General features: G+C 44.2%; 1 protein-coding gene across 1 annotated transcript; it reads left to right on the top strand.

The window, feature by feature from the left end:
- Positions 1-36,257: 36,257 nt before the first annotated feature.
- SFRP4 (secreted frizzled related protein 4) lies at positions 36,258-116,490 on the top strand. Its single transcript, XM_040432409.1, has 6 exons — positions 36,258-37,017; positions 86,370-86,450; positions 88,129-88,194; positions 91,291-91,489; positions 114,079-114,142; positions 116,005-116,490. The coding sequence occupies exons 1-6, from the start codon at positions 36,579-36,581 to the stop codon at positions 116,182-116,184; spliced, it is 1,029 nt and encodes a 342-aa protein (XP_040288343.1). The 5' UTR covers positions 36,258-36,578; the 3' UTR covers positions 116,185-116,490.
- The last annotated feature ends 27,689 nt before the right edge of the window (positions 116,491-144,179 follow it).

Raw genomic sequence — 144,179 nt, 5'->3', positions numbered from 1 at the left:
AGCGTCCAAATGTCTTTACCCCAGGAATTTGAACGCAAGCGCAAATACCCAGCCACCCACCCACAGGCCATGGCACTAACCTCCCAACTTTCTAAGTTACTGGCGGTTGAAATGTTGCCATTTAGGCTTGTGGACACTGAGGCCTTTCGCGGCCTGATGTCGGTGGCCATCCCTCGGTACTCAGTCCCCAGCCGCCACTATTTTTCCCGGTGTGCTGTCCCCGCCTTACACCAGCATGTGTCTGCTAACATCACCCGTGCCCTGACCAACGCAGTTACTGCTAAGGTCCACCTAACGACTGACACATGGACAAGTGCTTGTGGCCAGGGACTCTACATTTCCCTGACGGCACACTGGGTGAACGTAGTGGAGGCTGGGAGCGACTTGTACCCTGGGATGGCACAGGTGCTACCGACGCCCAGGATTGCGGGCCCTACTTCCATCAGGGTTACAGCCAGCACCTATGTAAGTGGCTCCTCCTCCTCCACCTCCTCCTCCACTTCCACCTCCGAATTCTCTGCATGCAGCACTAGTCAGCCATCAGCTGGTAGCTGGAAACAGTGTAGCACTGCTGTGGGGATGCCTCAACAGGCCGTGCTGAAGATGATATGCTTAGGTGACAAACAGCACACCGCCGCAGAGCTGTGGCAGGGGATAAGAGACCAGACTGAGCTGTGGCTCTCACCACTCAACCTGCAACCAGGCATGGTTGTGTGTGGTAATGGGCGTAACTTGGTGGCGGCTTTGGAACTCAGCAAGCACACACACATCCCATGCCTAGCCCACGTCTTTAACTTAGTGGTTCAGCGGTTTCTGAAAACCTACCCCAATTTGCCAAAGCTACTGGCGAAGGTGCGCCGCGTGTGTGCACATTTCCGCAAGTCATCAACAGCTTCAGCCGGTCTGTTGAAGCTGCAGCAGCGCTTGAAATTGCCAGCTCACCAGCTGATGTGCGACGTGAGCACGCGCTGGAACTCCCCGTTACACATGTTGGCCAGGCTTTGTGAGCAGCAAAGGGCAGTAATGGAATACCAGCTGCAGCACGGTTGTCGCCTTTCCAGTCAGCTTCCGCTCTTCACAAGCGAGAAGTGGGCATGGATGTCTGACGTCTGTGAGGTGTTAAGAAACTTTGAGGAATCGACACAGATGGTGAGTGGCGATAACGCTATTGTCAGTGTAACCATCCCACTTCTGTGTCTACTCAAATGCTCGCTGCTCATAATTAAGGCCGACGCTGTTCGTGGGGAAGAGTTGGAAATGGGGGAAGAAGACATGACCCTAGGTGATAGCCAGAACACCCTCAGTTTGTCTTCTCAGCGTGTTTTGGAGGAGGAGGAGGAGGAGCAGGGGACGGTTGCCTCCGCTAGTATACATGGAACTTTAATTCCATCTGTTCAGCGTGGGTGGACAGAAGAGGAGGAAGAGGATGAGGAGATGGACAGTCATCCTCCTGATGACGACAGCGAAGTCTTGCCCACTGGTACTCTGGCACACATGGCTGACTTCATGTTAGGCTGCCTTTCCAGTGACCCCCGTGTTATACGCATTTTAGATAACAGGGATTACTAGGTGTTCACCCTTCTGGACCCCCACTACAAAGAGAACTTTTCATCTCTCATTCCTCCAGTGGAGAGGATGAGCAAAATGGTGCTATACCAGAAGTTCCTTGTTGACAGATTGCTGCAAAAATTTCCATCTGACAGCGCTGGCAGCAGAGTCCGTACTTACTTGGGCAACCGAGGTGGGGAGACAAGGGGAACATACAGCACTTCCAGCAAAGGCAGGGCAACACTCTCTAAGGCCTGGGACAGTTTTATGACACCCCGCCAGCACCCTCAACATGATGCACGTCCTGGTGTCACAAGGAGGGAAAAGTTTTGGTAAAGGAGTACGTAGCAGACCGTGTCAGCGTCCTCAGTGATCCCTCAGTGCCTTACAACTACTGGGTGTCCAAGCTGGACACGTGGCACAAACTGGCGCTCTATGCCTTGGAGGTGCTGGCCTGCCCTGCCGCCAGCGTTTTGTCTGAGCGGGTATTTAGTGCTGCTGGTGGCATTATAACAGATAAACGTATCCGGCTCTCAACTGAAAATGCTGACAGGTTGACTCTTATAAAAATGAACAAGGCCTGGATTGCCCCTGACTTCTCCACTCCACCAGAGAAAAGCCACGACTGAACATAAAGGCACTTTAAATGTGTTGTTTAGAATGTACTGAATACTCTGTATTCCCATGCACCCCTTCCGCCACAAAAAATGGTATATGGTTGAATCTTCATTTTCTCATCCTCCTCCTCCTCGTCCATCACGTATATGCCTTCTCATATTATTTTTCGGATGGTCAGCTCACCAGCAGGCCCTCACCCATAATGTTTTAGATGGTCAGCTCACCAGCAGGCCGTCACCCATAATGTTTTAGATGGTCAGCTCACCAGCAGGCCCTCGCCCATATTGTTTCAGATGGTCAGCTCACCAGCAGGCCCTCACCCATTATGTTTTAGATGGTCAGCTCACCAGCAGACCCTCATCCATAATGTTTTAGATGGTCAGCTCACCAGCAGGCCCTCACCCATAATGTTTTAGATGGTCAGCTCAGCTGAAGACCCTCACCCCTAATGTTCTAGTGGGTCACCAGCAGGCCATCAATCATACTTTACCTCTCCTGTATAACGTTTCCTCATCCTAAATACCTATGACATTCCTTGTAATTTTTTTGTACTCGATCCAATGACAGGCTCTCTTAAGAGTCCTGTATTGTTATTTATCGTCACTACCTTCCTAAGTCGGTACTGGGAAATTTGCGCGCCCCCGCCTGCCTTTCTTGGAAGTGGTAGCCATGGCCATCCCTCAGGCTCCCTCTCCGGAAGAGAACCCTGATTCCCCATTACCCGTGGTCACCATGGTAGGCGCAAAAATGAACATCGAAAGTTGATAGAGCAGACATCCGAATAGATCGTCAACATCACGGGGACGTGCGATCAGCTTAGAAGTTATCTAGAGTTAACAAAGCGCATGCCCTCATCTACAATTTTTTACACGGTCAGCTCAACGTCCGTTCCTCTTCCAAGTTCATTATCATCAGATGATAGTCTGGTCAACACAATCGTAATCATCGGGGGTCACGTAACTAATTAGTACGGAGGAGTGTCTTTGGTTATCGGAATGAACCACACAAATCGACTCGATCCACATGCTCAAAATGGCCATGCACCACCACCCACAGAATCGCGAAATAGGTATCAATCTGTCAATCCTTTCTGTGTTCGGGCCGGGTGAGGCTTCCCGTGCATAGTCAAATTAAGCCGCAGTCTCCACTCCTGGTGGTGCCCTTCCATCAATTAGTTTAAGTTTTAGCTTTGTAACCATACTACCCCTGGAACACAAAGACTTTAGTTTCCCAGAAAATGCTCGGCGGGAAATGGGAATAATGCTGCCGGGGATCGTCTTCAAACCTCCAACTTAAGTTGTTAATTAATGAAAACGTTCGTGGCAACAAAGGTTTCGGCTGTGGTTCGGCTTGCGCCGGTACAAGAATTTCACCTCTACAGGTACAATATGGATGCCACCGGCCGTTCCTCTTCCAATGAGTTCAGTTTGATCGTCCAAGAGTCCGGTCAACACAATCGAAACCACCGGCCGTCCCTCTTAGTCATGGCCCCAGTTCCGAAAATGACGAAAATTTTTGTCTGAACTTGCTCTTTATATAAATATACAGGAAAGAATGTTTCCTAACAATTTTTCATCTAAAATCGCTTTTATCTTTGGTTTTGTGAGTTTTATGGTCAGTCTGTAAAAGTGGCATACAACTCAGACAACATCGCTACCAGCAGCGACATTGTAGTCCAAGATGCATCATGACATCCTCCCCATGCTGTCCCCGACCCATTTCGGTGGTGTTTCCATCAATTTCTGACCTTTTCCTATGAACCAGACACACTCCCCTCTTCAGAGCAGGGGGTGCCTGGTTTAATGCGCGGGTCCTCCCATTGACTTCTATAGGGCTCAGGTGCTCGGTAGAGCACCCGAGCATCCCGGTGTGCTCGGGCAGAGCACCCGAGCATCGGGGTGCTCGATCATCACTAGTGAAGTCTTCTCTTGATTGTTGACTTTGACACACATACACCTACCTCCTGGAGAGTGTTCTTGATCTGGCCAACTGTTGTGAAGGGTGTTTTCTTCACCAGGGAAAGAATTCTTCGGTCATCCACTACAGTTGTTTTCCGTGGTCTCCCGGGTCTTTTGGTGTTGCTGAGCTCACCAGTGCGTTCCTTTTTTTTAAGAATGTACCAAGCAGTTGTTTTGGCCACGCTTCATGTTTTTGCAATTTCTCTGATGGGTTTGTTTTGTTTTTTCAGCCTAATGATGGCTTGCTTCACTGATAGTGACAGCTCTTTGGATCTCATCTTGAGAGTTGACTGCAACATATTCCAAATGCAAATAGCACACTTGAAATTAACTCTGGACCTTTTATCTGCTCATAGTAATTGGGATAATGAGGGAATAGCACACACCTGGCCATGGAATAGCTGAGAAGCCAATTGTCCCATTACTTTTGGTTCCTTAACAAGTGGGAGGCACATTTGCAAACTGTTGTAATTCCTACACCGTTCACATGATTTGGATGTAAATACCCCCCCCCCCCCCCCCAAAAAAAAAGCTGACAGTCTGCAGTTAAAGCACATCTTGTTCATTTCATTTCAAATCCATTGTGGTGGTGTACAGAGCCAAAATCGACATCCCAATATTTATGGACCTGACTGTAATGGTTGGGATCAGAGCTAACAATGATCCTGGATGTTTAACTTCTCTGATACTGCAGTCAATAGCAGCCATGGCACCTGTTAGCGCAATTCATGCGCTTCTCCTTCTTCTTTGTGTGGTGCCAAATCAATTAGAAGTATAAGTATGTGCATGCCATACAGCTTTATAATGAGACCAGACACAGTAGGTGGTTTCATGAAAGCATCTTCTCATCTTCCCTGAGCCATGGTAGAAGAGACCCTTTATTCACAGTACATTCACTTAAATAGCAGACATGACATCACAAAAGGGGTGTTCCTTAAGAAGAGACTATTGGCTCCTTAACCTGATAAGAGTGGTTTCAGCAACTTCAACTGAGTTTATAGGTGTATTTGAAAACTGTAATGTAATCCCCTCTTCCCCCTCCCTTATTGACCTTCTCATACATATGGTTTGTGGCCATCTAGTGGACAAAAATGTGTACTACAGAATGTTCTAATTATATATGCATAAAATAATAAATCCTTCTCTCACAAATCCCTCCTTTTGCGGGAAATAGACCAGAGGTGAACAGGCAAAGTGAGGTACTCTCCCAAGAGCTGGACTTTCCTTATTGCTTCACCAGGTCCCCTCAACTCCCTTTCGGGTTTGCCTTCACCTTGTCCTATTTACCCCGCAACCATCAACAAGGTTTTATTTACTTAAGGATGGAATAATCTTGGTCTTTGACAGGGGCACAGCACATATACATAGTGTGGGCATGGATGTATTATACATTTTCAAAAACAATTTTCCTAAAATGTAGAACTATATGACAGCCTGTTAAAACCAAATTCTAATAACATTGTAGTCGCTGAACCAGTTCCCAAAACATTATTCTGGCCATGATATTAATTTCAGAATTTTTCCCATCAGTTCACTTGATAAAGTTCATCAGTTTCTTCAGATCCTTGGTGATCCTTCCATCAGGGGCCGTGTTGTCCGGAATGTAGATGCAGCAGTTCCTGTAGACCCCTCCTTTTTCTGCTGTCAAGGACCAGTCGGTTCTGTGGAGTCATCACTGGAAAAAAAACTTGGTTGTTCCACCATTCCCTGCACAGCATCACAGATATAATTCACAAATCTCTGTTGATGACAATAGAGATGTTAATCCAATCAAAAAATTATTATTATAAATTTTTTTATACTACTAATCATGGGAATTAATGACTTGAATCCTGCAACTATCTGACTTTTAGCTTTAAATTAATCAGAAACTCTTCTACAGATTCCTATGGCATCCATGTATAAACGTGAGTCAAAGGATGTAGGGAGTGACCTCCTTAGTCGTGACCAGACAATGTTTCTGATTTGATCTCACTCAGGAGGTGAGAATAGAACAAATGGCATCAGTACCCGATCAGGACTTGATCAGGGTACATTGACCACTTCATTCCACCTGCATCCTGGGTTGGAGTTTCAAATCTCCACACAATCACCAGATATCTGCGTTTTGATCATTTTGGTTCATGAATTATGTAAGAACAATATCCTGGAGGGAAAACACCAAAGGGCTTTCCTGTATAAATCCTGTCTCTAAGGTCAGTTTGTCATTATATTTTAAATTTGGCCAAATATTTAATGCCAACTATAGGTAAGGATGTAGGAGCCACAGATGCTACTGAACTTTGAGGTTTCTCTCTCTTACCAACATTCTAAATTTGCCTAGGGGATCTTTGTCACTTACACATGCTCCTAACACATATATCCCCAAATCCTGTTGGATAGGATTTCTAATGGACAGGAACAGAGGATTACACTCATCAAGTTTACAACTGTTTGGTGGGGTTCCCTTCAGGATAGTCATTCTTTGCGACAAACCTTCACCTTTACTGACTCTAGAGGTAGTTTCCACTAGATTATATTCACAACACTTCAGATTAGTACTCCATTCTGTTAATTTCCAATATCCACAGTTGGTATGGTCATATTTAAATACAATTACCATAGACTGGGTCAGTCCCCGTCACACAGATGTACTTATCAGACCAAAACCAAGTGTCCTATCTGTCATCTGTCTTACAGTCCACTATACTGCAAAAGTCAATTTAGTTGTTCCTGACTCATCTTGATAATATAACACCGTTGGAATTTGATTTGACTGTGATTTCCCCTTTGTACAATATGGAACAAACAATAAGGCATGAAACAACATTATGGCTCTTATAGTCCTGGCACTTGATTGCAATACGATCAGTTTCTCCTTGCAATTCGACAGCAGTGGCGGCGGTTATCAGGACTTGATGTAGGTCTTCAAACCGTAGCTCTAGGACTTTCCGCCCGTCTCTTGTTTCACCACTATCCAATCTCCTGATTGTGAAGAATGAATCGCTTCTATACAGTCTGGATTCTAGGAAACAACTAAAACTTGGAAATACACATTAGACAATAACTTGTGCAACAGACAACATAATTTGGAAAACTACTATGCTGCATCTGGAACTATTGGGGAAATAGACACCTAATCCAGGAGCATTCCCAAAGAGTACTTCATAAGGACTTAGGCCTATCTTTCGGTTAGATGTATATCGGAGGAAGAAAAACCCCAGGGATAGGTACTCTCACCTCAGTCAGTATCTTTTAGCTGTAGCCTTCGCTACAGGCCAAATCTCCGAATATCCTGGAAAGAGATCAATATAGACACAGACATATTCACACTGTTCCACCTTTGTTCTGAATGTAGTCAATCCGCAGTCTCTGAAATGGGTAAGATGACCTTGGCATATGCCTTCCTGGAACTCCCATAGTTCTCCCATCATTATTACAGCATTCACCTAGTGGCAGCATTGTTGAACCCAGGAGTCATCCACCACAGAACCCAATCACACCTTCTCTCTCTCGATTTGCCCATGTTCTAAATCCATCCTCTTTAGGTAGAGTGCCCTCTGAAGGAAGAGTTTATTACCAACTCTCCAGAGTCCTATTATCACTTCTACCTTTATTCTTTTGATGTTTCCTTTCAGCCTCTGTAGCCTTTATCTGAAAAAGGCAAACTTTTTGGAAGTCCACTGGCCTTAAGCCATCCTATATCACACAGATTCCCACTTAGGGTAGACTTCAGGTAATAATGTAGCCTCTACCTTCTCAGGCAGTATCAGGGCATCAAACATCTTTCATACACTCAGCATTCATTATTGATGGGCTTAGCCATGGATCAAACAAAATCTCTGCTTCACTAGATTAGACCATAATAATGAGTGATACCGAAGGCATACCTGGATGTTAGCAGTCTTACCCTCAGCCATCTTACCAACCTCAGCGAGTGTCTTCAGCTCTGTCTCCTGCACTACCATTGCTGGACGGAGTGGTTCTTTCTTGACAACATCATATTAAGTAGGAACAGCATATCCTGTCCGAGATGATCCATCTTCCAGGAACCTGAAATGATCTACCAGAAACTCCAAAAATGTGGTTATTAATTGGAGACATTAAATTTGAATTTGAATATTTTTATTTTTATTTACTACTCCCAGAAAGCACTTTTTATTTTTATTTACAGAGGTGGGAAAAAGTATTTGTATTTACTACTCCCAGTCTCCCCCCTTCCAGATGCAGCGGAGTAATCGGATCTAATTTTGCACACCCTTAAGACGGTGATTAATTGGTGAGAGGAGTAGGAATTGCATTACTAGATGCTCCTACACATGTGATACTACCCTCAGTCATGAGAGATCATGGAACATGTTTGCTATGAGGCAATGTAATTAGATCCCAAGGATTATATAAATAATAGGGATCCAGTATTTGATTCTGGGTTGTTAAATTCCCTATGGGTGTTTCATTTGAAGGGGCTGAACATTTGTCTTCCTCCCACAGGCGAGGAAGTGGGCAAGTACATACAAAGTCTCCCCCCCCCCCCTTGTGGGGAGGACTGATAGGCAGCCACCTCCGCCTTAGGTCTTTGTTCGATTTAACTTTAACAATATGACAAAATAGGGACAAAATGAACTTCTCTCAAGCCTAGCCAACACTAGACCTTTCTAGATAATTCTCAAGATCATACACAAAGGTAGTACTTAGGATTTTCTCATGCATAGATAAAGTAAGCTCAAAAATCAAAATCCACCCAACTTTCCTGGAGTCTAGTGAAAACTTTCTCCACACACTCTGTCCTGAGGACAATGTGACTGACTGATGATCTAAACACTTCCTCCCAGACTCACTGATCTTCACTATGCATTAAATCCCCAGCTCTACATTGGACTCAATTTTCCAAATCTCATAAATAATATGAGAAAACTCTCCATATTTTAACTAATTTTCTATAAAGCAGCATAATCCTCTGAATTGGGAATTCTATTCATCATGGCAAACTTGATGTTACTACTGGGTGTGGTATAATGATGCAGATATCCCTACACTTTCACTCATACCTGAATAAGGACTTAGAATGGGTGCAATCTAGATTGAGTAGACTGGTCTGGAATATTTCTAGTAGGCATCATAGGGGCAATTACTGCAGGTACATTTTTAACTGATGGGACATACAATTGGGAAGGGTTATTTGTAGACATCACTGGATATAATCCAGTGTTGGAAACTATGATAGAAATTGTGTCCTGTCTTTGAGATCCACAAACAAACAACATGTTACTCGCACACACACTCCCATCCCCCATAAGGCCTAAGGAAAGAGTTTTTGGGGGGGGGTGGGGAAGGGCTAGAGGGAGCAGAAGGCACAGTGGGTGGTGCTGATTAGCACATTCCAGTACATGGTGTAGAGGAGGGGCTGACAGAAAAAGCAATAGGTAGTCTTTGATGGACCACAAGACCCAGGATTACTTTTTTTTTTTTAAAGTTACAACAGATGTGGTGGGGGGAAGGGAATGCCACATGGCCAACTCTCTTTGTTCCCTACCACACCCAAATCCTCCATTTTACTATCAATTACTTTCAACTTTCCATCTACAGTTTTCCACAAACTTTAATTTAATCTATCTCCTACTGCATTTGCAACATCTAGGGGGAACTTTTACACAAAACTGCATATTTCCGGATAATACCGGAAATCGCTTCTACTTAGTATGACAGAATGCTTTGAACTTTTATTCCTAACTGAAACTTTTCCTTTCTTTTTCTCTCATCAACTGAGTCGCTGTTAATATCTCTTTACTCTGTCCTGCAACATTAGAATTTCCCATTATTGTAGTTATACGAAGATCAAACAATTGCTACTTATCAAACCCGCAAACTTAAGCGCAGTTGCACAAAGCTCAAACGGTATCCGATTACTATAAGTAATCGCCACCGAACCCACAAACTTAAGCGCAGTTGCACAAAGCTCAAATGATATAATAGTATTGAACCCACAATCTCTCAAAGTGAAGACCCCTAGTCAATTCACCGGGATACAAAATCTTAATAACTTCCAATTCCCTATCACAATTAGTGTTAACCCTTTTCTCCAGATTCTCGTCAGAATCTTGGGCGGGGATCCAATTCTACGTCACAGGATATCCGGCTCAGCCGTCTAACAACTTCCGTTTAGTTCCAGCATGTTCTACCACACAAAGAAGGAATATTTCAACAGGTTCTTTCTAACGGACAGATCAGCTATAATTTGAACCCTTATATCGCGATAACACCAATTCAACTCTTGAGAAAACACTTGGGCAAAAGACTCAGAGGAGGTTGTAAGAATAAAAGCTTCTTACCTTGCTGCAGCTTATGCCTCGTCTGATGGTTTTACGCAAGTGTGGCGTTTGAATCGGAAGTTACGCAAGCTGTTTGCCCCACGCTCGGCGCCATTTTGTTAGCGCAATTCATGCGCTTCTCCTTCTTCTTTGTGTGGTGCCAAATCAATTAGAAGTATAAGTATGTGCATGCCATACAGCTTTATAATGAGACCAGACACAGTAGGTGGTTTCATGAAAGCATCTTCTCATCTTCCCTGAGCCATGGTAGAAGAGACCCTTTATTCACAGTAGGGAAATCTTAAAGAGGTTTTTAAGACTTTTAAACTGGTGACCACCACCAATAAGATACTGATGAACTATAAAAGTATAAAAGTATCAGAAAACCCCTTTAATGGTGTTCTAAGATCTTCTTATAAATGATCCATAAAAACAGCTTGGGAAGTTTGTTCTGAAAGAAATTCACTGGCCTACACAGATCTATAACCTTATCAAACATTTTTGTGATGACTTACAACACTAAATAATGCTTTTTCTGCTTCTATATTCCTAGATCTAGTCGAAGTAGAGGTTGCCATGTCAGCCAGGGACATATAAATGGCAGGACGTAATAGTTACAGTTAGGAACATAATACACTGCTATACAAAAGCATTGCAGTGTATTATCTTTGGGTAATCAGAGAATCCCAGGTTTAAGTCCGCTACCACGATAAGAAAAAAAAAGTAAAAAATAAATGTAAAAATGTGTTTTGAAAAAAAAAATTCAAGTAAAAAAGCCAAAAATTGCATTTTTCACTTTCAAAAGGCTTTATTTAAAAAATTATTGAAAAAACATACTGGTACAGTCATGTCCACAACAACTCCTACAGAGCCAGGCATTATGGTGTTTTCACTGCCTGGACCTGTCAATCAAAGTGGAGAGGGCATGGCAGTTGCAGAGAGAGCAGAGCCTCTAGATGTAACAGCAACGCCCCTGTTGCCTTACAGGCTCTTTTGAATATATTAAAACTTCACATATGAACATGGGACAAATACAGATGCCTTCAGCTGCCAAGCGCACGTGCAACAGTTCAGGTTTCATAGGTACAAATCTGCTGAAAGATGTCTTTTAAAAAGCCAATATGTATCCCTGGACCCTGAAATGACACCAATTTAAACTACAACTTGTCCCACACGAGTCACAATGCAAATGTTATAGGTCTTTGAATTTAGCAACACAATTTTTTTTATTTTGCAAAAATATTAAAATATAAAAAATATATTTGTTACTGTCATCATCAAACTAACCTGCAGAAAAATGTATCGTGTCACTCACACCATATGGTAAACACTGTAAAAACAAAAACTATAGTGAAAGTTTTTTTTAATGATGCTCCACCCATCCTCAAAAACATTAAAAAGTTATACAATACATTACCCATAGGCCAAAATGGTGCCATTCAAAAATACTACTCCTATTGCAAAAAATAAACCTCGGCTATATTAATGAAAATTATCGGTTACATTGTCTAAAAGTTATGGATTTTGAAATGCACAAAAAATCTCAGAAAAAGTCCAAAATGCCTGAGGTGACCTCTTTGTGCTCAAATGAATGGAGGAGTATGATTTTTTTTTTTTAACTCCATTTCAAGGAAAATTGATTCGTTACCACAGAGCATGAGGAAATGTAAAAAATAGATAGGGACAGTGCAGTGACAGGGTAGGGAGATCGTAGAGAGAGTTTTCAGACACTGTAGGGAGCATAGGGAGACTGCAGGGACAGTGCATGTTCTGTGTAATCACCCTGTGCATCTTGTTCCACTGCTGTCCCATTCATTCTTAATATGTTCTGTTATACATAGACTGACTGTGCATCAGACTTAGGGTCCATTCAGACGTCCGCACTTTGGGTCCGGATCCGTTCCGCAATTATGCGGAACGGGTGCGGACCCATTCATATTCAGTTGGGACGGAAAAGATGCGGACAGCACATAGTGTTCTGTCCACATCCGCATTTCCGGTACGCAGCCCTGAACTTCAGGTACGCGGCTCCACAAAAAAATACAGCATGTCCTATTCTTGTCCGCAGCTGCCAGAGGTGCCACTGTCATCCAGCGGTCATGTTTTGACAAACAATGTACTGGTACGGTTGACTTGCTCTTCGACATCATCTTAGGAAAGAACATATACACCCAGCTTGGAATCGGTGATTTCCTCTGACGCCACACTTACTTGGTATGGCCTAGGAACAACCTCTGTGCCCTCACCTGTCCTGCAACTTTCACTTTCTTTTGCTGCTCCTTCTGCTTGGGAAGTAATGCATGCAGCTGGCTCCGCTCTGGTTTTCAGAGAGGATGAGCTTTTTGAGAATAGTCAGAAATTACAGGCCAGCACAGACTTGGAGGTCTGCTGTGTCCTCCCTTAGGCGTGCAACTAGAGAAGTTGACATTCAGGTGGGAGCACGTGTTGCAAATGGTCAGGGACGTGGCCATAAGACTGGTGAGGGTGACATCAGTAACGACCAGACAGTAGAGGATGATGATGTAGCCGATCGCTCGTGGGAAGGAGCATTATCATCATCAGGAGGTGAGGGTGGTAGTAGGCCCGTGAGACAGCAGCATGGTGGTAGCGTGCCTATGAGCCAGCAGGGTGGAAGCAGTGGGAGATTTGGAGCCAAACTGCCCAGGGTAGATTGTCTGCTAGTAAACCTAGAAAACCTCTCTGTCTATACTTGACAGTACAACATTCCACCTGGAAAAACATCCAATATCATAGCAAAAAAGCAAGTGGAGATCATATATCCAAAATAATGTCAATTTTATTATATATTAAAATGTGTAGAAAAAGGGCAAGATGGAAAACAGTATACAGAGAAGCGAAGGGCAAAATATACAGCTGGACTGTCATGTATCCCCACAAGGCAATTAAGCACCTAGTAGGTACCAGGTCAGATACTGTGACTCACGGGCACCCAAAGTCTGTATCGCTGATGGTAAATAACACCCCAATAGGGGACTATGTGGCGTGATACACAATATATGGGAATTCCCCGGATGTCCGTGAGATACACAGTCTGCGTCCTAAATGGTCATAGACAGCATATAAATAACAGGCTTAGTACAGTGTATCCACAGCCTAGACTATAACACAATACATATATGCAGCCTAAAGAATAACAGGCCTAATATGGATATAATATATAGTGGAACTTGAAAAGGTGTCTAACTACACCTAACACAGGACGTACCCGAAGACATGATAATGGCCCAAGAGGATAAGTGACCCTAAGCGCAGGACCTCTACACTCGTTTCACCTCAGCGGCTTCGTCAAAAATTGACATTATTTTGGATATATGATCTCCACTTGCTTTTTTGCTAGATTGTCTGCTACACAGGAGCAGGAAACAAGGAGCAGTGCATGATTTCATAAAGGCAGTGGCAGAAGTCAGTATTGGGGATAAAATGCCATACTCGGCAGTGTGGAAATTTTTATCAAGTCACTGAAGGATTTTAGCATGGTGGTAAGCAGGATATGTGGGCAGAAGGTGAAGCGAAGTCAGGGCGATGCCCCTGACAAAGCTTTTCGAAGTGATACCCGGGTAGGGTGTATGCAATTTTATACTGCTTGTATTCTATTCACTTTTGCGAGTATAATAAATACTGTACCGTTTATGTGATGGTATTTCACTATTGTGGCTATCCTTTGGTGGTGTTTTTCCTGCCTTCTGGAGCAGCGCGGTCCAACTGGAAAAAGGATTGAGATTTATGTGAACTGTACCCACTTCACGATTGGGACCTGCGACGCAGAAAAAGGCAACGTACCAGAGACTATTTTATTTATTTATTTATAATGTAGTGGTACAGCCTGACGCACCAAGCACTGAATCTCCCAGCAGCTCGCACACCTTCTCCAGCAGTCAAGGCTTTTCAGCCTCGGTAGAAACAGAGCCGTTTCTAGGGAAACTTACCAACAGGGCGAACATCAAAAAAGCCCAGCCCCCCCCCCCCCCCCCCCGGTTGTGGCCGGATCTCTGCCGTACCCCATTGTAGGTGGACATTCAGTCTGCAGTGCCGGATCCAGTGAATTCCGGCAGGCTGTTCTCTGTTGGAACAGCCTGCCATAATCACTAACGCAGTTGTGAAAGTAGCCTAATACAGCCCCACATACCTCTTACATCCAGTGACGTCTCCTTTGATGTAGGTGTTCTCTTTCTTTATCTTCTCCATTCAGACCAGACCGCCATGATGATTTCTTTCAGCCATCTCTTCTCTCTGCAGAGTTTTGCAGACATCTTAGTTTCCTACTTTTCCATCATCTTCCCACCTTCTCAACATCCCATCATGCACCCCCAAAACTATACTGCACAAACTGAAAATACTAGTTACACACAGATAGCGCCCCCTTCAATAATTATTGGAACACAATGCTCTAAAAAATAACTGCACCCAGCAAATAGTGTCCCTGACACTAATAGTTTAACCATAATGTCCCCCAAAAATAAATGTGCTAAGCTGATACTGTGCCAGGGTGCCCCCACAGTAATAGTGCTCCCCAAAATCCCAACAATTGTAATAATTCTGTGCCAGAGTGCACTTAGTAGTAATAGTGCTTCTACGGTGCCCCAACAGTAATTGTGTCCCAGAAGTACGGTAATAATGCTCCCATAGTCCCACAGTTGTAATAAAGCCCACCATAATGCCCCCGGTAGTAATAAATGATATTTATAATGCGTGCCAGTGCAAATAATGCCCTGTTGTGTGTCAGTAAAAAAAAAAAAATCTCTTAGTGCCTCCAGTAGAGCCAATGTCCCCAGAGTGCCCTCATGTGTTCCAATGACCCATACTGTGTGCCACTAGAAAAAAACACTGAGTGCCCCCAGTTGAGCTTAGGTGCCCATAGTGCCCCTATAATTTGTGACAGTATAAAATACTCCTATATAGTGCCCCCAGATGATTCCCCATAGTGCTCCTCCCCCATCCCCATAGTGTCCTCCATAATGTGCCAGTATAAAATGCCCCTATATACTGCCCCACATAGATGCCCCCATAATGCTCCTTTCCCCCTTCCCTATAGTGGCACCAAAATGGGTGCCAGTATTAAATGCCCCTATATAATGCCCCCATAGTGCTCTTATTCCCCACTTCTCCATAGTGACCCCCATAATGCGTTCCAGTAAATAGGGCCGCCAGTAAATGCCCCCATAGTGCTCCTTTACCCCCCACTTCTCCATTGTGCCCCCCCATATTGTGCCAGTATTTATGGCCCCCATAGTGCTTCCCCTCTTCTCCATTGTGGCCCTATAGTGCTTCCCTCTCTTCTCCTTAGTGCCCCCCCCCCCATATTTTGGCAGTATATAGGGCCCCCATAGTGCTTCCCCTCTTCTCCATAGTTCCCCCCCATATTGTGCCAGTATATAGGGCCCCCATAGTGCTTCCCCTCTTCTCCATAGTACCCCCGATATTGTGGCAGTATATAGTGCCCCCATAGTGCTTCCCCTGTTCTCCATAGTGCCCCCCATATTGTGCCAGGACTTGACTCACAGATAGTTTATCAGGGGATGCTTTCTTCCTGGAGCTCTGGAGGTTGTCTTTTCTGCTTCTTTTCATCCAGCTGAGGCTGAAAGAGCTCAAGCTGGGACTGTGATCAGATCTCAACCGAGACAAGATCCTTGCTGTCTTCCCTATGCAGGGGTCTCCTGAATGCTATCACACAGCCTTCCCCAACAGGGGTGGCTGGCACACTGACTTAAAGAGAGTCTTTCACCTAATCTGATCATTTTTAGACCGCTCAGATCAGGTTATAGACTCTTTGACCCTCATTACAATAGTACCTTTGTTTACTGTGTCCCTCGTCCAGATATAAAAAAAAACACTTTTTAGGCTACATTCACACGTCAGTATTTTTCTATAATCCGATTTTCTGTCCGTTTTTTGCGGATCCGTTGTTCCTGAAAATGTTTCCGTATGTCATCCGTTTTTTGCGGATCCGCAAAAAACGGAAACATGTATAAATTTCAATAAGCAAATAAAGTTGTTTGGATTTCTTAAAAAAAAAAATAAAAAAAAATTTTTTAATGTAATTTCCAGGAACGGATTCCGTATAAAACGGATGACATACGGAATGACATCCGTATGTCATCCGTTTTTTGCGGATCCATTGACTTTGTATTGTACCAGGATCCGATTTTTCAGGAAAAGAATAGGACATGTTTTATATTTAAACGGACATGCGGAACGGAACAACGGAAACGGACAGCACACATTGTGCTGTCCGATTTTTTCCAGGACCCATTGAAAATGAATGGGTCCAGATCTGGTCCTGATCTGTTCCTGAAAAAACGGAACAGATCAGGAAAGAAAAAACGGACGTGTGAATGGACCCTTAAACGTATGCAAATGAGTTTCTGAAGGTGCCCAGGGGTGGAGTTACTGGGCGATGTGCCCAGAAAAACACACCTCTTTCAGCCCTCTGGCCGGCCCTTCTGTCCAATTATTACCTCCTCCTCTGCCTCCAGCCGGTGGACGTCACGAGCGGCAAGAGAAGAAGTCAGGCTGGGAACTGGCCCGCACCTGCGCACTGCTCTGACCATTATGGGCAGAGGAACAGCTTTTCATATTGCGCATGTACCGGACAACTAAAGACAGCCGGCCGGTGCATGCGCAATATGAAAAGCTGTTCCTCTGCCCAGCCTGACTTCTTCTCTTGCCGCTCGTGATGTCCGCCGGCTGGAGGCAGAGGAGGAGGTTATAATAGGACAGAAGGGCGGGCCAGAGGGCTAAAAGAGGTGTGTTTTTCTGGGCACATCACCCAGTAACGCCACCCCTGAGCACCTTCAAAAGCTAATTTGCATATGTTTAAAAGTTTTTTTTTTTCATGATCTGGACGAGGGACACAGTAAACTAAGGTACCATTTTAATGAGGGTCAAAGAGTCTATAACCTGATCTGAGCGGTCTAAAACGCTCAGATTAGGTGAAAGACTCCCTTTAACTTCCTTCTCCTTCCATGCTGCAGGATGTGGGAACAGTCCACACCTCCACAGAGGGGGAGCTAAGCTGGAATAATCCATTACAGCCTAGATACACTAAACTGAAACTAATACCTTACCAATGCATTGCTGCCACCTGCTGGTCAACCTGAAAAACTACAACAATAATTGTATTTAATACAGTGTTTAGATGCATAGTTGTGAAGACATGAGCAAAATCATATCAGATGACAATATAACGGCTCTTAGAAGATAGTAGTGGGGTAGAGAAGTGTAGTAACACAACTCTGGGGTGTTACACTTCCCTTTTTCTATTGCTCCTAAAGCTCCTCCTACTCCTCACTTGTTTCGCCAGCAATTGATCACTGAGGCGATTGCAAAGAGACAACACACTTGGCTAAGTTATTGGTACTACAGTCTCTCTGTTTCCATAGCGTGGACTCTGAACATTTCAGAGAACTATTGGCTTGTGCCCACCCAAAGTGGAGAGTCCCAAACCATCATTACGTCTCTCAAAAAAAAAGCTGTACCAGCCCTGCACATGTATATTGAGCAGAAGGCGGGCCAGTCCTTGAGCCTGTCGGTGTCTGGTACTGTTCATGCTAATGCTGACATGTGGAGCTATAATTATGGTCAAGGGCAATATATGTCCTTTACAGCCTAATGGGTAAATGTGGTTCTGACCCAGACACACCAGCAACTTGGCCAGGTAATGGCAATGCTGCCTCCACATTGTTTTTGTGGGATTTCTGCGCCAATGTCCTCCGCTGCCTCCTCATCCTCCACCTTGTCCTCAGTCTCCACTATAGGCACAGTTCTGAGTGTTCCTCCAGCATACCACCCATACAAAGCACAGCCTTATCACATGGTTCTGCACCTGGTCAGCCAGGGTGAACGGGGTCACACCAGGGAACAACTGCTCTGTGTCATCAACCAAGAAATCGAATCCTCGACAACTGGAGATAGAAACCATGGACACCGATAACGCAAAGAACATTCTGTCTACACTGCGTCAGGGAGGGCTGACCCATGCGCCCTGCATGGTGATTGTCTTCAATCTGGTTCTCATCTGGTTCCTGAAGTCTTCCACCCAACTGCAAGATTTCTTGAAAATACTCTTACCGTGCAAAACACGCCCTCCTTGAGCTGCAAAGGCAGACTGGTGTTCCCCAAAATCGCCTCATATGCAATGTTTCCACACATTGGAACTCCACCCTTCACATGTTGAACCGACTGTATGAGCTGAGGAAACCCGTGACTAATTTCTTGATGATGCAGACAGACAGGACTACTCCCTTGTGTCATTTTGACTGTAGACAGTGGCAGGACATGTGTGACACCTGCTGTTTGCTCAGGCCCTTTGAGGAAGCCACTTTATATGTCAGTCACCAGGACTATTGGATGAATGATGTAATTCTACTCCTTCAAGTCCTAGAGAGTGAGCGGGTAAATCTGACTGACAAGGGGAAATAAGACATGGCACCTACATCTCACAGCCACCTGAACCCTGTAGAGGCTGAACTGGCACTGGAGGAGAAGGACATAAAGGCCCAGGAATTCTATACAGACCTAGGTGGTTTATCTGCCCAAGCAACAGAAGAGGAGCAGGAGGAGCTACAGGGTAATGCAGATGACCCTGACAGATGGTTGCAGTATGCAATGGAGATGGAGGCAGAGAGTTCATATCCATAGGGCAGTATATAATCAAAATAATAAATCACAGCAGAAACCCTTCTGCTGTGATTTATGATTTTGATGACTACGGGGCTGGGAACCCTATCTACAGCACAAAGAGGCAGGTAGCCACACAGTTTGGTATAAAACATAGGGTAGTATAGTCAGTGCATATATAGAGTGTTATTGCTGACCACAGTATAGAAATATCAGAGTATCAGTATTGCTGACAATTGATCCTACACGGTCAGAACCATGAGCGTAGCTATAGGGCAGGCATGGCAAACCTGTGGCTCTTCCGCTGTTGTAAAACTACAATTGCCACCATGCCCTGCTGTAGGCTGATAGCTGTAGGCAGTCTGGGCATGCTGGGAGTTGTAGTTTTGCAACATCTGCAGAGCCTCAGGTTGGCCATCCCTGCTATAGGGGGTGCAGAGGTAACATTGACCTGTAAGGCAGAGGTCACAGTTCTGTCAGTTATTTCCATCAGTTATTGTGAGGAAAATTCTGGAGCCAAGCCTACTCTTGGATTAGATATCATGAATAGATCTGCACCTGTTCTGTGGCTTTGACCCATACCTGCTTTGGGCTGACAATAACTGACCAAATAAGTGAAGTGTGAACTAAGCTTAATAGTGACCCACATTCTACATCTAACAGAAGGGATTCAAACACATGTGTGTGCACTGCCATAGCATGGATTAAGGGTTCATTCACACGTCCGCAAAATGGGTCCGCATCTGTTCTGCAATTTTGCGGAATGGGTGCAGACCCATTCATTTTCAATTGGGCCAGAATGTGCTATCCGCATCCGCATTTGCGGATCCGCACTTCCACATCCGTGCTTCCGTTTCCGCAAAAAAATAGAACATGTCCTATTCTTGTCCGCAATTGGGTACAAGATTAGGCATTTTCAATTATAGTGCCGGCGATTTGCCGTCCGCAAATTGCAGAATGCACATTGCCAGTGTCCATGTTTTGCGGATCCGCAATTTGCGGATCCGCAGAACACTTACGGACGTGTGAATGGACCCTTAAAGAACCTTTTTTCTCCACTGCTGTACATTATTGGCGCTGCCTCCATGTCCTTATTTTGTTCCACTAAAGAGTCACTGGGACACCTGCAGGGGCGCACAGCGTTCTTTTTTTTTTTTTTTTGCTTTACTGAAAGATACTGTATGCTTTTTTTTTGTTTAGCTAGGGATTAGGAATGTTGGTGACCTGCACGATGATGCACACATCCATATATGTGACCTGCCTGTCATTCAGATGCACAGTAACTGTTTCGCTACCAGAACGGATTAACTATGCATGTTGCTGCACTGCATAGTGATGTACACCAGGATACATTCCCCCTAAAGTTGAACTGCAGATGGGATAGACCTGATTTAACATGCTTCATGACGAATTAATTCGGATCGAAGTGAATTTTTCGGAAAAATTTGGTGATGTGACAGAATAGAATTTTTGAAAACTACGCTGATCTCTAACTGTGATCACCACTGATTGCGTGATCACGGATGCGGACCCATTCACTTCAATGGGTCCGCAAATCTGGAATCGCGGAACGGCCGCACGGGACGGGACCCCTCGGAAGCACTACGGAGTGCCTCCGTGGGGTTACGTCCCTTATTTCCGTTCCGCAAAATGATAGAACAAGTCCTATCTTTTAGCGGAACGGCCGGATCATGGACCCATTAAAGTGAATGGGTCCGCGATCCGATGCGGCTGACCTACGGCCGGCGATCGTGCATTGCGGCCCGCCATTTGCGGGCCGCAGCACAGGCACGGGTCACACACGTTCGTGTGAACTCGGCCTAAGGCAAAGGGATGCAGCTCCTATCGGAGCACCTGCAGCAAAATCACAGGGCTCCAATTGGTTACCATGGCATCCTGGACGCTGCTGAAGGCCTGCCAGGGTAAGCTGCCTGCTGAACTATGCACGAGCATAGTCCCTGCTGCCTGCTGAATTATGCACGAGGCATAGCTCAGCATGGACAGTGTAAAAATCATATTCATGCTAATAGATCTCTATTAGGGTGAATAGGACAAGGGATCAAAAGATCCCAGGTTCTAGCCCAATGAAAAAGAACACTAAAATATTGAAAGTTTAAATCATCTCCCTTTCCCAATTTTACATATATATATATATATATATATAAAAAATATTATATATATATATATATATATATATATATATATATATATATATACACAGTGGATATAAAAAGTCTACACACCCCTGTTAAAATGTCAGGCTTCTGTGCTGTAAAAAAAATTAGACAAAGATAAATCATTTCAGAACTTTTTCCACCTTTAATGTGACCTATAAACTGGACCACTCAATTGAAAAACAAACTGAAATCTTTTAGGTGGAGGGAAGAAAACAAAAAAAAATAAAATAATGTGGTTGCATAAGTGTGCACACCCTCTTATAACTAGGGATGTAACTGTGTTCAGAATTAAGCAATTACATTCAAAATCATGTTAACCCCTTAAGGACTCAGCCCTATTTCACCTTAAGGACTCGGCCATTTTTTGCAAATCTGACCAGTGTCACTTTATGTGGTGATAACTTTCAAACGCTTTTACTTATCCAGGCCATTCTGAGATTGTTTTTTCGTCACATATTGTACTTCATACAATATGGTAAAATGGAGTAAAAAAATAATAATTTTTGTTTATAAAAAAAATACAAAATTTACCAAAATTTGGGAAAAAATAGCAAATTTCCAAGTTTCAATTTCTCTACTTCAATAATACATAGTAATACCTCCAAAAATAGCTATTAGTTTACATTCCCCATATGTCTACTTCATGTTTGGATCATTTTGGGAATTCCATTTTATTTTTTGGGGATGTTACAAGGCTTAGAAGTTTTAAAATTTTCAACAACACACTTTTTAGGGACCAGTTCAGGTCTGAAGTCACTTTGTGAGGCTTACATAATAGAAACCACCCAAAAGTGACCCCATTCTAGAAACTACACCCCTCAAGGTATTCAAAACTGATTTTACAAACATTATTAACCCTTTAGGTGTTCCCCAAGAGTTGATGGCAAATGGAGATGAAATTTCATAATTAAAAATTTTTGCCAAATTTTCCATTGTAATCCATTTTTTCCACTAACAAAGCAAGGGTCAACAGCCAAACAAAACTCTATATTTATTGCACTGACTCTGCGGTTTACAGAAACACCCGATATGTGGTCGTACACCACTCTACGGCCCCACGTCAGGGCGTAGAGGGAAAGGAGCGCCGTGTGGTTTTTGAAAGGCAGATTTCGCTGGACTGGTTTATTTACACCATGTCCCATTTGAAGCCCCCTGATGCACCCCTAGAGTAGAAATTCCAAAAACGTGACACCATTTTGGAAACTACGGGATAGGGTGGCAGTTTTTTTGGTACTATTTTAGGGTACATATGATTTTTGGTTGCTCTATATTACACTTTTTGTGAAGCACAGTAACAAAAAATAGAAATTCTGAAATTTCATCTCCATTTGCCATTGACTCTTGTGGAACACTTAAAGGGTTAACAAAGTTTGTAAAATCAGTTTTGAATACCTTGAGGGGTGTAGTTTCTTAAATGGGGTCACTTTTTGGAGTTTCTACTCTAGGGGTGCATCAGGGGGCTTAAAAAAACAAGTCCAGAAAAAACTGCCTTCCAAAATCCATATGGCATTCCTTTCCTTCTGCGCCTTGATGTGTGCCCGTACAGAGGTTTACGACCACATATGGGGTGTTTCTGTAAACTAAAGAATCAGGGCAATAAATATTGAGTTTTGTCTGGCTTTTAACCCTTGCTTTGTTATGGAAAAAATGGATTAAAATGGAAAATTTGCCAAAAAATACCTGTTTTGGCACTGTTTTTATTTTTTATTTACAACGTTCATCTGACAGATCATGTACTATTTTTATAGAGCAGGTTGTTACTGATGCAGGGATACCTAATATGTTTACTTTTTTACATTTATTTAAGTTTTACACAATAATTTTTGAAACAAAAAAAATCATTTTAGTGTCTCCATAGTCTGACAGCCATATTTTTTTTTTTTTTTGGGCGATTGTCTTAGTTAGGGTCTAATTTTTTGCAGGATCAGATGACTGTATTAATGGTATGATTTTGGGGTGCATCTACCTTTTTGATCGCTGCCTTTTACATTTTTTGTGATGTAAGGTGACAAAGTTATGGCTTTTTTTACACCATTTTTATTTTTTATTTTTACGTTGTTCACCTGAGGCGTTAGATCATGTGATATTTTTATAGAGCAGGTTCTTATGGACACGGCAATACCTAATATGTGTACCTTTTTTATTTTTTTAAGGTTTTACACAATAATATAATTTTTAAAACCAAAAAAACTTGTTTTAGTGTCTCCATAGTCTGAGAGCCATAGTTTTTTAATTTTTTGGGCCATTGTCTCATGTAGGGGCTCATTTTTTGCGGGATGAGACGACGGTTTGAATGGTACTATTTTGGTGTACATACGACTTTTTTGATCACTTTTATTACCTTTTTTTGGAAATAAGGTGAACAAAATTTCTATTTGATCATATTTTTTATTTTTTATGGCGTTCACCGTGCGGGGAATGTAACATGACCGTTTTATAGATCGGGTCGTTACGGACGCGGTGATATACAGTACAGACCAAAAGTTTGGACACACCTTCTCATTCAAAGAGTTTTCTTTATTTTCATGACTATGAAAATTGTAGATTCACACTGAAGGCATCAAAACTATGAATTAACACATGTGGAATTATATACATAACAAACAAGTGTGAAACAACTGAAAATATGTCATATTCTAGGTTCTTCAAAGTAGCCACCTTTTGCTTTGATTACTACTTTGCACACTCTTGGGATTCTCTTGATGAGCTTCAAGAGGTAGTCCCCTGAAATGGTTTTCACTTCACAGGTGTGCCCTGTGAGGTTTAATAAGTGGGATTTCTTGCCTTATAAATGGGGTTGGGACCATCAGTTGCGTTGAGGAGAAGTCAGGTGGATACACAGCTGATAGTCCTACTGAATAGACAGTTAGAATTTGTATTATGGCAAGAAAAAAGCAGCTAAGTAAAGAAAAACTAGTGGCCATCATTACTTTAAGAAATGAAGGTCAGTCAGCCAGCCGAAAAATTGGGAAAACTTTGAAAGTAAGGGCTATTTGACCATGAAGGAGAGTGATGGGGTGCTGCGCCAGATGACCTGGCCTCCACAGTCACCGGACCTAAACCCAATCGAGATGGTTTGGGGTGAGCTGGACCGCAGAGTGAAGGCAAAAGGGCCAACAAGTGCTAAGCATCTCTGGGAACTCCTTCAAGACTGTTGGAAGACCATTTCAGGGGACTACCTCTTGAAGCTCATCAAGAGAATCCCAAGAGTGTGCAAAGTAGTAATCAAAGCAAAAGGTGGCTACTTTGAAGAACCTAGAATATGACATATTTTCAGTTGTTTTACACTTGTTTGTTATGTATATAATTCCACATGTGTTAATTCATAGTTTTGATGCCTTCATAGTCATGAAAATGAAGAAAATTCTTTGAATGAGAAGGTGTGTCCAAACTTTTGGTCTGTACTGTATAACATGTGTAGGGAATTTTTATTTTTTTATTTTTAATCAGGGATAAATGTGTTTTCTTTATTTTTACATTTTTTCACTTTTTTAAACATTTTTTTTACCCAGACCCACTTGGTTCTTGAAGATCCAGTGGGTCTGATGTCTGTATAATACAGTACAGTACACTATATAGTGTACTGCACTGTATTTTATTTACACTTTGTCTGAACAGATCTCTGCCTTTAGCACAGATCTGTTCAGCACCATGGACAGCAGAATGCCTGAGAAGGCGTCCTGTTGCCATGGGAACCTTCCCCGTCTGCCACAACTGAGCAGACTGGGAATCGGAGGCAGGGGGTTCCCTCCCTCTGTCACCCCATCCTGTCCGGGGGCTGCAAAGGCACAGCAGCCCCCCGATAGGAGAGGGAGGGAGCTCCCTCCCTCTTCACCTCTTCCATACAGTGGTCCCTACGGACCGCGGCATTGAAGGGGTTAAAACGGCGGACATCTGCACAGATGTCTGCCGTTTGAATGGGAGTGTCAGCAATGAGCTGACACTCTGATTTAACCGCTCAGCCATCCTGAAAATAAACGGGGGGCGGGCGGAAGATCGTGCACCCGCCCCCCACACTGCCGCACGCCTCTCGCACCGCCCGCAATCCCCCCCCCCCCGCTGCGCCCGCAGGCACAAAAACACAGAGGGCTGCAGGGGGGGTTAACTTTCAAAAATATGGGCACTTTGAGGCTTCTGATCAGAAACTTGCATAAGCGCTAAAAACCGCAGGTCTGAATTGACCTGTGGTTTGTAGCGATCGGCAATGCGGGGGGGTCACAGGACTCCCCTAGGCATTGTCACAGGGTGCCTGCTGAATGATTTCAACAGGCACCCTGTTCCAATCACTGCCGGCCGTGCGGCAGTGATCAAAACTACACAGGACGTACCGGTACGCCCTGGGTCCTTAAGGACTCGAGAAACAGGGCGTACCAGTATGTCATAAGTCCTTAAGGGGTTAAATAGGAGTCAGCATACACCTGCCATCATTTAAAGTGCCTCTGATTAACCCCAAATAAAGTTCAGCTGCTTTAGTTGGTCTTTCCTGAAATTTTCTTAGTCGCATCCCACAGCAAAAGCCATGGTCCACAGAGAGCTTCCAAAGCATCAGAGGGATCTCATGTTTAAAAGGTATCAGTCAGGAGAAGGGTACAAAAGAATTTCCAAGGCATTAGATACACCATGGAACACAGTGAAGACAGTCATCATCAAGTGGAGAAAATATTGTACAACAGTGACATTAGCCAGAACTGGACTTCCCTCCAAAATTTATGAAAAGACAAGAAGAAAACTGGTCTGGGAGGCTACCAAGAGGCCTACAGCAACATTAAAGGAGCTGCAGGAATATCTGGCAAGTACTGGCTGTGTGGTACATGTGACAACAATCTCCCGTATTCTTCATATGTTTGGGCTATGGGATAGAGTGGCAAGACAAAAGCCTTTTCTTACGAAGAAAAACACCCAAGCCAGGCTACATTTTGCAAAAACACAGCTGAAGTCTCCCAAAAGCATGTGGGAAAAGGTGTTATGTTCTGATGAAACCAAGGTTGAACTTTTTGGCCATAATTCCAAAAGATATGTTTGGCGCAAAAACAACACTGTACATCACCAAAAGAACACCATACCCACAGTGAAGCATGGTGGTGGCATCATCATGCTTTGGGGCTGTTTTTCTTCAGCTGGAACTGGGGCCTTAGTTAAGCTAGAGGGAATTATGAACAGTTAAAATACCAGTCAATATTGGCACAAAACCTTCAGGCTTCTGCTAGAAAGCTGAACATGAAGAGGAACTTCATCTTTCAGCATGACAACGACCCAAAGCATACATCCAAGTCAACAAAGGAATGGCTTCACCAGAAGAAGATTAAAGTTTTGGAATGGCCCAGCCAGAGCCCAGACCTGAATCCGTTTGAAAATCTGTGGTGTGATCTAAAGAGGTTTGTGCACAGGAGATCCCCTCGCAATCTGACAGATTTGGAGTGTTTTTGCAAAGAAGATTGGGCAAAAAGACTGAGTGATGTAATAAAATCAAAAGCAAAAAAGTGGGGGTTGGACCACTGATTCAGACTCTAGTATATCTAATGAGATTGGTCAATTGGTCAGGTGGGGATTGTCAGTGAAAAATCAGCTGAGCACCCTTTAGGCGAGCTACCGGTAGGGGACGCAGGAAAATCAAACGGAACCAGAAAATCCTCTCGCCAAAGGAGACAGGTCTCATGGAGACATTAATGTCTCCTGTGGGAACCGATTCTCTGATGGGAGAGGAAAATGTAGGTATTAATCTGACAGGATATGAGCTGTCTCCGGACTTTATCTCAGTCCTTAATAAGGGACTGGGATACAGTCTCGTTGAACAGTTTGACCCCACGATGTTTGAAGTTGATTTATATAAAGCTATCCGAAAACTATATTTGCAAAAAATGTTCCATGATATAATTCAATTAGATGCGTCTAAAAAGGACAGTGAAATACCACTGCAGTCAAACCCATTAGCCTTTAGTATTGACACCCAACTCGATGAGAGTGAGGTATCCTGTTTAGAGTTTCTAACTGGGGCTAATTATGATAGCCCGATTGTAACAGATTTGGGATATTTTAAAGGAGGTGTTGGGTGCACGTTTTTTCCCCCTATGCCGGCCGGCAGTAATATTGATATTTTTCTTCAACATGTTTTACAAGAAGTAAGGGATATTATATATCCTCAGGCACAGGAGAATATCACAAGAGGTGAAAAAAAGGCCCTGGATTGGATCAAATCACATAATGATGTCATTGTGAAGCTGGCCGACAAGCAGGGCAACGTGGTCCTTATGACCAGAGATTATTATGTGTCAGAGGCTCTTAGGCAGTTGGGTGATCAGGAAACTTATGAAGTTTTAAAACAGGACCCAATAGAGAATATCCAGAAGGAATTAAAAAAATCTATTATTTAAATATGTCACCATGGGTTTTCTCCCAAATAAGCTCTTGGAAAAGTTGGTGCCCACTAATACTATGAAACCATCATGGTATTTTATTCCCAAGGTTCATAAATCACTGAGCCATCCTCCAGGCCGCCCTATAGTGGCCGGAATTGGCTCAGTGACAGAACCACTATCCCAGTATGTTGACTGATTATTAAGACCAATATTAAATAGGGCTCCAGTCTACATCAGGGACACCAATGATTTCCTTTTGTCTTTGAGACAATTTAATTGGCAAGAGGTTATCAATTGGTGTCCCTGGATGTGGAAATTTATATACACGTATACCGCATGCTGAAGGAGTGACAGCAGTTATTGAAGTCATAAAACATGCAGGAAAAAGTTCCCTATATTGTGATTTTGTGCAGGAGGCATTCATGTTTATTTTGGATAATAATGTCTTCAAGTTTGGAATAAACTGGTATAGACAAAAAGTCGCACAGCAATGGAGACTCCGGTCTCATGCACTTTTGTAAATATGTACCTAGCAAGGTTGGAAGATAAATGCATTTTTAATACCAGCAATCCTTACTTGAAGTACATTAAATTGTATCTTCGGTTTGTGGACGATATTTTTATAATCTGGTCCGGAACGGAGACTTTATGTAGGGAGTTTGTACAGCACCTTAATGATAAAAATTGCATGGCTACGAAATTCACAATGAATTTTGAGGGTTTACACCTAGAATTTCTGGACGTTTCTGTCTTGGTTTGTGGTGGAGAGTTGGTCACGGAGGGGCATCGTAAGCCCACGGCGACCAACTCTCTACTACACCACGACAGCTTTCACCCTTAGGCCTCATGCACACGACCGTTGTGTGCATCCGTGTCCGTTGTTCCGTTTTCCGTGATTTTCTGTGGACCCATTGACTTTCAATGGGTACGTTGAAAACTCGGAAAATGCACCGTTTTTCATCTGCATCCGTGATCCGTGTTTCCTGTCCGTCAAAAAAATATGACCTGTCCTATTTTTTTGACTGACAACGGTTCACGGACCCATTCAAGTGAATGGGTCCGTAAAAAAAACACGGATGCACACAAGATTGTCATACGCGTCCGTCATCCGTGTCCGTAGGCTACTTTCACACAGACGGATCCGCTGATCCGTCTGCATAAAAGCTTTTTAGATCTGAGTTTTCACTTCGTGAAAACTCAGATCCGACAGTATATTCTAACACAGAGGCGTTCCCATAGTGATGGGGACGCTTCAAGTTAGAATATACTAAGAACTGTGTACATGACTGCCCCCTGCTGCCTGGCAGCACCCGATCTCTTACAGGGGGCTGTGATCCGCACAATTAACCCCTCAGGTGCCACACCTGAGGGGTTAATTGTGCGTATCATAGCCCCCTGTAAGAAATCAGGTGCTGCCAGGCAGGAGGGGGCAGACCCCCCTCCCTCCCATTTTAAATTCATTGGGGGCCAGTGCGGCCCCCCTCCCTCCCCTGTATTACATTCATTGGTGGCCAGTGCGGCCCCCCCTCCCTCCCCTGTATTTAACTCATTGGTGGCCAGTGCCGCCCCCCCTCCCTCCCTCCCTCCCCTGTATTTAACTCAATGGTGGCCAGTGCGGCCCCCCCTCCCTCCCTCCCCTGTATTTAACTCATTGGTGGCCAGTGCCGCCCCCCCTCCCTCCCTCCCCTGTATTTAACTCAATGGTGGCCAGTGCGGCCCCCCCTCCCTCCCTCCCCTGTATTTAACTCATTGGTGGCCAGTGCGGCCCCCCCGCCCTCCCTTCCCTGTATTTAACTCATTGGTGGCCAGTGCCGCCCCCCCTCCCTCCCTCCCCTGTATTTAACTCATTGGTGGCCAGTGCGGCCTCCCCTCCCCCCCCCTAATTAAAATCACCTTCCCCCATCATTGGTGGCCAGTGCGGCCTCCCCTCTCCCACCCCCTAATTAAAATCACCTTCCCCCATCATTGGTGGCAGCGGAGAGTTCCGATCGGAGTCCCAGTTTAATCACTGGGGCTCCGATCGGTTACCATGTCAGCCAAGACGATACTGCAGTCCTGGCTGCCATGGTTACTTAGCAATTTTAGAAGCATTATACTTACCTGCGATGTCTGTGACCGGCCCGGCGCTCCTCCTACTGGTTAGTGACAGGTATGTGCTATAAGCAATGCGCCGCACAGACCTGTCACTTACCAGTTGGAGGAGCGCCCGGCCAGTCACAGAAATCACAGGTAAGTGTGATTTCAGGGAGAGCATAGGAGAGAATCTAACTCAGCGATCTACAGAGAAATAGTTGTGTGGGTGCAGGGCACTATCGTTTTACCCTGCCCTGAACTCATTGACCAAAAATACAAACTTTTAGAATTCTGTTAGTTAGGTGGGTGGTGGCATCGGCGGCCATTTTATGCATGCTCAGTGCACCAGCACTGCATCTGAGCTTTTGGGACATTGCAAATCACCATTTTTGGGGGGCAATCTACAACATCTGTATTAGTCAGTGTGCAATTTAAGCTAGAAATACACCCATCATTTTCTGGGGTTTGAAAAACACACTTTTTTTTCTCCAAAAAACAGTATTTGCCAGATCTGCAAGTGTTAAATTCAAGTTTAATATATACAGCATTCATATTCTGTTAGCAAAAAAAGACTTTTTGGGCAATCTACAACATCTGTATTAGTCAGTGTGCAATTTAAGCTAGAAATACACCCATCATTTTCTGGGGTTTGAAAAACACACTTATTTGACAAAAAAACACTATTTTCAGGCCTTGCAGCATCAGCACATGTGAAATCACAGGCTTATATACTGCTGTCAAATTCAGTTGTTAAACAAACAGTCGTTTGGGCTCCAAAAATTTAGTTGGCAGCCTTTGATGCAGATGTCATTGTGAGATACACCCTTAATACATTTGGGTTACATTCAGAGATTTTAAATACCGCCATTTGGTGCACCAATATTGAATTCAGGCCTACAGAGGTTCAGGCCCTGATAGATACCACCCCTACATACAGGGGTTTGAATTAGGCATTTGAAATACAGCCATTTGAAATACAGCCTTTTTGTGCAAAAATATATTTACTTCAGGCCTACACAGGTTCAGACCGTGTGAGATACCCCCCTACATACAGGGGTTTGAATTAGGCATTTGAAATACAGCCTTTTTGTGCAAAGATATATTGACTTCAGGCCTACACAGGTTCAGACCGTGTGAGATACCCTCTATACAAACAGGGGTTTAAATACGGCATTTGAAATACAGCCTTTTTGTGCAAAGATATATTTACTTCAGGCCTACACTGATTCAGGGCGTGTGAGATCCCCCCTATACATACAGTGGTTTGAATTAGGCATTTGAAATACAGCCATTTTAAATACTGCCTTTTTGTGCAAAAATATATTTACTTCAGGCCTACACAGGTTCAGACCGTGTGAGATACCCCCCTACATACAGGAGTTTGAATCAGGCATTTGAAATACAGCCATTTGAAATACAGCCTTTTTGTGAAAAGAAATCTATAATTGAGGCCTAGTCTGGTTCAGGCCGTGTGAGATACACCCTTTACATACTTTCGTTCTTTTTTACTATTAATTAAACACCAATTTAGGGCAAGATCCTAAATTCAAAAAATATGAGGAGAGCGTCAAATAAGGGACGTGGCCCACAGGTCGTGGTGCTGCTGGTGGAGCTCCTTTTGCAGGGAGAGGATGTGGTAGATCTGTGCCAGCTACACGCACAAGTGAAACCCCTTCCTCAGGTGCGAGTAGGCGACAAAACCTGCAGCGTAATTTGGTCGGGCCTAATGCTGCTCTACGAATGGTGAGGCCTGAACAAGTACAGGCGATAGTAGTTTGGGTTGCTGACAGAGGATCCAGTTCCTTCATATTGTCTCCCACCCAGTCTCCTGCTGAAAGACCACAGTTGGCACCTGCAGCCGATGTCCATCAGTCTTTCACCTCACCCCCTTGCAAATCAGCCAAGCAGTCTGAGCCCCAAGTCATGCAGCAGTCTCTTCTGCTTTTTGATAACTCTGTTAGCAGGGTTTCCCAGGGCCATCCACCTAGCCCTGCCCCAGAAGTGGAAGAGATTGAGTGCACCGATGCCCAACCACTTATTTTTCAAGATGTACATGGGAGGACCATCGCAGCACGTCTCGGATGATGACAAAACACAGGTGCCAACTTCTGGGGCTTTCGAAAGCGTGTAGACCAACAAGGAAGTCAGGGGTGAAGACTGGGTGGAAGATGATGTGCAGGACGATGAGGTCCTCGACCCCACATGGAATCAAGGTCATGCAAGTGACCGATGTACTTCGGAGGAAGAGGCAGTGGTTGCACAGAGCCACCAGCACAGCAGAAGAGGGAGCAGGGTGCAAAAGCGGAGCGGCCGTCCTCTAGACAGTACGCCTCCTACTGCCCACCGCAACAAGGGACCGAGCACACCAAAGCCAGCTCCAAGGAGTTCCCTGGCATGGCAGTTCTTCAGACAATGTGCTGACGACAAGACACGAGTGGTTTGCACGCTGTGCAATCAGAGCCTGGAGCGAGGCATAAACGTTCTCAACCTGAGCACAACATGCATGGCCAGGCATTTAAGTGCAAAGCACGAGCTGCAGTGGAGTAGACACCTCAAAAACCAAGAAAGGTCTCTGGCTCCTCCTGCTTCCTCTTCTGCTGCAGTCGCGTCCTCTTCATCCACCTCTGGAGTGACAGTGCCACCTGGCACCCCACAAACACAGGATCTGCCAGCAACACCAACACCTGGGTCACCAAGCATCTCCACAATGTCACACGGAAGCATTCAGCTCTCCATATCCCAAAACGCTGGAGAGGAAGAGGAAGTAGCCCCCTACCCACCCACGATCCCTAGCCCTGAATGCCAGCATTTCTAAATTACTTGCCTTTGAAATGCTGTCATTCCGTCTGGTGGAGACGGATAGTTTTAAAGGACTTATGGCGGTGGCTGTCCTACAGTACGTCGTGCCCAGCCGCCACTACTTTTCAAGGCAAGCCATCCCTTCCCTTCACAACCAAGTAGGGGACAAAATCAGGTGTGCACTGCGCAACGCCATCTGTGGCAAGGTGCACCTGACTACGGATACGTGGACCAGTAAGCACGGTCAGGGCCGTTATATCTCCATAACAGCACACTGGGTAAATGCAGTGGTGGCTGGGCCTGAGGCGGAGAGCAGTTTGGCGCATGTCCTTCCACCACCGAGGATTGCAGGGCGCTTCAGTTTGCCTCCTGTTGCTTCCTCCTCCTACTCTGCTTCCTCATCCTCTACCAGCTCCTCATCCGGTCAGCGTAACACCTTCACCACCAACTTCAGCACAGCCAGGGGTAAACGACAGCAGGCAGTTTTAAAACGTATCTGTTTGGGGGACAAACCTACACCGCGCAGGAGCTGTGGACGGGCCTTGAACAACAGACCGATGAGTGGTTTGTGCCAGTCAGCCTCAAGCCGAGCCTGGTGGTGTGCGATAATGGGCGAAATCTCATAGCTGCCCTTGCCTGGCACATGTGCTGAATTTGGTGGTGCAGAGATTCCTTAAAACTTACCCCGATATGTCAGAGCTGCTGCATAAAGTGCGGGTCGTCTGTGCGCGCTTTCGGCGTAACTTCGGCCTTCCCGCTCACCGCCTCATATGCGACGTGCCCACAAGGTGGAACTCCACCTTGCACATGCTGGCCAGACTGTGCGACCAGCAGCAGGCGATAGTGGAGTTTCAGCTGCAGCACGCACGGGTGAGTCGCTCGGCGGAACAGCACCACTTCACCACCAATGACTGGGCCTCCATGCGAGACCTGTGTTCCTTGTTGTGCTGTTTCGAGTACTCCACCAACATGGCCAGTGCCGATAACGCCGTTCTCAGCGTTACTATCCCACTTCTATGCCTCCTTGAAAAAACGCTCATGGCGATGATGGAAGAGGATGTGGCACAGGAGGAGGAGGAGGAAGAGGGATCATTTCGTAGGGTTTCCAGACAGTCATTCCCAAGTGGCTCCGAGGGTGGGTTCCTGCACACACAAACCCAAGGTACACAATTGTCCAGCCAGGGCACAGTTCTGGAGGATGAGGAGGTGGAGGATGAGCAGGAGGAGATGCAGGAGGAGGAACCATGTTCACAGCAGGGTGGCACCGAGACCAGCTCATGGCCATCACTGGTGCGTGGATGGGGGGATACAGAGGACGCAGACGATACACCTCCCACAGAGGACAGCTTTTCGTTGCTTCTGGGCAGCCTGGCACACATGAGCGATTACATGCTGCAGTGTCTCCGCAACGACCGCCGAGTTGCCCACATTCTAACTTGTGCTGATTACTGGGTGGCCACACTTCTGGATTCCCGTTACAAGGACAACGTACCGTCCTTAATTCCGTCACTGGAGCGTGATCGTAAGATGCGCGGTACAAGCGCACGCTGGTAGACGCGTTGCTGGTGGCATTCCCATCTGACAGCGGGGGCACAGTGGAAGCACAAGGCGAAGGCAGAGGACGAGGAAGAGGTCGCCAACGCAGCTGGGGCACCGCCAGCACCTCAGAAGGCAGGGTTAGCATGGCCAATATGTGGAAAAACTTTGTCAGCACGCCACAACAACCAGCACCACCAACTGATATGGAACGTCTTAGCAGGAGGCAGCATTTCACCAACATGGTGGAGCAGTATGTGTGCACACGCCTACACGTACTGAATGACGGGTCTGCCCCATTCAACTTCTGGGTCTCCAAATTGGGCACATGGCCTGAGCTTGCCCTTTACACCTTGGAGGTGCTGGCCTGCCCTGCAGCCAGTGTATTATCTGAATGTGTGTTTAGCACGGCAGGGGGTGTCATCACAGACAAGCGCAGCCAACTGTCCAAAAAAGTGCCAATTTTAGTGCCCTAAATTGAAAAAATTCTTATTTTCAATTGTCGGGTGACATTTTACCATTTTTGGTGTATACAAACCCCTGCTGTGCCTGGGTGACAGGGGCCTAAATCTCTCAAAATCCTCTGTTCTATTGCTGGGTGACATGAACCCCCTTTTGCCGTGAATGAACCCCTGCTGTGCCTGGGTGACAGGGGCCTAAATCTCTCAAAATCGTCTGTTCTATTGCTAGGTGACATGAACCCCCTTTTGCCGTGAATGAACCCCTGCTGTGCCTGGGTGACAGGGGCCTAAATCTCTCAATATCGTCTGTTCTATTGCTGGGTGACATGAACCCCCTTTTGCCGTGAATGAACCCCTGCTGTGCCTGGGTGACAGGGGCCTAAATCTCTCAAAATCCTCTGTTCTATTGCTGGGTGACATGAACCCCCTTTTGCCGTGAATGAACCCCTGCTCTGCATTGCTGACAGGGAACTAAATTTAGTGAAAACATCTGTTACTGATCGGAAGATGCGCGACTACAAGCGCACGCTGTTGATGGCATTCCCACCTGACAGCGGGGGCACAGTGGAAGCACAAGGCGAAGGCAGAGGAGGACGAAGAGGTCGTCAATGCAGCTGGGGCACTGCCAGCACCTGAGAAGGCAGGGTTAGCATGGCCAACATGTGGAAAAGCTTTGTCAGCCTTGGAGGTGCTGACCTGCCCTGCAGCCAGTGTATAGTGTGAACGTGGCCGCCGCCAATGTGGACAAGCTTACGTTTATTAAAATGAACCAGGCATGGATCCCACAGGACTTGTCCGTACCTTGTGCAGAATAGACATTTATACCAGCCTCAACCATCCATTCTTGTACTCAAGTGCACTTATTCTTTGATTTATTTTGTTATATGTCCCAATATTTTGGGGGATACCCCAATTTAAAAATAAAAAATAACACAAATCAGTGTTGGCTACCTATTCCTCCTTCACCGCCGCTTCCACCTACACCGCCACGTCCCCCTACACCACCACATCCAACCATCCACCGCCTCCTCAACCTCCTACTCCTAGATCCAGATTGTTATTTTAAATTTTTCTATATTTTATGTTATTTTAAGTCATTTCCCTATCCACATTTGTTTGCAGAACAGTTGTCATGCTCTTAAGCACATTTTTATGCCTTTTGCAGTCCCCTAGCCCTTTCCAGGACTATTTTAGAGCCATTTTAGTGCCCAAAAGTTCGGGTCCTCATTGACTTCAATGGGGTTCGGGTTTGGGGTCAAGTTCGGGTCCCGAACCCGAACTTTTTTTTCAAGTTCGGCCAAACTCGTCGAACCCAAACATCCAGGTGTCCGCTCAACTCTAATTTTGTCCTGTCCAAAAAATTGGATAACAAGGATTAAAAAGTCATACATACTACAAAAAGGGTACCAATAAAAACTAAAGCCCTCATATGACTTTGTGAACGGAAAAACTAAAAGTTAAGGCTATTGGAATGTGGAGACGAAAAATAAAAAGTGTAAAAATGAAAATAGGCCTGGTCTTTAAGAGGTTAATGCCCATGGTTTTGCACTCAGCAAGAACATTTAGTTGTCTAGGAAGTGTAAAAGTGTGTAAGAAGGTTAAAAGCTGCATAAAACCAGCTGTAGCGCCCTCTAGTGGTGCATCACAGGGTTTTGCAAACAGTTTCCCTGCCTGGAGTGTAGGGAGGGAAGAGAGGACCTCAGAGTTTATCTTCTTGGACCTTTAATTTTGCTATTATAGGATGGTTTTATTTTTGTTAGCTTTGTTCTGCAAGATGTGGAGCAGGTGATAGACACATTAATTCACTTCCTTAATGCAGGAGTTGAAGAACAGAAAAGTTGTGAGGAGGAGACTGCAGCTGAACTTGGGAATAATGTTAAATGTGATGATGTCTTCCTGGGGTTAAAGGAATAGGATGATGTAATTGAGTGAATTCTGCAGCCATGGAAGAAATAGATGTGCAGCACGTCACTTGTGGCACTGCTATAAAGGTGGGTACTTGAACAATGCACACACCTATCTACAGTGCAGTGTGGAAGAAGTTTCTCAGCTACCATTCTACTGCTGAAAGCAGCCTGGCTTTACAAGAAACCAACCTGCCTGCAAGTGCACTATATCCTCTGCCATCATGATGCTGCTTATAGCTGCCCTCTGTCTACTAGTGCTGGGCACAGGAGTCCATCCTGCGCCCTGTGAGACTGTCAGAATCCCCATGTGTAAAGAGATGCCATGGAATATTACCAGGATGCCCAACCACCTCCACCATAGCACCCAGGAGAATGCTATACTGGCTATTGAACAGTACCAGGAGCTGGTGGACATCAACTGCAGTCCTGTACTTAGCTTCTTCCTTTGTGCCATGTATGCACCTATCTGCACCCTGGAGTTCCTTCATGATCCTATTAAACCATGCAAGTCGGTGTGCCAAAGAGCCAAGGATGGATGCGAACCCATTATGAAAAGATACAATCACAGCTGGCCAGAGAACCTGGCATGTGATGACCTGCCAGTGTATGATCGTGGGGTGTGCATTGCTCCTGAAGCCATAGTCACTGACATCCCAGAAGGTAAGGCGACCCTATATATGTGGATAATTACATGCTTCAATCATGATGTATAACTTTCTTCCATTTATGTATGCTAAAGTGCCACAATTACTTCTTGCAGTATTGTGAAGGGATCCTGTTACTGTATTGCACCAATAGCTTATATGTTTAATAGTTTTTTTAACCCTTTCCTGACGAAGCGATTTTCTGTTTTTTGCTTTTTCGTTTTTCACTCCCTGCCATCCCAGAGTCATTTTTCTGTTTACATAGTGGTATGAGGGCTTGTTTTTTGCAGGACAAATTGTAATTTCTATTAGCATCATTTTATATTGCATACAATGTAGTGGGAAGTGGGAAAAAAACTACAAGTGGGGTGTAATTGGAAAAAAAAATGCAATTCTGCCAGTTTTCTGGTTTTTGTTTTTTCAACTTTCCCTAGGTGATAAAACTGACCTGTTACCTTCATTCTCCTGGTCATTTCGATTACAGCAATATCACGTTTATATAGTTTTTATTTATAGTGTTTTAATGCTTAAAAAAATTAAATCTTTGGATTTTTTTCCCCCTCTTTTCATCGCCATATTAATAAACTCTTTATATTTGTATTTACGGAACTGATTGAGGGCTTTTCGAGAGGCGATTTGTAGTTTTCATTGATATTTGGGGGGGGTATGACTTTTTGATCTCTTTTTATTAAAAAATTTTTGCGAAGTAAAGTAATGAAAAAACTGCAAATTAGCAATTTAGATATTTTTTTCTGGTACAGCAGGATAAATACAGTACATTTATATTTTGATAGTACAGGCATTTTAGGATGCAACGGGTCATGTGATCTTAATTTTTTATTGTTTATTGAGTGATTTGAATATTTTCTTTATATTTTTAAATACTGTTTTATTTTTATTTTTTACTTTTTAAAACCCCCTAGAGATCTTCAACATACAGTCTTTAGATTGCATTTCTCATATTCTACTGTGATTTTACACAGCATATTACAAATAATTCAGTCTTTTCCTATGGAGCGCTGCCACCTGCAGGCCTTCATAAGAACTAGAGCTCTAATACCATAGGTTTTTTCAGAGAGACGCAAGGTATTAGAAACAACCAACAGCTTCCCTGATCACCACGCTGGGGAGCCGTTCCAGCCCTGGGAGCATAGCGCTCCTGAGGAAAGCCGCCTCAGATGCCGTGGTCAAAATTGACTATGGCATCTGAGGTCTTAAATGTCTGTGTTCGACATTATCGCCAATTGCAGACATTAGCCCTGGATGTCTGCTGTGTGAATCTTGAAAGACCTGACATCTGTGGTGCATGTACTGCGGATGTTGGAAAGAGGTTTACTTAGAACTGAGTGTAATTAATGTACAACATTGCCCCCCCCCCCCCCCCATATTTTTATATACTATTTTTTTGAAGCAATTGCAGCCATTCACAGTGTCTGTTCAGTATGTTTCATCAGTATCTGTAAGCCAAAATCAGCAGTGGGCCCAAAACACAGAAGAGGCACAAATCTTTCCATTATACTTTTTATCTTTAGGTTCCATTCCTGGTTTTCACTTACTGATGAAAAATACTGGCAGAAGAATGCTCATTCACTTTTATGGAAGATTCAAGAACACTTGCGCAAGTGTTCTTGCTGGGAGTCGTAGCTTCACAACATCTGGCGTGTCGGGGGTTGCTGTTCCCTGGGGTATTGGTCTATATCTGAAATAATCACGGGTAACAGAGTAATGTGTGGGCTGTATTCCGAATGAATATTTGCTTGTAATGTACACAAATATATAGAAATTAATTTTACCTACTGTTAGTGTCCAGAACATTTTTATGTTTGTTATTCGCTTGGCTAGATAGTGACATGTAATGCAACATACTGTAGGTATCAAAATACAGTAATAGTAATATGCATCTAGAGTAGCAAAGATGTGTGTTATTTCATGTATAACTATGCCACAGGTAATAAAATACAGTAGATCTGTATTGTACTGCATGGTAATACATGCTATAAAGTGTACATAAGTAATATAAAAATATATCAAATGATAAAAAAATAAAATAAATACAGAAACTCCCCATTATTGAAAACATTTGTCTTGTTAAAGGGGCTGTCCATAATTCAGGCAATAGCAAAAGTTTGCAATAAAGGGGTTTTTCAGGTTCAAGGCGATTTTTGGTTATAAGCGGCTCTTTATTTCTAGACTACATATGTGGAGCATAGGAGCACTTTCTTTCGTTTCTCTGATTCTCCCTCTTATCACTCTGCATCGCACAGCGCAAGGATCTGTTTGTTTTGTGTCGGTGACGTATCGGGCTTCTCATCACTGTGCTAAGCAGAGACTTCCACCTAGCAATGAGCCCAGTGATGTTACCGGCACAGATGAGTGTCCTGTAGTGCTGACGGAGGTTCTTCTGTAGGCGGGTAATGTGCGACTTTGCATATCGCTTGTATGAGAAGGCACCGGAGCTCGCAGTAGCACTGCGGCCCTCTTGTAGCTTACCAAGCACAGCGTTGTACATGATTCAGTGGCTGTGCTTGGTATCGCAGCTCATCCCCATTCACTTCAGATGGGCTGAGCTGTGTCTACGCCATGTGACCAATGAACATGATGTCACATGGCCAAGGCTAAGCTGCGAAAAGGCAGCGGCGCTACTGTGAAAAGGCCACGGCACCGCTGCGAGCGTCAGTGCCTTCTCAAACAGCTGATTGTGGGGGTCCTGGGTATCGAACCCTCACCAATTAGATAGTGATGACCTATCCAGAAGATAGATCATCAGTATAGATGCCTTGAAAACCCTCCTTAAAATTTTAGTCATGTCACTTGCTGCTAGTCTTCGATCCCAGGTGTTGAATAACTTTCAGTCATATTGAGCCCATAGAGATAAATTGTCATGTGTCTGTGTCATCCATTAAGGTGCCTCAATAGCAGTGTAATCTCTATTGTAAATATGTGCAATTATATTTCTTTTGGATATCTGTAAGCGGAAGGGATTATGGCTGCCTTGATTTGAAAACAGTGCCACACCTGGCCACATCTTGTTGTTGTAGCTCACTCCAGTCATTTCAATGGAAGTGAGCTCCAATACTACGCATTGCCCATTGACAGAGGTGGCACTATTTTTGAAAGAACGCAGCCGTGGTTTCCAATTTTGGACTTCATTTTTGGTCATTCCATATTTATACAATGTGATATATTTATCAATACATTTATTTTAACACTTCATTTTAAGGCCTCTTTCACATGTCCGTGTCCCTAATGACATTCTTGACATGATGGTCAGTGGTCATCTGTGAAGATGTCCGTGAAGAATCCATGTTTGGTCCACATGTCCGTTTTTTGCTTTCTGTGTGTAATCTGTATACCATGGACACTGCTAGGCTGAAAGCTAATTTCCAGAGCATCTTTTACCAATGGTCCATGAAACCCACGGACCAAATGCGGATTTCATCCGTGTTGTGTCTTTAGTTTTCATGGATCCATCGGGGCACATTTATTATAGTGTCTGCACCTGTTTTCAGGAGTAAAAAAGCTGTTTCAGACTGTCTTATTTTTTAAGTCTTATTTACCAACTGATTTTGCGCCTGTTTAGGAGGTATTTGCACCTTGTTTGTCTAATTCCTATTTTGAGACAAATTTTGTAATTGTGTTTGTTTTGCACCTTATTACTGATCAAATGCGGTCACCGGGAGCTGGCATTTCCGAGAACAGCCAGATGAAGGCCCCCGGCAGCTGTTCTCAGAACTGCCTGCTCCCAGTGACCGCATTTGATTTCAGAACGGCTCCCGGCACAGGCACAGGTAAGGGTTTACCTGTGCATCGCCGGACTTGTGAGTCAAGATGGCAGGCCGCATGTGTTCGCTGGCGAACAATGCGAACTGACCATCACTGTTTATGTTGGTGCTTCTTTTTTTGGGCCTGAATTAGGCGCATGAAGAGTCTTTTTTTTCCCCATCTGTTTTGAGGAGGAGCTTGCTCAATTTTTGGCATCGAAAGAGATAGAGTTGCAAATTTTTTTTCTGGTCATTTGCAAAAAAATTTCATGTGCAAACCAATGAGACAAGTCTTAGTGAATATGAACCTGTCTTACAAGAAAACAACCACAAGGGGTCAGACTTAAACCAAATACTATTAACCCTTAGGATACCGGAGGTTTTTTAGGTTTTGCTTTTTCTTTTTATTTCCCTATCTTTCTTGAGTCATTACTTTTTTATTTTTCTGTTCACATAGCTGTATGAGGGCTTATTTTTTTGTAGGACATGTACTTTCCACCATTTAATATGTTATAAAATGTAGTGGGAAGTGGGAAAAAAAATTCAATTCGTCCACAGTCTTACAGGTTTTGTTCCCACGGCATTTTCTTTGCGGCAAAACTAAACCCTGCAATTACAATGATACCACATATGTATAGGTTTTTTATGTCTAAATAGAGTAAAAATAAATGTAAACTTTAAAAAAAAACATTTTTTAACATACAACTGAAACCCTGCTGTAATGGCTGAGATTGGTGCTGGCACCGATCCTGGGCATTTAACCCCTTAGATGCTGTGGACAGTAGCTAATATAGTATCCATGAGGTTTACAGAGGGAAGGAACTCCCTCTCTTCCCTATTGAACCTCTGCAATGCAATCGCATGGTCATAATGATTGCCATGGCAACCAGGGGCCTTACAAAAGCTTTCAGGCTTGTCATTTAATGAAGCCTGCCTGGCCCTGCCAGAGGCAGGATCTGACCAGAATTAGGGCTTGTTCACACGACCAAAAATTCCGGTCCGCAATGCATGGGCACCGACCGTGGGGCAGCCACATGCGGATCGCGGACCCATTTACTTGAATGGGTCCGCGATCTGTCCGTTCTGCAAAAAGATAGAACAAGTTCTATGTTTTTGTGCAATGGAAGCTCATGTGGGGTTCCGTTCCGTGCTTCCGTTCCGCACCGCATCTCTGGATTTGCGGACCCATTCAAGTGAATAGGTCCGCATCCGTGATGCGGAATGCACACGGATGGTGCCCCGTGGATTGCGGACCCGCCATATGCGGGCCACAATACGGCCACGGGAGCACTATGGCTGTGTGAATAAGCCCTTAGTGTCAGTGTAAGGGCCCTTTCACACTTGCGTTGTCCGGATCCGGCGTGTACTCCATTTGCCAGAATTACACGCCGGATCCGGAAAAACGCAAGTGAACTGAAAGCATTTGAAGACGGATCTGTTACTATGTTACTATGGCAGCCAGGACGCTATTAAAGTCCTGGTTGCCATAGTAGTAGTGGGGAGCGGGGGAGCAGTATACTTACAGTCCGTGCCGCTCCCGGGGCGCTCCAGAATGACGTCAGAGCGCCCTATGCGCATGGATGACGTGTCCATGCGATCACGTCATCCATGAGCGTGGGGCGCCCTGACGTCACTCTGGAGCGCCCGGGAGCTGCACGGACGGTAAGTATACTGCTCCCCCGCTCCCGACTACACTTTACCATGGCAAACAGGACTTTAGCGTCTTGGCAGCCATGGTAACCATTCAGAAAAAGCTAAACGTCGGATCCGGCAATGCGCCAAAACGACGTTTAGCTTAAGGCCGGATCCGGATTAATGCCTTTCAATGGGCATTAATTCCGGATCCGGCCTTGCGGCAAGTGTTCAGGATTTTTGGCCGGAGCAAAAAGCGCAGCACGCTGCGGTATTTTCTCCGTCCAAAAAACGTTTCCGGTCCGGAACTGAAGACATCCTGATGCATCCTGAACGGATTTCTCTCCATTCAGAATGCATTAGGATAAAACTGATCAGTATTCTTCCGGCATAGAGCCCCGACGATGGAACTCTATGCCGGAAGAAAAGAACGCAGGTGTGAAAGAGCCCTTAAACTGACATTAAAATACACAGCAGTAGATGACTATTGCAGCGTATTGTACAATCCATCAGACAGCTGGATCTTCAAGACCCAAGTGGGACCTGGTAAAAAAAAGTGTAAAAAAAAAATACAAAAAAATGTAAGACAAGAAGAAATTAAATGTATTTTTGAAAAATAGCTTTTTTCACCATATACGCTTATTTATCATCATTGGTAAAAAAAAAAAAAAAAATTTTAATAAAAAAACGAAACATTGTTGTATTGCCATGTCCGTAACGACCTGCTCTATAAGAGAATCAGGTTACTTGCCCTACGTGGTGAAAGCCATAAAAAAGCCGATAATTACTCACTGGTAATTCTGTTTCCTCATGGTCACGACAGCACCACCAGAGAGATGGACTCCTCCCCTAGGGACAGGAAACCTAGAGTACAAAAAGGAAGAACTTTACTCGTAACTAGGGATGAGCGAACCCGAACTGTATAGTTCGGGTTCGTACCGAATTTTGGGGTGTTCGTGACACGGACCCGAACATTTTCGTAAAAGTCCGGGTTCGGGTTCGGTGTTCGGCGCTTTCTTGGCGCTTTTTGAAAGGCTGCAAAGCAGCCAATCAACAAGCGTCATACTACTTGCCCCAAGAGGCCATCACAGCCATGCCTACTATTGGCATGGCTGTGATTGGCCAGTGCAGCATGTGACCCAGCCTCTATTTAAGCTGGAGTCATGTAGCGTCGCACGTCACTCTGCTCTGATCAGTGTACGGATAGGATGCAGCTGCTGCTGTTAGGGCGAGATTAGGCAGTGATTTAGTCTTCAAAAACAATTACTGAAGTGATCGATGTACAGCTGTGTATCATTCAACCTCTGCTATTTAATTGCTCACTGTTTTAAGGCTGCCCAGAGCGTTTTTCTGTCACTTTTTTCTGGGGTGATCGGCGGCCATTTTGTGTCTTGTGGTGCGCCAGCACAAGCTGCCACCAAGTACAATTAACCATCAATAGTGTGTTGTTTTTTTTTGCACATATCATACATGTGCTTGCTATTTTATTGAGGGGATGAAATACAATTGCCAAAATAGCAGTACCCTAAATCTGGTGTTTCAGCTGTGGCTAGCCAATTGTAATACTGTCTGCTGTCTGGCAAAGGATATATTTTTTTCTGGGTTGAAATACAATTCCCAAATTAGCAATTCCCTAAATCAGTGGTTTCTGCTGTAGCAGGCCAAGTTTAAATCTATCCATAAAAGGGTATATTACATTGAAGGTGCTGATAGGGTCATTCTCAATAACTTCAAATGCTACCGTGCATCTCCAAGTCTAATTCTGTCCGTTAACGTATACCAGTCATCCAGCGCCTAAATACTAGGCCTACAATTTATATTCAGCTAAATCTGTGGTTACTGCTGTGGCTGGTCAATTTATTTAGTGTCCGCCAAAGCACAGTTATTGTTCTGGGTTGAAATACAATTCCCAACTTAACAATTCCCTAAATCAGTGGTTTCTGCTATATCAGGCCAAGTTTAAATCTATCCATAAAAGGGTATATTAGATTGAAGGTGCGGATAGGGTCACTCTCAATAACTTCAAACGCTACCGTGCATCTCCAAGTCTAATTCTGTCCGTAAACGTATACCTGTCATCCAGCGCCTAAATAATAGGCCTACAATTTATATTCAGCTAAATCTGTGTTTACTACTGTGGCTGGTAAAGTTATTTAGTGTCCGCCAAAGCACAGTTTTTGTTTTGGGTTGAAATACAATTCCCAACTTAGCAATTCCCTAAATCAGTGGTTTCTGCTGTATCAGGCCAAGTTTAAAGGGTTTCTATCACTTCGTTTCACCTATTGAGCTTTCAGACACTAGCGATCCGCTAGTGTCTGCTTTATCTAACCATCCTAATATAAGAGCTTATTGTCCTGCCGTTTAGCTAAAAAAATAACTTATATAGATATGCAAATGAGCCTCTAGGTGCTATGGGGGCGTGATTAGCACCTAGAGGCTCCGTCTACCTTAACAAACTGCCGCCGCCCAGCGCGTCCCTCCAGCCCGCCCATCTCCTCCGGAATGCGATGCTCCTCGTATTCGGCGCATGCGCAGTGAATGTCTGATCGCTTCCCTGCTCAGACATCTCCACTGCGCCTGCGCCGATGACGTCATAGTGCTCCGAGGAACAGGCGCAGTGGAGATGTCTGAGCAGGGAAGCGATCAGACATTCACTGCGCATGCGCAGAACAGAGACGCGCACGGAGAGGATCGCTTCAGCTGGAGATGGGCGGGCTGGAGGGACGCGCTGGGCGGCGGCAGTTTGTTAAGGTAGACGGAGCCTCTAGGTGCTAATCACGCCCCCATAGCACCTAGAGGCTCATTTGCATATCTATATAAGTTATTTTTTTAGCTAAACGGCAGGACAATAAGCTCTTATATTAGGATGGTTAGATAAAGCAGACACTAGCGGATCGCTAGTGTCTGAAAGCTCAATAGGTGAAACGAAGTGATAGAAACCCTTTAAATCTATCCATAAAAGGGTATATTAGATTGAAGGTGCTGATAGGGTCATTCTCAATAACTTCAAACGCTACCGTGCATCTCCAAGTCTAATTCTGTCCGTAAACGTATACCTGTCATCCAGCGCCTAAATAATAGGCCTACAATTTATATTCAGCTAAATCTGTGTTTACTGCTGTGGCTGGTAAAGTTATTTAGTGTCCGCCAAAGCACAGTTTTTGTTCTGGGTTGAAATACAATTCCCAACTTAGCAATTCCCTAAATCAGTGGTTTCTGCTGTATCAGGCCAAGTTTAAATCTATCCATAAAAGGGTATATTAGATTGAAGGTGCGGATAGGGTCATTCTCAATAACTTCAAACGCTACCGTGCATCTCCAAGTCTAATTCTGTCCGTAAAACATATACCTGTCATCCACCGCCTAAATACTAGGCCTACAATTTATATGCAGCTAAATCTGTGGTTACTGCTGTGCCTGTATTACTGTAATACGGTACCTAAGTAGATAGCCAGATAGTGTTAGGTGCCTGTAAAAAAAAGGCCTGAATTTGAATTCAATACATTGGGCCAAATAATTTTTTTCTTATTGTGCTGAACGGTAACAATGAGGAAAACATCTAGTAAGGGACGCGGACATGGTCGTGGTGGTGTTAGTGGACCCTCTGTTGCTAGGAGAGGACGTGGCCGTTCTGCCACAGCCACACGTCCTAGTGTACCAACTACCTCAGGTCCCAGTAGACGCCAGAATTTACAACGATATTTGGTGGGGCCCAATGCCGTTCTAAGGAAGGTAAGGCCTGAGCAGGTACAGGCATTAGTCAATTGGGTGGCCGACAGTGGATCCAGCACGTTCTTATTATCTCCCACCCAGTCTTCTGCAGAAAGCGCACAGATGGCGCATGAAAACCAAGCCCATCAGTCTGTCACATCACCCCCATGCATATCAGGGAAACTGTCTGAGCCTTAACTTATGCAGCAGTCTCTTATGCTGTTTGAAGACTCTGCTGGCAGGGTTTCCCAAGGGCATCCACCTAGCCCTTCCCCAGCGGTGGAAGACATAGAATGCACTGACGCACAACCACTTATGTTTCCTGATGATAAGGACATGGGAATACCACCTCAGCACATCTCGGATGATGAAACACAGGTGCCAACTGCTGCGTCTTTCTGCAGTGTGCAGACTGAACAGGAGGTCAGGGAGGAAGACTGGGTGGAAGACGATGCAGGGGACGATGAGGTCCTAGACCCCACATGGAATGAAGGTCGTGCCACTGACTTTCAGAGTTCGGAGGAAGAGGCAGTGGTGAGACCGAGCCAACAGCGTAGCAAAAGAGGGAGCAGTGGGCAAAAGCAGAACACCCGCCGCCAAGAGAGTCTGCCTGCTACTGGCCACCACCATCTTGGACCGAGCACCCCAAAGGCAGCTTCAAGGAGTTCCCTGACGTGGCAGTTCTTCAAACAATGTGCTGAAGACAAGACCCGAGTGGTTTGCACGCTGTTCCATCAAAACCTGAAGCGAGGCATTAACGTTCTGAACCTTAGCACAACCTGCATGACCAGGCACCTGCATGCAAAGCATGAACTGCAGTGGAGTAAACACCTTAAAAACAAGGAAGTCACTCAGGCTCCCCCTGCTACCTCTTCTGCTGCTGCCTCGGCCTCTTCCTCCGCCTCTGGAGGAACGTTGGCACCTGCCGCCCAGCAAACAGAGGATGTACCACCAGCACCACCACCTCCGTCACCAAGCATCTCAACCATGTCACACGGCAGTGTTCAGCTCTCCATCTCACAAACATTTGAGAGAAAGCGTAAATTCCCACCTAGCCACCCTCGATCCCTGGCCCTGAATGCCAGCATTTCTAAGCTACTGGCCTATTAAATGCTGTCATTCAGGCTGGTGGACACAGACAGCTTCAAACAGCTCATGTCGTTTGCTGTCCCACAGTATGTTGTTCCCAGCCGCCACTACTTCTCCAAGAGAGCCGTGCCTTCCCTGCACAACCAAGTACCCGATAAAATCAAGTGTGCACTGCGGAACGCCATCTGTGGCAAGGTCCACCTAACCACAGATACGTGGACCAGTAAGCACGGCCAGGGACGCTATATCTCCCTAACTGCACACTGGGTAAATGTAGTGGCGGCTGGGCCCCAGGCGGAGAGCTGTTTGGCGCACGTCATTCTGCCGCCAAGGATCGCAGGGCAACATTCTTTGCCTCCTGTAGCCTCCTCCTCCTACTCGGCTTCCTCCTCCTCTTCTTCCACCTGCTCATCCAGTCAGCCACACACCTTTACCACCAACTTCAGCACAGCCCGGGGTAAACGTCAGCAGGCCATTCTGAAACTCATATGTTTGGGGGACAGGCCCCACACCGCGCAGGAGTTGTGGCGGGGCATTGAACAACAGACCGACGAGTGGTTGCTGCCGGTGAGCCTCAAGCCCGGCCTGGTGGTGTGCGATAATGGGCGAAATCTCGGGGACTAGCCGGTTTGACGCACATCCCTTGCCTGGCGCATGTGCTGAATTTGGTGGTGCAGAAGTTCATTCACAACTACCCCGACATGTCAGAGCTGCTGCATAAAGTGCGGTCCGTCTGTGCGCGCTTCCGGCGTTCACATCCTGCCGCTGCTCGCCTGTCTGCGCCACAGCGTAACTTCGGCCTTCCCGCTCACCGCCTCATATGCGACGTGACCACCAGGTGGAACTCCACCTCGCACATGCTGGACAGACTGTGCGAGCAGCAGCAGGCCATAGTGGAGTTTCATCTGCAGCACGCACGGGTCAGTCGCACTGCGGAACAGCACCACTTCACCACCAATGACTGGGCCTCCATGCGAGACCTGTGTGCCCTGTTGCGCTGTTTCGAGTACTCCACCAACATGGCCAGTGGCGATGACGCCGTTATCAGCGTTACAATACCACTTCTATGTCTCCTTGAGAAAACACTTAGGGCGATGATGGAAGAGGAGGTGGCCCAGGAGGAGGAGGAGGAGGAAGAGGGGTCATTTTTAGCACTTTCAGGCCAGTCTCTTAGAAGTGACTCAGAGGGAGTTTTTTTGCAACAGCAGAGGCCAGGTACAAATGTGGCCAGACAGGGCCCACTACTGGAGGACGAGGAGGACGAGGAGGAGGTGGAGGAGGATGAGGATGAAGCATGTTCACAGCGGGGTGGCACCCAACGCAGCTCGGGCCCATCACTGGTGCGTGGCTGGGGGGAAACGCAGGATGATGACGATATGCCTCCCACAGAGGACAGCTTGGCCTTACCTCTGAGCAGCCTGGCACACATGGGCGACTACATGCTGCAGTGCCTGCGCAACGACAGCAGAGTTGCCCACATTTTAACGTGTGCGGACTACTGGGTTGCCACCCTGCTGGATCCCCGGTACAAAGACAATGTGCCCACCTTACTTCCTGCACTGGAGCATGATAGGAAGATGCGCGAGTACAAGGGCACGTTGGTAGACGCGCTACTGAGAGCATTCCCAAATGTCACAGGGGAACAAGTGGAAGCCCAAGGTGAAGGCAGAGGAGGAGCGAGAGGTCGCCAACGCAGCTGTGTCACAGCCAGCTCCTCTGAGGGCATGGTTAGCATGGCAGAGATGTGGAAAAGTTTTGTCACCACGCCACAGCTAACTGCACCACCACCTGATACGGAACGTGTTAGCAGGAGGCAGCATTTCACTAACATGGTGGAACAGTACGTGTGCACACCCCTCCACGTACTGACTGATGGTTCGGCCCCATTCAACTTCTGGGTCTCCAAATTGTCCACGTGGCCAGAGCTAGCCTTTTATGCCTTAGAGGTGCTGGCCTGCCCGGCGGCCAGCGTTTTGTCCGAACGTGTATTCAGCACTGCAGGGGGCGTCATTACAGACAAACGCAGGCCAAACGCAGCCAATGTGGACAAGCTGACGTTCATAAAAATGAACCAGGCATGGATCCCACAGGACCTGTCCATCCCTTGTACAGATTAGACATTTATAACTACATCCCCTTAACAATATATTCTTGTACTCCAGGGCACTTCATTCAATCCTCTTTTTTTAATTTTACCATTATATTGCGGGGCAACCCAAAGTTGAATGAACCTCTCCTCTGTCTGGGTGCTGGGGCCTAAATATCTGACAGTGGCCTGTTCCAGTGGTGGGTGACATGAAGCCTGATTCTCTGCAATGGGACCTCTCTCCTCTGTCTGGGTGCCGGGGCCTAAATATCTGACAGTGGCCTGTTCCAGTGTTGGGTGACATGAAGCATGATTCTCTGCTATGACATGAAGCCTGATTCTCTGCTATGGGACCTCTCTCCTCTGTCTGGGTGCCGGGGCCTAAACATATCTGACAGTGGCCTGTTCCAGTGTTGGGTGACATGAAGCCTGATTCTCTGCTATGACATGAAGCCTGATTCTCTGCTATGGGACCTCTCTCCTCTGTCTGGATGCCGGGGCCTAAACATATCTGACAGTGGCCTGTTCCAGTGTTGGGTGACATGAAGCATGATTTTCTGCTATGACATGAAGCCTGATTCTCTGCTATGGGACTTCTCTCCTCTGTCTGGGTGCCGGGGCCTAAACATATCTGACAGTGGCCTGTTCCAGTGTTGGGTGACATGAAGCCTGATTCTCTGCTATGACATGAAGCCTGATTCTCTGCTATGGGACCTCTCTCCTCTGTCTGGGTGCCGGGGCCTAAAAATATTTGACAGTGGCCTGTTCCAGTGTTGGGTGACATGAAGCCTGATTCTCTGCTATGACATGAAGCCTGATTCTCTGCTATGGAACCTCTCTCCTCTGTCTGGGTGCCGGGGCCTAAAAATATCTGACAATGGACTGTTCCAGTGTTGGGTGACATGAAGCATGATTCTCTGCTGTGACATGAAGCCTGATTCTCTGCTATGGGACCTCTCTCCTCTGTCTGGGTGCCGGGGCCTAAACATATCTGACAGTGGCCTGTTCCAGTGTTGGGTGACGTGAAGCCTGATTCTCTGCTATGACATGAAGCCTGAATCTCTGCTATGGGACCTCTCTCCTCTGTCTGGGTGCCGGGCCTAAAAATATCTGACAATGGCCTGTTCCAGTGGTGGGTGACATGAAGCCTGATTCTCTGCTATGACATGAAGCCTGATTCTCTGCTATGGGACCTCTCTCCAATTGATATTAGTTAATTTTTATTTATTTTATTTTTATTTTTATTCATTTCCCTATCCACATTTGTTTGCAGGGGATTTACCTACATTTTGCTGCCTTTTGCAGCCCTCTAGCCCTTTCCTGGGCTGTTTTACAGCCTTTTTAGTGCCGAAAAGTTTGGGTCCCCATTGACTTCAATGGGGTTCGGGTTCGGGGCAAAGTTCGGGTCGAGTTCGGATCCCGAACCCGAACATTTCTGGGAAGTTCGGCCAAACTTCTCGAACCCGAACATCCAGGTGTTCGCTCAACTCTACTCGTAACATAAGAGAATTACAGAGATCTAGGAAGCCTTCCAGTTAGTTAACATCTGAAATAATACAACTTAAGCAAGACAAAAACATAACAAAACCTCTTTTTTTTTTATGCGTGAAACTGCTTGTTACAACCGAGATCGAAGGGTGGGAAGCCATGGTGCTGTCGTGACCATGAGGAAACAGAATTACCAGTGAGTAATTACCGGCTTGCTCCCATGTCACGACAGCACCACCAGAGAGAATACAAGAGAAGAAATTTAGGGTGGGACCACGGCCTGAAGCACCTTACACCCAAAAGTTAAGGAAGAAAAAGAGCTCACATCAAGTCTATAGTGATGAATAAAAGTGTGTGGAGACGACCAAGTAGCCGCCTTACAAATCTGATCAATGGAGGCACCTTTCCTTTCTGCCCAGGAAGATGCCACTGACCATGTTGAATGGGCTTTCAGATTATCCGGGTAAGATAAACCTGCAGAAACATAAGTAGCAGAAATACCCTGCCTAATCCATCTAGCGATGGTATCTCCCGTCACTTTATCTCCTTTATTCGGTCTTTAGTCTTTAGTCCTGTCTATGTACTCCAGAACACATCTGCGTACATCCAACATATGAAATTTTCTTTCTCCCTCAGAAGAGGGATCAGCACAGAAAGAGGGCAGCACCACCTCCTGGGACATTTGGAAGGTGTCGACCACTTTGGGTAGAAATGCTGGGTCCGGCTTAAGGATAATTCTGTCCTGTAAAAATTGGGTATAGGGTTCCCTAATGGATAAGGCTGCTAACTCCCCTACCCTACGTGCTGATGTTATTGCAACTAACAGGGCAGTTTTCTGAGCCAGCACTTTGAGGGGTATATCAGATAAAGGCTCAAAGGGAACTAAACATAAGGACTGGAGAGCAACTGATAAGTCCCAAGATGGAGCACGCATTGGTACGGATAATTGCAGTCTCTTGACGGACTTAAGGAATCTGATAATCCAGGGATGATCTGCGATCTTCTGGCCAAACGCCTAAAGCTGATACATGAACTTTGAGAGTGGCCCCTTTCAATACCTTCTCCAGACCTTTCTGCAGAAAGTCCAGGATGTCCGCCATGTTAAGTCTGTCTAGGTCAAGGGAAGCAAGATTTATCCTAGAAAATAATTTTTCCCAGATTCTAAAGTAAATTTTAGACGTCACATCTTTTCTACTAGCTTGTAAGGTGGAGATAACCGCATCAGACAATCCTTTAGCCCTTAAAGGGAGTCTGTCACCACATTTGAGCCTATTAGACAGATCCAATAGCGTTAATAGTGCCACCCAGAAGTTTAAAATGGTACCTTTGTTGCATATACCGGAGTCTTGTTTGAGCCAAAAATGAACTTTGTAGGTTCTGTAAATGAGCCCTCTCAAGTGCCCAGGGCGGCGTCTCAATCTTCCGAGCCCAAGACCGGACCTCCCCAATGGCTCATAACCCCGCCCTCCTTGTGCCTCTGCCCGCCCGTTTACACTCCTCCTCTCTCCTGCGGCGCAGTGGAAAAGGAGAGAGGAGGAGCGTAAACGGGCGGGCAGAGGCACAAGGAGGGCGGGGTTATGAGCCGTTGGGGAGGTCCGGTCTTGGGCTCGGAAGATTGAGACGCCGCCCTGGGCACTTGAGACGGCGCATTTACAGAACCTACAAAGTTCATTTTTGGCTCAAACAAGACTCCGGTATATGCAACAAAGGTACCGTTTTAAACTTCTGGGTGGCACTATTAACGCTATTGGATCTGTCTAATAGGCTCAAATGTGGTGACAGACTCCCTTTAAGGTCTGCCTCTCAAAGGCCAAGCAGTCAAATTGAGATTTCATACCTCTGGATGACATATTGGGCCTTGCATGAGTAGATTTGGAAGCCCCGGAAGGACCCAGGGATCCCCCAGAGACATGACCCTCAGACAGGAGAACGAGGCTCTCCGCGGCCAGAAAGGAGCCACCAGGATGACTCTTGCTCTCTCTTTCTTTATCTTCTTGATTACCCTGGGAAGACATGCCAGCGGGGGGAAGGCATACACTAGGTCCCAATCCCAACTCTGAGATAGAGCATCCACTGCTAGAGGCCTGTCTGCTGGTGATAGGGAGTAGAAATTGCTGACCTGTCTGTTTATCCTTGTTGCGAAGAGATCCACCATAAGGCTGAGATCTTTCGGAACACTTCTGGATTTAACTGCCATTCTCCTTGACGAATCAGATGTCTGCTGAGATAGTCCGCCGCCCTGAAGTTCAGATCTCCTTTTAAGTGGGTCGCTGATATTGAATTTAGCTGGGATTCTGCCAGGGAGAAAAACTGAAAAGACAACAACATTAGAACTGGACATCTGGTAGTTCCTTGTCTGTTGATCAGGAATACTGTAGTAGTATTATCGGACAAAATTCTTACATCTTTACCCTGGATAGAAGGGGCTAAGGACTGAAGGGCCCTAAAAACCGCCAGGGTTTCTTTGAGGATCTAGCTTGAACCTCTGGTTCCCAGGACCCCTGGCAATCTAGACTGCCCATGTGCGCCCCCCAACCATAAGGGCTAGCATCTGTGGTTATTACTACTGACACTGGGGGCTCCAATTTAAACCTCTGGAAACATTATCTTCCTGTAACCACCAACCTAAGGACGAGATTACCTCATTAGACAATCTAATTTTCCTATCCAGGTCTAACTGAGTACCAACTCAGGTATTTAACAATTCTAATTGCAACCTCCTGGAATGCAGCTGACCCCATGGAACCGCAGGGAAAGCAGCAGTAAAAAGACCCAACAGAAACATCACTTTCCTAATAGTAATAAAGGGAACCGAGGAAACTTCCTGAATTAAAGAAAAAATCTTTTCAATTTTCTGCCTGGGAAGAAATGACTTCTGAGCCACAGAATCTAATAAGATTCCCCCAAAAACTTTTTGTCTTGTAGGGAGAGGAGAAGATTTTTTCTAGTTGATTACCCAACCCAGCTTTTCTACAATTCCCTGGGAATGAACTAGGAAATGTTGTACCTTTTCTTTGGATTCTGCCACTGTAACGGTCACGTCCACACACACACAGGGGGAAGGATAGTGACCACTGCGCTCCACCCTCACCCCTGGCCCTGCCTACTTGCCTCACGAGTCCTGAAGACAGGGGACAACTGGACGACAGTCCCTTACTTAGGATATGTGCAGGGAAGACAGATAAGACAAAATACGGAACGTGAACGGACCGGGTCAGTACCAAGAGAGCTATGCAGTACAAAGGGTTAAGCAAAGAATGGTCAGGAGAAGCCGGGGTCAAATACCAGGAGAGTAGAGAAGTACCAGAGGAGTCTGCAAAGAGTAGTCAGGTGGGAGCCGAGGTCACAATACCAGGAGGGATGCGCAGTACAGGAGGAGCAGGCAAAGGATCGTCAGGGAACAGGATCAGGTGAGTATTTAGTAGTCCAACAAATAGGCAGGAACCTAGAATTAACAGGCAACCTGTGGCCAGCAGGCTGCCTGTATTTATAGTGGGGTCTGAGGGTCATGTGACGCGACCAAACACAGATGCTCACTCCCGAAGCTAAGCAGCAGGTCTGCGGCTGATGGGAGACCGAGTGCGCCTTTGGCGCCCCGTGACAGTACCCCCCCTTTGACGAGGGGCCACCAGACCCAAGACTTCAGGCGATGGCCTTTCAGGGTGTTCTAAATGAAATTTTCTAACAAGTCTAGGAGCATGAACCTCCCTGGCGGGTACCCAAGATCTCTCTTTGGGTCCTTACCCCTTCCAGTGAATCAGGTACTGTAAGGAATTACGCACTCTCCTGACATCCACTATCTTAGACACCACATACTCGACAGCATCACTAACAAGAACCGGCGGAATCGAGGCTTTCAACGGTACAACAGGTTCAAAATACTTTTTAAGTAGAGATTTATGAAATACATTATGAATGTGGAACGACTCAGGCAGCTCCAACTTAAACGATACCGGATTAATCACCTCCGTGATCTTATACGGTCCAATAAAACGAGGAGCAAATTTTCTAGAAGCTACCTTGAGAGATAGATTCTTGGAGGACAACCACACTTTATCCCCAACCTGAAAGTTCACCCCCCTTGAACGTCTCCTATCGGCCTTGAGTTTTCGAGAACTTTGAGCCTTTTCTAGGTTCGATTGAACCCGGGCCCAAACTCTGCACAGTTTGGAGGAGAGTTTATCCACTTCAGGGTTAGAGGAGGAGACGGGGATGAAAACCATGGTTACAAAAGAAAGGGGAGACCCCAGCAGAAGAATTGACACAGTTATTCAAAGCAAATTCAGCCAACGGAAGGAATTTGACCCATAATTGCTGGTCATCAGCAACATACAACCTCAAGAATTGTTCCACAGACTGATTAAGGCGTTCAGTTTGCCCATTACTCTCAGGATGGTAGGCGGAAGAAAAAGACAATGAAACTTTACATCTTTGACAGAAGGCCCTCCAGAATTTGGACACAAACTGCACACCCCTGTCAGAAACAATATTTTCCGGGATGCCATGTAGACGAACAATCTCTCTCACAAAAATAGACGCCAGGGTTTTTGCATTTGGAAGTTTAGACAGGGGAATGAAATGAACCATCTTGCTAAACCTATCAACCACTACCCAAACCACAGTCTTACCCTCCGCCAGCGGTAGTTCAGTTATAAAGTCCATCGAGATATGGGATCAGGGTCTACTGGGAATTGGTAGGGGTCGTAGGTTACCAGCAGGGCGAGTCCTAGGTGTCTTAGACCTGGCACAAACCTCACAGGCTGACACGTAGGACTTGACATCCCTGGTCAGAGTGGGCCACCAATAAGATCTAGAAACCAGATCCTTTTTGCCCTCAAAACCCGGATGTCCACAAAAGGCAGAATCGTGACACTCCCCCAACAGCTGGAGATGAAATTGTACGGGAACAAACAACTTAACTGTTGGGGTGGATGCCGGTGCCAGATGTTGTTCAGCTTTAATGCGAGCCGAGATATCCTGGGTTAGAGCCGCTAAGAAGATGTTTGCTGGTAGGATGGATTCAGGCGGTGCCTCAGTGGGTTGAAAAGCATGGAAGCTCCGAGATAATGCGTCTGCCTTCACATTTTTACTTCCCGGCCTGAACGTAATGGAGAAATCGAAACGGGTAAAAAACAGAGCCCATCCGGCTTGCCGGGGATTCAACCTTTTAGCAGACTCGAGAAACATTAGGTTTTTATGGTCAGTGACAACAGTTACCCGATGCCTTGCCCCCTCCAAAAAATGCCTCCACTCCTTAAATGCCCATTTAATAGCCAGCAGCTCCCTATTCCCTATGTCTTAGATTCTCTCTGTGGGAGATAATTTCGTGGAGAAGGCACACGGTCTCAGGTTATTGAGGCTAGCAGGACCTTGTGAAAGGACTGCTCCTGCGCCGTCCTCGGACGCATCCACCTCCACAATAAAGGGTCTCTCCTGATCAGGCTGGATCAGAATAGGAGCGCTACTAAATGCCTTTTTTAATGTTTCAAATGAAGAAATGGCCTTGGTAGACCAATTGTAATGGTCACGTCCACACACACACAGGGGGAAGGATAGTGACCACTGCGCTCCACCCTCACCCCTGGCCCTGCCTACTTGCCTCACGAGTCCTGATGACAGGGGACAACTGGACGACAGTCCCTAACTTAGGATACGTGCAGGGAAGACAGACAAGACAAAATACAGAACATGAACGGACCAGGTCAGAACCAAGAGAGCTACGCAGTACAAAGGGTTAAGCAAAGAATGGTAAGGAGAAGCCGGGGTCAAATGCCAGGAAAGTAGAGAAGTACCAGAGGAGTCCTAAGAGAGTAGTCAGGTGGGAGCCGAGGTCACAATACCAGGAGGGATGCGCAGTACAGGAGGAGCAGGCAAAGGATCGTCAGGGAACAGGATCAGGTGAGTATTCAGTAGTCCAACAAATAGCCAGGAACCTAGAATTAACAGGCAACCTGTGGCCAGCAGACTGCCTGTATTTATAGTGGGGTCTGAGAGTCATGTGACGTGGCCAGCGTCACATGACAGACAGACAAGTCGAGCACCGAGTGATCAGCTCGGCGCTCAAGGCAGACCTAGGAGCAGGGAGCCTCCCAGCTAGCAAAGCCGCCCTGGGAACGAGGCCAAACACAGATCCTCGCTCCCGAAGCTAAGCAGCAGGTCTGCGGCTGATGGGAGACCGAGTGCGCCTTTGGCGCCCCGTGACAGCCACCAGCAAAAAATCGTCCAAGTACGGGATAAAGATGCCATCTCCTTGTCTGATATGAGCCGCCAACTCGGCTATGATTTTTGTGAAGATTCTCGGAGCGACAGCAATCCCAAATGGCAGGGCACAAAATTGTAGGTGCATCAAACAGGAATTTATCTGAACTGCTAACTTCAGGAACTTCTAGAAGTCTTTGTGGATGGGTACATGGAAATAAGCGTCTTTCAAGTCTAGAGATGCCATATAACAGTCCTTTGTCAATAGATTTATTGTTGACCTTAGGGACTACATTTTAAACCGATGGTAAACAAGAAACTGATTCAGAGGCTTCAGGTTTATAATGACCCTGAACGTTCCATTAGTTTTTTTTTTACAAGGATCAGAGTGGAATAAAACCCCTGACCTATTTCTTCTACAGGGACCGGAACCAGAACCCCTTTTTCTATCAGGGACAAAACCTCAGACTCCAGAAGAGACTGGACCCAAGGGCTCCGAAGAGCATTTTGTGACTATGTAAAGGGTAGGTGGCAGACTGATGAACTCGAGATTAACTCTTTTATGGTCTCTAGAACCCACGAACTTCCTGCTATCAACTGCCACTCTGCAAAGAAGTTTTTCAGTCTAACACCCACCAGCAAGACCCCGTCATTGTGAACTGGGTTTCTTGAAGGTGGAAGAGGGTTGGTTGAATATAAGGCCACTACCTTTATGGGGCCCCTCCATCTGTTACCTGCTTGACCTTTGCCTCTAACCTGACTCCACCCCCCCCTTTCCCTTATCATGAAAGGGCCGATACTGTCTGTAGGACTGCGGAACAGGGAATCCCTTCTTTTTATCTCCTGCTTTCTCCAATAAATAAGTGAGAACGGATCCAAAAAGGAACTCGCCCTTTACATGGGATAGAGCATAATTTATTCTTGGAGCTGACATCCCCTGACCAGCTCTTTACCCAAAGAGCTCGTCTAGCAGAGTTCGTTAAGGCCGCAGCCCTTGATGACAGTCTCAAGGTATCAGATGAGGAATATTCCAGAAAAGCGGCTGCCTTCTTAATTGCAGGGAGGGAGGCCAGCAGCAAATTATTTTGGATATCTGTTGAAAGCTGATCAATCCACAACATCATGGACCTAGCCACTGAGGTACCCGCTATGCTTGGTTTAAGCGCTGCACCAGCGGTCTCCCAAGCTCTCTTAAGGAACCCTTCCGCCTACTTATTCATGGGCTCTTTAAGAGAATCCAAGTCTTAAAAAGGCAAAGAACCTCTTCGAGAAATTTTGGCTATAGCCACATCAGTTTTAGGCGGACGATCCCAAGTTTTGGTCTCCATCTCATCAAAGGGATACTTTCTTTTGATGGCCCTGGGGATAAACGACTTCCTGTCTGGGTTCTCCCATTCTGATTTAATAAGTTGGGACACAGCCGGTCAATAGGAAAAACATGATGTCCTGGATAGACTTCTGTTCCCTAGCCTCTTCTAGCCCCATGGCTGATCTTACTGCCTTGAGCAACTGATCCGTATCTTCACACTGAAATAACGGTCTTCCTCATAAATCATCCTCAGACCCATCAGACCCCTCTTCTGAGTCTGACTGAACAATAATTAAACTGTCTTCTTCAACATCAGATGGTACTGCGACAGAGGGGTCTGATTTTTGACCATCTCCTGCAACTGCAGAAGCAGTGAAGGAGCTTCTTGTGGAAACACTCATCTTAGATACAGCACCCCCCTCCTGGAAGCAGATAACACCTAATGGCTGTTCACTTCACACACGGAGACCGACTGCAGCAAAAAGCACTTACTTTTATATCTGCCGCAGAAAGATTTGTGAGACCCGGCGTCTGACGTCATGATTCTGCGCCGGCATTCTCCCGCTCCTCCCAGCCATCATCATGTGATTCAGACTCCGCCTCCAGATGGCCACGCCCACCGGAGCTCCACCACCACCACACTGGAGCTCCAGACCCTCTCCTAATTCCACCGACCTCCAGCTTCTCACTGGAGACTCCCCCAACAGGTGAACTTACCTTAACTGCAGCGGTCTCCCTCAGAACCACGAGCGGGCTGCGGCGGTAGAAAGGAGCGGGCGGAGGGGGCGGGAGGCGGGCTGCAAGTACACAGACCTGCTGCTGGTGGTGAAGGAACCGACTTCACACCGGGAGCCATACGGGGGACCCAGCCACCCTGAACCACTGGGATTTTTCTGCCTCCCAGGTCCCCCAGCCATATACACAACACAGCTACCTAGCTATGGAACACTCTAGGCTTCCTAGGGACAGGAAACCACTGATGTTAGGAGGGAAGTACTTCCTTTTTGTACTCTAGGTTTCCTGTCCCTAGGGGAGGAGTCCATCTCTCTGGTGGTGCTGTCGTGACATGGGGGAAATTGAGGTGAGGTGCTATTTTTGTCACATCATGTCCCAAGAATGGTATAAAAAGCTATGAAAAAGTCATATGTACCCTTAACCCCTTAGGGACCCATGACGTATCGGTACGGCATGGTTCCCGAGTCCTTACATGGTTCCTGAGTCCTTAAGGACCCATGACGTGCCGGTACATCATGTGCTGTTCCGATCACCGCCGCCCGGCGGGCGGTGATCGGAACAAGGTACCTGCTCAAATCATTGAGCAGGCACCTCGGCTAAATGCACTGGGGGGTCCCGTGACCCCCCGTGTCGCTCGATCACCGCAAACCGCTGGTCAATTCAGACTTGTGGTTTGCAGCTTCTCAATGTTGCGGCGGCGGTGGTCGGCGGTGCCATCGGGTCCCCATGGGGCTGTGGGGGGGACCCGATGGCATGGAAGGCAGCGCGATCTTTAGGGAGGCATCGCGCTGCCTTCTGGTGATGAGCCTGTGAGATCCAGCCCCCGGGATCTCACAGGCTGGAAGCTGTATGAGTAATACATACTGTATTACTCACACAGCCAATGCATTCCAATACAGAAGTATTGGAATGCATTGTAAAGGATTAGACTCCCAAAAGTTCAAGTCCCAAAGTGGGACAAAAAATAAAGTGAAAAAAAAAGTAAAAAAAATAACGTTTTCCCCAACAAAAAAGTTAAAGTTTCAAGTAAAAATAAACAAAAACGTAATTTTCCCCAAATAAAGTAAAAAAAAATTGGTAAAAAATAGGGGGGGGGGGAAGAATACATATTAGGTATCACCGCATCCGTATCGACCGGCTCTATAAACCTATCACATGACATAACCCCTCAGATGAACACCGTAAAAAATAAAAAATAAAAACTGTGCTAAATAAACCATTTTTTTGTAACCTTACATCACAAAAAGTATAACAGCAAGCGATTAAAAAGGCGTTTGCCCACCAAGATAGTACCATTCTAACCATCACCTCATCCCGCAAAAAATGAGCCCCTACTTGAGACAATCGCCCAAAAAATAAAAAAACTATGGCTCAGAATGTGGAGACAATAAAACATAATTTTTTTTGTTTTAAAAAAGCTATTATTGTGTAAAACTTACATAAATAAAAAAAAAGTATACATATTTGGTATCGCCACGTTCGTATTGACCGGCTCTATAAAAATATCACATGAACTAACCCGTAAAAAATTTAAAATAAAAACTGTGCTAAATAAACCATTTTTTGTCACCTTACATCACAAAAAGTGTAATAGCAAGCGATCAAAAAGTCATATGCACCCCAAAATAGTGCCAATAAAACTGTCATCTCATCCCACAAAAATCATACCCTACCCAAGGTAATCGCCCAAAAACTGAAAAGAAATTTTTTTGCTTCAAAAAATAAATCATTGTGTAAAACTTACATAAATAAAAAAAAGTATACATATTTGGTATCGCCGCATCCGTGACAACCTGGTCTATAAAAATATCACATGATCTAACCTGTCAGATGAATGTTGCAAATAACAAAAAATAAAAACGATGCCAAAACAGCTATTTCTTGTTATCTTGCCTCACAAAAAGTGTAATATAGAGCAACCAAAAATCATATGTACCCTAAACTAGTACCAATAATACTGCCACCCTATCCTGTAGTTTCTAAAATGGGGCCACTTTTTTGGAGTTTCTACTCTAGGGGTGCATCAGGGGGGCTTCAAATGGGACATGGTGTCAGAAAAACCAGTCCAGCAAAATCTGCCTTCTAAAAACCGTATGGCATTCCTTTCCTTCTGCGCCTTGCCGTGTGCCCGTACAGCTGTTTACGGCCACATATGGGGTGTTTCTGTAAACTACAGAATCAGGGCCATAAATATTGAGTTTGGTTTGGCTGTTAACCGTTTCTTTGTAACTGGAAAAAAATTATTAATATGGAAAATCTGCCAAAAAAGTGAAATTTTTAAATTGTATCTCTATTTTCCATTAATTCTTGTGGAACACCTAAAGGGTTAACGACGTTTGTAAAATCAGTTCTGAATACTTTGAGAGGTGTAGTTTCTTAGATGGGGTCACTTTTATGGAGTTTCTACTCTAGGGATGCATCAGGGGTGCTTCAAATGGGACATGGTGTCAAAAAACCAGTCCAGCAAAATCTGCCTTCAAAAAACCGTATGGCATTCCTTTCCTTCTGCGCCCTGCCGTGTGCCCGTACAGTAGTTTACGACCACATATGGGGTGTTTCTGTAAACTACAGAATCAGGGACATAAATATTGAGTTTGGTTTGGCTGTTAACCCTTGCTTTGTAACTGGAAAAAAATAATTAAAATGGAAAATCTGCCCAAAAAGTTAAATTTTGAAATTGTATCTCTATTTTCTATTCATTCTTGTGGAACACCTAAAGGGTTAATGACGTTTGTAAAATCAGTTTTGAATACCTTGAGGGGTGTAGTTTCTTAGATGCAGTCACTTTTATGGAGTTTCTACTCTAGGGGTGCATCAGGGGGGCTTCAAATGGGACATGGTGTCAAAAAAAACAGTCCAGCAAAGTCTGCCTTCCAAAAACCATATGGCATTCCTTTCCTTCTGCACCCTGCCGTGTGCCCGTACAGTAGTTTACGACCACATATGGGGTATTTCTGTAAACTACAGAATCAGGGCCATAAATATTGAGTTTGGTTTGGCTGTTAACCCTTGCTTTGTAACTGGAAAAAAATATTAAAATGGAAAATCTGCCAAAATAGGGAAATTTTGAAATTGTATCTCTATTTTCCATTAATTCTTGTGGAACACCTAAAGGGTAAACAAAGTTTGTAAAATCAGTTTTGAATACCTTGAGAGGTGTAGTTTATAGAATGGGGTCATTTTTGGGCTGTTTCTATTATGTAAGCCTTGCAAAATGACTTCAGACTTCAACTGATCCCTAAAAATTGAGTTTTTGAAAAATTCTGAAAAATTTGTAACATCCCCAAAAAATAAAATATCATTCCCAAAATGATCCAAACATGAAGTAGACATATGGGGAATGTAAAGTAATAACTATTTTTGGAGGTATTACTATGTATTATAGAAGTAGAGAAATTGAAACTTGGAATTTTTTTTTTTTTTTTACATTTTTGGTAAATTTGGTATTTTTTTATAAATAAAAATGATTTTTTTTTTACTTTATTTTACCAGTGTCATGAAGTACAATATGTGACGAAAAAACAATCTCAGAATGGCCTGGATAAGTCAAAGCGTTTTAAAGTTATCAGCACTTAAAGTGACACTGGTCAGATTTGCAAAAAATGGCCAAGTCCAGAAGGTGAAATAGGCGTAGAAAATGGTAACTGAGACAGGCCTGCTGGCCTGTCCCCACCCATATCACGCCTACTTTTTTAGACCTGGAGTGAGCGGGGAGAAGTCCCAGATTGCGGCGCAACTAACTGTTATGCCGCAATCTGCATCTGAAATATGCCTATTATAGGCATATTTCAGCTTAATGAATGATTCCGTACATTTTTTAAATTTCACCTCCATTTTGCTTTAATTCCTATAGAACACCTAAAGGGTTAACAAACTTTCAAATTATTTTTGAATAATTTTAAGTGTGTTTTTCTAAAATGGGGTCATTTATTTGTGTTTTTTATATTGTGTTCCACAAAGGGATTTCATAACTGAATTGGCCCTTAACAAAGTCTGGTAAATGTTCTTGAAAATGGTAAAAATGCTTCTAAAATTCTTAGCCTTCCAATCTCCTTAAAAGATTAAATTACATTTACAAAATAATGCCGATATAAAGTACCGTATACATATGGTGAATGTAAATTAATGACTATTTTATGAGGAATCACTCTCTTAAAAGCAGAGAAATAAAAATTTAAAAATTTGCTAATTTTTCCACATTTTCTGTGAATTTATAATTTTTTTATAAATAAAGTTAAAACACATATCAAAAATGTACTACTAACATGGAATACTTTGTGTTATCACAAAAAACGATCTCAGAATTGCTTGGATTAGGGTACTTTCGCACTTGTGTTAGAGGATTCCGGCAGGCAGTTCCTTTGCCAGATCCGGAAATGCGTATACAAACGGATAGCATTTGTTTCCAGATCCGGATGCTGATCCGTCTGACAAATGCATTAAAATACCGGATCCGTAAAAACTGATCCGGTATTTATTCATTTTGTATTTTTAAACCGTTCCGTAAACCGGATCCGTTTTTCCAGAACACTTGGTTCCGGATCTGGCATTAATACATTTCAATGGAAATTAATGCTGAATCCGGCATTTTCGGCAAGTGTTCTGGAATTTTGCCTGGAGAAAATACTGCAGCATGCTGACATCCTGATGCATACTGAACGGAATGCTTTCTATTCAGAATGCATTAGGATAAAACTGAAGCGTTTTTTTTCTGGTATTGAGCCCCTCATTACCGGAAAACTTTAACGCTAGTGTGAAAGTACCCTAAGTAAAAGCACTCCAAAGTTATTACCACCTAAATGGCTTGTTCACACGAACGTGCTGTGTTTTGCGGTCTGCAAATTGCGGATCCGCAAAAAAAAACGGATGCTGCCTGTGTGCCTTCCGCAATTTGCGGAACGGACGGCCTGTTATAGAAATGCCTATTCTTGTCCGCAAAACGTCGTGTCAATGAGCCCAAATAGACACATGTCAGATTTGAAAAATGGGACTTGTGCATTAAGACCAAAACTGTCTGCAGAGGCAACGGGTTAATGTACCTTATATTGTTTGAGTAGTAAATCCTCACTCACAATTGATTATTGCATTTATGGCGTGGTTGCCCTTCGATTTGTTCGGATGTTGTCAAATTTTTCACTACACCCCTTGGTAAATTCTGTGAGGGGTGTGGTTTCTAAAATGGAATTACTTATTGGGGGTTTCTTTTTTTTATTTACCCTCAGAGCCTCTACACTTGTCAACCAGTGCTGTAGAAATCACCAAACTAGACCTCAAATGCACACGGTGCACTTTCTCCTCTCAATCCTGCTATGTACCCAAACAGCGGTTTAGGCCCTTGCACACAACTGTAGGGCTTTTTCAGTATTTTGCGGTCTGCAAAAAACGGATCCGCAAAAAATACGGATGACATCCTTGTGCATTCCGTTTTTTGTAGAACGGAACAGCTGGCCCCCGATAGTACACTACTATCCTTGTCTGTTAGGCCTCATGCACACAAACGTATTTTGTTTCCGTGTCCGTTCCCTTTTTTTTTGCAGATAGGTTGCGGACCCATTCATTTCAATGGGTCCGCAAAAAATGCGGACAGCAGACCGCGTGCTATCCGTATCAGTATGTCCGTTCCGTAACACCGCAAAAAAAATAGAACATGTCCTATTCTTGTCCGTTTTAGGCATTGTTTCAATAGATTAGCAAAAAAAAATAATGGATGGCATACGGATGTCATCCGTTTCTTTTTGCGGATCTGTTATTTGCAGACCGCAAAACACATACAGTCGTGTGCATGTAGCCTTATGCGGACAATAATAGGACATGTTCTATCTTTGAACGGTACAGAAAAATGGAAATACGGAAACGGAAGGCATACGGAGTACCTTCCGTTTTTTTGTGGATCTATTAAAATGAATGGTTCCATATACGGTCTGTATACGGAACGCAAAAAACGTAATGTAAATGAAAAAATTGCGGACCTGCAAAAAACGGGTGCCCCCCGTGTGCCTTCCGCAATTTGCAGAACGGAACAGGAGGCCCATTTTAGAAATGCCTATTCTTGTCCGCAAAACGGACAAGAATAGGACAGGACTCATAATTTTTGCGGGGCCATGAAACAGAGCAACGGATGCGGACAGCACACAGAGTGCTGTCCGCATCTTTTGCGGACCCATTGAAATGAATGGTTCCGTATACGGACCGTATGTGGAACGCAGAAAACGGCCCGTATACGGAACACAAAATACGTTCGTGTGAACGAGCCCTTAAGGAGAAAATGCATAACAGATTGTGGGGTCCTTTTTCTCCTGTTACACCTTGTGAAATTGAAAAATTTGGGGCTAAAACAACATTTTATTGTCACCTTATAACTTTTTTGTAGCTATGTGTACAGAGCTGCGTGAGGGCTCATTTTTTGCAGGGCAATCTGCACTTTTCATTTATATCATTTTGGGGTGTATATGACTTTTTTTTAAAATTATTTTTATTGAAGTAGTTTTAAATGCCATAAAACAAAGGGAAAACAGAAAGAAAAGGGAAGGGAAAGGGAAGACAATCAGAGTACTTTCTGACATAATTGTTAAACATTTGACATCTCATCTGTAGCATAATTCTAGTCACATGGCAAGCACAGAGTGATTTTACAACTTAAGGGCACCTAAAGTGCCTTTCAAAGAGGAGGTAAGGTACCAAGAGGTGTAGCGGAATGGACTGACCATCCCCTGGATCTCAGATGGACTAAAGTGAGTAATGAGGAAAATGTTCAATTTCTTGAAGAACTTCGTGGCTGAGCTCTCTTTGTGCCTCTCCGCCTCCAATCGATCATGTCTTAGTAGCACTTTTAGTTGTGAGATCACGTCCGGCATCCCAGGCATGAGGTCAGACAGCCAATGCTGTAACAGGACCCTCTTCGCAACCAACAAGATCGAGTGGAGGAAGAAGGGAACAGATTGAGGCGTTGGGAGGTGAATATAGTGGAAAGGCAGCACCTGGGGTTCTATAGGGAGGTCCACCTTCCAGTGTTTCCTAATATAAGCTATCAGGTCTTTCCAGAATCCCGTCACCTTTACACAGGTCCATATTCCATGCCAAAAATCCGTATAGGATTCTCTGCATTTAGGACAATGGGTAATGCGATCTGGAAAACTAGGTGAGGCTGGGAAATTGAAGCCATATATCGCATTATGCATCATCCTAAAATACGATTCCCACCAACCTTCATTGATGACACAGGAGCGAACCTTGGTCCAGCCCTCCAGTATTTTCTCCCTGATGTCCGCATCATCCGTAATTTTTTCCCATGTGTGGAAAAGCTTAGCTGGAGAGGCCTTCGTAAAGACCCCTGACATGGCTCTGTAAAGGCCAGAGAGTGACACCGCGTGTGGGGAGTTCCCTACTATGTCATCAAAATATTTTTTTTTTATTCTTTATTTATAAGATTCAAGAATAAGACAAAGCTTGTAACATGTTAAATCACATATCACAAAATAGCATAGCCGAAACCCGTCCGGCATACAGACATGAGTAACATATTGATAATCTGACAATAGAGTCTGAGTATACATAGCATATGAAAACCATGATATAGACTGAGCAAAACAAAAATAAAAAAAGGACATGACCGACATAAAGATGAGTTATTCTCTAATAAAGACCGATCACTCAATATTCTTATCAAGAGACTTGACAACATTACTAAGACTGACAAGGGGAAGAGACAAAAACACAGAGGGGAGGGAGACAAATCCAGTTAGTGAGGGCTTAATAGGAGGGTTAAGCGCAATGGACACTTCAGGTAAGCAAGGATTGATACTCTGTTGAATCTTGGAAGGTGAACCATGGGGTCCACGCCGTGACAAAAGTTTTGTTATTGCACTTCAAGGATGCCGTTAGTTCCTCCATTCTCCGGATCTCTTACACTTTTTGAATCCACAATTCAGTGGATGGCGGGACCAAGGATTTCCACTTCATCGGAATGCAAGACCTAGCCGCAATTACCATATGATGCAAACAGGAGCGTCGGAGTAAGCTCATGGGCAAATCCGAGTGAAGCAATAAGAAAAAACCTGGCGAATTTGGAATAGTGAAAGGGAAGATGGACGATAAAGCCCTATGAATTGAGTCCCAAAAATGCCTAATTTTGTCAAATTGCCAGAAAATATGGAGAAGCCAGCACAGAGGGGACGCTGTTGGAAACATTCTTTGGAGACGGGTCGGAACATAGTACCACCTAGACAATGTTTTGTAACTAGCCTCTTGATACTTACTGGCAATGGACGATTTATGAGCTAATTGGAATATTTTAAGCAATTGGTCGGAGGAGATATCCATTTGCAGATCCTGAGTCCACTTGTTTACGTAAGGAGGGTAGAAATCTTTGTCAGGTGTTACCAGAGATTTATATAACTCTGAGAGAGAATGGCGATATACACCTGAGCCTATGCACATTTTTTCAAAGGGAGTGAGGGCTCTATCCAAATCCGGGGAAGAGGGAATGGAGGAGAGGAAGTGATGCAGTTGCCTGGTTCTCCAAGGACCGAGAGTACAAGGCTCAGACTGCTCCAGTAATTCAGCGTGAGTAAGCCAGCGTCCAGCCGTTCTGAAGAAAGGCGCACGACACCTCCCAATCCTTCTCCACTGCACAAATGGACCTCCCGAAATACTCGCCGGGAAGTCCGGGTGTCCCAAAATTGGGAACATTGGTGATGGTGTAGGTGAGATTGTAGGAATATGTTGATATTTGCCAAATTGGAGTAGAGTAGGGCCTATGATAGGGTGTGAGGAGATTGCAGTCGGAGTCTTCCTATCAACCCACGGTAGTAAAGCCAACGGGGTACGGGAAGAGAGTTGCTCAATGGAAATCCATTGTTTAAAAGGGACGTGACTGCACCAGTCTAACACACGTTGAAACATGGAGGCAGCATGATATTTCCTTAAGTCCGGTATCCCCAGACCCCCCCTATCCTTCGGGACATGTAGCAAGGATGTAGAAATTCTTGGATGTTTACCCGCCCAAATAAACTTGAAAAGGTCACGATGAGCAGAATTGAAAAAACTAGCTGGTATGTGGATAGGGAGGGTTTGGAATAAGTATAACAGGCGTTGGAGGACATTCATTTTGAATATAGCGCATCTGCCAAACCAAGTATATAGGCCTTTGGACCATCTCTTAAGATCCACCCTGATCCTGCTCAATCTAGGGAGTTTGGAATGGATATATTAAGAGCCTCGGATTTTTGTAGGTTAATTTTCAGATTGGACAAGGTATGGAACTTCTGAAATTCCTCAATAAGGTTGGGAAAAGTGATCCTGGGATTTGTAATCGCAAACATCAGATCATCTGCGTAGGCTGCTATTTTAAATTCCTGATTACCCACTACCAGGCCAGAGATGTCTGGGTTTTTCCTAATTGATCTCAGAAGAGGCTCTAAACTGAGGATAAAAATTAAGGGTGATAGGGGGCACCCTTGGCGAGTGCCATTCCTTATTTCAAAGGGAGGCGAGAGCACTCCATTCACCTTTGTGGATGCCGAGGGGGAGGAGTAGAGAGAGCGTATCAAAGATAACAGAGGACCCTCGATACCCACATGGCTAAGTACTGCATATAACCAGGGCCAACCCACCCTGTCAAACGCCTTTTCGGCGTCAGTAGATAGGAGACAGAGGGGGGAGCGTTGTAATTTGGCATGATGAATCAAGTTCAATACTTTCGTGGTATTGTCTCTCGCCTCCCTTGAAGGGACAAATCCAACTTGATCCGTATGGATGAGATCAGATAGGAAAGGGGACAAGCGTGTAGCCAAAATTTTAGCAAATAGCTTAATGTCCACATTAAGCAGAGAAATAGGGCGGTAACTAGCGCAGGCGGTCGGGTCCTTACCTTCCTTATGGATCACTGTAATGTGAGCGTGCAACATATCCCTAGGGAGGGGAGTACCTGAGCTCACACTATTCAGGGCATTAGTAAGAGGTGTCTGAAGAAGGGGGAGGAATCTCTTATAGTATGAGGCCGGAAGTCCATCCGGACCCGGAGCCTTACTAGGTTGCATTGACTTTAGGGCTACACCTATCTCTTCAGTAGTAATCGGGCTACTCAAACCCTCAAGGGCCTCACTCGGTAGTTTAGGTAACCCTGAAGCAGACAGGTAAGTACTCATGACTGAATCCAAGGAAGAGCTAGCTTGGGTAGACTGTGGGAGATTATAAAGATTTTGATAGAAGTGGGCAAAAGCCTCTGTTATGGAGTTAGGGTTTATGTCATCAAAATTATGTTTAACAGTTTCTTTAGAGAGGTCAGGAATCCTAGATCCGCAAAATCTCAATACTTGCATGATATGTAAAAATTGGGAATTTGGTAGTTGGAATCTTTCCTTCAATTCTCCGGTAGACAACCATCTCCTTTCCTCCACATGCATCAGATGCTCCACCCTAATGATCCCTTTCATTTTCAATGTTTCCAAAAATTTGTTGTGTCTGCCCTGAGGGAACTCCGGATGATCCCATAGTGGCATCCATTTGGATGTCGAGAAAGGGAGCCCAAATGCTTTCCTGGCCACTTTCCATGCAACTACCGTGTATCTTATTAGTATCGGGTTTTTTATTCCCGAAGGTAGAGTAGCTAAATTGGAGTGGAGGCATGACACCAGGCCCCACGGAGCTACTAAATTCTGTTCTAAGTCTCTATTGGAGAAGTAGTCTGTCCCATGTAGCCAGTCTAAGATATGTCTCATAAGTCAGATAATATTATAGCCCCTAATGTTTGGGAATTGTATTCCCCCTTCAGGCTTCCACAGCATCAGTTTATGTAGGGAGATTCGGGGTCGTTTCCCAACCCATATGAATTTTGTGAAGGCTTTCTTAAGTATGTTCACATCTGAGTGTTTCTAAAAAATTGGGAGGGTTTGAAGAGGGTAAAGTAGCTTGGAAAAGCCCATCATTTTGATCAGGTGACATCGTCCCATGAATACTATATATTCAAGTCCGCCACTATGTTATTGATAAGAGGCAGGCAATTTAGATGATACAGGGAGCTCGGAAGTTTGCCTATCTTCAGCCTTAAATATGTTATATTTTGTTTAACCGAAATAGAGGCGAACCCGTTAGTCTGCCATAATTGAGGGGGATTCCTCGCTTGTAGTTCAAGAATTTCACTTTTGGAGGAGTTGATTTGGTACCCTGAAAGAGACCCAAAGGTCTGCATTAAATCCATTAGGGGTGTAAGTGTTGGGCTGGATTTGACATAAACAATAGCAGATCATCTGCGTACAAGGCCAATTTTACTTCTTTTCTGCCAATTTTAATGCCAGAATAAACATCTGACCCCTCCAGGAGTCATGCTAAGGGCTCTAGGGCTAGGTCCAAGAGTAGCGGAGCTGGGGGCACCCTTGTCTCGTGCCCTTGTATAGTGAGAAGGTGGGGGAAAGAAAACCTCCCGTATGCACTCTAGCTAATGGGTCTGTATACAAGCCTTTTAAAAAGGTGCAGAAAAAGCCAGTAATCTGGAACTTGTCCAAAACCACCTCCAGCCAATCCCATTTCACCAAATCGAAAGCTTTCTCCGCATCTAGAGCTAGCAAAATGGGGGACTCTCCTGGGTGAGCATGGTGTCGGACCCAATCCAGGGTAGCTAGCACCTTTCTGATGTTTGCTACTGCGGATCTACCTTTGATAAAGCCTACCTGGGAAGGTCCCACCAAATCAGGCATCAAGGCCCCCAACCTATCCGCCAATACCTTTGTTAAGATTTGTGATCTTGATTGATTAAAGATATGGGCCGATAAGAACTAGGATCAGATGGATCTTTGTGGGGCTTTAATATAAGTTTTATGTGGGCTATTTTGAAGTGTCTCGGGAAGTCACCAGATTGGAGACGGTGATTAAAATATGTGGTTAAAGTGGGGGAAATTTGGGCTTGCAGCACTTTGTAGAACTTCCCTGAGTACCCGGCTGGGCCCGGGGCTTTGCCGTTGTGCAGTGATTTGATGGTGGCTAGAATTCCCCCCTCCGTGATTTTTGAGTTCAGGCTATCCTGTTGAGCTGCATCTAGGGATGGCATGTTAATGGATGACAGAAAGGTTCTACCTGCTTCAGCCCCCCTTGGAGAGTCACTGTATAGGCCAGCATAACATTCTCCCAAGAGTCTATTGATAGCCTTGGGATTTGTATGTGTCGTTCCCTTGGCATCTCATAAGGACATGATGTTCGTAGGGGTGAATCTACCTCTGGCTAATTTGGCTAACATGTGTCCTGACTTATTGCCAAAACAGAAGAGGTCTGTTTGGAAAGCCGACCTATACATTGCCTCTCTCCTGTCCACCCATAATTCATAGTCACTTCTGGCCCTAATCCAATTATCTTTATCTGCTAAGGAAGCTGATTTTAGAAATGTTGTATAAGCTTCTCTTAGGGACTTACTGACCGCCAAATGTTGTTTAGATATTGTTTTGCGCAGGTTACTGATATACCCTATTATCTTACCCCTCAAAACCGCTTTTGCCGCTTCCCAATTAGTAGAGACATCTGATGCATGTGGGGGATTGTCATCTTGAAACTCCAACCACCAACCTTTTAAGATATCCCGAAAGTTATCCTCCTTGGCCAAGAAGGAAGGAAAGCGCCAAATAAAATCCGTTCCCTTGGGATGTGCATTCTGCAAGTAAATAGATACGGGTGAGTGATCTGAGATCACCAAATCATGGATCTCTGCACTGGTCACTCTGCCCTCCATGTTTGTGCTAGGCAGCAGATAATCAATGAGAGACCATGACTGGTGCACATGAGAAAAATGTGTGTATTCTCTATCATCTGGGTGAAGAGATCTCCATATGTCTGTAATACCAGAAGAGGACATGAGGGGTTGTAAAACCTTATCAGTGGGGCGTGGATTAACTCATGGGTCAAAACAACTGTATTTAAATCTCCTCCTACAATCTTGTTGGGGATTTCATCTGATAGTAACCTGTTTTCTAAGCTGGTGAAGAAGGTTTTATTTTCCCCATTAGGTGCATATATGTTATGTATGCTATACTTTGCACCTTCAAATTCTAGGGTTAATCTAAGCCATCTGCCGCCCTCGTCATATGTCTCAGAAAGAACTACCCCTGGAAAGTTTTTGTGGAGTAAGTTCATCACTCCAGCTTTGCGGCCTACCGCCGGAGATCCATAGACACTACCAACCCAGAACTTCTGCATTTGGAGAAAATCCTCTTTGACTAGATGAGTCTCCTGGATGAGAACAATCTCAGGACGGAGGCGTTTCAAGTGGCGTAGAATTTTAGAGCTCTTCGATGGGGAGCGAAGCCCTTTCACGTTCCAGGAAAGTATATGCATCACTGTTCTGTCTTAGTAGTGTCCAATGGAGCGCGATGAGAGGGTCAGGAAAGTATGGGAAGTAGGGAAAAAGGAGAAAGGGAGGGAAGAACAATAATCAACAAATATATACTTATGTAGTAGCTGAGTTAGAGACTAGTGCTACACCATATGTGGAAGTAAGAATGGTAAGTATACTCTTCCCGGTGGAGACTTCTCTTTTTTCTGCCAGAGATAGCTCTAACCTGCAGGCACTGAAACATATTCGCATATCATAACCCCCATAACTTCACACTGAATACACAAACAAATAACCTCTTAAATACCCCCATGAACTAGCTTAAGACAAATATATATATCTTGGTCTGCGAAGATTTCGCCCTGCATGGCTGCAGGCGAGTTAGAGTCACACTCAACCTTCTAAGGGTGTTTTTAATGTCCGGGGTTATGCGTAGTGCCACTTCAATGGCTAATCGATTGTAATCCAGCGCATCTGGGTCCCCGTTAAAAGGTTCCGGATCTTGAGAGCCGTCGTCCTGGAGCAGGAGGGGTGATGTCGCCGCCATATTGGTAGGCTGTGAGGCGAAGGGGGAAGCCGGGCACTGGGATCCCACCAATTTCTGGCCACTGGGAAGTAAGTATCGCTCCATGTGCAGTAAGTGGGATCCCCCGATGTATCGGGGAAGAGAATGCTATGCAGGCTCACGTTAAAGTCACTCGTTAGATCAGTGCCGCGGAGGAGCTCTTCCCTTTGCGTTCTGACATGGCAACGCCGGAACCGTAAGTCGTATATGACTGTTTGATGACTTCTTATTCAAGGTGAATTGCCATTTTGACTATTTTTTCTGTTTGCCATATGGGATAAATGTATATTTTATTTATATTTATAGATTAAATTTTAATAGTTTGGTCCAATGATGTTTATTTTTTTATTGTTTATTTTTATTTTGGGGAAATTGTGAGTGGTTTTAATTTTTAGATATATATATATATATTTCTTATATTTTAAAAATATCTTTTTTTTACACTTTTTTTTATAGTTCCCATAGGGAACTTGAACAAGCAATCAGATTGCTTCTCTCATAGAGTCCAATGCATTAGCATTGGTGTCTATGAAACTAACAGTATGTTTCTGTGTCGAACGAACATATGTGCAACAGCCTTGGATCATTCAGGAGGAAAGAGGCTGCCACACACACAATCTGTCTCCCCCGATGCCAGCAATTGGGAGCCGATGCACGCACGTGAGCATCCGCTTCTGGTGTTTTGCGCCCCGAGATCTTGTGGTTACATTTGACCTTGGCAACTGAGGAATTAAGGCTAGGTCTACACGACGACATGTGTCGCACGACAATAAGTCGAGCGACAGATAGGGTACAACTACACTACAACATTTGTCGTGCATCATTTTCTCGCACCAATGTTGCGCATCAATTTTTATAATGATAGTCTATGGTGTCACTATGCGACATGCTGCGACTGCAGTGCGACAGTCGCAGAATAATCCATCTCGAATGGGATTTTTGCGACTGTCGCGTCGCAGTCGCAGCATGTCGCATGTACCAGTGCAACACCATAGACTATCATTATAAAAAGTCATTGTGTAGACCTAGCCTAAATGTCTATCATTGACCATATTCATTAGCCCCAGGTGTCTGCTGTTTAAAATTCCTTTAATTCTTGTGGAACACCTAAAGTGTTAACAAAATTTATAAAATAATTTTTTATATAATGTGGGGTGTAGTTTCTAAAATTTGGTCACTTTTGGGTGGTTTCCTCAAAGTCCCTTCATAACTGAATTGGACCTTAAAAAAGTTGGTTTTGGAAATTTTCTTGTAAATTTGCTACTAAAATTGTAAGACTTCTAACGTCCTAAAAACATAAAGTGACATTTACAAAATGATACCAAAAAAAAGTGGTGAATGTTAAGGTATTACTATTTTATGAGGTATGACCATCTGTGTAATAAGCAGAGAAATTCAAATTTAGAAAATTGATGTTTCCAAATTTGCCTTTTTATTTTACAAATAAAGATGAAACATATCAACCTAAATTTACTGCTGGCATGAAGTACAATGTGTCTCAAGAAAACAGTCTCAGGATTTGTTGGATAAGTATACGCATTCCAAAGTTATTTATCACATAAACTGACACGTCAGATTAGCAATATTTGGCTTGGTCTGTCGGGTGAAAACAATCTGTGTCCTGAAGGGACTAATAGTCTGAACATTTTCAAACACAGCAATACCAATTTTGTTTATTTTTTATGAGGTTTATTTTTTATATATGGAATTGGGAAAGGGGTCCCCTTGAGAAAGCAAAGTGAAATATTTGTCGGGATTGTTTGGTGCTCCCTACTGGTCTGTATAATTTATTTCTTTACATGCATATTGCTTTTATTTGATATATTTCCCCTTACCTTCTCATTTCCTGGGATTATGTGGGTTTAACCTTCGATACAGCCCTTTATTTTGGTCACATTATCTCTCGAGTATTTATTAGTGTGGTAGCACCATACAGTATTTTCATGGAGTTATTCACTCCCTTTTAACTATGTGTGTATTTTAGTTATCATGTTTTTCAGTCATATACAGTTTCTGGGTATATTTGGGCTAACTGGAACATTGAACCTTATCTACGCAGTAAAGCTGTGCCTCAGTTTCATTTTTCCAAAATTGGAGATGTCTAAGTAATGGGGGCAGATTTACTAAACCTGTGTATTGGTTAGAGAGTGACTCCTGTTGGATGATGAATTTGTCCCATCTTTAGCTATATATCACCTGCACGGGTGTAGCTAAAGTCTCATGGGCCTAGGTGCAACAGTTCAGTTGGGCATCCCTTCCCTCAGTGCTTTCTGGCAAGGGGCAGGGGTGTCCCTAGCCTTTCTGCTGCCTGATGCAAAAAATTTAAACGGTGCCTCCCCCATGCCAAATTCTCTACCTAAGCCCTTCCCTCCAGCCCTACTGTTAAAGACATACTTGGAAAACATTACATACAGCGCTACAAAACATACAGGGTAATACAGCACCACATACCTCTTACATCCAGTGACATCTCAGATGTAGATGTTCTCTTTCCTCATCTTCTCTATTCAGACCAGAACACTTCATCTCTTGTCTCTGCAAAGTTTGACATCTCAGACATCTTAGTTTCCTACTTCCCAGCTTTTGAAACCCCATCCTACCACCACCAATACTGTGTCCACTGTGCTTCACAGTACGATATTGCAGAAACAATCCCTCTGAAAATACTAGTGCCCCCCCTCAATAATAAAAATAAATAATAGCGGCCAGTAAATAGTGTCCCTAATAGTGTAAACATAAAGTTCCACAAAAATAATTGTGCTAAGATGATCCTGTGCCAGGGTGCCCCTTACTAGTAGCACTGCTCCCAAAACTCCCAACAGTAGCAATTAGAGATGAGCGAATTTCTCAAAAATTTGATTCGTTTGGTTCGCCGAATTTTCAAAAAAGTTTGTGTTGACGTCACAAGATTATTTTGCGCTTCCTCTGATTCGTCTGACCCCAAAAAAACGTATCCTGACTGTTGAGCTTCGGTCTTCACATGGTCAGTAGTCCATCAGTATTGCTAAGGCCAAAAAAAGAGAGAGATGACACTTGAATGGAATATTTGCACGTCTTTTTTGTGTTTTGTACCCACTCCTGCTTTTGGCTACCAAATCATAAGCCAATTCTGATGCAAAATAGGGACCATGTCATACAGGCCTTACTGCCTGCTACATATACAGGATCCATTGTGTGTCTCATTTTTCCTTCCTTCCGACATATCAGAAGACGGCTTAAATTAATGGTGATATCACCCAGGCCAAAAAAGCAAATAGTGGCCCATTCATGGAATGGGAAGGGTGGGAACAGTATGAGAAGTCCACAGAGTGGCCCAATGACATACAGGGAGTGCAGAATTATTAGGCAAGTTGTATTTTTGAGGATTCATTTTATTATTGAACAACAACCATGTTCTCAATGAACCCAAAAAACTCATTAATATCAAAGCTGAATATTTTTGGAAGTAGTTTTTAGTTTGTTTTTAGTTTTAGCTATTTTAGGGGGATATCTGTGTGTGCAGGTGACTATTACTGTGCATAATTATTAGGCAACTTAACAAAAAACAAATATATACCCATTTCAATTATTTATTTTTACCAGTGAAACCAATATAACATCTCAACATTCACAAATATACATTTCTGACATTCAAAAACAAAACAAAAACAAATCAGTGACCAATATAGCCACCTTTCTTTGTAAGGACACTCAAAAGCCTGCCATCCATGGATTCTGTCAGTGTTTTGATCAGTTCACCATCAACATTGCGTGCAGCAGCAACCACAGCCTCCCAGACACTGTTCAGAGAGGTGTACTGTTTTCCCTCCTTGTAAATCTCACATTTGATGATGGACCACAGGTTCTCAATGGGGTTCAGAGCAGGTAAACAAGGAGGCCATGTCATTAGATTTTCTTCTTTTATACCCTTTCTTGCCAGCCACGCTGTGGAGTACTTGGACGCATGTGATGGAGCATTGTCCTGCATGAAAATCATGTTTTTCTTGAAGGATGCAGACTTCTTCCTGTACCACTGCTTGAAGAAGGTGTCTTCCAGAAACTGGCAGTAGGACTGGGAGTTGAGCTTGACTCCATCCTCAACCCGAAAAGGCCCCACAAGCTCATCTTTGATGATACCAGCCCAAACCAGTACTCCACCTCCACCTTGCTGGCGTCTGAGTCGGACTGGAGCTCTCTGCCCTTTACCAATCCAGCCACGGGCCCATCCATCTGGCCCATCAAGACTCACTCTCATTTCATCAGTCCATAAAACCTTAGAAAAATCAGTCTTGAGATATTTCTTGGCCCAGTCTTGACGTTTCAGCTTGTGTGTCTTGTTCAGTGGTGGTCGTCTTTCAGCCTTTCTTACCTTGGCCATGTCTCTGAGTATTGCACACCTTGTGCTTTTGGGCACTCCAGTGATGTTGCAGCTCTGAAATATGGCCAAACTGGTGGCAAGTGGCATCTTGGCAGCTGCACGCTTGACTTTTCTCAGTTCATGGGCAGTTATTTTGCGCCTTGGTTTTTCCACGCGCTTCTTTCGACCCTGTTGACTATTTTGAATGAAACGCTTGATTGTTCGATGATCACGCTTCAGAAGCTTTGCAATTTTAAGAGTGCTGCATCCCTCTGCAAGATATCTCACTATTTTTGATTTTTCTGAGCCTGTCAAGTCCTTCTTTTGACCCATTTTGCCAAAGGAAAGGAAGTTGCCTAATAATTATGCACACCTAATATAGGGTGTTGATGTCATTAGACCACACCCCTTCTCATTACAGAGATGCACATCACCTAATATGCTTAATTGGTAGTAGGCTTTCGAGCCTATACAGCTTGGAGTAAGACAACATGCATAAAGAGGATGATGTGGTCAAAATACTCATTTGCCTAAAAATTCTGCACTCCCTGTAGTGGTGAGGTGGCGACAGCATGAGGAGACCACAGAGTGGCCCAGTGACAGAATTGGGAGGTAGCAGCAGCATGAGGAGACCATAGAGTGAAACACTGACATAGTTTTGAGGTGGCAGCATCATGAGGAGACCACAGGGTGGCCCAATGACAGATTGTTGAGGTAGCAGCAGGATGAGGAGACCACAGAGTGGCCCAGTGACAAAGTGTGGAGGTGGCAGCAGCATGAGGAGACCACAGAGTGGCCCAGTGACATAGTGGCGAGGTGGCAGCAGCATGAGGAGATAACAAAGTGGCCCACAGACATTTTGGTGAGGTGGCAGCAGCATGAGGAGACCACAGAGTGGACCAGTGACAGAGTGTTTAGGTAGCAGCAGCACGAGGAGACCACAGAGTGGCCCAGTGACAGAGTGTTGAGTTGGCAGCAGCATGAGGAGATAACAAAGTGGCCCACAGACATTTTGGTGAGGTGGCAGCAGCATGAGGAGACCACAGAGTGGCCCAATGACAGAGTGTTTAGGTAGCATCAGCATGAGGAGACCACAGAGTGGCCCAGTGACATAGTGGTGAGGTGGCAGCAGCATGAGGAGACCACAGAGTGGCCCAGTAACATAGTGTTCAGGTGGCAGCAGCATGAGATGACCACAGAGTGGTGAGGTGGCAGCAGCATGAGGAGACCACAGAGTGGGGAGGTGGGGGCAATACCAGTACCAGCTAAAGATGGTGGGTGTCAGTAGGAGCAGCAGGTGTGTGGCATCAGGCGGGTGGCAGCATCAGCTGAAGTAGGTAGCCAGAAGAAACAGGTCTCTTTTGACAAAGTTTATGTGTGGCACCATGGATGATCTAGTCTGATGCATCAGGCACTGGTGTGTGGAAATCTTGGCTGCTCCAAACCTGATTCATCTTCAAAAAGGTCAGTTTCTCCACATTTTGGGTGGACAGGCGTGTTTTCCTTGGGGTAACTATGGCCCTTGCCGCATTAAACACCCGCTCTGATGCCACAGTGCTGGTGGGACAGGAAAGCTTGTCCAGGGCAAACTCGGCCAGTTGCGGCCACAAATCGAGTTTGGCTGCCCAGTAGTCCAGGGGATCTTGAATGTGTGGTGGCAGGGTGCAGTCTAAGTATGCAACAACCTGCTGGTTCAGGTTCTACTCCATGTCTACCTACTGCTGCTGGTGAGTAATTTCTTTACTGGGCGGGTGAAGAAAACTGCTCATCAGCGACTCTAGACTTAAGTTGCTGCTGATGGAGCTTTTCCTGCTTCTGTTTCCCCAGCCATGGCAGTGTAACGTGATTGCAGAGGGCCCCCCCCAGTCAGACCTGAATGAGGATGGGCGATGGCGCACATAGGCAGCAGCCAACTGACTACATAGAATGTCTCGTTCAGTTTGTCCTCCCTCTCATCAGGTGGAAAAAAGGTAGCAAAGGACTAACATGGTGGAGAGCCAGTAGTTATCTGATGACAATTCGGCTGTCACTGCGCAAGCAACTGAGCATGCATCGGGCTATTTGTATCTGTGTAGAAAAACCACCCATTTCTCTACGCATTGCTTGTGCTCCAATGTCCTCCTCCTCTTGTTCAGCCCCCTCAGGGCTCATGTGGCCATGAGATGTAGTCGCCATGTCTCCTGGCCAGACAGATTTAGCAGCATCTGCTCCAGGACATGAAGCAGTAGAATGACGTTGATCATCTCGTAGTCCTAGCGACTGACAAATAAGGTAGCCTCCTCAAAGGGCAGGTGTCACGAATGAGCTGCTACTGGCTAACATGGAAGTTACACAGGGGAGAACCTCTGTCCGCTTGTATCATCAAGAAATTGTTTATGGCCTTTCTCTGTTCATATAGTCGGTCCAACATATGGAGGGTGGAGTTCCAAAGGGTGGAAACGTCGCATATCAGCCGATGTTGGGGAACGCCATTCTGCTTTTGCAGCTCAAGGAGTGTGTGCTTTGCAGTGTAAGAGTGGCTGAAGTGCATGCACAGTTTCCTGGTCATTTTCTAGATGTCTTGCAGATAGGTGAAAGACTTCAGGAACCTCTTTACAATCAGATTGAATGCGTGCGTCATGACCTCCTTGACGCAGCGCTGACACCATGTTTTTCCCATTGTCGGTGACCATGCTTCCGTTGTTGTCGAGGAGAAATCCAGGATTCAATTTCTTGATGAATGACGCGTAGCAGTTCCTCCCCTGTGTGACTTTGTTTGCCCAGGCAAACTAGGTGCAGAACAGCATGGCACCGCCGTGCCCTGCACATGTGGTATGCTGGAGGAGCACTGTGAATTGTCCCTGCATCAGAGGCTGAGGACACGGTGGAGGATGAGGAGGCAGAGGCGGACATTGTAGCAGGACCAGCGGTTTGAGAACATGGAGGCAGCAGCGACGTCACGTGACCAAGTTGTTGGTGTGGCTGGGCAGGAACCACATTTACCCAGTGGGCCGTAAATGGCATATATTGTCCTTGATCGTAGTTACAGCTCCACACGTCTGGGCTACCATGCACTGTGGCGGACACCGACAGGCTCAAGGACTGGCCCACTTTCTGTTCAACATAGGTGTGCAGGGCTGGTACTGCCTTTTTTGCAAAGAAATTATAGCTTGGGACTTTCCATCTCTGCTCGGCACAATCCATCAGTTCTCTGAAAGCTACAGTGTCCACCACTTGGAAAGGAAGGGACTTCAGCACCAGCAACTTGGCCAGGAGCACGTTCAGCTTTTGCGCTGTTGGATGAGTGGAAGCATAATGTTGTCTTTTGGCAATCGCTTTGGTGATCGATTGCTGACAAAATGACTGATGAGGAGTAGGGGGACGAGGAGCAGGAGCATCAGGACCAGTAGATGATGGGAAGGATAGACAGCTCCCTTCGGCTGAGGTGGTGGAGCCTTGACTTGCGGAAAAAGGGTGCGGGCCACTGGGTGATGCAGCTGTTGCTGCGGCAGGCTGGACCACTACATTAGCACCACGGTTCTCTCAGGCCACTCTCAGGCCACTTTATGGTGCGGCAGGTGAAGGAGCGCATCAGGTTCCTGTGTGACGCTGCTGTGGCGGGGACCCGATGTGTGACAAGGCAGCCCGATGCCATGCAGAGGCTGCCCAATGCCTTTCATGGCATGGGGACCTGCCTTCTACGGGTTCCCAAGAGATCCACCCTCAGACTGGGTCTCCTAGGCAACCTGTTAGTGTATTACTCTTTGTAATCGACTAACAGGCAATGCATTGCAATACAGATATATTGTAATGCATTGCAGAGGGGATCAGACCCCCAAAAGTTGAAGTTCCAGAGTGGAACAGAAATACAAAAAAAATTTAAAAGTAAAAAAATATGTTTTCAATAAAAAAAAAAAAGTTTCAAGTTAAAAAAGAAAAAATGCCCCTTTCCCCTGATTTTATAATACAAAAAATAGAAAAAAAAACAAAAACACACATATTAGGTATCGTCGCATCCGTAACCGGATCTATAAATATATCACATGATCCACCCTGTCCGATAGACACCATAAAAAAGCAATTTTTATCACCTTACATCACTAAAAGTGCAACACCAAGTGATCAAAAAGGCATATGCCCCCCAAAAAATTACGAATCTAACCGTCACCTCATCCCGTAAAAAATTAGCCACTACGGTACATAGGACTATGGAGACACTAAAACATGATTTATTTATTTTTGTTTCAAAAAAAATTGTGTATAAAACCTAAATAAATTAAAAAAAGTATACATATTAGGTATCGCCACATCCGTAATGACCTGCTCTATTAAAATATCACATGACATAACCGCTCAGGTGAACACTTTAAAAAAACATTAAAAAACATTTTTTTGTCATTTTACATCACAAAAAGTGTAATAGCAAGCGATAAAAAAAATCATATGCACCCTAAAATAGTACCAATCAAACTGTCATCTCAAACTGAAAAAAATGAGCCCCTACATAAGACAGTCGCCTAAAAAATTAAATAAATCTATGTCTTTCAGAATATGGAGACACTAAAAAAATTTTTTTTTCAAAAATGCTTTATTATGTAAAACTGAAACAACAACCCAAAAATTCAGTTTTGTCGTGTCCTAAAGGGAACCTGTCATGTGGATATTTGATTATAATCTAACTAATTATATACAATCATTAACTACTAAAAAGTGCCTTAGATGTATTCACTTACTGGTGTGACAGATGGTTATCTCATAATATACACACAAAGATGCCGCATGCCGCATGCTAATGAGTTGATTTGAGTCCAGCTCGATGTCAGTGAGTCCAGCGTTTTTTTAATTCAGAGATATAGCCACTCCCCAGCTCACCTGCTGCTGATTTATATAGAAAAAAACTGTAAATTAGCAGCAGGTAGGCGGGAAGAGTCAGGAGCTCATGAATATTCAGGACTCATCATTATGAGCTGGAGCTTTTCAATACAAGATGTTGGCAGATTGCCTGGGTCAATTAAAGAAAGTGACCCAGCATTTTGCTAGGAGAATCAGTCACTATATTTATGCCCTTAGTTAGGACACCATAAAACTGGTGACAGGTTCCCTTTAACAACCTGCTCCATAAAAATAGCTCCTGATCTAACCTGTCAGATGAACGTTGTAAATAATAAATGTAAATAAATAAATGTTATCTTGCCTCACAAAAAGTGTAATGCAGAACAACCAAAAATCATCTCTACCCTAAAATAGTACCAACAAAACTGCCACCTTATCCCATAGTTTCCAAAATGGGGTCACTTTTTTGGGGTTTCTACTCTAGGGGTGCATCAGGGCGTCTTCAAATGTGACATGGCAAGTTAAAAATTTTCCCTGTGAAATCTGCCCTCCAAAAACCATATGGCGTTCCATTCCTTCTGCGCCCTGCCGTGTGGTCATACAGCAGTTTACAACCACATATGGGGTGTTCCTGTAAACTACAGAATCAGGACAATAAATATTGAATTTAGTTTGGCTGTTAATCCTTGCTTTGTTAGCGGAAAAAAATTATTAAAATGGAAAATCTGCCAAAAAAAGTGAAATTCTATATCCATATTCAATTAATTCTTTTGGAACACCTAAAGGGTTAACAACGTTTGTAAAATCAGTTTTTTAATACCTTGAGGGGTGTAGTTTCTAAAATGGGGTCACTTTTCTGGAGTTTCTACTCTAGGGGTGCATCAGGGGAGCTTCAAATGGGACATGGCTTCAAAAAAACAGTTCATCAAAATCTGCCTTCCAAAAACCATATGGTGTTCCTTTCCTTCTGCACCCTGGCCATACAGCAGTTTATGACCACATATGGGGTGTTTTTGTAAACTAAAGAATCAGGGCAATAAATATTCAGTTTAGTTTGGCTGTTAATCCTTGCTTTGTTAGCGGGAAAAAATGATTAAAATAGAAAATCTGCCAAAAAAAGTGAAATTCGGAAATTTCATATCCATTTTCAATTAATTCTTGTGGAACACCTAAAGGGTTAACAACATTTGTAAAATCAGTTTTTAATACCTTGAGGGGTGTAGTTTCTAAAATGGGGTCATTTTTGGGTGGTTTCTATTATGTAAGCCTCACAAAGTAACTTCAGACCAGAACTGGTCATAAAAGTGGGTTTTGAAAATTTTCGGAAAAATTTCAAGATTTGCTTTTTAACTTCTAAGCCTTCTAACGTCCCCAAAAAATAAAATAAAATGAAGTAGACATATGGGAAATGTAAAGTAATAACTATTATATGAGGTATCATTATCTGTTTTAAAAGCAGAGAAATTGAAATTTGGAAAGTTGCAAATTTTTCTAAACTTGTGGTAAATTTGGTATTTTTTTATAAATAAAAAGAAAATATTTTGATTCAAATTTACCACTGTCATGAAGTACAATATGTGATGAGAAAACAGTCTCAGAATGGCTTGGATAAGTAAAAGCGTTTTAAAGTTATCACCACATAAAGTGACACATGTCACATTTGCAAAAATCAGTCTGGTCCTGAAGGTGAAAAATGGCCCGGTCCTTAAGGGGTTAATACACCACAAAAATGTCTATAAAGAAATGCACGTTCACCACAAAACGGCTAATAAGACGTATGTATAGTTCCTATTAATATATCCCGTAAATGGCTGTATCACACAGCACTTGCACTCCAATAACAAGCAAGGTTTGCTGGAACTACTGAGCTATCATATAGTGCAAACCTAAAAGCATTAGTATAACAGCAATTTGGATTCCCAATCATTGCAGCAAGGTGTAATAGAATCGCTCCTATTACCCAGGCTGTACACTCCCCTACTGAACCCTGTTCTCCTCCCTATACTTTCCCTACAGCTTGAATAATCTTTTCCTGAACGTCTAAATCCATTTTTCAGCACAATAAAGTGTTTCCTAGCATTGTTCCTAGCGCCTTTCACATCTCCCACTGCACTAAGTACACTGGAAAATGGCAGCATCCAAGATGGCTGAGGCTATTTATATGGCTGTGACATCACAGGGGCTGGCTGGCTGCTGATTGGCTGCATGCATGGCATTGTGGATGATCCCTCGTTCCCAGAGTTCTTTGCTCCATGTCCTAACATGTGCAGCAGCCATTTTAGGAAAAAAAGCGATTCGTTACCACAAAGCATGAGTAAATTTAACTTCGGTGCGAATCAAATTTTTCCTGAAATTCGAATCGAATTCCACTTCGTCAACTTCGAGTGCACAAAATGTTAATAGTGCCCCTAGTAGTAAAAATGTCCCCCATTGTGCCCCAGAAGTAATAATTTCCCATAGTGCCCATACCATTAATCATGTTCCCCATAGTGCCCCAGTAGTAATACAGTAATTCTCTTTATAATGTGTGCCAGTAGAAAAAAAATGCCCCCTTAAAATATGTGCCAATACCAAAAATACCCCCTTATAACGTGTGCCAGTACAAAAAATACTTTAGTACAACATGCGCCGGTGCACCCCTTATAATGTGCACCAGTGCAAAAAATACCCTTATAATGTATGCCAGTGCAAAAAAATACTTCCTTACAATGTGCACCAGTACAACAAATACCCCTTTATAGTGTGTGCTAGTACAGCAATCACCCCCTTGTAATGTGTGTCACTGCAAAAAAAAAATGCCCCCTTATAATGCATGCCAGAGCAAAATATACCCCCTTACAATGCATGCCAGTGCAAGAAATGCCCCCTTAAAATGTGTGCCAGTACCAAATATGCCCCATTCTGTGTGCCAGTACAAAATATGCTCCCTCTTTGTGCTCCCAGTAGAGCCAATGTTCTCACAGCGCCCCCAGTAGATGCCCTATAAAAAAAAATAAACTCAAATACTTACCTCCATATAGCTCCATGCAGCTTTTTTCCTGAGCTGTACACTGCACACGGCACTCCTGAAGCCTATCAGAGGGAAAGATGGGGCAGGGAAACATCATTCCTTTGCCCCGCCACATCACCTAACTATCACCTTCTTGAGGACAGCAATTAGGCTTGAGCAAATCAAGCTTCGGATCATAGATCCGAAGTCGATTCATTCAAAAACGTAGTTTTTAATGCTGTTTTCATACAACATTAAAATGTATTAGCTCCGTGTAGGCCAACTTCATATCTCCCGAAGTTGCGCAAGACTTTGGCAAATTAGTACGGTATTCCTATTTTAAAATAGGAATCCAAAGTGGGCTTTGGTACAATACATTTTAATGCTGTACGGAAACAGCATTAAAAACAAAGTTTTGGAATGAATTGACTTCAGATCCGAAGCTCAAGCATAACAGCAATACATAATTGAAGGTGTGCCACTAGCAAGAGGGGCCCTGTGTGCCCCCCTGGCTTAGGGACACTGAGTCCCCTATACCTATGCCCCTGACCACCTGGTTGGCTTAATTTGTATTAACGTTTTGATGCACATGGCGCAACTTAAACCACGCCACATCTCATCAAGCCACATCCCTTTTACGCTAAGCCATGCTTTCTTGCAGATGGGGTCCAAAACTATCCAAAACACATAATAAAATTGGCACAAGGCATGCAGACCAGTTTTTTGTGGGGTGATTTAAGCCAGAATTCTGGCATGCTTAGCTTAGTAAATCTCCCCCATTGCATAATGTCACTATTAAACAAGTATCAGACAGGTGATTGCCAAAAGCAGTATTATTTTATTTTCTTCAATTTTTGCACAATATAAACCCCAAAAGAATACAGATAGCTTCATATGCATAGAATTTCAGTTGCGCAAGTCAAGTCACTTAACCTTCTGTAAATCTGCAAGTGTGTGATAATGAGAGGTAATGAGCGGAAATTACTTCAGCACCTGTTTAAATAACTGGACTAGTGAAAAGGGAATTTGTTTGGTTCACCGGTTATTTTTTGTTTGGTTTGGCCATCTCAGACCCATCACATTAGAAACTTCCAAGTAATGGAATCATTTCTATAGTTATGAAACTTTATTAAAAGAAAAAAACTTGTTATCAAAACAATAATGTAATAGCGCCATCAAAAAGCACAGGTTTATTTAATGCTACTAAAAGCATTTTTACTGCAGATGTGGAGGAGACTGTCTTATCCGGTTCAAGAGGTGTATTTAAAGACTCAAGTTTCTCCTGGTGTGTTTGGCACATTGCAGTTATTTTCATTGGCAAATCCTGTCTTGTTCTTTTTAGATATAAAGTGGACGGAGTTTACACAAGATGTCATAATCCCAGAAAGACCAAGACTGAATCATTGCAAAAGTTTAAACATGGGTAATGTCTGTATTTTCTTATGATAACTGATACTGTAGAATTGCTTGTTCTCTTGAGGACTTGCAGAACTATTTTGTCATCTGTCACCTGCCAGTTTTGAAAAAAAAAATCAATATGGGTGAACCCCAAAAAATTAGATGAGTCACAGATGTATCATGGAACAGGAATCATGCTGGATACCAAGATGTTTCTTTGAAGTGTGTACCACTGTTTTCATCTGATGCATAACACATTGAAAAAGGAGAAAGGGTAAAAGTTCAAGGGTCAAGAGGAATAATAGTATATTACACAAATCTGTAATGTGAACAGTGCAAATATAAAACCTAATAATTATGTAAAAAAAATGCAAAAAAACATTAGTATCAAGTAACTGGATGCATAGACAAATTGATAAAAACAGGTAAGAATGGTGAAAAGACCGACTTATACATAGGATGTCCCTGTCGTGTACAGTGAATGAATGATTCAAAAATAACATTTTAATAATCAGCTTGTTGGGGTTATCCTAGAATACTTGATTATATCACAGATCATGATGGAAAATTATTTGGGATTCTTGAAATATGTTATTAATATGTAGAAAGAACTTCTGTAGCATCATTGTTTCCTTGGTGATACAAAAGCTAAAAGGGAACCAACTTCTGGCAATAGAGCTACATCCAAACCGCTGATCAGCGCGGGTGCGGGCCGTTCGATCCTGGTGATCAGTATAGCAAGTGAGGATAGGCCCTCACTTAATAAAGGCTGGACAACCCCTATGAACCAAGGAGTATGATTTGCTAAGGTATATAAAAGTCTGGATGGTGTAGAAAGTTAGTTGTAGTTTTTTCAAATGTGTTACCAATCTGTTGAAAACAGTGGCATGCTCTTGATATACGTAATCTGAGTGTTTACAAGTATGCAGCATCATTCTCGTTTCATGAGGCACCCCAATTTTATCCACTTTTCTGGGGTCATACAAACTGATTCTGTGCTCTGAGTACGAATAGAATCCATGAGGGACAACCAATAGATTTAATACAAAAAAACTACAGTAATTTTGTGCCTTTATTAGCGTAATACCACCAGGTGATCTTCTCTCTTGAAGGAAATGGACAGAACTATTCTACATTTTTACAGAAAATATTAACCTAGTAGAGTCTTTTTAGCTTCCTCCACAGTTTTTTCTTAATGGGGTATTCCCATCTTAGACAATGAGGGCATATCGCTAGGATATGCCCCCATTGTCTGATAGGTGGGACCCACACCTATATCGAGAACGAAGCGGGGAGAGCTGTGGCTGGAGGACCCCAGATTTCTCGGGGTCCGTCCACCACCAAGCCCTAATCCCCACCTCTCCCATAGAAGTAAATGCGAGCGTGCCGCACATGCGCGGCCCATGCTCCGATTTATTTCTATGGGGCAGACGGCAATAGCCGAGCCAGTGCTACTTTCGGCGACCCGATATAAATGAATAGAGGGCTGCTGCGCATGCGCAGTGCGCCCTCCTTCACTTTCAGGGCTCCGTTCTCGATATAGGTGTGGGTCCCAGCGGTGGGACCCGCACCTATAAGACAATGGGGGCATATCCTAGCGATATGCCCCCATTGTCTGAGGTGAGAAAACCCCTTTAATTTGTATACTGGTGATACATTTGTAATTTTGCAATTGTAAGAATTTTCTTTCTTTTTTTTTTCAGATCGCTGCAAATGTAAAACAATCAAACCAAGTCTCAATATGTACTTGGCAAAAAATTACAGCTATGGTAAGTGATAGCAAGACTGTGCTTATAGCGGCAAAACAAAGATTAGGGCTTATGTACATGGCTGTATGTCATGCATCTCCGTTTGTAGGAGACGTTATTAAACAGAAGAAAATGTTTCATCAGACTCCCCATATATTGAGAATTTCTCCATATACACCAAGTCCCAATGAGTCTGTATGTTAGCACTCGTAGGTTATACAGGTGTGCACTAAAGGGGACTACTAAAGGTTTTATATCAAATTGCATGAGCACAGCAGCCACAGGGGAAATCTGCCCAGGTCTAATCAGACCCAGCAGCATTCTCCTAGAATTAGCATCCTGGCAATTGTGACCAGTCTCATGATGAACGGGATGAATAGAGGCAACACCACTGCCTCTATTCTATACACATCACCCACTGAACTCTCTATAGGAGACAACAGAGAAGACAGAAGCAAAACCACCTCTGCCTTCTGTTTTGAGTCATCCGCTGTCTTTTCCAGTAGGGGACCCAACATTCAGCTGCTCAATTGCTTAAACAGGGCGGTCTGTAACCCGTTAAATAAAACAAAATTTTTACATTGATTTTGACATTTTTCAAAACCTATAAAACCCCTTTAAAAGGGTATATCCACCAATATGAATTTATAATTTTTTTTGTGCCATACACCTCAAGGGCGTTGTACTTATGAAATGTAGAGAGGTTTAAATGCATAATATGAATAAACAATAAAAAAGGTAAAATATATTGGAGATGATGACAAGAGTAGCAGACAAGAGGAAAATCGAGAAGAAGGCCTTAGAGGACTGAAGATGTAGGGGGCCGGTTGTGGACTGTGGAAGGCAGTTAGATTCCGTCTACTATATAGTTTCTGGCACTGGTAACTGCCCAAAACAGCTGGCCGATAGGGCTGCAGTGTGTCGGACCCCCACCTATCTCATACTGAAGACATATCCTGAGCATAGGTCATCGACATCTAAGTATTATAAAACCCCTTTAAAAGCAACCTGTCACCATGAAAATGTGCAGTCTAACCTACCGGCATGTTTTAGAGCAGGAAGAGCTGAGCATATTGAAATATAGTTTTATATGAGAAGATTCAGCAAAACAACTATTTTTGTACAAAGGTAGTTGTCAGTCACAAAGACAGAGAGCCCACATGACTTCTAAGAGCAGAATGGGCATGAATGTACATATAGAAATAGCTGTTTTGCTGAATTATTTCCTATAAAACTGCCAAAAATTTGTTTCCTATAAATCTGCTCATCTTCTCCTGTTCTGTAACACGCTGCCTGCAGGTCAAACTGCATTTACTTGGTGACAGGTTCCCTTTAAGCAATTAAATGGGTTGTTCACATTGGGGGCCCCTTGAGCAGACCGTCCAGCATGGACAGACCTGTGGAGGGAATAATACTTATCAGATCCCTGCCTCTGGATTCTGGCCCAGCTGCAGGTTTCAGGTCTCCCTGCGTCAACATCTGGTTTTTTTGGGGTCACGTGGCCACTGTGTCTCCCATGCATCATGTCACTGGGTCATGTGATACTTGGAAGTCAAGTCACTATTGCAGCCAATCTTTGGCTGCAGCGGCCACGTGACCCATGTCAAGCCGAATGTTGACTCAGGTATAGTGCCCTGGAGCAGGGATACTTTTAAGTCTGGACATTTGCCCCTGTTTCCCCTATGCAAAGTCATTAACTCCTAACTTTATTTCACTTTAAAGGGTTAACTTGAACTGATTTATACTATTTAATATTGTGTAGCTGCATTTTATATGTTTGTTGCCACCTATATCTTGCTCATTGCACTGTATTTGCACAGCACTGTGGAAAGGGTTAATGAATACCGAGAGACTTTTGGGACTTTTGGACTGTAATGCAAGTTAGGCTTCATGCACACGGACGTTTTTTTTTTGCGGTCCGCAAATCGGATTTCCGTTGTTCCGTGATCCGTGACCGTTTTTTCGTCTGTGGGTCTTCCTTGATTTTTGGAGGATGCACGGACATGAAAAGTGATAAAAAAAACTAAGTCAAGTTTGCATTGAAAATGATAGGAAAAACGGACACGGATCACAGACACGGATTACGGACACGGATGACAATCTTGTGTGCATCCGTGATTTTTCACGGACCCATTGACTTGATTGAGGCTGTGAACCGTTGTCCGTGAAAAAAATAGGACAGGTCATATTTTTTTCACGGACTGGAAACACGGATCACGGACGCGGATGCCAAACGGTGCATTTTCAGATTTTTCCACGGACCCATTGAAAGTCAATAGGTCCGCGGAAAAAAACGCAAAAACGAAACAACGGCCGCGGATGCACACAACGGTCGTGTGCATGAGGCCTAAGATATAGACAGAAGTTGTAACATTGTAACTGTTTGTGCTGAGTTTCTCCACTCCACCCCTCCCACTAGAAGGTTCCAGTTCAGCCAGAAACTGTGTATAAGGAGAGCAGTCAGAGCCCCTAGTGTTCTGCAGTTAGGGAACAGTGATAGCAAGGGGAGACTCTGCCAGACTATTGAGTGACCAGAAGAAGATCCTGAGACAGGGATACTCGGCCACAGACCTTGGATCATCAGCCTTTGGCCAGGGTACCAGCCTTCTGAGAGAGAGAGAGGGACAGCTAGCTCAGGTCTTTCCACAGCATCAAACTCTTTTTCTCCCAGGGAGGAGACTGGAGAAGCCAGCCCTATGCTTTCACCTGTATTGTTTTGCACCAGGATTCCTCCAGTAAAGAAGCACACTGGTTTACTGCAGACTCTGATTCTCTGAACATATTTCCTATTGCAGCGCACGACGCCTTACCATCCCTTCCAGAGAGCAGCAACACAAGGTGACACCACAACGGCGTCTGGGGGACCCAGCATAGCGTTGGGGCCACCCCCAAACCCGGGCACTGCACAGGGAGACCTGAAAACTGCATGGATTGGGGTGTGCATATCACTAGGATAAGTCATACCTTACTGATCATTGGGAGACTGACAACTCTGACACTGACTGATCTCTAGAGCTGGTTTCACGTTAATTATACCCTGTGTGGTGCTAGGCTTGGAGTGGTGCTCTGCTATAACAAAATACACAACATTTTTAAATGTATATTGTTGTTTTCTAGTAATCCATGCAAAAGTAAAAAGTGTCACTAGAAGCAATTGTAATGAAATAACTACAGTGGTGGAGGTGAAAGATACATTGAAATCTTCAACATCTATTCCTCGATCCCAAGTTCCTCTTATTACAAACTCATCTTGTCGGTGTCCAGAGTTACTTCCTAACCAGGATGTACTTATCATGTGCTACCAGTGGCGTTCAAGGTGAGAAATGTTGCTATATTATCAAAAAAGTCTTGCACAAAAGCCTTTAGAACAGAAAATATTCCATTGCTCTGAGGTAGTATGTAAAGGTCCATTATAATGTTTATTTTAGATTGTTGGTGTCCTGCTCCTACAGTAAATGGTTAAACCAAAAATACACTATCCATAATAATGGGTTTTCATTTTTTTAAAACCCGCACCACGCATTTGCACCCCAGAGTTTCTGACCAAGTGGGAAAGTGAAATAATTGAGAGCTCCTTACGGCTTATGCGATTGTTGTTGGACCAGGAGCGGGTAAACTTGGAGACGATTGGGAGATTACTGAACACCCAGGTGGAAACAGCACTGGGATTCAGAGACCACCCAGAGTTGAGCTACAAACTAATGTAGAGAGGTTCAAGTCCAACTTAGTGGAACGTAAACACCGACAATTTATCAAGGATTTGTCGGATTTTAGGAATAAGACAGCGTACCTAGTAGCGCAGTCTACCGAGAAAGCCTCCGCCAGTGAGGGTTCGGCATCTGAGGCCGAAAGCTCAGATTTGGAGTACCATCAGTCCCAACAATACCAATACTCTAGGCGTCGAGGTAACTGGAGAGGCAGGGGCCGAGGTAGAGGGAGAGGACAATATAATCAGAGGCCTCAGACAAGAGGCTACCCATCAACAGGCCAAAGGTCTGGGGCATCATGGGGTACACAGGCCCCCTCCCGCCAAACTGTAAGAACAGACACTACCATCGACCCAGAACCAACAAACAGGCTAATGATGACCTCAAATGGGACCATGTTATCAGATACTGCCTCTTCATCTGGTACTTCACCAGCTGTAAACAACTCTTCTTCTTTTTTAGGCCCACCCCCCTCCAACACTTATATCCTGAGGGACCGTACGCAAATACAGTCCCAACCCGTCAAGAAGCATTGACCTCATCAGAGGGTCAGCCCGTGATTCCTAATCTATCCGGGATCAATTTATCAGAGGTCGAGCAAAAATTACTCAATAAAGGACTATCTTTTGTGCCAACTACCCGCTTCTGTCTTTTTGATTGGGTAAAGGATCTTCACTTATTTGTGAGAAAACTGCGGTGGCGCAAGCTATTTTGCGCATCTGACAAAAAGAGGAGCATCGAACTTGGACTTGATCCAAGTGACCTTATTGGTTACGATGCCCTAGTGGATCTTCTGGATGACAATGATCGTCCTCCGGGCCAGGGCCCATTTACGAGCCTCCGAAATAAGAGCACTAGGATGCCTCCCAAAACATTGGGGGAGGCCCACATTGACCTGTTTCTTAAATAGGGACCTGGGGAATCTGACACCGATACAGGCAAGCGGCGTGAAAAACTACACACAGAGGGAAATGGAAATATTACGGGATCTTAGCACCAATAAACAACTTATATTTAAGCCTTCGGACAAAGGGGGGAATATTGTTGTTATGTCCAGCGAACAATACTGTGACATGTGCATGTCGCTCCTATCTGATGGATCCAGCTATTAGTTGCTCAAGCTGGACCCAACTCAGCTGTATGCGAGGGAACTATCCCAGATCCTACAGGAGGCCCTTGAGGGGAGACTTATTGACCGACGTGAATGTGATTACCTTGAAATATCTAACCCCCGGGTGGCCACCTTCTATTGTCTCCCCAAGATTCACAAGGGTACGGTCCCCCTCAAGGGTCGACCAATTGTATCTGGGATAGGGGGCCTTACAGAACACATAGGCACCTATATTGATAAGATCCTGCGCCCATTTGTGATGTCTCTACCCTCATATCTACGCGACACAAATGATCTGTTGAAACGAATAGATGGCATCTCATTGGATCCAGGTGTGTGGTTAGCCTCCAACGATGTGGAGGCTCTCTACACCTCCATTCCACACAATAAGGGCTTGGCAGCAATCAAATACTTTTTGGATACCAGATCAACCGATCTCAGGGAGCACAACCATCTCGTTATCAGACTCTTGGACTTCGCTTTAAAGCATAATTACTTTGTATTCAATGGTCGGTTCTACCACCAGCTCAGGGGCACGGCGATGGGGAGCCCCTGTGCGCCCACCTACGCCAACCTGCTCCTGGGCCGGTGGGAAGACACCATTGTCTTTACAGAAGGGATTTAGAGATGGACCCGCCATATAATATCTTGGTCGAGGTTCATCGATGACATCCTGTTATTCTGGTCGGGCACCGCGGAAGATTTTGATGGGTTCATGAAGGACTTGAATGTTAACCACATCGGTCTATTTTTTACCCATGAACTACAATCCAAAACAATCAATGCCCTCGATCTACAGATCAGCAAGAACATGAATAATACACTAACTACCACCCTGTTCCGCAAATCTACCTCAACAAACAGTTTATTGAGGTGGGAGAGTTTTCACCCGAAACCGCTCAAAAAGGGGATCCCTAAGGGACAGTTTCTGCGGATCCGCAGGAACTGCTCCGATCCAACCGAGTTTGACAAGCAAGCCAGTACTCTATTCCATCGGTTTAAACAGAGGGGGTACTCAGAGGACTGTCTCTATGAGGCTTGGAACTATGCAGGATCCCGTGATAGATCAACATTAATCCACTCTGTAGGGAAGAAGAAAGCATCAGATGAAGTGATTAGAATCATAGGGACATATGACACTGAAGCTAACCAAGTCCATCAGATCATCGGACGGTATTGGTCACTGATCAAGTCTGACCCTGACCTGACTGATCTTCTCCCGGAGCATCCCTCAATTACCTTCAGGCGAGGCCGCAGTATAGGAGATCAACTGGTACACAGCCACTTTGAACCAGTCCCCCCCACTGGTACGTGGCTAGTGGATAGGAGAAATGGTACCTACAGATGTGGAAAGTGCAAGGCTTGTTCCTTTATAACAGTAGGCCAATCCTTCACAAACAGCGAACAGACCCATACTTACATGACCCGTAGTTTTGCGAATTGCAATACAGTTGGCGTGGTCTACATGGCCCAATGTATATGCAGCCTTAGGTACATCGGCAAAACGTGTAGAGCTTTTAAAAAGCGGATTTCGGAGCATATTGGCGATATTCGCCATAAGCGGGACAAGCCTCTGTCCAGGCATGTGGTTTTAAAACATGGAGGAGACCCAAAAGTGATAAGCTTCTCCATGGTGGAAACAGTGAAACACTCCATTAGGGGAGGAGATATTGACACTATCCTGAGACAGAAAGAGTCAAAATGGATACATATGCTCAACACCATGTCACCTGCAGGACTGAACGAAAACATTGATTACTCCTGCTTTCTCTAGCCAGCCATATACTATTTTTGACATGGGGTCGACATATATATCTTGAGCACTGTAATAACTCTAAGGGGAGGATATGTGGCCACCCCCACTATAGTGCCGTTTTGATCCATCCCATGTAGAACATCAATTTATATATATATATATACACACCATCAACTCTACTTACTAAGATAATAGAGTATCCACTAGTAGCTTTGTTTAGCCTGCAGTATCTATATCCCTGCCTACTGGTGCGTACAGTATATGTACCGTGTCCCTATGGATTAATACCTGTATTATCCCCATTCTATGAATCCATACCATACTGGTTTATGGTCCGCGCATCTATACTGCGCTATTTGCCTGGTATTTTTATTTTTTTTTTTCAAAAGAGCTTTATTGTAAAATAGTTATCAAATACAGAGTACTTTTGAAAAGGAGGTGTGAACTCCATTATATCAAAATTGTTTTACAACAATAAGCATCCATCAACATAATAACAAGAAATAGGATGTATGTAAACAGAGCTATATATTTTGATGCACATGTCCGCAAGTTAGAAGGAGGTCATAGATGGGATAGATGGGATATGGTCTTAGAGGTCTCTATAGGATCTCCAATCTCTCCAAAGGATTGTGAATTTTTGGTGTGCTCTATTTTCCCAGGCTGCTATTTCCTCAAATCTATATAGGGATTCGACTTTGTTGAGCCAGTGATCCACAGATGGGACATTAGGCGATAACCAGTGTGTAGGGATCAAGAGACGTGCGGCTATAATCAGTATCTTGAACAGGGTGGGGATAGTTGTCTTGTCATTAGGATATAATCCTAAGAGAGCTAAGAGTGGTGATGGCTTGACATTAGATTTGCAAACTTTGTTGCATTTTTTAAAGATGGTACTCCACCAATCAAAGATTAGGGGACAGGCCCACCAGATGTGTAGCATTGTCCCACGTTCTACACCGCACCTCCAGCAAGCGTCAGAGCCACCATTGCTATAATAATGGGTCACATCAGGTGTTTTATACCATCTGGTCAATACCTTATATCCATTTTCTTGGATTCTGGTACATCTAGAGGACGAGTGTGGGATTTTAAACATAAGGATTTGTTCCTCGTTAGTGAAGTTGGTATTTAATTCTTTTTCCCACAGGGTTATAAAACTGGGTTTGGGTGGCATAATTACTGTATTGAGGTATTTATAAAGTAAAGATATAACTTTCCTTGGAGGAGTAGGGTTTTGGATGAGACTTTCAAACCATGTAAGTGGTCTCATTAAAGAGTTTAGCTTAATGTGTTTGTTAATATATGTCGTCAAGAAGTGAAGCATGTGTGGGTAAGATTCGATCCCAGGTAGATGAGATATCAGGGATTCCCGGCTTAATGGTTCCTCTTCATTTTTTGGTAGAATGTCAATTAAAGGTGTATTAGAGATACGTATATACTTATGGATGCTTTGTCTGAGCTCCAGGGGGGCCAACCCTATTACATTTCTAATTTGTGTCAAAGGGGAAGGCGATGGGAAACCCCATTTCGAGTCTTGGAACCATTTCCATGCCTCGAGTGTAGATCTAGCTAGCAAATTATGTTTAAGTGAAGGAGACAGGTTGTGGTGTGGGTCTATCAGTAGGGTCCTTAATGATGGCATATAAGTAGGGGTCTCCATATCAACCCAGGATTTCTGTTCGGGGATCCTAAACCAGTCTAGGGCCCTGGAGAGGAGTATCTGCCTGGTATTTTTTAACTAGGATTTATGTATCTACACTGGGTCCTTTTCATCAAGGCATAATCGTGCCTCTATATAAACAACCTGACTTTGATCACCTGGGAACCTTGCATCATAAGTATCCCGCTGTGTCATTTTACACCTATCTGTCATGTGATCGGAGGAGAATGGCGTCATCATCAGGCGGCGCTCCGGCACGAGGACGCTAGCCCAGTGATACCACGTGATCGGGCGCGGCCGGTGACGTCAGCGGACGCCGGCCGATGTGCATGGATTATCTATCTCAGGCTCGCTCTCACTAATGGGCCACACCCCTTATGGGCGTGACGGGACTGGGGCGGTACACTATGCTCAGCATCAGGGGATAGGGGGACTGGCCATACATACCTTGCATCACGGGCACGCCCATTAGAGGCGTGATCTGGCCATATCTCCATGCCTAACCTTAGCATGGAAAAGGAGGGGCGGGACGATGTCCGGCCCCCTCTCCATTTCTCAAGGGCGGGCTATTTAAACCGAGCAGGTTTCCCTGCCTGGAGACCTCACACACAGGACCAGTGAGGCACCACCATCTGTGAGTTCCTTGGATAACTGGGGGCTGATTCCTCCTACCTACAAAAGGTTGGTTTCTGGCCCTATCTGGCATTTAATCTTTATCAATTGTGTCTCAAACAGTGTATATGCGGGCTATGGCTAGAGTGACAGCGGATATACGATCATCTCCACAGACAGCCTGGGCCATTTGTGACCGCATCTGGGCACGCAAGTAGTATCTTGTTACCTGTTGGCCATGACATCACACTTGGCATCACACATTTGTGACTGTTTGTAGGTGGTTGTCACTTTGACCACTATTTCTGTGGTAATCACTTACGCCTGGATATCTATGTGGACATATATCCACACTGGCGGACGTATTCCATATTCCCCCTGTTTTGGTCCCTGTGTTTTATCACGTAAAGCTACTGGGTGATTGAACGTAAGGCGACCAGTGAATGATCTGGTCAAAAGGTGTTATCATAATTGAGGACCCTACCACCGGTTTGGTTACCTCTCTTTGATGCCAAACAACAGCATTGTACTTTGATATATGTCCCCTGAGGAACCCGAATATCAATCAGGGTGAAACGCGTTGGGACACTGGCACCTGATTGCATACTGATATATGTAGTGCTTCTGGTGCCGTACGTGTATACATATCTTTAGTATACACTGATATGTACAAATGTGAACGGCGACTCATTGTGTTTTGACGTCGCACATCGATAGTGGTGTGTGGGGTCTGCACAGTGATTTCGTCCATTTGATGATGCACAGTCACAGATAGCCATATCCTGGGCTGCCTGTGCATCCTTTATGACATATTTATTGATGGCGGCCTTCCACCCACACCATTGAGCATCTATGAATGTGGCTGGTTCGCTGCTCTCTTTACTGGTTATCTATACTTGTTTTTTTGTTTTGTGTGCCTAGAGCAGACCCCACAGTAGGAAACCATCAGGATTACAGGGTCTATTCAGGTGTTACAAGGAGGTTCCAGAATACGGGATCGTCCTTATCAGGGCGGCTATTCCGTTTTCAGGCAGGGCTACTTAGCCCAGGGCCAGGAATAGGGACAGATTAGACTCCACCTCTGTCCATACCGTCCATCTCTGACCCGTATTATTCTGGACGATCACAAGTATCATCTTCCATGTCATCAAGGATATATCTTCTTTTTGTTCTTTTCTATGTATATTTTGTGGGAGTTTTTGTTATTTTATATCTAAATTAGATTAAAGGCTACGTTTTAAACAGGTCGTTCCCTGTGATTACATTTATTGGATTATACACCACCTGTGGTTATTATTCCCTCTGACGGGATATCGTCTTAGCTGTGATTAAATTTTACTTTTTTTAGTCTACTACTATTATTGTGTGATTATAAAAATATGATTGTTAAATTTTCTTAAACATTGTATATACTGTAAATACAGCAACCCTTTAATAGAGGCAACCCTAAAGGAACTTAAGCACACAAGCATATTATGGTTTAAATTTAGTGCCAAAGACAGGCATTGTGAGATCAGAAAGGCCTTTTCTTAGGAACCACTGTCCTGTTCTGCCTTGAGAGCATCCTATTACAGTTGAGTCACAAGCTAATATCCAGAGTAACTGCCGTGTGCAGGACAGACAGCAGCTAGATGGGTTGGGAGTGATTGAATAAGGTCCTGCTACGGTAGGTTGTCACAAGTATCTGAAGCCATGCTGACTACAGTGCATCCCACAGATGCAGAAGGGTGAATGGAGGAAGATCCATTGAGCAAACATGGCGATCGAGGTGGTCCCACAGATGGGTTTAAGTCTTGAGAATAAGGGGGACAGAGTAGCATTTGATAGTCTTCGTCATGCTCTTCCAACTAATGGGCATTTCTAGCCATGTGACATGTTACATTGTCCTGCTGGAAGATCCTATCCCCTATCGCCCCAGGGAAGGCAATCAGCATGTATGGGTGTACATGATCTGCAAGGATCATACCCAAATTGGTTGAGAGTGCCTTCCAAATTGATAAGTGGATGCAGAGAATGCCACAAAAGCATTCCCCAGACCATAATGCTTCCACCACCAGCCGTGTTCTTCCAGAAATAGTTGCAGGGTGTTTGTTCTCTGATGTTTCTCGCCTGACACACCAACATCCATCCGCTGGATAAATCAGAAACGTTACTCAACAGAGAAGGCAACCCTTTACCAATCAGCTGATATGTAATTATTGTATTGCCAAGAAAATGGAAGTTTTTTTCGGTGGATGCAACATCGTTAGCAGAGGTGCAGTGACCATCCGTCTGCTTTGGAGCCCCATACGCAGTAGGGTTGGCTAATGTGTTCTTTTAGATACACATCTGGTAGCCCCCTGATTCATTTTGGCAGTGAGCTGCTCCACTGTAACATGTCTGTCCGCCCTTGCACATCTCTGTATGTATGTTCACCTCTCACATCAATACCCCATGGTGCTCCGCAGTTTCTGCGTCGTCTATTTACAATGGTGCCATTTATCCACTCACGATACACTTTCACCACAGCAGCATTCGAACAGTTCACAAGCTGTCCATTTTCAGAAATACTGCCACCCTTGACCCAAAAGCCAATGATCATCCCTTATTGCAATTCTGATAAATCTCCCCTTTTACCCACGACAGCAACAAGGGATATATGTGCAGACAGCATATCACACATCATATACCCACCAAGCCAGCTCAGGACACGTGACTTCCTTCATGAGCTATGCGCTGCTGACGTCAAAAGTAGGACATGGTCATAATAATGTGACTCAACTGTGTATGTCCTTGCCTGTTCATGTAGGGCTTGAAGTCACTCATGTACATGAACATTTAATGAGTTTAAAAAAATAAATAAATACATGTATCCCTTACTCTCCAATCATGGAATTTATTCATTGCCCTATATCATCTGTGTCTTTAAGTTTCCGGTTTGCATTATACTATCTTTCTGGTGGAATATGGTGCACTAACTTATTTTGTTTAGTATTTCACACCGGTATTTGGAAGCCAAAACCTGGAATGATACATACTGTAAACAGAGAAAAAGTATAATGAAAAGATTTGTATCTCTTCAGATCTGGACCTAGGCCTAAGTATGATGGGCCATATTTTTAATTTCCATGGAATTCATTTTTGCATTATTGCCATCAATTTTTTTTAACGATCATAAATCAAGTGGACACTTTGTCGGGATGGACTGTCTCCATATACAGATAAACAATCTCTCTTCCCAACTGTTTGCATGGCTAGTTTCTCAGTATTATGATCAGTCCCTGACATGACCATAGATTATCATTAGCAGTGAAATGAATGTGTCCTTATGGAATAAGTTCTGTTGAGATGAGTCAGTGTACCTTTGCTATTTTCTTTTATGTCAGACTCACTATTTAAAATGTGAACATAATGCCTGAATGCAATATGAACCTAGCTTCACAGATAATCAGGTTTTCATCAGTTTTGGAACCCAAAATCAGTAATGAATCATAACAGGAGAAAAGGTATAAACTTGCAGTGACGGCTAACCTCTGACACTCCAACTGTGGTGAAACTACGACTCACAGCATGATTTATTCATTTCTATACAGTTCTGAGAGCAGCCAAGCAAGTGTACATCTTGGGTGTCACAGTTTTACCACAGCTGGAGTGCCGGAGGTTAGTCATCGCAGGATAAAGGATGGATAGAACTAGGGCTGAAATGATTACTCAAATTAATCGATTAACAAAAAAAGTGTGAGTGAAAAGCTTGCTATTACTCACGCTCCGTGGTCACCCGCCTGCTCGCACAATGCTGCACTGGATCCTGACGTACACACATTGTCAGGACATTTTAGTTCACCTCGCGCTGTGGCTGGGCACTAATGGCTAGGAGGGGGAGTGAGGGAACTGATGGCAGTGGGGGGAGCTGTTGGCATTGAGGGAGGAGCTGATGGCACTGGGAGGTGGAGTAACTGATGACATGGGGGAGCTGGTGACATTGGAGGGGTAGCTGATGGCCCTGGGTGAGGGAGAGCTGAAGGCACTGGGGGAGTGGAGCTGATGGCACTGGGGTAGGGGAGAGCTGATGGCACTGGGTTAGGGGAGAGCTGATGGCACTGGGTTGGGGAGAGCTGATGGCACTGGGTTAGGGGAGAGCTGAAGACACTGGGGGAACGGAGCTGATGGCACTGGGGAATAGTGGAGCTGATGGCACTGGGGGGGAACTGATGCACTTGGGCTGATCGCACAAAGGAGAACGAAGGGTGTTGGGGACTGATGGCAGGGGGTCTGATGAGTTTTTATAAAGGAAAACAGTCTATTAATTATTTTTTTCTTATTAGAATACTCGATTAATCGTAAAAATAATCGGTAGAATACTCAATTTCTAAAATAATCATATACTGCAGCCCTTGATAGAACATCTCCTCTTTTTTTTTTATCACTCCAGTATCACAACCAGTTTTGGCTTCTAAAACTGTATCAGGAAACCTGATCATGTGGCCATGCCCTAAGACATATCTTGAAAGATCACTGAGTTTTGTGAAAAAAACTTTTCATGTCATAGAAAGTGATATATCAAATCTGAGGGCTGAGACCCCCACTGATTGCTAAAATGAGGAGAGAGAAACACTTGCATATTGTGGTCTCTCACCTCAATGCAGAGGGCGGACTCCAGAAGGGACCATAGATTTTCAATTGAGTCCATCTCGCTTCATCTCTTGCAGTGAGGAGAGAGAGTGAGATATGGGAGCGCTTCTTTCTACTCGTTCTAGCGATTGGTGGGGGTGTCAACACTCAGACTCCTACTAATAATTTTTTTTTATTATTTATGTCAATGACATATCAAAAGTTTTCTCAAAACTCAGTGACCCTTTAAATATAAGCCATTATATGAAAAGCCTGGGCTTCTACATACACAGCACATCAGTATAAGCTGTAATCCTGACACCTGTGTAATAAATATATTTCAATTATGTAGCTGCGTTTTCCATCACTGAACCTCAGAAAGGGAATTTTGACAGGATGTATATTACAAACGTGGAACATTTTTAGTTCTCAACTAAATAAACATTATTTCTTAAGACCGTAAAAACCCTATAACAATTTACTTACCCTCAACTTAAGCCAATATGCAAGAACACTCTGTCTGACATAAATCCAAACAGGAATTGGATAATTATACTTGTAGAACTGTCAGAATTTTGCAAAGCTCAGTACTAAACTTTATCTCCGGTTATTTTAGTGCACCATCGGCCCTGTAATACATAATAATGGTTACAACATAAGAACATTGTAGTGAATTAAATATAATGTTCTGTTTGACAATTCAGGGTAATACTTTTTCAACAAATGCAAAATAAAGTTCAAACTCTGACATTTGCATTTCACTGAGTTAAGCTGTTAGTTACACTAGCAATAAGTGCGGCCAGGATATGGGACCTACATGCCATTTACCACTAATTGCTGGACTGCACCTGTGCTACAGGGCTACACCTACCATTCATTCAAATGGCAAGTACTGGTGCAGTCTGCCAGACAGGAGTAAGCTACATATATGTACAAGCACCCTAGTTCTTAACAGCCATAACAATAAAACCACAGAGATATGAGAATAACACTGATTATCTCATTATAATGACTGCTGTTAGAGATGAGCGAATTAAAAAAAAAATTGATTCGGCCGGTTCGCCGAATTTTCCAAAACAATTCGATCCGAAAAATTGCGGCGAATGGCATTAAAAAACAACTATTTCCTGGCTGGAGAGAGCCTGTATAGTGGTGTAGAACACTGTGTCTTGCAGTAATATACATAGGGAGTCTGCTGTGGTAGTGAAACAATACTGTGAGTCAGTATCAAGGGGGAACTACCTCTCCTTAGGGAGAAAGCACCTTAATCAGTGTAAGGAGACTTATAGGCCATACATGCTCGGAGGTGCTGGCTTATTTAATATCCAAGTCATGTCTCAAGGTTTGTTTTAAGAGCTGAACATTGACGTATAGGATAGCTGCCTTACATCTGGTGGCATTAGAGGCAGAGCTTGTTAATAGCTCATTTGCATCCCTTCCCTCTGTGAGTCAGTATGACATGCAGATGACAGGCGTCTCTCTTAGACTCACTGCACACTTCACTTATTTGGGCAGTTACGGGGGAAAAACTGACCAAATAACTCAAGTATGAACTCAGCCTTACAGGTCGATGTTAGCGCCAAGAAGAAACGCACTCCTTTTACACCGTCGTCAGCTGATTCCACAAAAACAGGAGTGGATCCAAAACAGAGATGACACGTGAATAGAATATTTTTTGTACCCACTCCAGCTTGTGGCTACCAAATCATAAACCAATTCTGATGTGACCACACAGGCCTTACAGCTGCTACACAGACAGGATCCGTTGTGCGTCTCATTTTTCCTTCCTTCTGACAGATCAGAAGAAAGGTCAAATAAATGGTGATGTCATCCAGATCGAAAAGGCAAAATAGTGGCCCAGTCATGGAGTGGGGAGAGTGGGAGAACAGCTTGAGAAGTCCACAGAGTGGCCCAATGACATAGTGGTGAGGTGGAAGCAGCATGAGGAGACCAAATAGTGGCCAGAAACATAGTGGTGAGGTTGCAGCAGCAGCATGAGGAGACCACAGAGTGACACAATGACAGAGTGTGTAGGTGGCAGCAGCAGCATGAGGAGGCCACAAAGTGGCAAGGTGACATAGTGTGCAGGTGGCAGCAGCATGAGGAGACCACAGAGTGGCAAAGTGACATAGTGTGTAGGTGGCAGCAGCAGCATGAGGAGGCCACAGAGCGGCAAGGTGACATAGTGTGCAGGTGGCAGCACCATGAGGAGGCCACAGAGTGGCAAGGTGACATAATGTGGAGGTGGCATCAGCAGCATGAGGAAGCCACAGAGTGGCAAGGTGACATAGTGTGCAGGTGGCAGCAGCATGAGGAGACCACAGAGTGGCAAGGTGACATAGTGTGGTGGTGGCAGCAGCAGCATGAGGAAACCACAGAGTGGCACAATGACAGAATGTGGAGGTGACAGCAGCAGCATGAGGAGGTCACAGAGTGGCAAGGTGACATAGTGTTGAGGTACCAGCAGCATGAGGAGACTACAGAGTGGCAAGGTGACATAGTGTGGAGGTGGCAGGAGCAGAAGCATTAGGAGGCCACAGAGTGGCAAGGTGACATAGTGTTGAGGTACCAGCAACATGAGGAGACCACAGAGTGGCAAGGTGACATAGTGTGGAGGGGGCAGGAGCAGCTGCATGAGGAGACCACAGAGTCGCAAGGTGACATAGTGTGGAGGTGGCAGTAGCAGCATCAGGAGACCACAAAGTGACCCGGTGGAGAGGTGGTTGGCAATAACAGTACCCGCTGATGATGGTGGGTGTAAGAAGGAGCACTTGGCATCAGATGTGTGGCATCAGGCGGGTGGCAGCATCAGAATAATAGCTGAGGCAGGTAGCCAGAAGAAACCGGTCTCTTTTGTCAGAGTTTGGGTGAGGTAGCGAGAATGATCTAATCTGATGAATCAGGCATTGGTGGGTGGAAATCCTGGCTGATCCACGCCTGATTCATCTTGACACAGGTCAGTCTCTCCACATTTTGAGTGGAAAGGCGAGTTCTCCTTGGGGTAACTATGGCCCTAGCCGCACTAAACATCCACTCTGATGCCACACTACTGGCCGGGAAAGACAGCTTTTTCAGGGAAAACTTGGCAGGTTGCGGCCACAAATCCAGTTTGGCTGACCAGAAGTCCAGCGGATCTTCGATGACAGGTGGCAGGGTGCACTCAAGTATACCACCACCTGCTGGTTTAGGTTCTGCTCTTGTTCTAGCTGCTGGTGAGTAGTTTCTTCACTATGTGGGTGAAGAAAGCTGCTCATCAGCGAATCTAGTCTCAGGCTGCTGCTGATAGAGCTGGTACTGCTCCTGCCATGGTGGTGGAACGTGAGCGCAGAGTAAGAGAATGGATTATGGCGCCAACTGACTACATAGGATGTCTCTATAGTAGTTACGTTTGCCCTCCCTCTTAGCAAGTGCAAAAAAGGCACCCATTTTGGACCGGTAGCGAGAGTCTAACAAGGTGGAGAGCCAGAAGTCATCGCTCTGGCGAATGGTGACAATTCAGCTGTCACTACGCAAGCAAATGAGCATGCATCGGGCCATTTGTGCAAGTGACTCGGAGGGACTCCCTGCCTCCATCTCCACCGCATACTGCCACGGTGTGCCTGGGTCATCTGCCTCATCTTCCTCATCTCCCTCTTGCTCCTCTGGCTGCTCCTGCTCTTTCTCTCCTGTCACCTTTGTAGAAAAACCACCCATTTAGCTACACATTGCTTGTGCTCCAATGTCCTCCTCCTCCAGTTCAGCCCCCACAGGGCTCATTTGGCCGTGAGATGTAGGCGCCACGTCTCCAGTCCCCTGACCAGCCAGATTTACCAGCATATTTTCCAGGATATGAATCAGTGGAATGACGTTGTTCATCCCGTAGTCCTGGCGACTGACAAATAAAGTGGCCTTCTCAAAAGGCACGAGCAAACGGCAGGTGTCCCACATGAGCTGCCACTAGCTAACATCGAAGTTACACAGGGGGGTACCTCTGTCCGCTTGGATCATCAAGAAATCGTTTGTGGCCTTTCTCTGTTCGTATAGTCGCTCCAACATATGGAGGGTGGAATTCCAACGGGTAGAAACGTTGCATATCAGCCTATGTTGGGGGATGCGGTTCTGCCACTAAAGCTCAAAGAGGGTGTGCTTGGCGGTGTACGTGTGGCTGAAGTGCATGCAAAGTTTCCTGGCCATTTTTAGGATATCTTGCAGATGGGTGGAAGACTTCAGGAACCACTTGACAACCAGATTGAACACGTGGGTCATGCAGGGCACATGGCTCAGCCCTCCTTGACGCAGCGCCGACACCATGTTCTTTCCGTTGTCGGTCACCATGGTTCCGATTTTGAGTTTTCCCCTGTGTGACTCTGTTCGCCCAGGCAAACGTGGTTTAGAACAGCGTGACACCGCCGTACCCTGCACATGTGGAATGCTGGAGGAGCACTGTGAATTGTCCCTGCAGTGGAGGCTGAGGACACGGTGGAGGATGAGGAGGCAGAGGCGGACATTGTTGCAGGACCAACAGCGTGAGTGTAACAATCGCGTACACACACACACAGGGGGAGGGAAGTGACCACTGCGCTCCACCCTCACCCCTGGCCCTGCCTACTTGCCTCGCAAGTCCTAATGGCAGGGGACAACTGTACAGCAATCCCTAGCTTGGAATAAGTGCTGGGATGACAGACAGACAAACAACAGAACGTGAACGGACCGAGTCAATACCAGGAAAGCTACAAAGTACAAATGGAGCAAGCAGAGAATTGTCAGGAGAAGCCGGGGTCATAAATACCAGGAGAGACGTCAAGTACCAAAGGAGTCAGCAGAGGATCGTCAGGATGAGGCCGGGGTCAGAATACCAGGAGAGCAGCAAAGTACACAAGGAGCAGGCAGAGGATCGTCAGGAATTCGGCAGGAGTTAAGTACGCCAGGAGAAACAAAATCACAGGTGGAACCTAAATTAACAGGCAACCTGTGGCCAGCAGGCTGCCTGTATTTATAGTGGGGAGTGAGGGTCATGTGACGTGGCCAGCGTCACATGACAGACAGACCAACCAGTCGAGCACCGAGTGATCAGCTCGGCGCTCAAGGCAAACTTAGGAGCAGGGGGCCACCCAGCCAGTAAAGCCGCCCTGGGAACGAGGTCAAACACAGATCCTCGCTCCCGAAGCTAAGCAGCAGGTCTGCGGCTAATGGGGGACCGAGTGCACCTTCGGAACCCCGTTACAGTGAGAACGTGGAGGCGGAAGCATTGTGTCACGTGTGGGCCGTAAAGGACATATATTGTCCTTAACCGTAGTTACAGCTACCGACCAATTCTCCCAAGAAAGGCTGTATCACAAACAAATTTCACCACTGAATGGCTAATTGATGCAATTACTCAGTCCCTACATAAGAAAGTCTACATTCACCAACCAATTTTCCCAAAAAAGGCTGTATCACAAATTTATTTTATGGTTATATATATGTTTACTTACAGTTCCACCATACAAATTGCATACAAATGAACTACTGAGCCATACAATCCAAACAAATTGCATACATATGCGAACTGCTCATACCAGATCATAAGCAATTGTATAGAGCAAACTGCAAACCAAGTTCAGAAAGTGAACTATTGGTTAACCTCAAATATACCTCTCAGAGAGATCATAAAGTGCTTAAATAACTTAAAGTACAGATACTCAACACAGAAATATATCCACCATTTTATGTTGAATGACAAGATTGAACAGTTGAACCACCATCTTATGCATACCGCAATTTTATGATACCTTATTCAACAAGTGTTTTGTACACGGACTATTTGCTGCGGAGGCGGCAGTGTTATATGAAGAAAAATTGAAGTTAATAAAGAAGTTATTTCAAGCATTTGGTGTGCTCTTTAAACCTACTGCTTCCATAGAACGATGCTAGAGGAATTACAGAGTAATAGATAGTCTGGTTAGACTTAAAAGTCAGAGATATCAAAATTCTTCTAATGCCACAGCGCAAAAGGGACTTCATAGTGCTGCGCCTGCCAAAAATAAGCCCCCTTTTTTCCCCCCACTAATACACGACAAAAGAAGGCTTTAGAACATATATAACTGCACCGCACAAGGGCTAATTAGACCCCAATAACGAGAACGGTTTGCTGGAATTACAGAGGTGGTGCAAACTTGAAATGAGCAGCAGTATAATGGCAGTCAGTGCAGCAAGGTGTAATAGGATTGTTCCTTTTACCCAGGCTGTAAACACCCCTATTGAACCATGTTCTGCTTCAATAATTCCTCCCTATCCTTTCCCTACACTTCTAATACTCTTTCCTTAAATTTCTATTGAGAAAAATATACGTTTTCAAGTCTTTCCTAGAATTTTCCTTAGCGCCTGCTCACGTCTCTCCCTGCACTAAGTACACTGGAAAATGGATGAATCCAAGATGGCTGAAGCTATTTATAGTGCTGTGACATCACAGGGCTGGCTGGCTGCTGATTGGCTGCATGCATGGCATTGTGGATGATCCCTGGTTCCCAGAGTTCCTTGATACATGTCCTAACATGTGTAGCAGCCATTTTAGGAAAAAATGTGATTCGTTACCACAAAGCGTGAGGAAATGCGGATTCGGTGCGAATCAAATAATTCCTGAAATTTGGATTGAATTCCACTTCATTAGCTTCGATACGCTCAGCTCTAGTTGCTATGGGTGACATGGATGTGACTGCAGCATTTCATCCCAAATTCCGAAGATTTCAGTCCAATCTAGTATCTGTGGGATGTGCTGGAAAAATAAATGTAAAGCCTCATGCAGACGTCCATGGAACACGGTCCGTGAGATACCGGACTGGCATCCTGCTTAGTGCAGGAGCGTATGGCGTCATTGGTCGCTATGACGCCATGCGCTTCGTGCCGCTGCTGCTGTACAGTAATACACTTGTATAGATCATACGAGTGTATTACTGTACTGCGGCGGCGGCACAAAGCGCACGGCGTCATAGCAACCAATGACGCTGTGCTCTCCTGCACTAAGCAGGATGCCAGTCCGGTATCTCACGGACCGTGTTCGGTCCATTGTCGGAGCTGCCTGCCGGATCCAGAAATCCGTATGCAAACGGATATCTTTTTTTTTCCGGATACGGATCCGTTAGACTTATTCATTTAAATACCGGATCCATCTTTCGCTAGTGGGAAAGTACCTTAAAGAGAATCTGTCACCATGAAATGCACTGCAATATGCAATCTGAAGCTATCATGCTATACAGCAGATATAGCTGAGTAGACTGATATATAGTTACTGTATGTGGAAAAAATCTCAGCTTTTCCTGAGCTCAGTTGTACATGAGCACCATCTTATCATCAATGGCTGACAGCTATCTGTATACATACACTGCGTTCCAAATTATTATTCAGATTAGATTTACCGTATTTTTCGCCCTATAAGACGGACCGGCCCATAAGACGCACCTAGGTTTTTGAGGAGGAAAATAAGAAAAAAAATATTTTGAACCAAAAGGTGTGCTTTTGGTGGGTTTTTAACTAATGGTGGTCTGTGGATGGCACTATTATGGGGGATCTGTGGGTGGCACTGTCATGGGGGCATCTGTGGATGGCACTGTCATGGGGGCATCTGTGGATGGCACTGTTATGGGGGGCATCTGTGGATGACACATATATAGCATCTTATCTAATGTGTCATCCACAGATCCCCCATAACAGTGTCCCTGTGTAGTGAATGGGGGCCGGCATCTGGTTTTGTAATGGCAGCGGGGCCCGGTGCAGTCACTTTATTCTAATACACCGAGCCCCGCTCACAGTAGTATAATAATATCTAACCTATAGGTATTGTTAAACTATTCAAATATCATCTGAAATCCAGCACTTTACTTACTACTAACTTCGTAGCATTTTGGAGGCCGGGCGGGCGCTCGCAGCGTGACTCACTACGTCACGCACCTGCGCCACCTGCTTCATTCATAAAGTGGGCGGAGCAGGCCTCCTGACTGCTACAAAGTTAGTAGTAAGTAAAGCTCTGGATTTCAGATGATATTTGAATAGTTTAACAATACCTACAAGTTAGATATGATGATACTACTGTGAGCGGGGCCCGGTGTAGTAGAATACAGTGACTGCACCGGGCCCTGCTGCCATTACAGAACCAGATGCCAGCCCCTAGCCCCTCCTCCTCTCAGCCGATACACCCGACGGCCGCAGCATTCGCCCCATAAGACACACTGCTATTTTTCCACCACTTTTTTTTTTGGGAGGGGGAGTGTGTCTTATAGGGCGAAAAATACGGTATGTGTCATAGAGATCTAATTTTTTGTTTTTCAATTAAACTCATGGATGGTAGTGTGTCTCAGGGCTCTTTGGATCACTTAAATCAATCTCAAACACCTGTGATAATTGATCATCGTACAGTGAAGAGATGTGTGGCTGATTCAGAGCACAAATGGGTTTGTGCAGATAATGGCATAATGACAAATACAACTGATTAAGAGAACAGCTGCTAAAATGCCATTACAAAGCAGCAAACAGGTATTTGAAGCTGCCGGTGTCTCTGAAGTCCTGTGAACCTCAAGGTGTAGTATCCTCCAGAGGCTTGCAGTTGTGCATAAACCTAGTATTCGAACACCCCTAACCAGTGCTCACAAGCATAAACAGTTGCAGTGGCCCCAGACATACATGAAGACTCATTTTCAAAAAGTCTTGTTTAATAATGAGTGTCGTGGATGGTCCAGATGGATGGAGTAGTGGATGGTTGGTGGATGGCCATCATGTCCCAACAAGGCTTTGATGTCAGCAAGGAGGTGGCGGATTTATGTTTTGGGCCAGAATCATGGGGAGGGAGCTGTAGGCCCCTTTAGGATCCCTGAAGGTGTGAAAATGACCTCGGTAAAAGTATATAGAGTTTGACTGACCACTTTCTTCCATGGTCTTATTGAGAACCTTTGGAGTATCCTCAAGCAAAACATTTATGAGGGTGGGAGGCAGTTCACATCAAAACAGCATCTCTGGGAGGCTATTCTAACATCCTGCAAAGAAATAGGGGGTGTTTTTCACATTGGGGGTTCTGATCTGAGGTCTGATTAACATTGTGATTTTGATTGGAGCTCTAAGCTGAGGTCTGATTACCATTGTCGGTATGATTGGGTGTCTGATCTGAGGTCTATTGAAAAATATTTTTTCCTTATTTTCCTCCTCTAAACCTAAGTGTGTCTTATGGCCAGGTGCAAAAAATATGGTATATATCATTCTGCTCAGCTCCTTCTTCTCTATAACATGCTGCCTACAGACTGCATTTCATGGTGACAGGTCCTCATGACAGGAATCACTGCTAATGTCTTGATGTCAGATATCACAGGACACACTTAGAGGTCTTATAGAGTCTATGTCTCAATGCGTTAGAACTATTTTGGTGGCACCAGGAGAATCTATAATATTAGACTAGTGGTTTTATTGTTATGGCTAATTGATGTTTATGACATCTGTCATCAGGACAGGTTCCTTTAGTTTATGGCCTAGATATGTTCCTAGACATGATCAACCTTAAACTATTAAATGCTCATAAAATGGACTTCAAAACTACCAGTTAAGGTACCAGGAATACGCCTCATTTCATAATTTATAAGACTCACGATTCCTGTTTCTAAGGATCAGTATTGTATAGAAGTGCTTGGATAGCAACTAAAGCTATTGAAAAACAGTTATCGTGCAGGTTAAAATTTGTCATTTCAGCCCATCACATAAAAAAAAAGAACCCCCTTGTCCTTCCTCGTATTTGCCTTTCATTGATCACATTTTCAACATCTCCACTGCATATGCTGCAGTTCCGCAGATCCAGAGCACTGCAGAGGAGAAAATATACTGTATATAAGGATATGATATTGCAATATGTACACCTCACACTTTGTACAGTCAACTTACAGGTAAAACATATAAAATACAGTCAACTTAACATAATTTATGTCATGGAGTTAAAATTTTAAAATGAAAAATCTATAGCAGAATTTCACTTCAGGAAATTACATTTATCATGTAGACAAATGTGTACACCGCCTTTTTTCAGGCGTTATGGCCTGCAATCCAGCAGCGGAGTCTGTAATGGCACGGCCACTGCTGCTGGATTGCAAGGGTGGTCGTAACCATGGAAACAAGCCGTGTATAATGTGATGGAAAAATGAATCCAGCCAGCAAAGGAGACAATATGGACAATCACAACACATTTGTAAGTTCCTTGTATTAATTTCCGCTACATGATAAATGCCATTCGCTGAAGTGACACACCTAGGGATGAGCGAATCGGCTTCGGATGACGTGTCACCTCTCCTGACATGTCTATTATAGTAAGTAACTCTGTTCTATCTAAAATTAAAATTCTAAAACATTTTTGTTCATATTATTATGTCTCTATGTTGTACTGTGCCTGTTATTCCTGATAGAAATCTGTGAATAATGGTACAAATGGGTGTTACGATTTGGGGGGTGTCCCTGCACATTGTGAGGACTCTTTCACAATTGCCCCTCCATGAGGACATCCGTGACAAGACAGTGGTTCATCCATGAAGAATCTGTGTTTAGGCCATGTGTCTGTTTTTTGCCCTCCATGTGTCATCCATATTCTATGTACAATTGTAGGCTGACAACTTCCAGGACATTTCCTACCAATGGTATTTGAAAATCAGTGACAGAAGACAGATGTATTGCGTTAGTGGTTTTCACGGACCTACAGACTTCATTGGGCATGTTTGGTCAGCATCACAAACCAAAGTAGTGCATGTCTTAGGGATAAACGCATTAAAATCAATGGGTATGTGTGCTGCCCGTAGAGAACACAGACAATATACATCTGTTATTCACTGATGTGTGAAATTGGCCTGGCCTGTCCAATCAATGCTACCAGTGTCAGACTGTGCATTGGACCTACACCAAACTGGTGGCACCCAGTTTACCTTTATTGATAAACTTCTAGCAGTCTAGCAGGAATAACAGAGGAATGAAACAACATACAGTTTTAGGAAAAGATGCTCCAGAATTGCTATTACAATGGGAATAAATAATTTACTACAACAGACATGTCTAGAGAGGTGGCAAGTCCTTTTTAAAAGGGTGATCCCATGATTGATATAAAAAATTAAAATCATACATAATCTAGTATATGACAAACTGTTTGTAACAAAACTAGAAGCAGCTATATACGCCATGTGGGTCCAAAGATCTCCCCATTCATTACTCCAATTGTTCTGCTAGACTTATTTCAGGCTGGCAGCTTAGGGGGTGTGTCCTTTCTCAGAGGGCCTGTCTTGTCTACTGCAGCTTAGTGGCATTTGAAGGATGGAACTGAGCATGTGCTTCCATGTCAGTGAGCAGGACAGAGAAATTAGAAAAAGAGCAAACAGCAGGTGGCGATATACAGATTTCATTGACTAACTCAGTGGCTATAATACATTTTAAATTACATGCAACTACAGAAGTATTCAGATCCAGGTGCTGGTTTAAAAAACTGTAGAATATTGTTTAAGGGACAACCCCTCTAATGCCTAAACAGGTCTGGTAATTAATGGGTTAAATCAAATATAATCTTGGATAAGGTAAACTCAAACAGCATATTCATGCAGATCACTGATTATTTTATATCTTTACTAATATTTAAGTACTTGTCAAAGAAAGACATCCAACATCCACATCACCCATGTGAAAAGTAACAGCACAACTAGAAAAAAGGCAGTCTAAAGCTGGCCATAGGCATTAGACCTGGATGACAACTTTCTTTCCCAGCTCCCTCATGAAAATGTCTTCTTATCCCAGCTGAACAGTTAATGGAGCGAAAGAAGCAGTGGCGCCACTTGTCTCAATGAAAACAGTGGGTCAGACAATATCTGAGCCCTATCTCCCCACCACCAACAGGGATCAGGAGGCAGTCTCTATAGTAATGAGATGGGCTGTGGTTTCTACAGAAAACTGCAGTATCTGCTCTCAAAAATCTCATGTCTATGGCCATAAAAGGAGTTGTCCCACAAAAATTTACAATAATTTTGCATAGCCACTGAGTTATTTAATAAAAATGTATCTGTATAGCGCCACCTGCTGTTTGTTTTTTTCTTATTTTTTTGGTCTGGCTCCCTGAGATGGCCGCACATGCTCAGTTACATCCTTCAACTGGCTCCTGAGCTGTGATAGGGAGAGCTACATCAGAAAAGACACTCCCCTTGAGCTGCCAGCTTGATATCAATCTAGCAGAGCATTGAATGGGGCGATCTCTGGATCCATGTGAGGTACAGGGCTATTTCTAGCTTTGTTAGAAAGAGGTTGTCATATACTATATGATGTCTAATTTTCATTTTTTACATTAGTCATGGGATAATCCCTTTAATTTGTGGTCATTCCTTTATGTACAGATTGTCTATAATTACTTTTTGTCTTGTCTGTCTTTTCTGATTTTTCTGTATATAGATCTTGCTTAAACACATGACATTTAGGTATTCTGTCATATATGTCAATTATATTTAACTCCTAGGATGATGCTTCTTGATGGCTGTTTAGTTGAAAAGTGGAAAGACCAATTAAACAAGAGATTCAAGGTAACTTTACTGACTTTTATATTGTAGTGGTAATCATGACATTTTATGAGTTACTGTATTGGCAGCTTTTATCCCAGAAACTGCGCTGTGCATTTCCCTAATAGCAGACCTTCATTTGGGTGGGACAAATTAACAAACTCTGAGCAGATTTCTCTTCAATGTACTTTTTTTTGTCATAGCAAGAGAGAAGTCATAAAATAATGATTGTGAGCCTGCTCTGTGATGTGAAGAGATCACTGTGCAGTGAGAGGAAAAAGACTTGCTGTCCCCAGCGCCTATTAGTAATTGTGCATGCAATGTAATCTACCTCCACCTTCATAATACCAGGAGATTTATGCCCGGTGGAGGGCACAGATGTTAAAGCAGTACTGCTCCCATTCAAGTATTTCTTAACTAGATAAATGGGTAGACATGGTGGATGCACATAAGCAAAATACACTCATTGACAAAAAAAATAATGCACCAAGAAGGAGTTGTTGGAATCGAATGAAACGTTTTACGTGTTGTAATGATGATATACTGTATGTAAGTGCTTACAATATAAAAGTACAATTGAAAGGAGAGTCTAGTCTCTTTTTGAGCCTCCTCTAGCCTGGATACAACATGAGATATGGCTGGACATGGAGGCACACAGGATCCATATTGTATCCTGAGGCACATTTGCCCACAGATTTAGCATTTGGACCTGTAGATCCTGCACACTCGTAGGTTCCCAAAGCTGTTCCCATAAATGCTGGATTGGTGATAAATCTGGCAACTAGGTAAGCCATGGAAATGTTGCAATGTGGTGGAGATATTCCTGGGAAACACTTGCTGTGTGTGGTTGTGCATTATTCTGCTGAAAATGCTAGTTGGAAGCCCTGCCATGAGAGGCAACACATGTGGCCGCAGGATGTCCTGCACATATCACTGAGCTGTTAGTGTCCCTCGCATCACTACTAGGAATGACTGATTGTCATATACGTTGACTCCCCAGATCATCACACCAGCAGTTGGGGCAGTGTGTCACTCCACAGCAAGGGCAGGATTAACTGCTCAGCACGAGGACTGGCTGGCTGTTAGGTGTTAGGATAGCCAGCCAGGAACTGCTATTCCCAGTGGCTGCTCCCTGTCTCTTCACAAACGTAGCTGCACCCCTAGGACGTAGATACAGTTCAAAGTTGCGGCGCTGTCTGACCCATCTGTCAGGGAGCCCAACACCATTGCATGCTTTGTATGGTGGTAAAGACCACCACTGATTGTATTAAATTAGCTTCATGAGAAATGAGTACCCTCAAAGAGTTATTCCAGCTTTTTCTAAGTCTTTTTAATTCTCCCTTCTCCCCGCTAGAGCTGTGGAGTCAAAGATACAATACTTTCCTGCTCCCTGCCAATTGGTGCTGACTCCATTGGTTTCCAACTCTCTTTGCTACACTCCATTCCCTGTATGTAAACTTCCACCAGGGACAGGGTCACGTGCACCGATGCAGCTAATGACTGGCGGCAGCAGTGACATGACCTCCAAGCGGCATGTGCCCCAGAGGGATAATTTAAAAACGTATTCAACTCTGAAATAACTGTTTCATAAAAGTTTAAATAAGGTTAAGGTAGACACATATGTGTACATTTGTTAGCTTCCAGTGTTGAGCCACTTTCAGACGATCAGTATTTGCTCAGTATTTTGCATCAGTATATGTAGGCCAAAATCGGGAATGCGTTCAAAGCACAGAAGGGACACAAATATTTCCATTATACATTTTCTCTGCAGGTTCCACCCCAGGTTTTGACTTACAAATACTGACCATGTAAAAGAGTCCTTAGTGTTGTATGTGATGTCCACAAATTGAATATGAATTAATATAGCCAATACTATTATTTTTAAGAGATGGGAGCAAACCTTACAAGAACACCAAGTGAAAACGGCACAGGAAAAAACTAAGAATGTGGGACGAACTGGTCGTAGTGGAAACCCAAAGACAAGCCCAAAGAAACCAAACCCTCCTCCTGGGACCTTCAAAAAGAATGTTAAAACCAAGAAGAATCAGGGAGATAAGCGAGCATAAGTTGCTCTATGTTTCAACAAAAGAACATTTGTATTTGCATGATGATAGTCACTAGCTGGCTACAGTGACAGAACATATTATTCCTAAACTCATTCACCAGGAAACACTTTTGCAGGATCTTGCAATGACTTTTTATTTGCTGCACTTTAATTACCAGTGTTTGCTTTATATACTTTGACCACTACAATCCATACGTTTAGGGTTTGTATTGAAGATGTTCGTATTAAGAATTATTGGTGCAACTGTAGGGGCAAACCCTTTGCACCATATTTATGAATAAAGCATTCATTAATCTACGTTTACTTTAATATTTATGGTGCAAATATGTTGTCTGTTACTTCCTTTGATATGGCCTTTAGGAGCATTGTAAGAGGAAAAAATGAGTTTAATGTACTTGTGCCCCACCTAACCTATTGTTCAGAGTTAAGCCCTTCCCTACATCCATCATACATGTATGGGGGATGTCAGATCCTTAAAGGGGTTGTTTCACTTCAACAAATGGCATTTATCGTGTACAGAAAGTTAATATAAGGCACCTACTAATGTATTGTGATTGTCCATATTGTGTCCTTTGATGGCTTGATTTATTTTTCAGTCGCATTAAACACTGTTCATTTCCAGGGGTTATGACCTGCAATCCAGCAGCGGTGGCCATACTTGCACACTATAGGAAAAAGCGCCGGCCTCTCTGGTGGTCAGGACCATGGGAGCACATATAGGCATGCATGCACAGCAGCTCCCGTCCCAGCCACCTGTACTGCAGCGGTGGCCGTAACCTCTGGAAACAAGCACTATATTATATAATGGAAAAATTAATCCAACCAGCAAAGGAGGCAGTATGAACAATCACAATACATTAGTAAGTGCCTTGTATTAACTTTCTATTCATGATAAATACCATTTGTTTAACTGAGACAACCCCTTTAAAGTCGGTGAGCACTCAGAAGTTGTGTAGATTCCATAGTCAGCAGGTGCCTGCTGTTTTACAAAGCAGACACTCACCAGCAGTGTGTGTGTGTGTGTGTGTGTGTGTGTGTGATCAGAGATAACTCTGATCTCAGACATTTAATCCCATCGATGCCATGGTCAACTGTGACTGTGGCATCTAAATGTCATTTAGTGGGAGAAGTCTTCTGTCAGCCCCTGTGATGAAATTGTTGTAGCCATTTGCTGGCCATGGTCTTGAGAAGGCTCTAAGGCCTGCCAAAGTAAAGTTCCCATTAAGCCATGCTAGTGGCAGGGCTTAATAGGAACACAACAAATGTCCCGTAGGTTGTAATGGTAAATCAATGCAGTCTATGGTATAAGTAATCTAATCTGATCACATGATAAAGTCCCCTAGGCGGGGCTAAAAAAAAAGTTAAATAAAAGGAAAAATAAAAGTGTGTTTAAATATATCTAAAAAAGCAAAAAGTCACTTCATTTTACATTAAAAAATAATCAATTAAAAAAATAAACATCCTTTGTATAGCCATGGCTGAAAATTCCCAAACTATTAAAATATAAAATTATTTATCCCTTACTGTGAACACTTTAAAAAATAAAATCTAAATGGCCAAACCACCCTTTGCTCCATTTCCCCACCCCCCAAAAGAGTAAAAAGTGATTCAAACTTTATAAATACCCTAAATTATATAATTAAAAACTACAGATCATTCCACAATAAAAAGAGTCATTGCACAGCTCTGTAGATGGTAACATATAAAAGATATAGGTGCCAAAATATGAAAATGCTAAGCAAATTTGGTATCAACATAATTGCACTGACTAGAAGAATAAAAATAACATGTCATTTTACTGTACAGTAAATACTGTTGAAGTAAAACCCATAAAATAATGTCACAATTGTGTTTTTTTTTAACAATTCCAGCCCGTTAATATTTTTCCAGCTTGCCAGTGCATCGTATAGAATATTAAATAGTGCTATTAGAAAATACAACTTGTCCCACTAAAAAGCCTTTATAAGCCTTTATATGTGAACAGAACATTAAAGTGTATGGCGTTTGGAATGGAATAGAAAATGCACAACTGGAAAATAGCTGCAGTGGGAAGGGGCTAAATCCAGCAACATTTCTAGTATTTATATTTTTAAAAATGCTTTCATCCCCAGAAATTCCAGGAATAAGATTTGTGTAGCGTCACCTGTTATTCCTTTTTAACAGCATTTCTGTGTCCACCTGGGTAAATGTGCCAAGATGGACACACATGTTCAGTCTTGCCTCTCTCTCTTTCTCTGCTTCAGGTAAGCAATGGGATACCTGGTGTGGTGAGCCAACTGCTTCTGAAGCATCTTCTCTACTTCTCAAGGGTGAAGCAAGTTGAGCAATTGCAATTAAAGTAATGCTGCCTCACTCTTATAACTTGGTCAGCATTAGTCCTCATTCACATGACTGTATTCATATTTTGGTCTGCAAGCCATGGATTGGGAAAATACAGATACCTTTTATGTGCAATCTTTTCTCACTCCCATCACTAAAAATTACTGTTTTAAAAAAAAATATATTGTTTAGGTCCAATTCGTCCAAATGAGCCAAGAAATTCAATTTGGATATAAATCGATTCTACCCAAAGTGAAAGTGCTTTAAACGTCTGGAGAACCTCTGTTCCTCGCCCTCTCGCTCTCTTTCTCTCTCTCTGGAAAAATTCTACCCAATTTTTATTCTAATGAATCAGAATGTTTTAAAAAAATCAGGTCAAATTGATTTGCTCATCTCTACGCAGTATCTCTTCTGAAAAGCAGACAAGACAATGCAGCTTCAGAAGCGGACGAGTCGCCACACCAGGAATCTCTGCACATACCTGAAGGAGCAGAGAGAGAAGCCTGACTAAGCATGTACCGGTATGTCCACCTTTTTACTGAGATGGTGGCTCAGTAAAGCAGGTGGTTCTATACTAAAATTATTCCTGAAATATCAGGGGATAGAAGCACTTTTTTTTTACATACAAACCATGTTTATAATGGGCTGGACTTAACCACAAACAATATTTCTCATAGGACAAGCCCATTTAGCACACAAAATTTGTGATGTTTGTCAAACTATTGAGTATGCTTTATCCTTTAACATTTTATGTCCTATAGTATAGTTTTATTACTATTTTACTTCAGGCTGGACTCTGTTGTTTAAATATTTTAACAATTATGATAATAAAAATCTTAAACTGTAAAATGAATACATTATTATTTGAACATCAGTTATAGTAAGTCGTCTAGTAGATGTAGAATGTATTTGCACTGTTTTGCACTGTTGAAATTCTTTTAGACATATATAGTAGGCAGCAGGTGGTGGCAGTACCGTGTGTGTGTGGGGGGCGGGGGGCAGAGGGTGGACTGGACTTTGTAAAGAAGGAAGCAGGAGACAGGAAAAGAGAAAGAGCAGAAGGTCTGTTGGAGGGGGGGGAGACAAAGAAAATGACGTATTTAAATAACAAAATGCTAAGTGAATGAAGAAAAGAGAAATCTAAATCTAAATCAAATTAATATTCGGCGTGACCAACTTTGAGGAGGAGAGATGCACAGAAGGTGGCAGGTGCTCTGTGAAGGAACTCAGCATGGAGGTTGTTACAAAAATCTTGGAGAACTAATCACAGATGTTCTGTGTATGTAGGTTTGCTAAAATCCTTTTGTCTCTTCATGTAATCCAGACAGACTCAATGTTGAGATCAGGGCTCTGTGGGGTCCATATCATCACTTTCAGGACTCCTTGTTCTTCTTCATGCTGAAGATAGTTCTTAAAGACATTGGCTATATGTTTGGGCCTCCCTGATGATACTGCATGATGGATAAATATTTGACTATGTTTCTCAGCATTGAGAACACCATTAACTCCTTAAGGACACAGCCATATTTCACCTTAAGGACCAGGCCATTTTTTGCAAATCTGACCAGTGTCACTTTAAGTGGTGATAACTTTAAAACTCTTTGACTTATCCAAGCCATTCTAAGATTGTTTTTTCATCACATATTGTACTTCATGACACTGGTAAAATGAAGGGAGAAAAATATATTTTTTTATAAAACAAAATACCAAATTTAGCAAAACATTTTAAAAAATTGCAAATTTCCAAGTTAAAATTTCTCTACTTCTATAATACATAGTAATACCTCCAAAATAGTTATTACTTTACATTCCCCATATGTCTACTTTGTGTTTGGATCATTTTGGGAATGATATTTTTTGGGGATGTTACAAGGCTTAGAAGTTTAGAAGCAAATCTTTTTTTTCAGAAATCTGCAAAAACCCAATTTTTAGAGACCAGTTCAGGTCTGAAGTCACTTTGCGAGGTTTACCTAATAGAAACCACCCAAAAATGACCCCATTCTAGAAACTACACCCCTCAAGGTATTCAAAACTGATTTTACAAAAAACGTTAACCCTTTAGGTGTTCCACAAGAGTTAATGGTAAATGGAGATAAAATTTCAGAATTTAAATTTTTGGGCAAATTTTCAATTTTAACCCATTTTTTCCAATAACAAAGCAAGGGATAACAGCCAAACAAGACTGTATCTTTATTGCCCTGACTCTGCCGTTTACAGAAACACCCCATATGTGGTCGTACACTACTGTACGGCCACACAGTAGGGCGTAGAGGGAAAGGTGCGCCATATGGTTTTTGGAAGGCAGATTTTGCTGGACTGGATTATTTACACCATGTCCCATTTGAAGCCCCCCTGATGCACCCCTAGAGTAGAAACTCCCTAAAAGTGACCCCATCTAAGAAACTACACCCCTCAAGGTATCTAAAACTGATTTTACAAACTTTGTTAACCCTTTAGGTGTTGCACAAGAGTTATTGGCACATGGGGATGAAATTTGAGAATTTCATTATTTTTGCCACATTTTCCATTTTAACCCATTTTTTCCACTAACAAATCAAGGGTTAACAGCCAAAAAAGACTGTATCTTTATTGCCCTGACTCTGCCGTTTACAGAAACACCCCATGTGTGGTCGTACACTACTGTACGGCCACACAGTAGGGCATAGAGGGAAAGGTGCGCCATATGGTTTTTGGAGGGCAGATTTTGATGGACTGGATTATTTACACCATGTCCCATTTGAAGCCCCCCTGATGCACCCCTAGAGTAGAAACTCCCTAAAAGTGACCCCATTTTGGAAACTACGGGATAAGGTGGCGGTTTTGATGGGACTATTTTTAGGGTACATATGATTTTTGGTTGCTCTATATTACAAACCGGATTCCCAAAAAGTTGGGACACTATACAAATCGTGAACAAAAACTGAATGCAATGATGTGGAGGTGCCAACTTCTAATATTTTATTCAGAATAGAACATAAATCACGGAACAAAAGTTTAAACTGAGAAAATGTACCATTTTAAGGGAAAAATATGTTGAATCAGAATTTCATGGTGTCAACAAATCCCCAAAAAGTTGGGACAAGGCCATTTTCACCACTGTGTGGCATCTCCCCTTCTTCTTACAACACTCAACAGACGTCTGGGGACCGAGGAGACCAGTTTCTCAAGTTTAGAAATAGGAATGCTCTCCCATTCTTGTCTAATACAGGCCTCTAACTGTTCAATCGTCTTGGGCCTTCTTTGTTGCACCTTCCTCTTTATGATGCGCCAAAAGTTCTCTATAGGTGAAAGATCTGGACTGCAGACTGGCCATTTCAGTACCCGGATCCTTCTCCTACGCAGCCATGATGTTGTGATTGATGCGGAATGTGGTCTGGCATTATCTTGTTGAAAAATGCAGGGTTTTCCCTGAAAGAGATGACGTCTGGATGGGAGCATATGTTGTTCTAGAACCTGAATATATTTTTCTGCATTGATGGTGCCTTTCCAGACATGCAAGCTGCCCATGCCACACGCACTCATGCAACCCCATACCATAAGAGATGCAGGCTTCTGAACTGAGCGTTGATAACAACTTGGGTTGTCCTTGTCCTCTTTGGTCTGGATGACATGGCGTCCCAGATTTCCAAAAAGAACTTCGAATCGTGACTCGTCTGACCACAGAACAGTCTTCCATTTTGCCACACTCCATTTTAAATGATCCCTGGCCCAGTGAAAACGCCTGAGCTTGTGGATCTTGCTTAGAAATGGCTTCTTCTTTGCACTGTAGAGTTTCAGCTGGCAACGGTGGATGGCACGGTGGATTGTGCTCACTGACAATGGTTTCTGGAAGTATTCCTGAGCCCATTCTGTGATTTCCTTTACAGTAGCATTCCTGTTTGTGGTGCAGTGTCGTTTAAGGGCCCGGAGATCACGGGCATCCAGTATGGTTTTACGGCCTTGACCCTTACGCACAGAGATTGTTCCAGATTCTCTGAATCTTCGGATCATGTTATGCACAGTTGATGATGATAGATGCAAAGTCTTTGCAATTTTTCGCTGGGTAACACCTTTCTGATATTGCTCCACTATCTTTTTGCGCAACATTGTGGGAATTGGTGATCCTCTACCCATCTTGGCTTCTGAGAGACACTGCCACTGTGAGAAGCTCTTTTTATACCCAATCATGTTGCCAATTGACCTAATTAGTGTTAATTGGTCTTCCAGCTCTTCGTTATGCTCAAATTTACTTTTTCCAGCCTCTTATTGCTACTTGTCCCAACTTTTTGGGGATTTGTTGACACCGTGAAAATTGGAATCAACGTATTTTTCCTTTAAAATGATACATTTACTCGGATTAAACGTTTGATCTGTCTTCTACGTTCTATTACAAATAAAATATTGACATTTGCCATCTCCACATCATTGCATTCAGTTTTTATTAACAATTTGTTTAGTGTCCCAACTTTTTTGGAATCCGGTTTGTACAAAATGTTATTTTTTAATTTTCTGTACACAGCTATGTAAGTGTATCTAAATTAGTTTACAAGTGTTTCTAAATTCTATGAAACGTCCGAGGGGTCTTCCTGCGGAATGTATTTTACAAAATGGAGTCACATCTTTTTTTTTTTGCACATCATCTTCTGCAAGTATCAGCCAATACGGTTTAAATTACCAAATTTTCTCAAATGTGCATCATTCACTTTTATTTCAGAGCACAGTTGTATAACAAGACAACAGTTTAGGGCCCCATGTAGGGTATTTCTACAATCAGGAAATACAGTGTAATAATTAGTGAGCTGAATTTTCACAGTAGCAGTTGGGCACAACATATTGGGCACTGAAATGCTGTTGGGATTTCTATTGTACAAATACCTCAAGATCAACATGGTGCTAAAAAACCATTCCAGCTAAATCTGCCCTCCAAAAGACAAATGGCGATCCTTCTGAGCCCTGCAATGTGTCCATACAGCAATTTACGACCACAAATTTCAGGAAAGAATGTGTAACAAATTGTGGGGTGCTTTCTCTCCTAATACCCTTTGTGAAAATGAAAAATCTGGGGCTAAAGCAACATTTATTGTAAAAAAAAACAAAAAGTGTTTCTCAATTGTATCAAATGCATGTTGGGTCAAAGCTCTCACTATACCCCTCAGAAATTCCTTCAGGAGTGAAGGGGGGTATTTTTCTGTGGTTTCCACTTAGAGTACCTCAGGATCGACATGACGCCCCAAAACCATTTCAGCAAAATCTGCCTTCCAAAAAGATATGGTATGCCTTTCCTTCTAAAGCCCTGCAGTGTGCCCATGCCACAGTTTACGGTCATATGTGGGGTGTTTTCTGTATACTGCAGAATCAGGGTAAAATTTAGTTTGTTTTGCTGTAATAGTACGGCACAGCGGGACGTGACTTGCTGCCCAGCGCCGTACTATTACGGTCCGCAGATCTTTTCCACTGATTTTATAATAAAAACTTGAAAAAAAAAAAACACACATATTAGGTATCACCGCGTCTGTAATGACTGCCTCTATAAATATTTCACATGATCCACCCCATCCGATAAACACCATAAAAAATAAAAACTGTGTCAAAAAAGCCATTTCTGTCACTTTACATCACAAAAAGTGCAACACCAAGCGATCAAAAAGGCATGCACATGTCCCACAAAATGATACCAATAAAACAGTCACCTCATCCCGCTAAAAATGAGCCCCTACATAAGGAAATCACAAAAAAAAATAAAAATAACTATAGCTCTCCGAACATGAGACAATAAAACATAATTTTTTTTGTTTCAAATATGCTATTATTGTGTTAAAGTGAAATAAATAAAAAAAAGTATACATATTAGGTTTCGCCGTGTCCGTAAAAACCAGCTCTATAAAAATTCACATGTCCTAACCCCTCAGGTGAACACCGTAAAAAATAAAAACTGTATCAAAAAAAGCCATTTTTGTCACCTTACATCAAAAACATTGCAATACCAAGTGACCAAAAAAGCGTATGCCCCCCCAAAAAGTACCAATCAAACCGTCACCAAATCCCGCAAAAAATTAGATCCTACCTAAGACAATCGGTCAAAAAATATAAAAGCTATTACTCTCAGACAATTTAGACACTAAAATATGATTTTTTTGCTTCATAACTGCTATCATTGTGCTAAAGTGAAATAAATAAAGCAAAGTAGACATATTAGGTATTTGCGCGTTCGTAACAACCTGCTCTATAAAAATACCACATGACCTAGCTCCTCAGGTGAACACCGTAAAAAAATAAATAAACAAAAACTGTGCCAAAAAAGCCATTTTTTGTCACCTTACATCACAAAAATTGCAACACCAAGTGATAAAAGAGGTGTATGCCCCCAAAATAGCACCAATCAAACCGACACCTCATCCCGCGAAAAAAGGAGACCCTACCTAAGAAAATAGGTCAAAAAATAAAAAAGCTATGGTTCTCAGACTATGGATACACTAAAACATCATTTTTTTGGCTTCAAAAATGCTATTATTGTGTAAAACTTAAATAAATAGGAAAAAAGTATACATATTAGGTATTCGCACGTCCATAACGATCTGCTCTATAAAAATATCACATGACCTAACCCCTCAGGTGAACACTGGAAAAATAAATAAATAAAAACTGTGCAAAAATTACAATTTTTTTGGTCACCTTGCCACATAAAGTGTAATAATAATGATCAAAAAATCATATGTACCAAAAAATAAAAATATCAACTCTTCCTGCCACACGGGTGCCACAGGTTGCACGCTAGACAGCCGTCCGAAGGTTCACCCAGTGGGCAGTAAAAGCTATATACCTTCCCTGCCCGTGTTTGCTAGACCACGTGTCTGTGGTCAGATGTATCTTGGCACCGACACTGTGTGCCAAAGATACATTAACTTGCCAATGAACATGGCCATATAGCTCAGAGATGCCCTTCTGGGAGAAATATTTCCTTCCGGGGACCTTCCATTGCGGTGTGCCAATGGCCACAAATTTTCTAAAGGCCTCCAAGTCCACCTGTTTATATGGCAGTAGTTGGCAGGCTAACAGTTCCAACAAGCCGGCGGTCAGCCGTTGGGCAAGAGTGTTATCCGGCGTCATCAACTTTTTATGTTCGAACATTTGGGCCACAGAAGCCTGCCTTTTCCCAGATGAACGCGACGACAGCACGGTGGAAGGTGGAGTGGAGGACAAAGGGGAGGAGAAAGGAGAAGGAGAAGAGGCAGGACGTGGAGCGCCGGGAGTGTGCCTTTGTGGGTTCTGATGGTGTTGCTCCCACTGGGCTCGGTGATGGGAGGCCAGGTGCCTTCTTAAGGTGGTCGTCCCTAGGTGAGTGTTGGGCTTACCGCGACTTATGCGTTGACAGCACAGGCTGCAGATGGCAACACTATTGTCAGCAGCTGACATGTTAAAAAAAAAAACACACTTCGGAGCCATGTGTCGTCATGGGAGCTCAAGATGTGCCCGTGCATGGTGGATGGCTCGCTCCAGATACATTGCAGTCTGCTTTTTGCCTCCTGTGCACTGCAAGTTTTGCCTGATTCTCCTCCTCCCTATCTGCTGCTCCATCTCTCCCTCTGAACTCCCCTCCTCTTCCTCTCTTGTGGGCACCCACATGAAGTCCATCGACACGTCATCATCGTCACCTTCATCACCACTGACATTAGAGATCTCGGAGTAGGCAGCAACAGCGGGGACCACCCTCCTTGGGCTGATCTGGGTACTGTCGTCAGACCGCTGGGTGGCGGACTTTGCTACCTCCTCTTCCTCATCTGATGCCAAGAATGGCTGCGCATCGGTAAGGTCTGGGAATGGATGGGAAAATAATTCCTCTGACTCGAGTCTTTGGGCGTGCACACAGCAGAGAGTGAGGAGGGTGATGAAACAGAGGATGAGGAGGGTGCAGAATCGGAAGGCTGAGTGAGCCACTCAACCAACTCTGGTGCGTCCTTTGACGTAATCGCACGCGCCTTCTCCAACTTCCCACTTAGGCTCCGGCATGGTGCACCTGCCCGACCCCTACCACCCCTGCGGAATGGTATGCCTCTTCCTCTGCCTGTCATTTTCAAACTGACCCTGTGACAAAGTCCCTATAGAAGAGCAGTATTTGTAGAAGCAGGTATATCGCAGGCCTCAATCAATATTTTGTGGAAGCCGGTATATCAATCCCCTCTATCAGTATTTTGTGGAAACAGGTATATAGAACCCAAAAATTAGTATTTGCTGGAAGCCGGTAAATTAAACCTCTTAATCAATATTTTGTGGAAGCTGGTGTATCGCAGGCCTCAATCAATATTTGGTGGAAGCCGGTATATCAATTACCTCTATCAGTATTTTGTGGAAACAGGTATATAGAACCCAATAATGAGTATTTGCTGAAAGACGGTAAATAAAACCCCTTTATGAATATTTGTGGTGTGAGGTAGTGACGGGCCTCATGGCTGCTAGGGGAGATTTATGGCAGGAGTTTCCATGTCAGTCATCAGTTCTGAGGCAGCACCAGTTGCCACAATCAGTCTGAGATAAGAGCCCAGCCCAGACTGTCAGTCAGAGAGAGAGAGTCTTTGTGAAACAAAGTCCTGCTGGAGGCTCTGTACGAGTGGTTTCAGTCGGGCTGGCTTAGGGGCCACGTTGCTAGGTGCTAGCCGGAACATTGGGGGACGCCGTGACGCTTGTTCGCAAGGGTCATGAGGCCGGAGTCGGGAGGACTACTGGGCCACACTCCTCTATAAAGATACTGGACTTGAAGCCATGTGTGAACGGTGCTCTGTACAACCAGGAGAAGATGGACATTGGGCTGGGAAAGCCGCATGTTATGACCGTGTGTGAAAGGTGCTTTAGGTGAGTCAGGGATATGTTATGTTTAGTTAGAGCCCAGCCGGGCGAGTGTTTATTATTTTGTATAATTGTTTATGTTTGCGCGGATGTGCCGCAATAAAGCACAGTGTTTGGACCTTAAACTTGGGGTCTGGTAAAGATATCTGTGAAAATGACCCCCGAAAGAGAGCTAATCCCCCACAATTGGTGTCGGATGCAGGCAGGTGTCCGTACTGAAAAGTAAAAAACAATGCGGTTGCTAGGGGCAACGACAACTCAGGAGCCTGTTTGTTCGTTGGAGCAGATGCTGCTGGCGTTAATCTGGACTTTTTTTTCTGTGGTGCAAATGGTGCAGGATTTAAAGGGCCAGAAGCCTGGTGAGGGAGACTGACCTGTGGAAGTTTTTTTTGGTCAAAATGGCGACCTGGGTGAAAGATGGTCCGGTGTGGCGGAACCCTAACGTGATGTCATCTGTGGGAAGTGGCCCGGTTTGACGGAAAACCAATGCCACAGAGAAAGTAATGGAGCAGCTGGTGTGGGAAACTAAATCCTTGTTGAGAAAGCCGGGTGCTGCACTTGGAGAGGCTGCTCTGAACTTGGCTAAGAGTGGGGTGCCGGAGGAAAAGTAGGTGTATGCCGTTGCCAAGGGAAACCGTCGGGAAGACAAAGAGGTGGAGAGCGGTGTGGCTCTCAGGAGTGCCTGCGTTTTCTGCGATTGGGTACAGAGTCCTAAAGTGTGCAGCTGGAGTGACCATACAGAAGGAGACTGGAGTCGAGATGTTTCCGATGGCAACGACTACACCGATGAGGAGTCTGCCGGTGTTCGGGATACCAGGAACCAAGAGAAGGCTGGTGAACTTGGTAGAGACGTCCTGGGAATATCTTTGTCTCCCGAATCCATGACATCAGGCGGTAAGATTGTTCCTGTTGATAATTTTGTGGCAGTCCTAGTGACGGTGAGCCGGCCGCAGTGGAAACCGGCTGGGTCGGTGACTGAAAAATCACAGAGGCGAGAAACTGTCTCAGAATTGTATGACATTGGGAAAAACGCAGTATCTGAACAGGCGGATAAGCCTGTTGCGGTTACTCCCTCGTAGGAACCTGCAGGGGAGAAGGTTTCTGGGTCGCCCAAAGAGCCTGTGATCAAAGCTAGATTTGGGTGGTGAAAGTCAGAGATCCCATGCTAGCCCGGGTAAAAGGTAGCATGATAGCCTCACCAGAGACTTGGTGTTAGGGTGACAAACCAAGCACTGTTGTCCTGGGTCAAGCAGAATAAGGGGAAGACTGTCGGCCAGGTCGATGCCCGTTCATGAGCATCTGGAATTGATGCTAGTGTTCACCCCTACGGGCTTGAACAAAGGGGGAGCATGTGAGGTAGTGTTTGGACCTTAAACTTGGGGTCTGGCGAAGATATCTGTGAGAATGACCCCCGAAAGAGAGCTAATCCCCCACAGTGGGAAGCTGGAGTATCGCAGGCATCAATCAATATTTTGTGGAAGCAGGTATATCAATCCCCTCTCTCAGTATTTTGTGGAAACAGTTATATAGAACCCAATAATGAGTATTTGCTGGAAGCTGGTAAATCAAACCCCATAATCAATATTTGGTGGAAGCCGGTGTATCGCAGGCCTCTATCAATATTTGGTGGAATCCGGTATATCAATCCCCTCTATCAGTATTTTGTGGAAACAGGTATATAGAACCCAATAATGAATATTTGCTGGAAACAGGTATATCAAACCAATTAATCAATATTTGGTGGAAGCTGGTGTATCGCAGGCCTCAATCTATATTTGGTGGAAGCTGGTGTATCACACCCCTCAATCAATATTTTGTGGTAGCAGGTGTATCACAACCCTCAATCAGTATTTTGTGGAAGCAGGTATATCGCACCCTTTAAATCAGTTTTTTTGGGGGCAACAGGTATATCACATCAGTTGCAATTAGCTATTCGAATAGCGTTTGTCCCTCTATATAGCTGCGGTATCTCAGCAGAACCGCACACAACTGCTGCACAATACAAATGCACTATAATATACTTTCTATGTTAGAAAGTATATTATAAGTATATCACACCCCTCCGTATATCACATCTATCGATAGCACACCTATACCAGTCCTTAAAAGGACTTTTGTGGCCCTATTAGCTAACAGTCTGTCCCTGCTCCTCACAACAACCTCTCCCTACACTGGCAAAAAACAGAATAGTAAATGTAAAGAATGTAAAATGGCTGCCAGATCAGGTTTATTTATAGGGTAGGGGGTGTGTCCATGTGCTGAAACGTCTCAATTGGCTGTCCTGTCCCACCTGATGGATGTGTCATGGGTCAAAGTTCTGCACAATGCAAAGAATATGGCGCTGGCGGACATCGCCATATGTTCACCTGTTCGGCGAACCGCGAACGAGCAGAGTTCGCCACGAAACGACCGCTGGCCCAACCGCAAGGCCATCTCTAAAGGTTGTGCTTTTTTCAGGTGAAACATCCAAGTCCATGAGTCCAGTGAAGGTTTGATGCAGTTTATGTCAGTTTTTATATTCAGAATATGTCTTTTTATTTATTTTATAAAACAACCACAAAATCTCACAGTTTATCTTTTTTCTGGTAGCCAGAAAAACAAACCACAACATGACTACTATGACTGAATATACTCTAACAGAAAGACTACCTAGGGCCTCATCTCAAAGCACTTAGGAGCAAAGGTTTATGCTGCTAAAAACAAATTATACATGACTAGAGATGAACAAATTTTTCAAAAATTCGATTCGGCCGCTCCGCCAAATTTTTTGAAAAAACTCTGTTTGATCCAAATTTATTCACGCCAAACCACGTTAAAGAAAATTACTATTTCCTGGTTGCAGAGAGTGGTGTAGAACACTGTATCTTGCAGTAACAATCAAATAGTAAAATAATACTGTGAGTCAGTATTACATCCAGATGATCGCTCTTAGAATCACTGCACACTTGACTTATTTGGGCAGTCACGGGGCCAAAACTGACCAAATAACAAGTATGAACTCAGCCTTACAGGTCGATGTTAGCGCCAAGAAGAAGCGCACTCCTATTACACCGTCGTCAGCTGATTCCACATAGAACCTGTTCTATTAAACGCTTATGCAAGTAGAGCCCCCCGACAGAGTGGAGAGTGTGTCAGCAGTAAGTTTGTGTTGACGTGACTGATTATTTTGCCCTTCCTCTGATCCATCAGAACAATAACCCCTAAAAAACAGATCTTGTCTGTTGAGCATCTGCCTTCACTTGGTCAGTAATCTATCAGTATTGCTAATGCCAAAAAAAACAGGAGTGGATCCAAAACAGATGACACAAGAATGGACAATTTGCATGTCTTCTGTGTTTTGTACCCACTCCTGCTTTTGGCTACCAAATCACAATCCAATTCTGATGGGACCATACAGACCTTACAGCTGCTTCACAGACAGGATCCGTTGTACATCTCATTTTTCTTTCCTTCTGACAGATCAGAAGAAGGGTCAAATAAATGATGATGTCAGCCAGGCCAAAAGGCAAAATAGTGGCCCAGTCATGAAGTGGGGAGTGTGGGAACAGCATGAGAAGTCCACAGAGTGGCCCTATGACATAGTGGTGAGGTGGAAGCAGCATGTGAAGACCACAGAGTGGCCCAATGACAGAGTCTGGAGGTGGCGGCAGCATCAGGAGGCCATAGAGTGGCATATTGACAGTGTGGAGGTGGCAGCAGCATCAGAAGACCACAGAGTGGCAAGGTGACATAGTATGGAGGTGGCAGCAGCATGAGTGGACTACAGAGTGGCAAGGTGACATAGTGTGGCGGTAGCAGCAGTATCAGGAGACCACAGAGTGGCAAGGTGACATAGTGTGGAAGTGGCAGCAGCATCAGAAGACCACAGAGTAGCAAGGTGACAAAGTGTGGAGTTGGCAGCAGCATCAGGAGACCACATAGTGACCAGGTGACAGGGTGGGGAGGTGGGTGGCAATACCAGTACCAGCTGAAGATGGTGGGTGAAAGAAGGAGCACTTGGCATCAGGTGGCTGGCAGCATCAGAATAGTAGCTAAGGCAGGTAGCCAAATAAAACCAGTCTCTTTTGTCAAAGTGTTGGTGTGGCAGCATGGATGATCTAGTCTGATGCATCAGTCATTGGTGGGTGGAAATCCTGGTTCATCTTGACAAAGGTTAGTCTCTCCACATTTCACGTGGGCAGGCGAGTTCTCCTTGAGGTAACTATGGCCCCCACTGCACTAAACACCCTCTCTGATGCCACACTGCTGGCCGGGCAGGACAGCTTTTCCAGGGCAAATTCGGGCAGTTGCGACCACAAATCCAGTTTGGCTGCCCAGTAGTCCAGCGGATCTTCAATGACGGCTGGCAGGGTGCACTTCAAGTATGCCACCACCTGCTGGTTCAGGTTCTGCTCTATGTCTTGCTGCCGGTGAGTAGTTTCTTCACTATGCGGGTGAAGAAAGCTGCTCATCAGCGACTCTAGACTCAGGCTGCTGCTGATGGAGCTGATACCGCTTCTGCCACCACACCCCTCCCCAGCAGCCATGGCAGTGGAATGTGAGTGCAGAGGGCCCCCTCAGGTCAGACCTGTGAGAGGATGGACAATGGCATAGATAGGCAGTGGCCAACTGACTACATAGGATGTCTCTATAGTAGTTCAGTTTTTTCCTCCCTCTCAGCGGGTAAAAAAAAGGCCCCCATTTTGGACCAGTAGCGAGGGTCCAACAAGGTGGAGAGGCAAAAGTCATCCCTCTACCGAATGGTGACAATTCGCCTGTCACTACGCAAGTAATTGAGCATGCATCGGGCCATTTGTGCAAGTGACTCAAAGGGACTCCCTGCCTCCATCTCCACTGCATACTGTTACAGTGTATCTGGGTCCTCTGCCTCCTCTTCCTCATCGCCCTGTAGCTCCTCTGGCTGCTCCTGCTCCTTCTCTCCTGTCACCTGTGTATAAAAACCACCCCTTTCGCTACACATTGCTTGTACTCCAATGTCCTTCTCCTCCTCCTCCAGTTCAGCTCCCACAGTGCTCATGTGGCCGTTAGATCTAGGCGCCACGTCTCCAGTCCCCTGACTAGCCAGATTTACCAGCATCTGTTCCAGGACATGAAGCAGTGGAATAACATTGTTCATCCCGTAGTCCTGGCGACTGACAAATAACGTGGCCTCCTCAAAGAGCCTGAGCAAACGGCAGGTGTCACGCATGATCTGCCACTAGCTGACATCGAAGTTACACAGGGAGTACTCCTGTCCGCTTGGATCATCAAGAAATCGTTTATGGCATTTCTCTGTTCGTATAGTCGGTCGAACATATGGAGGGTGGAATTCCAACGGGTGGAAACGTCGCATTTCAGCCTATGTTGGGGGATGCCGTTCTGCCACTGCAGCTCAAGGAGGGTGTGCTTTGCGTTGTACGAGTGGCTAAAGTGCATGCTAAGTTTCCTGGCCATTTTTAGCATATCTTGCAGATGGGTGGAAGACTTCAGAAACCGCTTGACAACCAGATTGAACCCGTGTGCCATGCAGGGCGCATGGCTCAGCCATCCTTGACACAGCGCTGACACCATGTTCTTCCCATTGTCGGTCACCATGGTTCCGATTTTGATTTGTCGTGGAGAAAGCCAGGATTCGATTTCTTAATGAAGGACATGGAGCAGTTCCTCCCCTGTGTGACTTCGTTCGCCCAGGCAAACGAGGTGCAGAACAGCGTGACACCGCCGTGCTCTGCACATGTGGTATGCTGGAGGGGCACTGTGAATTGTCCCTGCAGTGGAGGCCGAGGACATGGTGGAGGATGAGGAGGCAGAGGCGGACATTGTCGCAGGACCAACGACATGAGAACGTGGAGGCGGAAGCGGCATCACCTGGCTAAGTTGCTGGTGTGGCTGTGCAGGAACCACATTCACCCAGTGGGCCGTAAAGAACATGTACTGTCCCTGACCTTAGTTACAGCTCCACACTTCGGCTCTGCCGTGCACTTTAGCAGACATCGACAGGCTCAAGGACTGACCCACCTTCTGTTCTACATGTGTGTATGCAGGGCTGGTACTGCCTTTTTGGCAAAGAAATGAAGGCTTGGGACTCTCCACCTCGACTCGGCACAAGCCATCAGTTCTCTGAAAGGTGCAGAGTCCACCACTTGGAAAGGGAGGAACTGCAGCACCAGCAATTTGGACAGGAGCACGTTCAGCTTCTGCACCGTTGAATGAGTGCACGCATACTGTTGTCTCTTGGCAATCGCTTCAGTGATCAATTGCTGATGGAATGAGTAAGAGGGTGAGGAGCAGGAGCATCAGGACCAGCAGATGATGGGAAGGACAGACAGCTCCCTTTGGCTGAGGTGATGGAGCCTTGACTGCCTGAAATCGGTTGCGTGCCACTGGATGATGCAGCGGTTACTGCAGCAGGCTGGACCACCACATCGGACCCACGGTTCTCCCAGGCTGCTGCTTGGTGATGCTGAATATGTTGACGCAGGGCCGTGGTGCCAACATTGACACCCTGGCCAAGCTTCACCTTCTGCCCACAAATTTTACATATGGCGATGTTCACGTCCTCGGCGGCGTAACAAAAAACTGCCACACTGACGAGTAGGTGATCTTACCCCCAAAACTACGCACTGACTGCTACCACCGCTGCCTCCGTGAACCTGTGCACCGCTACTTCCCAGGCAGGTAGGCTCCTGCAAAGCGGGTGGTCTACCCCGGGCACGTTTGGCTCCCGACCTCCCACTGCTGCCACCCTGCTGACTCCTGGCCACACTAGCAACTTGCTGGCTCCACTGCTGCCTCACGGGCAAGCTGCCACCCTCTTCTCCAGATGATGATGAAGCCCCTTCGTCAACCGGCTCCTAAATGCGATCAGCTACATCAGGCATCCTCAAACTGCGTCCCTCCAGCTGTTGCAAAACTACAACTCCCAGCATGCCCGAACAGCCTACAGGTATCAGCCTACAGCAGGCATTGTGGGAGTTGTAGTTTTACAACAGTTGGAGGGCCGCAGTTTGAGGATGCCAGAGCTACATCATCATCCTCGAGTACTGTCTGCACATCACTTATGTCCTCCTCAACCGTCTCTGGGTCAGAAGCCTGACTGCTCGCAACACCAGCTCCCACCCCACTCTCCTCATCACTACTTGACTGCCTAGCTGAGGAAGCAGAAGATGTCTCCTCCACATCTTGGCTTGTCTTCTAGTAGCTCGTCTTCACTGTATAGTGGAGCTGAGCCCACAGCATACAATACTTCTCTGGCTGAGGGAACAGAAAAGGACAGAGGCAGGTTGAGGACAGGTGAGTGCACAGGGCCTGCTCCTGGGCCTTGCTAACTAAGGGTTGTATCTGACGAACCCACTGACTCTTGGCTGGGGGTGTCTGATGTCCCTTGCGACAAAGTTGCCAACCATTCAAGAACCGCTGGGTTGCTGGTCAAGACATGACCGCTAGCTGACACTGGGAGCTCAGACCTCTCGAAGTGACCCCTGCTGCCACAGCCACTTACTCTGCTGCGACCTCTGCCTGCACCAGAAACATTTAGGCTTCTGCCACTCCCCTGTTCAGGGCCTGGCACTTCTCTGTCTGACATACTGTTAGATAAAATAAATAAATAAAAAGGAAATTAAAACACCCCAAAAAAGTCTGTAATTTTCTCACTTCACTACACAACAGCTAATAAGCCCTTTTCCCCACTAATACATGACAAAAAGGGCTTTAGAACATATAACTGCACCGCTGAATGGCAAATATATTTTTATTTTTCCACTTATACACACCACAAAAGGCTTTAGAACATATAATTGCACCTCTGAACAGCACAAATATTTTAATTTTGACACTATTACACGACAAAAAGGGCTTTATAACATAAAACTGCACCGCTGAATGGCAAATATATTTAACTTTTTCACTAAAACACGCCACAAAAGGCTTTAGAACATATAACTGCACCACTGAATGGCAAATATATTTTTCTTTTTCCACTTATATACACCACAAAAGGCTTTAGAACATATAATTGCACCTCTGAACAGCAAAAATATTTATATTTTTGACACTATTACACGACAAAAAGGGCTTTATAACATAAAACTGCACCGCTGAACGGCAAGTATATTTTATTTTCCACTTATACACGCCACAAAAGGCTTTAGAACATATAACTTCACCGCTGAACGGCAAATATATTTTTCTTTTGCCACTAATACATGCCACAAAAGGCTTTAGAATATATAACTGCACTGCTGAACGGCAAATATATTTTTCTTCTGCCACTAATACATGCCACAAAAGGCTTTAGAACATATAACTGCACTGCTGAATGGCAAATATATATTTCTTTTTCCACTTATACATGCCACAAAAGACTTTAGAACATATAACTGTACCGTTGAACGGCAAATGTATTTTTCTTTTGCCACTAATACACGAAACAAAGGGCTCATCTATATACATGACCATACAGTCATTTTTGTCCTACAGTTTTTTTTTTCTAGAAGGCAAGGCATCATACGAGAATGCAAGATTAAAGTGCAAGGGGGCTTAAATGTTGCAGAATGAATCCTCAAAAGTTCTTACCTAGATTTTACTCTCTCTCCCTCTTTTGTGAGCTCATGGCCCAGAGATGCTGTCTATCTCTGAGAGCCTCTCAGCCCACTGAAGCTGTGCTGCTACCTCCTAATGCTTACTGCATTCTTCATGCCCACTGGCACCAAACCACATTAGACATCAAATTCGACATCACTAAAGATTGTCAAGTCCTTCCAGCAAGCAGAAAAATGCATAGCTGGGAAAGGAGGTTTCCACTGCAGAGGGATGAATGAGAAGACTTTGTGGGGCTGCATGCCCATTGCCGCCTTGTTGTGAAGGGAAAAGTGAGGGGCACACTGTGGGATGTCATATATCATCTATATAAAAAGAATCTTCAAATAAAAGAGAGGATCAAAAAAATCGATATATCAAAAAACAATTATATGATCCTTCAGGCGGACATAAATGCTGCTAAGTTCTTTTATCAAGTATCTTAATTTGATTTGTGCAAGCAGTGAAACACAGGGACAATTGTATATGCAAAATATATATATCGTTTATTATACAAACCGGATTCCAAAAAAGTTGGGACACTAAACAAATTGTGAATAAAAACTGAATGCAATGATGTGGAGATGGCAAATGTCAATATTTTATTTGTAATAGAACGTAGATGACAGATCAAATGTTTAATCCGAGTAAATGTATCATTTTAAAGGAAAAATACGTTGATTCCAATTTTCACGGTGTCAACAAATCCCCAAAAAGTTGGGACAAGTAGCAATAAGAGGCTGGAAAAAGTAAATTTGAGCATAACGAAGAGCTGGAAGACCAATTAACACTAATTAGGTCAATTGGCAACATGATTGGGTATAAAAAGAGCTTCTCACAGTGGCAGTGTCTCTCAGAAGCCAAGATGGGTAGAGGATCACCAATTCCCACAATGTTGCGCAGAAAGATAGTGGAGCAATATCAGAAAGGTGTTACCCAGCGAAAAATTGCAAAGACTTTGCATCTATCATCATCAACTGTGCATAACATGATCCGAAGATTCAGAGAATCTGGAACAATCTCTGTGCGTAAGGGTCAAGGCCGTAAAACCATACTGGATGCCCGTGATCTCCGGGCCCTTAAACGACACTGCACCACAAACAGGAATGCTACTGTAAAGGAAATCACAGAATGGGCTCAGGAATACTTCCAGAAACCATTGTCAATGAGCACAATCCACCGTGCCATCCACCGTTGCCAGCTGAAACTCTACAGTGCAAAGAAGAAGCCATTTCTAAGCAAGATCCACAAGCTCAGGCGTTTTCACTGGGCCAGGGATCATTTAAAATGGAGTGTGGCAAAATGGAAGACTGTTCTGTGGTCAGACGAGTCACGATTCGAAGTTTTTTTTGGAAATCTGGGACGCCATGTCATCCGGACCAAAGAGGACAAGGACAACCCAAGTTGTTATCAACGCTCAGTTCAGAAGCCTGCATCTCTGATGGTATGGGGTTGCATGAGTGCGTGTGGCATGGGCAGCTTGCATGTCTGGAAAGGCACCATCAATGCAGAAAAATATATTCAGGTTCTAGAACAACATATGCTCCCATCCAGACGTCATCTCTTTCAGGGAAGACCCTGCATTTTTCAACAAGATAATGACAGACCACATTCTGCATCAATCACAACATCATGGCTGCGTAGGAGAAGGATCCGGGTACTGAAATGGCCAGTCTGCAGTCCAGATCTTTCACCTATAGAGAACATTTGGCGCATCATAAAGAGGAAAGTGCAACAAAGAAGGCCCAAGACGATTGAACAGTTAGAGGCCTGTATTAGACAAGAATGGGAGAGCATTCCTATTTCTAAACTTGAGAAACTGGTCTCCTCGGTCCCCAGACGTCTGTTGAGTGTTGTAAGAAGAAGGGGAGATGCCACACAGTGGTGAAAATGGCCTTGTCCCAACTTTTTGGGGATTTGTTGACACCATGAAATTCTGATTCAACATATTTTTCCCTTAAAATGGTACATTTTCTCAGTTTAAACTTTTGTTCCGTGATTTATGTTCTATTCTGAATAAAATATTAGAAGTTGGCACCTCCACATCATTGCATTCAGTTTTTATTCACGATTTGTATAGTGTCCCAACTTTTTTTGGAATCCGGTTTGTAAAACAAAGAAGATAAAATCAATACAATTACAAAACAAACAATTAAATTACAAAATAATACCCAAAATGTACCACACGGTGGTGTTAACACACCCCTATCTCACCAGCACAGTATAACTTAGTGATTTATGACAACCAGTGTCATACCTTTAACAAACAGACCAATAATTTATATACCAAGAGACACTTAGGATCTTCTGTTTATCAAACAGGCTATAACAATAAGGCCTCATGCACACGACCGTTGTGTGCATCCGTGGCCGTTGTGCCGTTTTCAGTTTTTTTTCGCGGACCCGTGATCCGTGTTTCCTGTCCGTCAAAAAAATATGACCTGTGCTTTTTTTTTGACGGACAACGGTTCACGGACCCATTCAAGTCAATGGGTCTGTGAAAGAACACGGATGCACACAAGATTGGCATCCACGTCCGTGATCCGTGGCCGTAGGTTACTTTCATACAGACGGATCCGAAGATCCGTCTGCATAAAAGCTTTTTCAGAGATGAGTTTTCACTTCGTGAAAACTCATATCCGACAGTATATTCTAACACAGAGGCGTTCCCATAGTGATGGGGACGCTTCTAGTTAGAATATACTACGAACTGTGTACATGACTGCCCCCTGCTGCCTGGCAGCACCCGATCTCTTACAGGGGGCTGTGATCCGCACAATTAACCCCTCAGGTGCTGCACCTGAGGGGTTAATTGTGCATATCATAGCCCCCTATAAGAGATCAGGGGCTGCCAGGCAGCAGGTGGCAGACCCCCCTCCCTCCCCAGTTTTAATTTCATTGGTGGCCAGTGCGGCCCCTCCCTTTATTGTATTATCATTGGTGGCCAGTGTGCGGCCCCCCCCACGGCCCCCCTCCCTCTATTGTAATATCATTGGTGGCCAGTGTGCGGCCTCCCCCGGCCCCCCCCTCCCTCCCTTTATTGTATTATCATTGGTGGCCAGTGTGCGGCCCCCCCGGCCCCCCCTCCCTCCCTCTATTGTATTATCATTGGTGGCCAGTGTGCGCCCCCCCCCCCGCCCCCCCTCTATTGTATTAATATCATTGGTGGCCAGTGTCCGGCCTCCCCTCTCCCCCCCCGATCATTGGTGGCAGCGGAGATTCCAATCGGAGTCCCAGTTTAATCGCTCTGGGGCTCCGATCGGTAACCATGGCAACCAGGACGCTACTGCAGGCCTGGTTGCCATGGTTACTTAGCAATATTACAATATAAGAAGCATTATACTTACCTGCTGCGCTGTCTGTGACCGGCCGGGAGCTCCTCCTACTGGTAAGTGACAGATCATTAAGGAATGCGCCGCACAGACCTGTCACTTACCAGTAGGAGGAGCTCCCGGCCGGTCACAGACAGCGCAGCAGGTAAGTATGATGCTTCTAATATTGTAATATTGCTAAGTAACCATGGCAACCAGGCCTGCAGTAGCGTCCTGGTTGCCATGGTTACCGATCGGAGCCCCAGACTGGGACTCCGATCGGAATCTCCGCTGCCACCAATGATCGGGGGGGGGGAGAGAGGGGAGGCCACACACTGGCCACCAATGATATAAATACATTAGAGGGGGGGGGCAGGGGGGGCCGCACACTGGCCACCAATGATAATACAATAGAGGGAGGGAGGGGGGGGCGGGGGGCCGCACACTGGCCACCAATGATAATACAATAAAAGGGAGGGAGGGGGGGCCGGGTGGGGCCGCACTGGCCACCAATGAAATTAAAACTGGGGAGGGAGGGGGGTCTGCCCCCTGCTGCCTGGCAGCTCCTGATCTCTTATAGGGGGCTATTATATGCACAATTAACCCCTCAGGTGCAGCACCTGAGGGGTTAATTGTGCGGATCACAGCCCCCTATAAGAGATCAGGGGCTGCCAGGCAGCAGGGGGCAGTCATGTACACAGTTCATAGTATATTCTAACTAGAAGCGTCCCCATCACTATGGGAACGCCTCTGTGTTAGAATATACTGTCGGATATGAGTTTCACGATCTAACTCATATCCGACAGTATATTCTAACATAGAGGCGTTCCCATGGTGATGGGGACGCTTCAAGTTAAAATATACCATCGGATTGGAGAAAACTCCGATCCGATGGTATAATAGGGACTCCTGACTTTGCATTGAAAGTCAATGGGGGACGGATCCGTTTGAAATTGCACCATATTGTGTCAACGTCAAACGAATCCGTCCCCATTGACTTGCATTGTAATTCAGGATGGATTCGTTTGGCTCCGCACGGCCAGGCGGACACCAAAACGACTTTTTTTTCATGTCCGTGGATCCTCCAAAAATCAAGGAAGACCCACGTACGAAAAAACGATCACGGATCACGGACCAACGGAACCCCGTTTTGCGGACCTTGAAAAAATACGGTCGTGTGCATGAGGCCTAAAACACGGATTATACAAGAAAATAAACGTTATCCCTTGACTCTGTTTTCCAATGACCAATCCAAAATATATGATATTAATATGATAAAATATTCAGCTCGGCAATCGGACTATGGAAAATAACTTTCCAAGGGTTTAGTCCTCTTTTCAAATAATGTCAGATCTTCCATTAACAATATGCATGTTTGCTAAGAGAATAATCAGCATTATGGAGGCACCTAACACTATATATTCCCACAGTATGGGAACTCTTGGCTATATACCGAGAGAAATATCTTATTAATATCACTAGCAGTAAACACAATATACGTTACCGGGTCAGAGGTAGACAGAGTTCATATGGGACCAGTTCTCAAGAACTTTCCTAGTAATCCAAAAATTAATCCTAGTTTCTTCTGGTAAAGTTTTCTTTTTGAGTTTTTCTTTTGGTCTTGATTGAATGGATGGATGGATCAATGGATGCTCTGCACACAAGTAATTATTCCCCACCTTATCTAAGAATCATCCCCTTCTAGATTAGGGATTTCCAATCAGGTAAGGTGGGTGTATTCGCATGCTAATAACACAATGATGTCAAAAATAACCCTTGACATGGTATAAAACAAATGATAAAATAATATAATATTGTCCATCTGCCTCCAGATGGCAATGTGGTACTGCAGATGAATATCACAACCTTAAACATTAATTCTAAATACCTAATAATACGTTCACATGACCTACTTAATATACATAATTGAGGAAGGTCTTTTCCTGACACTTTTAATTACCTATAAACTAGACTTGTTTGAGTCACTGTCTTTTTGAATATATGTTAATTGATAACCATTTATATAACGGCCTTGATACTCGTCATCGAGACTTGTATATTTTACTTATCTACATCAATGAATAACTATCGTCTGAAATAACATTCTTCTCCGAAATCCAATTACCAGAAACTTACTTCAGTGTTTCTGTATCTTCTACAGGATACATTCTAAGGGCTCTTTCACACTTGCGTTGTCCGGATCCGTCGTGTACTCCATTTGCCAGAAGTGCCTGCCGGATCCGTAACACCGCAAGTGAACTGAAAACATTTGAAGATGGATCCGTCTTCAAAATGCGTTCAGTGTTACTATGGCAGTCAGGACGCTATTAACCACCTCAGCCCCCATAGCTTAAACACCCTAAATGACCAGGCCACTTTTTACACTTCTGCACTACACTACTTTCACCGTTTATTACTCGGTCATGCAACTTACCACCCAAATGAATTTTACCTCCTTCTCTTCTCACTAATATAGCTTTCATTTGGTGGTATTTCATTGCTGCTGACATTTTTACTTTTTATGTTATTAATCGAAATTTAACGATTTTTTTTTGCAAAAAAATGACATTTTTCACTTTCAGTTGTAAAATTTTGCAAAAAAAACGACATCCATATATAAATTTTTCTCTAAATTTATTGTTCTACATGTCTTTGATAAAAAAAAATGTTTGGGTAAAAGTTATAGCGTTTACAAACTATGGTACAAAAATGTGAATTTCCGCTTTTTGAAGCAGCTCTGACTTTCTGAGCACCTGTCATGTTTCCTGAGGTTCTACAATGGCCAGACAGTACAAACACCCCACAAATGACCCCATTTCGGAAAGTAGACACCCTAAGGTATTCGCTGATGGGCTTAGAGAGTTCATAGAATTTTTTATTTTTTGCCACAAGTTAGCGGAAAATAATGATTTTTTTCATTTTTTTTTTTTTCTTACAAAGTCTCATATTCCACTAACTTGTGACAAAAAATAAAAACTTCCATGAACTCACTATGCCCATTACGAAATACCTTGGGGTGTCTTCTTTCCAAAATGAGGTCACTTGTGGGGTAGTTATACTGCCCTGGCATTTTAGGGGCCCAAATGCGTGCAAGGTAGATTGAAATCAAAATCTGTAAATATCTTGGTCAAATGCCAACTTTGTATAAAAAAATTGGAAAAGTTGTCTTTTGCCAAGATATTTCTCTCACCCAGCATGGGTATATGTAAAATGACACCCCAAAACACATTTCCCAACTTCTCCTGAGTACGGCAATACCACATGTGTGACACTTTTTTGCAGCCTAGGTGGGCAAAGGGGCCCACATTCCAAAGAGCACCTTTAGGATTTCACCGGACATTTTTTACAGATTTTAATTTCAAACTACTTACAACACATTAGGGCCCCTAGAATGCCAGGGCAGTATAACTACCCCACAAGTGACCCCATTTTGGAAAGAAGGCATCCCAAGGTATTTCGTGATGGGCATAGTGAGTTCATGGAAGTTTTTATTTTTTGTCACAAGTTAGTGGAATATGAGACTTTGTAAGAAAAAAATAAATAATAAATCCGCTAACTTGTGACAAAAAATAAAAAATTCTAGGAACTCGCCATGCCCCTCACGGAATATCTTGGGGTGTCTTCTTTCCAAAATGGGGTCACTTGTGGGGTAGTTATACTGCCCTGGCATTCTAGGGGCCCTAATGTGTGGTAAGTAGTTTGAAATCAAAATCTGTAAAAAATGGCCGGTGAAATCCTAAAGGTGCTCTTTGGAATGTGGGCCCCTTTGCCCACCTAGGCTGCAAAAAAGTGTCACACATGTGGTATTGCTGGGTGAGAGAAATATCTTTTCCAATTTTTTTATACAAAGTTGGCATTTTGCCAAGATATTTCTCTCACCCAGCATGGGTATATGTAAAATGACACCCCAAAACACATTCCCCAACTTCTCCTGAGTACGGCTATACCACATGTGTGACACTTTTTTGCAGCCTAGATGCGCAAAGGTGCCCAAATTCCTTTTAGGAGGGCATTTTTAGACATTTGGATCCCAGACTTCTTCTCACGCTTTAGGGCCCCTAAAAAGCCAGGGCAGTATAAATACCTCACATGTGACCCCATTTTGGAAAGAAGACACCCCAAGGTATTCAATGAGGGGCATGGCGAGTTCATAGAAAAAAAATAAATTTGGCACAAGTTAGCGGAAATTAATTTTTTTTGTTTTTTTCTCACAAAGTCTCCCTTTCCGCTAACTTGAGACAAAAATTTCAATCTTTCATGGACTCAATATGCCCCTCAGCGAATAACTTCGGGTGTCTTCTTTCCAAAATGGTGTTATTTGTGGGGTGTTTGTACTGCCCTGGCATTTGAGGGTCTCCGCAATCATTACATGTATGGCCAGCATTAGGAGTTTCTGCTATTCTCCTTATATTGAGCATACGGGTAATGAGATTTTTTTTTTCCGTTCAGCCTCTGGGCTGAAAGAAAAAATGAACGGCACAGATTTCTTCATTCGCATCGATCAATGTGGATGAAAAAAATCTCTGCCAAAAAAAAAAAAAGGAGGGGAAAGGCGTCTGCCAGGACATAGGAGATCCACCCAACATCCATACCCACTTAGCCCGTATGCCCTGGCAAACCAGATTTCTCCATTCACATCAATCGATGTGGATGAATAAATCATTGCCGGGATTTTTTATTTTTTTATATATATACAAAGTGTTTGCCAAAGCATATGAACACCGCCGCCTCCTCAGCTCATATGCCTCGGCAAACGTATCTTTTACTGCAGAGGAGAAATCTCGTCTTGCAGCGCCGCATACACCGACTTGTGTGTAATCTGACAGCAGCGCAATGCTTCTGTCAGAATGCACATCAGTGCTGCAGCTAGTCGATCGGTTGGTCCACCTGGAAGGTAAAAAAAACAAAAACAAAAAAGAAAAAACCAGGCCGCAACGCAATAAATTTTATTAACTTTATAATAACAGAACATATAAACTTTTTTTTACTT

The sequence above is a fragment of the Bufo bufo genome, chromosome 5 (genome assembly GCF_905171765.1).
Source record: "Bufo bufo chromosome 5, aBufBuf1.1, whole genome shotgun sequence".
NCBI classification, from domain to species: domain Eukaryota; kingdom Metazoa; phylum Chordata; class Amphibia; order Anura; family Bufonidae; genus Bufo; species Bufo bufo.
This window is presented reverse-complemented; position numbering and strand designations above follow the sequence as displayed.

Bases quoted from the DNA above. Each gene is read 5' to 3' on its own strand.
- SFRP4 (XM_040432409.1), top strand. From the start codon at position 36,579: ATGATGCTGCTTATAGCTGCCCTCTGTCTACTAGTGCTGGGCACAGGA. The intron at 37,018-86,369 runs GTAAGGCGACCC...TGTTCTTTTTAG, and splicing joins AGTCACTGACATCCCAGAAG to ATATAAAGTGGACGGAGTTT. The intron at 114,143-116,004 runs GTAACTTTACTG...ATTATTTTTAAG, and splicing joins AATTAAACAAGAGATTCAAG to AGATGGGAGCAAACCTTACA.